At 43.6% G+C, this 144,179-nt stretch overlaps 4 protein-coding genes across 12 annotated transcripts in view; 3 read left to right on the top strand and 1 right to left on the bottom strand.

The window, feature by feature from the left end:
- The window catches only part of LOC146205031 (uncharacterized), a 93,252-nt gene extending 76,601 nt beyond the window's left edge, over positions 1-16,651 (bottom strand). Inside the window, exons 1-3 of one of the 2 annotated variants that reach the window (XM_084589703.1) lie at positions 16,539-16,651; positions 7,550-7,845; positions 2,617-2,726 (exon numbers count right to left, since the gene is read on the bottom strand). In XM_084589703.1, coding sequence (XP_084445829.1) covers positions 2,617-2,726; positions 7,550-7,799 — 360 coding nt within the window. In that variant the 5' untranslated portion in view covers positions 7,800-7,845; positions 16,539-16,651. The remainder of the gene's footprint in view (positions 1-2,616; positions 2,727-7,549; positions 7,846-16,538) is intronic. The other variant, XM_084589705.1, reaches the window with a different exon arrangement.
- LOC146205030 (uncharacterized) lies at positions 16,620-50,227 on the top strand. Of its 6 annotated transcripts, none has more exons than XR_014704106.1 (8): positions 16,695-16,784; positions 17,055-18,831; positions 19,318-19,521; positions 22,459-22,579; positions 23,960-24,331; positions 38,648-38,922; positions 40,234-40,349; positions 49,411-50,227. XR_014704106.1 is itself a non-coding variant. In XM_084589709.1 (7 exons), exons 2-6 carry the CDS (start codon positions 17,126-17,128, stop codon positions 38,897-38,899), a joined length of 2,655 nt encoding a protein of 884 aa, XP_084445835.1. In that variant the 5' UTR covers positions 16,620-16,764; positions 17,055-17,125; the 3' UTR covers positions 38,900-38,922; positions 40,234-41,118. The 6 variants fall into 6 exon arrangements, 4 of the variants coding, with proteins under 4 accessions (XP_084445835.1, XP_084445832.1, XP_084445833.1 ...); XR_014704105.1 differs by lacking the exon at positions 49,411-50,227 and adding an exon at positions 40,495-41,118; XM_084589709.1 differs by lacking the exon at positions 49,411-50,227 and having other exon boundaries at positions 16,620-16,764; positions 40,234-41,118.
- A 30,989-nt stretch (positions 50,228-81,216) lies between these two features.
- On the top strand, positions 81,217-98,250 carry LOC146205029 (low-density lipoprotein receptor-related protein 10-like). Its single transcript, XM_084589702.1, has 4 exons — positions 81,217-81,408; positions 86,805-87,028; positions 97,249-97,402; positions 97,851-98,250. The coding sequence occupies exons 1-4, from the start codon at positions 81,312-81,314 to the stop codon at positions 97,973-97,975; spliced, it is 600 nt and encodes a 199-aa protein (XP_084445828.1). The 5' UTR covers positions 81,217-81,311; the 3' UTR covers positions 97,976-98,250.
- Positions 98,251-103,407: 5,157 nt separating this feature from the next.
- On the top strand, positions 103,408-128,768 carry LOC146205028 (uncharacterized). 3 transcript variants are annotated; one of them, XM_084589699.1, is made up of 6 exons: positions 103,408-104,267; positions 105,324-105,547; positions 106,640-106,793; positions 107,653-107,784; positions 118,235-118,453; positions 124,267-128,768. In XM_084589699.1, the coding sequence occupies exons 1-6, from the start codon at positions 104,162-104,164 to the stop codon at positions 124,701-124,703; spliced, it is 1,272 nt and encodes a 423-aa protein (XP_084445825.1). In that variant the 5' UTR covers positions 103,408-104,161; the 3' UTR covers positions 124,704-128,768. The 3 variants fall into 3 exon arrangements, with proteins under 3 accessions (XP_084445825.1, XP_084445826.1, XP_084445827.1); XM_084589700.1 differs by having other exon boundaries at positions 103,410-104,267; positions 118,235-118,461; positions 124,145-124,467; XM_084589701.1 differs by having other exon boundaries at positions 103,413-104,267; positions 124,145-124,437.
- The last annotated feature ends 15,411 nt before the right edge of the window (positions 128,769-144,179 follow it).

Genomic DNA, 144,179 nt, shown 5'->3' with positions numbered 1-144,179 from the left:
AAAACAGTGACGCCAGGCTCATATTTTATTTGGCTGGCTATGATGCCCGACGTAAAATATTGACAACAAAATCTCAAGACTGCTTTGAGAAGTTGCTGACATCAGCTGAGGACTCGCATGCAGCCCTCTCATCATTCATCCAGTTTTGCAACAAAGGGGGACTTCTGTATCCCTTAAAAATCAGCTTTTGGTTCCCCTGGAATAAGATTCAAAGAGACAACTGCACTGATATTTTGCATTGCACGCATAATGTGCCCTCTATTGAATGTGATGCACACAAAGAATCCTTGACCAGCAACATAGTGAAGGTCTTCGTTTCGACATGGCTGCACTTCTATGTTAAGTCTCTCAACAAAGAAAGAACATTCACCCGCGAAAAGAAAACAATACTTTAAGATGCGCCGAACCATGTAACAAACAAAAAACCAAGAATGCTTGCCATTCAGTTTGCCAAAGCCTTGACCAGCTGAATAAAATAAATAGTAGAGAAAAGGACAAGTGGATCTACTTATATTATATGTTTACTTTGCATGAGCAGCGCATAATGTCGGTCTTTTATTAAGTTTCAATTATTTGCAGCAAGCCAGCAATTCTAAATTGAAAGTAATGTATGTTTAGCCAAGTTTCAGTGAATGGGCTAAGAAAAAATGCGGCTTAGTGACCTACAAGAGGCAAAAAAAGCTCAAAAGCCACTACAATAAGATCATTTTCTCAGTATTACTGAGGGGAAAATTTCACAGTTGTTATATATTTCTCACTTCGCATAGATGGCATCGGCAAATTCATGAATTGCCAGGTCGGGGTCGCTACCCCAATGGAATAAACAAAAATAAGAACCCTTCAGGGCTCAGATTTTTGTTTTGTTTTTTTACAAAATGCATCAAATGGCTTTATTTTACCTGCATTTAATTTAAAAAGGAATGTAAGAGACGCAGCTGACAAAAAGACACTGTGACAGCAGCAAAATTGGCGGGATGCATAGTCACCGCCATGCATCGCCGCTCCCAACCGACATGTAAGTGAACGCCGGTGCCACATGAGCGGAGCATCCACGAATACATGCGAGCGGCCACGCCATGCTGGACTTCACCTATTCCAGCCACTGTACACCTGCATCACAGCAATAACAGCTTCGTCACTAATCCCTTAACGCGACATCGTATTCTAAACTGTTGTAGTCTCCTTCAATTTGCCCAATCTTACCCTCAAAAAGGTTCAAGTGACAAATAGCTTTTGTTTTTCAAATAGAAGGCCGATTTTGCAGATGATAAGCCTGACAAAGTAGCATTTGTTGTAATAGCAACAGCCTGCAAAAACAGTGTGACTGGTAACACTAGAGACTCAGTTTGACTGGCTTGGTTTAGACTGGTCTTCTGGCTGTTACATGCAAGCAAAAACACTTGCGATTTCTGCCACAGCGATGCAAAAACCTGTTTTAGCTGTCGCGGCAGCTCGAGCGACGCAGTTCCAACAAGTTGGAAATGTTTCGCCTTGTCGCTGCTGCTCTTCACTGAATTCGCTCAATCGCCTTCATGTAAACCAGCCTTTAGAGTGGCCACAATGAGGCTGGACCAATGGCTTGCTTTTAATTCATATTGTTTTGTAGTGGCTGCAACAGTCTCTTTATTTGTTAATAGATGGCACTAGGAACAATGCACGCTGTGCATCGCGAACATTTAAATATAAGGATTTCAAATGACATGTGCGCTGGTTACATCAACTTCTCACGTTCGTGTGAGTGAACTCTGTACGTACGTGAAACTAAAACTGTCTATTAATGGGTCCTTACCAACAAGTTCACCACAGTGAGTTCACGCATTAGTATGAACCATGTTGCAGCCAACACCCCAGTCAAGCTAAAGCAGTCTCTCAGTCATTCCTCGGAGTGGTTTTTCTATTCCATCTATGTAGTGAAAAATTAGCCGGAACTCACGGTCAGCACCTGCACTCCCAAGGGCTGCCCTACACAAAAAAGGCTAGAGCAAGGCTACCAATGGCAATACCAAGTGACCTTGGTCAATTGAAGCAAGAGTGACTGAACTGATGACACACATTGGAACTGGAACATTCCTATCCTTTGATATAAACACCCTATCCTATAGGTCTGATTTCAGCAACTTTTCAAATTGAAATGCAACATCCTACTGGCCTTGGTGAGCAATGAGTTTCGGAGGCACAGCCCAAGTAAAAAAAAAAAAAAGAGGAAACTCATGTTGAAGAAGCTTCAAGAGCTCAACATTTTGCCTTCAACTTATTTGCTTCTGCATGGCCATGAAAAATCTTTGATGTGAAACTGCCCTTTAATGCCCTACACATTCAAACATGGTCCTCATGGTCAACAAAAAGAAATTTTTGAGTTGTTCTAAGTGCCCCAAGTCAACCAACCTGGTGCTTATAGGATGCCGGTATCGCACACATGTAGCACTAGCCAGTGGCAGTGAAGTTATTTACCCCTTCTAAAATGCTTCAAGTGAGTGCGACCAGTCAACTAAGGCCATTATGTGCCAAGCACAAAGTTAGAAAGGCTTCGCCCACCCAAAGTGCTTTCTGAAGTCTACATAGGCACATGAAACCCGAAGTGCAAAAAAAGAGCGATAACAATTTATAGCCAATTACCTGGAGTAGCACAGGAAGCCCAGAGTTCCCCTGTACAAGCCCAAAAGTTCCAGGGTCTATGTCTACTTCTAGCGTATGCCCCTCTGCAGTTTTCAGACGTGTCTGGCCATCTGAAAAGAAAGGGAGTAAAGAAAAAGAACTTAGCTATGCAAAGCATCAACATGGTATCACGGTATCAGGCAAGCATTCATAATTAAAAATATTACTGCAGCATACTACTGGCTTTGTTCTTCCTTTTTCCACAATTAACACTCCCCAAGTATTATTCAGTTTTATTCATAAATGCCCCAGTCCTGCACGGGCTATTACAGGAGTTGAAATGTAAACGATATGAGCACCAGCAGTTTTCAAAGTTGTTAAAAATTGTTGCAGTGATACAGAATATGCTGCACAAAGATTGCAGATATTAGAATGGCACATGGGCACATGAACAAGTGTAGCAAGGGAAACAGCTCCAGCTTTAGAAGAATTCGAAGAAAAAAACAAATGTGTCTGTGTATATACATGTAGGTGGAAAAAAATAGACTGCATACATCTCATACATAGCCCTGCCACAGCTTATTAATCATAAAAAAACATTATTGAACTAAAATAACTGTGGTGACAAGGCAAAAAAAAAAAGCAAATAAAAGGCAATAAAGAAGTAAGCAACACCGTGCTATAGAACACTGCTCCTTTTACATTTGGTACTAAACTGCCTTTTAAATATAGCACTAAAACAGCACAGTGTTATCAAGATAATGGTAGTTGAACCCCTTTATCAGAGACATGCACTGGGGAGCAGTTTTTGTCTCTTATATAAGAGGTCCCTTATAAGCAGGGTACCACGTTTACATCTTCTAACCAGACCTTCTTCTGGCGCAGGCATCCTACGGCTAAAATACGCAAAAAAAAAAGGGGGGGGGGGGGGTACAACTTGTCGGAAACGCGTTATTATAGCTTTTATTTACATACTGCATTTCCTTAATGGACCACCACACTGACCACACCTCGTAACTTTCTTACATTTATTTACTGCTGAAATAGTTGTAAATCTTGGTCTGCTTCATGGCTGCATTGTGCATTGATGCCAAGAGCCTCATGGCCGATGTGCCAAAGCAGTATACGTTGGCAAACTATGTTTGCAGCGATTGCAAAGTGCGATCATGATGCGTCTTAGCACCGCAACTAGAGATTCACAACTAAGCTATGTGTCTGGTAACACTACAAGAATTCAAGCCAAAAACGTGCCACAAAATCGTAAAAGTAACTAGCTTACCCCCAAGGTGCTAGAAGCGGTCAAAACTATAAAATGCCACTAGCAGAAATATCCCTCAGAAATTTATGCTTGTTTGACAAAGGGTAACAGCGGCTGTGAGTGACATGTTTGTGAATGTCGCTACTCAGACAAAAAATAAAAGAAAAGCAAACGAGGTGTTTCTGAGTGGAGTTGAAACTGGTTGAATAGCAAGCAGAGCAGTTCATTTGTCCTTGCCAGAGCAGAACCACTTCTGTTTTTATGTCATTTGTTTTGGTCTTGGCTTGGCTATGTCTCGCTTTCTAGGCCCAATGACTTGGTTATGTCAGCAGCCCCAGCTGAGCACTTTCTTTGCATTTACCAGATAGATTTGTTGCTCATACAAAAAATAGACAATTATCTCTATATACTTCAGACTAGAAGACACAACATCTACGGTAATTCCCGATAGGAAATTCCACTAACTGGAGAACCCAACGCGCGCTCCCAGTAGGCTCGCTCAGATGCTCACATACGCAGTCGTGCTTGCGCTCTTTGTGGCAGGCCTGAAGAGCTTCTGTATGTTGCACTCCCACTGCAGGGGCTTCTTTTAGTCATTTCACAGCTAAATGACCTGCTCTTTGTTTGCTGAAGTCATAATTAATAATGATGGCACAGGTGTGCCTATCTTCTTTTGTTTTTCACTATAGCTGCTACTGAACCTGGTGATGGATGGTGCCGCATCTAATGTTAAAATATCTGTTACAAGCAAGACTGAGTACCAAACTTCAAGGCTAATTTGTCCTTTACAGCCAATAGTCTTCTACATCCAATGTCTGCTAAAAAAGAGGTCAATTAATGAAAGTCATAGGGCGGCCAACCATTGGGGTGAATGGTGTCTCTTACCCAATTGTCTGTTACATCCGTGTCTCTTATAACGAGGCTCAGCTGTATCAGGAATTTAACATTTCAATGCTGTTAGGCAGCAATATGCTATATATAATGGCAAGTTAACTTTGGCCACACAAAGCGTTCAAAACAAGGCGAGCTGAAGTTGGCCTATCTTCCAATTGCCGCATTCTAATGGCATACAGGCTATTTTCGCTATAAAAAATTCTATAAGCTATCTAAGATAGAAAAAGGCAAAAAATATAATACTGTAATACCGCCACCAGCCATTTTGGCAAGTACAGTGAAAGCTCGTTTATACAATCCCACTTGATAAATTTTTCAAGGATAATATGCTTTTTTTCTTTCTTCTTCATTCCTAGCCAGCACCTACAGAGGTAATGCATTTTTGCTCGGCTGGTAGAATCGCATCTCCACGTGGGTTTGGGAAATACGACTGTGAAAATGCAAAAAAAAAAAAAAAAAAATTATGAGGTTTCAAATTTCACTCCAAAAGGCAGTGCAAAACTTCTCATGGGAACGGCGACTGTTTGATATGATCTTCAATAGATAACAGATTTATTTGCTAAATGAACCCACTTTTACATTTATTTATCATATTCCTCAGTTTTGCCCAGTCATGGTAATTGGTACTGAACTTGGCACAGCTGCACCCACTAAGGCACAGCTGCACATTTAGCTTAAATATAGTCTTAAGGGGCCCTTGAAAACCTCTCTAACAAATTTTCTAATTTTGTAAGTTTTTCAGCACCGTTATTTAGAGGCACTATGTTCCATCCATAGCGTTCGGACCAGCAAACTTTCATTTCAAAGTAGCAACAAAACAATACAGTATTTCAGAAGCATCCTTCGTGCTGCTCGCACAGTACTGAAAAACATCTTTAACAAGAATAAGCAAGTGCGAACTAAGATTCAACTTTGTGAAGAAAACCTTGATTATCAATGTGCCCCATCCTTGAAACATTTCCGTCACTGCATTGCCCCAACCACAGCCAGGTTTGGGAAATGTAAGCAGGTATTATGGATCCTGCATCAGAATGGCAGTGCTTTTTTTTTTTTTTTCCTGCCTGGCCGGTATTTAATTAAAGTGTCCACTGCATGATCAGGAGGCAGTCTGCACATTAACATGGCAGGCTCAAGTTCAACGCATGCAACAAACGTGGTATGAAATTGAGCGATGAGGGTCCTGCAACTTCCAGGGAAGTCTTTGCACTGATGGCAGATGCTGTTCCCAATGAGGCATTCGAGCAGGAGAATGGGCACAAGCAAGCCCCAACACAAGAGAATGCACGGTTGTGGGCACAAAAGCCACTCAAGTACCAATGGAGTCTATGCTTAAAGCTCACACTTGTGTCCACTAGCACTGCAAGCTGCCTCAAAATTTCATGCAACATAATACTTCAAACATGCTATCACAACACCACAGGCAACAACCAGGAGATTAATGCTTCCATTACTGAGTAGCCTACTAAGTGTTTTAACAGCACATACATGCAGAGCATTAACACACAATTTCAACCTTGTTCCACGACCAATATGTTTTAAGAATTACACATGCACGGTATTTGTGACATCAACAGACATTCTTAATAACAAAGCAACTGCTGTGTTACTCCATATTTACACCATATCAGACATAAAATCATTAAGGGGGACCGCATCATTCTTTCATTGCTGCTTATTCTGGTTCAAAGGAACCCTCATGCATACTATAGTTAAGTGCAACAAGAATGAATGAAAACAGAGCACAGAATTTTTTTTTTTTTTTAAATTGGATAAACCCAAAATAAAAGCATCAGAACAAACTACAGTTGATTTGTCCAATACCAAAACTTGGTGCTAAATTCCTCCTGCAAACATTAGTCACTTGTAACAGAAGTAAAAATACACTCTTACTATTGCAGCAAAATACCGAGCAAGATTAAATGCTCAAAGTTAACAGTCAAATTCACATTTAATGGTATGTTAGTAACAAGAAACAATCACTGAAAGAGTGATGACAGACTTATGTGACTCCAAAAAAAGAAAAAAAAAAGCCATTTAGTTATGCACGACAGTTACAGCCATGGGTGGATAAAATTTTCGCATATTTCTAAAGTGTCAACAGTATGGCGCAGGGATTAAACCATGGCATCTAGTGGAAAACATGGTTTATGAGAATATGTAACAGGACAATTAGAGCGCCTGATTCTATCTCTTCTCTGGCACAAAAGATGAGTAAGTACTCTGGTTTTGAATGTGTACAACAGCAGTTCGAATCCCATTATAACCTTTTACCTATCTAAGCATTGACAGCACGTAGAAATTGTCATTTTCCTTGGGTGTGTGTTGGATTTTAGGTTGCATTTTGAAATGCTTTCACAAAGTAATTCCCATTAGGCTCGCCAATACACACCAGTTAACATTTCTCTTTATTCCAACAAACAATCAACACCACAAAAATAAACCACCGTACACCCCTGGAATTGTGTTACCTTTCAGGTTGCAATCTAAGATGTTTTGGAACAAGATTCTCAACTTAAAAAAAAATGGAGGGGGGGGCAGTCATATCAGCTAGGAGTTTGTACACTTTACCGATGACAAAATGGAAATCCACAAAATTGCTCATGCAAGACTAAATTATAAACTTGTTTTCAAGAATGCTTTCTAAGACAGCTAAGACATTTTATATAGGAGAAGTGACTTCGTTCTTTCAGTCTTATAAATGGTAATGAAGCAGCTTGTTCAAAACAGTGACATGTCCATCAACAAAGACTAACAAAAGTTGTTTGACCAAAAAATATTCATGGCCAACACTGCATCTCTTACCGGCAGACTGTTCAAGAAAGAACTGTGTTGTTGGTGGAGCCCCATCACTAGTGTGCAATGCTAATGTGTTCAGCATGGAACCGCTCTGGGGCTCCATATCTGCTTGCTCAGGAAGGCCACTTGACAGCACCAAGGTCACAGGGACACTAATGCCGCCAGTGTGCAGCGCACCCCGGGGGCTAGACTCGTCCCCACTGACATCACTGACCAGGATGCCACCCAGTTGCGGAGCCAAGTCCTCCATCTGCATGCCCAGTCCGTATCCACAGTCAGTAGAAGTTTGAAGCTAGCAGCATCTGTGAAAAAACCAAGGACAAGCCAAACTTTACCAAAAAGTCAGATAGCAAAGCTGGGTCAGCTTCATGAAAAGCATTTTAACCAAATCGTAGGAAACAGGTTATAATAAAATTCAAAAGTGTCAAATTTTCAACTTCTTGTACAGGACTCAAAGGCAAAATAAAACAAATATAAAGAACAGCTTGTCTTCTAAACAAAAATGGAAGAAACACACTCATAATATAGATCATTAAACCTGCATAAGTATATTATAAAAGAAAAAGTCATTCCTCCCTCCATTCCACTCAACTTGATAGCTAACATTTCGTGGTTTTGTAGTGGCCTAATAATCCCCAATTGAAAAACGTGCCCTTGAGAGACTAGCATGAGAGTTTATTTAAATTCATGTTTATGATCTCACAGCACAGCTGTTAGCACCCACTTCTTGGGTTCAACATTGGCGCTGTCAACATAACCAGCCCAATGAGCACAGAAGGGTGACGAAGATGACAGCAAAGGAATGTGCCAAGCTCAGTGTGAGGCAGTCCTTTTAAACTCACCATCTGAGAGGAGTTCTGCAAGGCGGACTGGAGAGAAGTGCAACTGGTATGACATATGGGGTTTACTATCCTAAAGTGACATCCACTATGAGGAAAGGAGGGCTCCGGGAGATTTTGGACCCCAGGTTTTATTTTAACGTAAACTGACATCTCATTCTTTACCTCTACATATCGCAAAATCCAAACACTTAAACAGCTGTGCTAAATATTTGCATCAACAGGTATTGTAAGCGTTCAGCAAGTGTTTTTTTTTTTAAACTGCAAGGTAAGTCCTTTAAAAACTTCAATATCGCACTAACCAAATTGCACGTCATAACTCTATAACTCTATATTTCGAAATCTTAAATACTCATATGTATATACATCTCATCTTCAAAGCCCCAATTTAAAGTAAAGAAAAATTTAACATTAAGGACCTTGTTTCTTGTAACCTAAAATAAAGCTATGATATTTCAGGAAACCTATATTTTCAGTGATTACATTCCTTACACAGCGTAACAGGAAATTTGAAAGCTCTGGACAACAGTAGTAGATGCACACCAGCGAAAGGGGGAACTCAAAATTAAATGTCCCAATAGATGAGAAATACTCTTCTTTGTAATATATGCGTAAATGCCTTGGATATGTGACACATCCACAGCTAATTTTGGTTTCTGGAGTTTAACGTCCCAAAGTGACTCAGGCTATGAGAGATGACGCAGTGGAGGGCTCCAGAAATTTCAACTACCTGGGGTTCTTTTTAATGTGCACTGACATTGAAACAGCACATGTGCATCTAGCTTTTTGCCTCCATCGAAAAGCAGTCGCCGTGGCCGGGATGAGCAGTAACTACATATGTTATATTATGCGGTGAGTAGTAATTCTCCAGACGAGAAGTAATTATGTTTATGAAAACTCTTAGCATCGTGACCCCTTACACGGCTCCAAAATCAAAGCCACTGGCTCCAAAAGTGAGTACGGACATGTGCAGGCTTCCCTAGATAACTAGTGTGGTGTGATGTGGAAAAAATAAACTGAGATCTACTACATCTTTAGATTACTACCTCACTGCTTGACATGACGTGAGCTTAACACACTCATCATCTGGCCTGACTGTTCCTAAACAATTTTTGCATTTGCCGCTCCTGCTTAAACACCTCCTTACCATACTGCTATGTCACTGTGGAACATCTACATTGTCTTTGACCCTCAGCCATACATTTTTTACAATACCCCGACTTAACCACTCTGCGGTCCCTTTTACAGCTTTATTTCTCTACTTGGGCCCTACTAAGATAAAGCAGTGCTCATGCCCATGAGCAGACAGCATTCCTACATTTTCCTGGGTGAGCAAGCTCATTTCTATCAGGAACATATTAAAATTTGTGTTGCATCGAGTTTAACGGCACATAAGCAACTGAAGCTATCAAGCCCCAAACACTAGGTAAAATACTTGTTTCATGTATTTGTGGACATTTAATTGTTCTGATCTGCAGCTTATTGACAATATTTGCTTCTCTTAACCTAATTGCATAGGATATGTCAACAAGAGCATTGTCACCTAAAACTAACATCAGATGAATAGGAATGTGTTCACTGTACAACTGTGGAAAGCAGTTTAGTTTTTCGAATTTTCGGCATTATAAAATATGGTACGTAACGAGCTGTGTATAGAAGACTCATAATTTTGCAATGAAGTTCTTTCTGCATTACTCCGGATGTACCATACTCTGGCTTTAGCCTTTTTATATCTAACCAGGCCCTCTGCAGTCCGAAATCTTCGAAGGATCCTCCGCACTTTGTTTTGTGGCTTTTTTGCTGATTTATATTCCTCTGTCCACCATACCTCACATTTTTTCCTTGCGTGTTCTGATGTCTGGGGTATGCGTATGGGGTAAGGTAATAAAGTGAAGTGAAAGGTGCCAATAATATACATGCAGAAAACCTTTCATTTATTTCTTCTAAAGTTGAACCATCAGAGTATTATTTTTCTAGTGTGACATTGGTTTTAAAAACTGACCAATCAGCAAGGTGAAATTTCCAGAGCCGTGGCTTTATTGGGATGATGGGTATAGAAGATAACTAAAACCGCGAGTAGATGATCACCGGTTGTCTAAAACATCCCAACTAAAATCGTTAAATATGAATGATGATGCAAAAGCTAGATGACAGCAACTCATTCTGCCAGAGCTGGGGCAGAATGGACTTTAAAAGCATGGACTCCAACTTTTAGGTACCCCACTTAAATTTTTTTCTGGAAGCGTGCTTGATTTGAATGTTAGTATCAAGTGTTCAGTAGGACAGCAACTCATTCTGCCAGAGCTGGGGCAGAATGGACTTTAAAAGCATGGACTCCAACTTTTAGGTACCCCACTTAAATTTTTTTCTGGAAGCGTGCTTGATTTGAATGTTAGTATCAAGTGTTCAGTAGGGATCTCCTTGTCTTTTCTGATGGTAATTCATTGGATATTTATGACAGTTTGATCAGCTATAAGAAAGAAGATAAGACAGTGAAAGATGTAGGGAAGGATAGGAAAAGGTGACTGTCAGTGGTTTCCACCGGACGGGTCAGGCCATAGGTTCCGTCTATGGGAAGCGTGGACCAAAGGGGTGTATTGCCTCTGCCAAGGTGCCCTTAAAGTTCAAACACTCGGCATCAGCCCAACCACCAACCTTTTCCCCAGCTATGATGATGCCACGCACGGCTAAGCATGGGTGCTCGGGGTCCGTGGTGTCACACAGTACACGCAAACATCTGCTTTAGCAGACACCCCCTCCAGGAACATTAAAATTTGAATGACAACTTATAATAAAATGTCAAAGCTTAATGTATATGCAGGTTATTTATTTTTGTACGTGCCATTACACCACTGAATTATACAACAAATGTCCATTAAATTTTTTTCAACTGTGCAGATAGTTACTTCACATACAACTCAAACTCAGTCATCAGAAAACAACCTAATACAAACAGCACAATTTAAAAGATGAATATTACATTAAGCAAAACACCCAGAACACACCTTAAATATTTTTAAAGTGCTACCCAATGAAAGCCTAAGTGCCCAACATCTATGAAGTGTCTACAGAATATAGAATTTGCTGTAGCAACACGAGGCCAAAATTACAGCATTTCAACACTCTTTTTATAAAGAACTTTTCTAAGAGGTGCACAGAAATCTAAAAAAGTTGAATTGATACAACAGTAAGCATCAAAAATTATAAATGAAAAAAAAAAAAAAAAAAAAGCTAAATGAAACGTTTAGTACACAAGCCTATAACGAGAATTCAATGCTCTTGTAAGAGTTCATAGAAAGCAAGACAATTAGTGAGTACAGCTTTAGAGAACATATTGATATTGAACATAAAGCTTCTCTACAGCAGTCTAGAAACTAAGCTTTTTCAGCACAATTCAGACCCTTCCCAGAATACAGGTGCTACTTGAGCTACCCATATGATCTTTGTATTAATGAACAAAGAACAGCAATAAAGAATGAAATATAATGACAAACTTTGAAAGGTATTCAGGAAATTGCCAACTAGACATTACAAATATTTTGCGGACCTCTAAACAGTTTCAAAGTTATATATATATAAAAAAAGAAGGCATCCAGACAAGAATTTATTTTAGACCTGAAGCACACTGTAACAATACGACTACAGGCTGCAGCATGGAAAAGCACAAGACACCACAGCTTAACTGCGATCAGGCAAAACAATACCTCCCTTATCACAACAGACTGCACTTTCAGCAGACATCTGGGGGGTGCACAGTTGGTATTTCACTGTGCAGCACCCTGCTAGCAAAAGGATGATACAACGAGGGTGAAAAACTAATTACTTAATAACATCCACCCAAGCACAGCAGCCATATAGGTACAAAGGAAAGCTACACAGCTTTCACAGAAACTTCGTAATTGGAGAAAATTTCATCTTATTCCAAGGCGTGAGCCTGGGACCTCTGCTTCATTGGGTCAGCCGCTCTATGAACTGAGCTAACTGGATAGCTAGCAGATAAGATGGTAGGGCGACAGCAAACTTGACAACATAATCAAAAACATTTCCATCTGTATGGGTGTGCTTGGGTGGCAGTTAATGAGTATTTACACTCCTATTACAGATTCCCCTTCACCTTGGCAGATTCCCCTAAATATTATACCAAAAGAGGTCTCATGATCTACCAGTCTTTTTTTCTTCTTGCTGATATATTTCTCAAATCTAAATGTTTCACTTTCATTGAAATGCATGTGAACACTACTACCTTTCGTATACACATTAGAACGGTACAAGGAACACGAACACAGGAAAAAAAGAGGGACAGAAAGAGCGCCTACTGCTAACAGAGTTTAATGTGGGTAATGCCACCTTTTATACACCCTGCGAACATCATTATTCTGTATAGTTTGTTTTCAATGTTCTAATTCGTATATGCACTCGCATATAAAAGATGGTATTATTCTCAATAAACTCAGTGGGTAGTAGGACCTCTTTCTGTCCCTCTTTCCTGTGTTTGTGACCTTTGCACCGTTCCTATGTAGAGCATGAACCAACCAGCTTTACAGCAAGTACAGTCTTTGTCAAAAGTTTAGAGCCCAGGGGATCTGCTTCTCAGCCACTTCAAGCAGCTTGCAATGCATTTCAAGTTTACCAATTACTTGAGGGTAAGATCTTTTGTCCTACTTTCTCGAAAGGGAAGGACTTCCACTAATGCTAAATCTGTACCACTAGACAACCCAAAAGCACACCCCCTGGGCTCTATACTTTTGACAAAGGCTGTACTTTTGCAACCTTTTGAAGGAGGTAGATGAGTGCAAAATGGTTTACTTTTCCCATAGATTCACTGTCCCAAAGTGGCACCAGCTTGAAGGAATGCCATACCGGGGGGTTCCACAAATTGTCACTACTAAATGTTCAACGTGCACTGACATTGTGCAATATACGAGCACCCTGCGTTTCGTCTCTATTGAAGCATGGCCACTGTAGCTAGAATTGAACCTGCGTCCTCGAAATTAGCGGTCGAACATTTTATCACTGAGCCACCACAAAATATTCACTGCAACATGCTTATTTTCAAATTTGTGGGTCACAAGGCTCAAATGGCTGATGTACAGGCATGATATTTTGAGTGTGAGTGAACCGAAGACAGCATGGCAGACAGCCTCAGACACTACTTGTGGTGGCACCCGGGGGCTGGTTTTCGCAACGTTCCATAAAAAGTTTCTGCTCCTGTGCCTGCTTCTTGAAAACAGAGGAATGCTCCAACCATTCCATTAATTCTGAAAGCAGCTAACGCATATCGCCACAAGTACAATTCTAGGCTATTGGCCACGCTCTCCGATGCTCACCCTCAATTTCCTTCCTACAACACCGACTGTAAGCATGTAAACCTCAATGGCATATAGTGGGTACACAAATCGCATGGAATATTTGAAACAAACAGTATCCCTGGAAGCACCTCCTAATAATTAGACAGTAGATAATTATGCTGCAACATTCACCACCTGGAGCACTACATGTGCAGTTTTATGTTTCAGTGAAATTCAATTGGTTGTATCAAGACTACCTCCAGGCTTCCCTAGTCAGAGCACGTTTTTTTTTTTTTGCTTTATATAAATGATGGCTGTACCCCAGAAATTTTAATGTATGTTGACGACTATGCTATATATCCTGTATTATAATATTGTTATAAGCTCAAATGATGATCAGGTTTAGCTGAACCTTGAGCACAACTGAACACTGAACTGGTGTAATGTGTGGCAGATATGTGATAATTACGCTAGCAGTGTTGCTTTGGCCATTACAAATATGAAGCACCCATTGAAATTCGGCTGTTCAGCTGACAGCCGCCCTCTTGCCAGAGCTCCTGGACACAAATATATTGGTCTTCACATCAACTCATTATCTACATCAGGACCACTCAAACACCCACATCACTAATAATATCAATATTACGAAATTTTAAGCAAGAACTTTGGAATGCGTTAAACAATATCGAAGGACTCGGATAATAAACTTATGGAGTATTAGCCTTATATTTCACCTATTCTCGAATATGGAAATATATAGGGGACCCCTTTATGCCTGTTAATATCAACCTATTAGACAGCCTTCACCAGAAAGCAGCAAGGTTTACCTTCAATTGGCATGGCACTGTGCCCATTACCGAGCTAATGAACAGAGCAGGTTTGAGAGCAATAGCACTGTTCAATCGAGTCTTCAGTTCAAAGCTGTGTGAGCCTTTTAAGCCACTTTTAAGCCAAGAGATGCCAAATGCTTTCTTTCTAAAGCAGGAACATTTTCAAATACTTTTTACTTCACTTAAAAAGCTGGAAGAACTGCTTTTGACAGCAAGAAGCAGATGACATAAATTTTAGGTGTTAGTGCTGTCTGTGAAGGGCTTCTTACAGCTTCATTTTTCAATTCATTGTAACTTCACTATTTTGTGTTTACTGTTTCCCACCTAGTGTACATTTTAATTGTCTGACACTTATCTTGGATATTGCTGATGTCAATCCTGTTCTGCTAAAACCTCTACAATGTGGCTATAAACTGCTCTGGATTAGCCACTGCTAGACACTTCTTCAATGCAGACTGCGAGGGCATTCCTGCACTCCACCACAGATTGCTGTGTATCGCTCTCACTAAAGAGCTTATTGTGGTAATAAATGGGCCAGTGAACACAAGCCTACGAGTAGACCGCCCTATTCACCGCTTGTGCAGCGCTGCCCGGGAAATGCTAGAAAAATGCCAGGCATACATAAGACACAGAAGTTTCTCGAAACAATAGTTATTTCGACACTTCTCAAGCGCGAAGTCTGCGACCGAACCCTTTTCGTAAACAAAACAATGTGTACGCTTCTCCACGCTAGTCGTTAACGCGCAAAAGATTACTTCATGACACGAAAAACAAAACAAGCAGCCGAGCCCAAAACTACGATTTTATTACTCATCGACGCCCTTGGCAAATAAGAGCACCGTGGTGTGTTAATGTAACAGAACAAAAAATGTCCTAGCTACATGCCTTCATTTAACTGCTACTAGTACAGTGAAATGTTTACACCTCTACATACTAATCGCCAACACAAATATACAGGCATCCGATACTTGAAATGTTAACACATGTACCAGAAAAGTCCAAAGGTCCTGGTGTCACGAATTAAAGACGGCGTTACTAAGACAACACTGAAGTACGCACATGTTGTACTACATTAGTTTGAGCTTTTCGTTACGCAGACCGCACAAGTAACGCCTCTAAGCTTCCTCCTACTGACACCCCCAGGAATACGCACTGCCCCACACCTAAAACGAGCCACCCGAGAGCAGGAAGAGACTTCCGTGAAAACAGACTGGTAACAAATATAAGGCACATCTACACGTGTGCACGGAAAGGAGAGGCTCACTGTCAATAACTATGCCAATACTGGGCGGGGGGCGGAACCATTTGCTGGGCGGGGGGAGGAACCATTCGAAGTAACATTTGAGATACAGACGAAACATCGAAAACATCTTTACGGAGCTTGCTGATGGGCCAGAATCAAGCTGGACGCATAAGGTGAAGAGAAGAAAAGCAAAACAGCTGTTCACGGCATATGTTTGAATCGACTGCAGTCATTTCCGCAACACCCTAACACAAACCGTTCGCGGCAACTGCACTTTACGCGTACTAAGGCACAATGATACATAATACAGCGAAGCCCGCAAACAACAGGCACTGTTTCACGAAACGGCAGAAATGTCATACAACTATGGCGATCCGACGATAATCTAGGCCTAGTCACGTTTTACTCATACTTTTCCACGACAGCTCAAGGATAACACAGCACTACAACAGTATTCTAACCAATCCTATCAACACGCCCACAACTAGTTTATTACACCCGCTACTTCTCGCCGCCAAATCGCAGCAGACGTCCATCCGTCGTCGGCCATGGCAGAGCACTATAGCCATGGAAGCGAAATTTCATGTCTTGAGTCGAGGTTATTTTCAGAAGCGCCTATGGTGTGAGGGTATAATACTCTTTTCGCCATGGCCATACTGGATGCATAGGTTAAGCAAATGACCTAAATGTCTAGCGGGATGCCGTTTTAGAGGTCTATGGAGACGCGCAAATTTTCAGATCATCATTTTCCACTTAAAACACAAGAAAACGCATCATTTTGCGTTCTGGACTTACGTGCTGGGACGCCAACGCCATTACTGTTTCTTAGGTTGTTGTTCGGCTTCACACTATTGGTTGAAAGTTGGCGAATTGCAACGTTCTCTTTGACATGGCGGTTGTTTCTAAGACTTTCATTGGATGAGTTTTATTTGGATAGCCCAATCATATTTTCGGTTCATACAAGCCGAAGCATGCTGGAGTTTGGGGGCCCATAGCAAGCCCATAGTTTTATGCCAGTGAGGTAGTCTATTTTTCCTCTAGGTAACAAAATTTGTTCTGCATGTAAATAAAAAAATTGTGCACGCGCTTGTGCCATTTTTATTTTTTGCCATTCAGTAATGCTTGGCAATCTCCTGTCAGCAATTTGCGCAAATGTCAGAGCGTGTGCCATGAGCGCCTCAGAGAAGCTTGGGCGCTTTGTCGCACTGTAAACACGGGATAAGTTAATGCGAAGTTCATTGGCGGTAATGGTGTTGAGCTTGCCATTTTTCTTTGGGGCTGCCATATTAAATATGCCATTTCATCTTGCAGGTGCAGTTGCAGCATGAAGGTGAAGCTTAAAATCGCCCTGACTGCATGAGTCTGAACAGATTCCAGTATCAATGGATTTCGGAGCGTCATCCATCGATATCCTGAACTGCGATGTGTCTGTGTCTAGTCAAGAATCGCAAATTGCGCAGTGCCTCGAGAGCTTGGAATCTCCAGCAGCCAGCATTTCAGGCGGTACGTCTGTAGCGTGCACTCAAAATGGCACCATCCATGTTTCATCGATTCCAACGTGGCTTTCCAATGGAATGCTGGGCACGAGCACATCTGATACCCAGTCAACCGGTGCACTGCCGCCGGTGTCTGAGCTCCGACCCGGTTTTCGAGCCAGGGGTAGCATGCAGCTATGGACGCTTTTGGCACAGATGGCCAGTGGCCAAACCGGCCCAGATACAACGCATGTCTCTGCACAACCCGAGAAGCACGATGATGTGCAGGCCTGCACGACTGAGAATGCTGCAGCGTATGACATTGATACCTGCGCTAAAACGCAGGCAACTGGGCAAAATCATCAGCACCACAGTTTTGAAACTGAAGCGTCATATTCCTATTGTGACATACAAAGGCCGAACGTCGCGGCTGTCGAACCACTTCCTTCACTTGGAATGGATATTGAACAGGCGCATCATACAGTGGCTGCACTAGATGTAGATAGTATCACTTCAGCTTTCCAGCAATACTCATGCATTCCACTCTTAAACATTCCAAATAGTAGCATACCATCTGAACAGCAGTCCTCATTAAATGGAATACTGGAGGGTGCACTGTACTGTACTGCAAAATCAAATCACAGCATTCCAAGCCTGCCACAGGCACAGACAACACAAGAACAAAGGCAGAATGGCGGCCCTTCAAATGCAGCCAAGGTCATGACTTCTAGTGATGAGTCTAGTGTCCAGCATGTACTGAATGAGCCCCATGTATCTGACACACTCAAGGTGCATTCCCATGAAGCTGAAGTGGCCACATGCCTCCTAAGTGACTTAGCGAATGCAACTAGTGGGCCTGTAGGTCCTGTTACAGCCTCTGTAACTGCAGATTTGCATCAGCCTATTTCTTCTCAGAGTCAAGACTGCAGCAGGAAAAATGACTGCACCAGAAATTCCTCTTCAACTAATGTGCAAAATGAGAAGGTAGCTCCAAGACATGGCAAGAAAACATTTTCTGCAGTAAACCTTGTTGAAGAAGTTATCTGGTATCGGTGCAAAGTGTGCATGTTTCTTCACGAGTCAAGGAGTGAGGTCATTAAACATGCAGAGTCTCATCGTCACGGTAACACACAGTCTGCCTCAACAATGCAGCGACGGCCTGCTCAGCAGATTCCTCAGCAGCCAGCAAATCGTGCGGAAAAGAGATTTCTGTGTGGCAAATGTCGACGTGGCTTTTTTACTCTCGACGACTGTTGTCGTCATTTAAGCCAGGCCCATCAAGCCAAGTCCAAAAAGATTAGATTGGAGTGGATCTACACGAACCAGCCTGATCAGATGCGAGCATCCACTCCTGCAGAAGAAGCAACACTGCTGGAGCCTGCACCTGTGCGAGAGAGTGTGCTAAAGCAGCCAGTTTTACCAGAGTTTAGAGCTGGACCTCTGGATGAACTAGCTAGTAATGCTCCAAAGCAGACTGTGAAGCCTACTAGTACAGCACCAAAGAGGAAAGAAGATAACTGGAAGACATCACCCAGTGAACTGAATGACTCTGCAGTTTCCTCTTTCAAAATGGCCTGGCAGCAAAAAATCAACAGAGAGCAGGGAAGCTTCATGTAAGCTCTGATGGGATAATGTTGTGAATGTAGCTGTGTGTGCTGTATGGCATATATAGTTTTCCTTCTTAGAGCTCAACTTTGGCCATAATTTAGAAACAATGGGGATAAGCATGTCTGGGCAGATTCTTTGGCGGACTAGCTTTAAATTGATGCCTTCTTATGGTGTACTTTCATATTGCAAACAGACATGATTCCTATGTTGTTTAAGGAGGGAATGTGTTAGGTACCAGCCCAATCCGAAGTTGCTATCATAACAATACGTTTTTTGCCTAATGATCTGTACCAAGTATGAGCTTTTAAACAGAGTCGTAGTTGATAGTATTTAACTGTGCATGAAATGAAGATGTGTGTGTGGTTCTTTCATCTATTAAGCTCATTGAGCATATCCCTGTGCATGCACTTTCTATTTGTGTGTGTATTGATATGGCCCTAAAATAACCACACACATTTGCTTTTTTTTTTTTTTCATTTCTTCCCCTCCAGCTGTGAAAGGAAAGGGTGCAATGTTCGCTTCCGTGAACTGGAAAACTTGGAGTACCATGTTAGATGTCATCGGGCAGACAAACCAGACTTCGTATGCCCTGAGTGCTCTGTGGTTTGTCTTCGCTGGCGTACCATGACTGGGCATCTTTGGAGGCATCACTTGTGTGATATGGAGCTTCATCAATGCGACCAGTGTGACTTCCGGTACTACCTTAACTTGTGTGGTCCAGCTTATTCGTAACTGCTGTGCATGCTATGTGGCAGTTGGAATTTTGTCTTGCATGCATATGATGTGTGGTTAAGGCTTCATTCAGACATGCTCATATTTAGAGCACCAGCTGTTGCAAAAATAGGAATTTTCACAAGGCTGCCTTCACCCGTGACTGCTTGTTTCATTCCAGTCACTGTGATTAGGTAAGCTGGAATAATTTCATCCATCTGTCATTACAGTTTATATTATGAAAGCCACTTTTCGCTCGACTTTCTATGAACAAATAGCAGTTCTACCCAGTTTTCAAGTTGGTCCTTGGTTGTGTTGACAGACAGTGCTTCAGCAAGCCAAGTAGAAAAGATACTTCAGGTGTAGTCATCCTGAAAGGGACATCTAAGAATATTCTTCCTTTAACATGTGTCACTTCAGATGCGCATACTGAACAGAAAATAGAAAATGTTGCCCAGGACTTGTGCTATCTTCTGCCGCCTAGCCAACATTTGATGATTAGAATGATACTGAGGTTAAAAACCTGCCGTGGTGGTGCAGTGGTTAGGGTGCTCGACTGCTGTGCCCAAGGATGCAGGATCAAATTTTGGCCGCGGCAGCAGCTTTTTGATGAAGGCGAAAAGCAAGGCGCCTGTGTGCTATGCGATGTCGGTGCATGTTAAAGAACCCTCCATGTGGTCAATAGTGAAGGAGTCCGGAAATTTTGACCACCTGTGGTTCTTTACTGTTAGGGCTGGGCAAGATAGATACCGATACTCCATACGCTGAAAAATTGTATTTCCGATGCCGATACAAGATACAAGATCAAAATCGAGTTTCGCTACAGATACTCGGTATTGTATCGTCAATACTTCGATACATCACTGAAATCCTAACATAATAAAAGTAATACGATTACCCGCATTAGGAAATTTTACCGTGCTTTCTGGAATCTTTAGAGCATTCCTATTGCATAGTTTTTCTAAAAGGGCTTAAAGAATACGCCAGCATGGAGTTACTGTTTAGGCAGCTGTCTTTTTCAGAACTTCACATTGAATTGAAGCCATGGTTGCAGTGCTTTACAAGCAGCCTAGCGAAATATTTCGTTAAACTAATGCTTCTTCATGCGAACCAACCTGTGAGCACTTGGCTATATATACAAATACAAAGGTGCAACCTGCGTGCATTTGGAAAACTGTGAGGTATATTGCCATTAGTTCGATAGTAAACTTTTGAACCTCTGCATATTGTTAAAAGCTAGAGAGAAAACAAGAAAAATAAAATGGCTGAACATTATTTGGTCATGAAAGAGCGCGATGTGGGAGAGCTAAAAGTGACGCAAATGAGAAAAGCCTCTGTACATATGTACACGAGCACACCGCAGTGTTGTATTAGATGAAGCCTTTTATTAGCATTTAAGGGTGAACCATAGCCGCGTTGACTCGAGCATCTTGGAGGTAGTTCGGAAACTCGAGGTTCACTAGCGTCGCTGGAGAAATATGGCTGGTTGTAGATAAAAGAGGTATCTTTTTTAACAGAAAGTGGCTAATATGATGTCAATCAATTTGCATATTTCAAAAATTAATTTTTTTTTTAAAGGCAGGGATATATTTACAAGTTTTCTTCAAGGTTTACTCAAATGCTTTTCGCAAAAAAAGTTGTTTGACAACGCATAATTTGTTATTCGAACTGTGCTGGGAAAGGTCCTGCATAGCTTTCGTGTCGTGCATTTCATAAAATTTTGGACGTAATATTTTTTCCAGAAAAGAATTCTAGTGGAAGCTTCCCTGTGCAGTTACAAAGAATAGATTTGTTTTCCATCAAACGCCGTAACTACAAGAACGTGGTTAGCCGACTGCATCGTGCTGACTGAGGCCTCAGCAGCTTGTGTTCTTGCCGCCAAGCAGAGCCGGCACACGGAGCCCGGGGGTTTCAGGTTGTGCATCCGTTACTGTGTCCGACAGCACACTGAGGGCCCTGCTTGACGAGAATTAAATGCCGCAGAGACGGGGCACGGATGGCAAAGGGTGCGAAGAGCGGGTATAGCAGTGTTCGTCATCCCTACTGTGTGTTCGCCTTCGCGCTTTGTTTCTCTCTGTGTGTCTGCTATAGGCTTAGCAGCTTCGTGGTACCCACTCAGTGCTCAAAAATCAAGCACTTCGTGAGCAACTACTTATTTTTGCCTCTTTCAGTTTTAAAGAAAGGGAATCTGGAAATGTGGTTGACGCTGAGGGGCCGGGGCATTGTTGGGAACTGAGGCGGTACTACACACCGAGCTGTCTCAGGGCCTACTATACCGTCTGAGTGAACGCCGTCAACCCAAAGTCTCACAGCGGTTTCAATATTTGAAGTTTTCTTTAGTATATAGTATCTTGAAAATACACAATACTTTAAAAATGTATTTTCGACACCGATACTCCGATACTTTCATTTTCAGCAGATGATAGCTAATACCGATACACAACATGTATCTAAAGATAGTATCGAAGATACATGTATCTTCGATACTGTCCATGACTATTTAACGTGCCAGACATCGCACAGTACACGGATACCACTCCGTTTCGCCTCCACTGAAACGCAGCTGGCAGCGGTCAGGTTCGAACCAGGGTACTTCGGTAGAGCAGTCGGGCGTCGTAACCACTGCGCCGCCATGGCGGGTCCGGGCCTTAAGTCTGTTTGGATAGAATGGGTTCTTTTATATCCTACCAGTTAGGGTCAGTGTTATCATTCAAGCATGGTACATAGCACAAGAAGCAATAAAAATGAACTAAAAAAGCACTCGAAGCCCTCTATTTTTGCTCAGCTGCACTTTATTATCATGGGTGCTGCTGTAACTGCTATGCATTGTTGATGTAGTCTGTGCATTTAAGTGTAATATTGTTTGGATGTTTACAGTGAGCTGTCATGTTCTTCATAAGCGAAACTTGCTTCTGGTGTAGCACTTACAGCCTGAGCAAGTTGGAAAACTCACACAAGCGCACTCACGGAGAGGAACGACCTTTTCTCTGCGATGTCTGTGGCAAAGGATTCAAGACTGGAAAGCAGCTTCGGAACCACAAGGTAAATATTTGTTTGCCATGCGTCAGGAGGAGTTTGCCCATATATGACCTTACACTGTAGCAAATATTTTGTTCTACTCAAGTAGTTGACTAGCAGTTTTGAGAAGGTAGTGTGCTTATTCCTGCGCATTACTTGGATTTTTTGTGACTGACGTGATTTAGGTCATTGGTAGGAGAGCTTGCATATTGCAGCCACATATTTCACATGCTCATGGCATGCCTTTATTGTTTGTGAAGAAACTGAGGCACCTAACTGTACTCTCCACTGTTAATTTATTGGTGGCAGAGTTGAGCTTGGGCACAGTGGCTTTTATTGTTCACAAATCTAAATGGGTGTTTTCAAATATGCAGTGGGTGGCTGATTGACATCTTGGATGCGTCTGATATTTTATGTCATTGCTTGATGACTGGAAAGAAGAAATCTGTAATTAATTTTGTCCACAAAAATATTACAGAACAAAACCACAGAAGGAAGATGTCTGAAGATTTACTATTATGCTGTAGCATATACAGTTCATTTCGTTGAAAAGGCATAACCACTGCCATGGCCCAAAATCACGCCAAACATGTAGAAAAACGTGCACACATGATTTTATGTCAAAATTGTGATACAACCATTCCTTATGTAGTTTTCAAGGTGGTGTCGTACCATCACTTCCATTTAACGTGCATCTGCTAGCCAAGTTGGAGGCTATTTTGCAGTATAGGGATTCGAACCGACAACATATGTACTTCCAGTTGTGTGCTGTCAGTTGTAAGTGTCCACCTAGAAGTGAGACAGATAATGTGCCTTTTCCCAAAAACCAAGTTCAGTAAAAATGTTTGACAAAGTGTTAAACTCTGTGCCAGTTTCTCAATGCCAGACCACCAAGTTGAACCATGCCAAACAGTGATTTTGCACGTCTTAATTAGTTTAAGTGAAGTTACACCCCAGCTAATTTTACATGATAGCTTATGCAGCTCATTCCACTTTGCCATGACCTGACGTCACGGCGTGCTGTGCCGTGACCTGACATAGCGCCAACAGTCACCAAATGTGTCAGAAAAACATGCGCGCTACCATGTCAACTCTTAGGTAGTGCCAAAGCGTCTCCCAAGATTTTTTATAAAGGCATCACTTTCCACCCTAGCTTATTCCTTGAGCAGGGATGTATGGCAAGGTTAGCCATACTGAACTTATTTACCAGAGACAGATTGCAGGATCTGACCCAATTTGGCCCAACTTCTGTGTACATTAAATAATGTGACTGCATTGTGAGTAGAATTGTGAGTAGTGTGACTGCTCTGAGGAGTAAGAATGGTGTCTGGGCAAAGTGCGCACTATACCTTGTGGGCGCAGTTCTCACCACAATTGTTTTGCTGGGCGCCCCTTTCATTGTAGGCAATCCACAGGCAGACTTCAGGACAGTGGTCAACTGTGGCAGCAGCTCAAGGCAAAGGGGGCACTAGTTCTTTGCCAGTGGAAGCATGCTCTGAGTGTGGCAGATGCTTTCGTGTTCGACGCCTGCTTCAGCTGCACCGTGACTCAGTGCACCGCAAACTGCGCCCCTTCCTCTGTTCCTACTGTGGCCACCGGGCATCATCACAGAGCTCTCTCAAAATGCACCTACGCCAGCACACGGGGGAGAAGCCGTTTGCCTGCAACCTGTGCGAGTACCGCACAGGAGACCACAACTCGCTGCGGAGGCACAAGATGCGCCACTCGGGCACCAAGCCCTACAAGTGCCCCCACTGCCCCTATGCCTGCATACAGGTGAGCTGCTTTTAGTGGCTTTCCTTTTATTATAGAAAATGAGATTCTCACTAGCTTTTGTTATGCCACAAACTAGGGTCAACTTCAGTTATCCTCAAGAGATTAATGCAGCCAAGCTTAGCAATTCAAAATCTTGTTCGGTTTCAAAGAAAGGTAAACCAGCGCAGAACACGGGACGAAAAGTAGAAAATGCCACACAGCACGCTGAATAACAACTCATGTTTATTCCGCCAGAAGTGAAATATATATATAACCTGAAAAGGAAGAAAAAACAAAGCAAAACGCAATATGTCATGAAATGCAATCGTCAAGTCAAAAGGTAGCTTAGCTGATTTCTTTGTCGAACAGTTTGACAGATGGCTTGCTGACACAGCTACTGCCCCTCTGCTGAATGATTACTGCCTCGAAAACTTCCCTCTCTTTCTATGTTTTGTGTTTTTTGATCACGCTCTTACGGTCAAGAAAAGGCCTGCAAGTTTTTGATGGACATTCTTTACAGTCTACAGCCAGGTTGCAGCCTATTCTGGCGTGCTCGCTTAATCTCTGGTTAGGAGAGTGACCCGTTTGCCCCATGTATGTTTTACCACAAGGTAGTGGCACATTATACACCACGCTGCACTGACAATCACTATATTCGTGTCACATGAGGCTCGAAATGGTCCGTCATTGTTGACATGCTGGCACAGTACACTCAGCTTGTTCAGGACAGAAACAAAAACCACTCGGATGCCAGCGTGTCCCGCTCACTTTTTGACCCGATGTGAAAGCTTGTGAACATATGTTATGACGGTGTTTTAGGTGTTGGAGGACCAAGCCAAGCCGCTAAGCTTTCCGCCCATTTCACTCTTCCTTCAGGAGGGACTCTGCCACACTCATGGCCACGAAGCTGTGGAAACCTGTGTCTAATAGTCTCGCCACCTCCAACTGTGCACTTGCGTACATTGACCTGGCAGTGGAATTCTTGAGTGTGGCCTTTGCAATTCCACGCTTCACGAGCTTTGAATATTCAGAGGAGTACTGAAGAAACTTTTTTTTTTTTTTTGATCGTGGAGTGCATTTCCAGCACACGTGGTTTGCTGTGAACTCACGCTCCATGTCCAAGAAGCGCAAACTCCTATTCGACGGCAGTTCTTTCGTGACTTTGAAGTCTTTTAACACGGATGTAAACATATTGGTGATGCTCGAGGGCCGTTCCTCCACCCCTCTCTCCTCGCACTCGAAAAGGATCATTAAGTCGTCAGCATATCGAAAGACCTTGGCGACACCGCATTCCTGAACATCTTTTGCCAGCTGTCTGTCATGTCACGCCGAAAGATCACTCAAGATGAGTGCCAAACTTTCTGCCTATAGCACTCATTGCTAAAATCCACTATCAAGGAGCGAAAGTAGTAGCTGAGTAGGTCTGGAAACCTGTCCACGCTAACCCCACACTTGGTTTGGAAGCACACATCTCCAAAATTCTCAGTGCCATCTCTGATGGCTTCCATTATAGCAGCATGCAGTAAGGAAAAGTACATGTCCTTGAGGTCAAGAGAAAAGGCACTCACATGTTTATTTCCCTGTCGCATCTTGCTGAAATAGTCTGATACTTCTGAAGGGCATTTCACCAGAAACGGATCCTCAAGCTTCAGAACAGAAAGAGCTCTTTGCAGAAACCGGCCCAAAGGCTGTTTGTTGCCAGGTGCACCTTTCGGAAATGATGCCATGGAAAGGTGATCCTTCTTTGTGCGTTTTTGATGGGAAGAAAAACTTTGGGTAGGGTTCTTCTTCCTTCTTCATCAGCAGCACAACTTGTGATAAGCCCACTCTTTTGCACATCCTTATCACCTCCTTTTTGACCCTTTGGGGAACTGTTCTAGAAACACCGAAGTTCTCGCCTACTGCTTGCTGGGCTTTCTGGTAATACAACTCTTATGGAATGACGACAAAATCGCCCTCCTTGTTAGACTGAATCAGTTTCAATCCTCCATTATGAAGAGAGGGGGCAGTCTTTTTGAGTTTCCGAGGCGTTGCGAACGGAACAAGTACGAAGTGTTGCACCTTGTTTAACCGTGGCGGGGCGCTGAAGTTGGGGCCTCGCTTCAAGATGTCTTGCATTTCTTTGGAAACGACAGGGCCCCCTAACAGCGTTAGAGCAACTCGGCTTGTAGAATCAGTGGCACGTCGCCTCCTTGCAAATCCCTCTAGTGCAGTACGTCACACGACTCTGTGACGTCAGACGCTATTTGAAGTTCATGATGATATCTTCTGTGATTTCACACCCGGACACACGCTGCCAGCGGATATTCCCTTAGCAGGCCAGTCTGTCTACAGGCTTCCGAGGGAAGAATGGGGCAGAGGTGCATACCGTGTGAGCGTGATGGGGAAACATTCCGATCAACATTGCCACATCATGCGGAATAAAAGATAGCTTGATGCTGTAAGACAATATTTGAATAAGGTTCGCACCAAGAGGGTTGCACACAAAGAATGGTTTTGAAGCACTCGGGCAAGTTTTACCAACTTGACTCAGTTGTTCGGTTTAATTTCTTGAACTTGCATATGAAGTATTGGGGACACTGTGTAGTATTAAGGCTTCCACAACCACTGACACAGTGCACAGACATTTTTCATTTATTTCCCTCAGTGTGGCTGTTGCTACCTACATTCTGTTCCATTACCTTGCTTTTAAAAGCCAAAAATACCAAAGCAAATACAGTCAATGCAAATGCAAATACAGTCAAACCTCGTTGCAGCCAAGAAGTAAACAATCGTAAACTAGTTGTAGCCAAAATTTGTAATACAAAATTTAAAAAAAACCTTGCTAAAGGAAGAACTGGGAAGGCCTTTTAGTAAACCTTTGTCGAAATTTTCGAAGAAGCTCACGGCGAAAACCTGAATGCCCGATGGCTCGGCTTCCCTGCACAGCACTGCTAGCCCGCAACGACAACATCGGACGACAAGCCCAGCATCAGTTAGGATGGGTGGCTTTTCTATATTACAGCCATGTAGTGTGAAAAACAGCATGTCAGAGAGAAAGCTATTGCTGTTTTCACCGTCTCTGTGACAGTCTATAGACCTCCTTCATGTTTGTAAACAAACAAGGCGATCGAGGTGGCGCTGCTCTCGTCAGCGATCCCACGGTAGGCAAAACGCACGACCGCGGCCGGTGTAAGTAACTAGCCGGGGCACTGTGGCCGCAAGGCAGTGTTATTGTGATTTGCAGGCGCCTTCTAGGCAGACGAAGTGACCATGTGCTAGTATTTCGTGAGCCTCAGCGATGAGAAGAGAAGCGATACACTGAAAAACTCTACGTACACGGCGTGCAGCGTACGGACCCGCACGCCGTACCGATGGGGATTGGGTTCAAGGCGCACAAGAGAAGCGTTGCTGCCAGCCGAGGAAAATGAGCGACGTTGGCATCTATTTTCTGTTTTCTCCCAGAAAATTATGCATGGAACGCATCGAGAATTACAAAGCTTCGGATGCTTACAACTACTTTGAGTCGAGTAAGCTGACGGCGATTTTTCTCGCTCATAAATAGCGCTCGCAAACCGCGTACGAATAGTCCGCTCGAAGCATCATAGCATAATCGGAGGATTCTTCACACCGAGCGGCAAATGAGCGTTCTTGGTAAGCACGAAGCACCTCGCTAGCGTCGAGCGGCTGTATGGTTAAGATGATTTAGGTCAGCGTGGCAACGGTAGCCTTGACACCGCACGGTTTGCGCATCATTGCGTTATTGGTTGAGATCACAACGCTGCGCATCTGTTATATTTGCTTTGTTCGTGGGCGGCTGTCGTCGTTAAAGGTAGCAATTTTATTACGGGTAGTCGCGCTGTTAGCTTGCATTACAATTACGAGCTGCAGCGGCCACTGTGGTTCCGTGGGTTCCGGTAAAAACGTCCCAGGAACAAATGGCCCCGGATAAAACCTCTCCAAACAGATGCAATGAAACGTACTGCAAAGCCGAGCTTTCCCCTTGCCTGGTGCTTGGCTTGTCAGCGGTGAATTACGCTCATTGTAATCAACTTTCACTGTTTTTATCTTACATTGTGTTTATTGTTTTAGCGAACATATATGTATATTTTGAACCTCGCCGTTTTATTTATTTTTTTTTTTTTACGTTCTGTAGTTCTGTTTACTAAAAACGTAGACTGAGTTTCCTTGTGTCTAGCCGTCATAATGTATGCTACAGTGCTTTTTTCTACCCGTCCGCTTGAAATTTGCAAAACATGGCACTGATGCCGTGTGTTCGCAAAGAAAAAAAAAAACGTTATGGCGCTGAAATTTGTGCTGTCGAGGGCAAACACGTCTCTCGAATGTGTAATATTAGCCGGGTGATTAGACCTATATTAAAGAGCGATATTTCCCAGTTTGGAAACTGGGAACTATGCACTGTATAATACTCGCTGGATGTTATAGTGGGGTTTTTTTTTTTCTTTCGTTTTTTTTTTTTTTTTTTTCTTTTTGCAATGCTTTCTCGCCAAGCCTTCTCCAGTTTCTGTAAACCTGTAAAACACCCAGAGGGCATACTGCCCAAACAATAGTTGCATCTATTCTAAAAAAAAAAAATAAAAAAGGGCGTCCAATAAGATGTTCAATTTTTCGCGGAGTGAGTTCCGGGCAGATTTTCAGCCAATTTCTTCGGTGACATTTTTTCCTAGGGGCCGCTTCCTGATAGGACCTTTCTGGACGATTATTCCGGGGCTATATATTTCAGGGACCTTTTTTTCGGGACTGTATCTTCTGAGGAACTCTTTTCTGGGGCCGTTTTTACCTTCACCCGTGATTCCGTAGTTAGGGCGGCCCAGTTCGGTCTCGGCCACTGTGACCGCCTTTCAATGTAGGATAAACCCCACAACTCGCATTCACAATCAGCCGCTGTGAATACAAATAAAAGCGCTCGGCATAAATACAAAATGCAGCTCCAATCCAAATCAGTAGCTGTCAACGTGAAGTGGCAATCTTCATCAGGAAGTAGATTAAAATAATTTGGAGTGAACGCGGCGAAGTTTAGCCATGCAATATGGTACATCACGGATCGAGGAGTGCTACACAGATCACTTGCGTAGCAGCTCACTGCGCTTACATACACAGCAAAAAAACGGGCTTGAGGAACAGTTTACAAAGGTAAAACATCTACGCATGCTGCAACAAAGAAACGCGCAGGTACATATGTTACCTGCGCACCCGCGCCCGCACCAGCACTAAAACAGTACCAAGATCCCATCACGCGTCGTAAAAAAGCCAAACTCGAGATATTCGCGACCTTTGATCCGGTAGACCGCTCTGGCGTAAAGGTGAATAAGTTTCAGCTTAGCCATGACGAAGTATTTGCCACATATTCGATGAGCAGGCGTCGGTATCCAGCCTTGGCGCTTCACCGCGGCGGCCCACCACTGTTTACGGCGACCATTGTCGGCAAGAAACCTATGCAAGCTTACTAAACTTCCTCTTGTGTGTCTTTCAACACATGTCATAGCGACGCGATTAGTCGGCATGGTGCTCTGCATTCCCCGGCAGCAGCAAGCCATCGCACAATCACGGTAGGCAAAGCGACTGAAGCGTGTTTTTGCCTACCACGTGAAAGTCACTAACGACGACAGCGCCACCGCATTTTCGTGACGTAGCCGGAGTGAAGGAGGTCTATATAAGTGCATGTTGTCTACAAGGCTGCAACCGTCCACGCTGCTGCTTTCACGGTGCTGTAGATGGGTTTGAAAGACATGGAGTCATGCTGATAGCAGGGCAACCATCCATGCTGCTGGATCTTCTGTGTGGTGCCCTTGGCGAAAGGGAGATATCAACACTATAAAACAAATCTTTCCACAAACACTCGCTGCACCAATTAGGCGAAGCCTGCCACATGCTGTCCGAGAAAGCACCTTTTGCACTGAGAGTTGGGTATATGCATTTTATGGCAAAGACATGTTCATTATATAGGTAGAAATTACAGGTCCTTGTTAAAAATATTTAAAACGAGTTCTATATAGCCAATAATTCACAGTATCCACGTTTGTTATTTAGTAATTGGCCACATAGGGGTAGAACTGCGGTGCTAATTACGCCAAACTGTGGCAATTAAATACGCGAGCTGCGTGCTACTACAGAATGGAGTTTTTCCCCACTTTTGTGCCACACGTGTACCAAAAAGCAATTAAAGTAATTGCAAAAATTGCCAGTCTAATCTGCAGAGGTGGGCAAATGCCCTCATTTTGGCCTTTCCTCCCTCACCCTCACTTTCCAATCAGTGGTTCTCCCTCACCCTCATCCTCACTTTTTAAATTTTCCTGGCCCTCCCTCACCCTCACTTAAAAAATATTGCTGGTCCTCACTCACCCTCACCCTCATTTCGTTTGCCCTCCCTCACCCGCAACCTCATGTTCAGCAGTTTTAATATTCTAGCTCTTTCATTATTTTCTATCTATGTCAACGTTATACTGAGTCGAAGTAGGCGCAAACTATTCTCTGCGTCTGTTTTCGGTGGTGTCAAGCCGAGTTGATCATTTAGCAATCCGAATTTCTCGGAGCTAATAATCAACTTAAATAAATTACGTGGCTGCGTTCACCCTGAAGCGAATCACTGGTAAGAGCCATCTGGTACTTGTTCCGACAGTTGCTGAGAATGAGATCTGCACTGTATGAGGCAACCAGGGCCTGTGAAAAGTGCAAAGAACAATTTGGACAGTGCCCTAGGCATGTCAATCAAGGGCGAAACTTGGAGGAGGAAGGAAAATAACAACTGGCATAGTTTACCAGGCAAACCTGTCCACCAATTCACACTCGATATGTTTAAAGGAAATAGACGAAATAGTCTACACATGAGGCGGGAAGAGATACGAACCTTTAGCCAGTCGCAGACGGAGAAAGCATGAGGCATATACGGCATATTGGCAACAGAACAATGTAATTCAAGTAACAGGAAAGCGCTATCACACTGAAGCATAAATCTTGAGGGGGTCAGTGGGTCCTGACCCTCATTCGCTTTGCCAAGGTAAGTGGGATGGGGGGACATATAACATGCAAGTCTGGGGCCATGCGCGACAGTTTAAGATTGACATGTACGTGTACTGTCACTTGGGAGACGTCGCGTAAAAATGCTGTTGTTTAGACATGGCGCCGCAGGTGCCGCCAATGATGTGCCCCGATCGCATCCCGACTTTCTCCAGGTACAAACAGAAAAAGCAAAGTGAAACACGTAACTCTGTTGTGTTTCTGATTTTTGCTAACGCCGCCTCAGTAGTGCCTAAACTTTTTTTAATTTCTATTAAAGAGAACGAGACAGCGCCTAACTAGAGCAGTACGACATGCAAAGTGAACAGGCCATCATTTCATGCATAAGGTTTGATTATGCTTCCTGGATCATATACTTAAATCTAGATTCGCTCATGAAAAAAGCAGCACTTAGAACGGGGACAGAAAAGCAACACATACGCGCCAACTTGCCGGAATCGGCACTCTGTAATCAGTTCACCTAAGCCAACATCTCCTAGCTGATCTTCTTAATTCCGGACAGTACGTACCCGCATATGCAAAAGCCGAAAACCGGATTGCCCGCACTGAGAAGGCAAGAACCGCAAAAGAATGAAACTCACCTCGAACCTGCATGAACAAACTTGTCACTTGGACCGCGCATTTGCCGAAAATATCCGAGGGCACTGCCGCAATGGAAACTTATTCGCGCACATTGTACACAGACGTCCTTGAGCATATATAATTTGTAACAGCGCACCAAATTGTTGTTTTCAACATAAGCATCAACAACTTGAGTGGTCTGATTGAAAGCACACAGCAACACAAACTGAAGGGCTTCCCCAGCCGTTCCTGCCATTCGCTGTTTTACTTTTCTGGGGGGGGACTGAACTGAAAGAAGACCCTTTTAGCCAGTGGGAAAGGAACGAACGGTGGTGGACTGCTGCCACATGCACCCATGTCTCCACCCGGCACCTCAGGGAGATCTGAGAAGACCAGCCACAGCCATTGCTTGAGCCCGGCCATGAACCAGCGTGCGTGGTCTGCCAGCTCCGTAGAAGAGATTTTTTTTTTTTTTTTTTTCCTTCTTCTTCAAGCAGCTTTCCTATAGACAGCTGCCCTCGCTGTGAAGGGAGTATAGTCTGTCGTCGGCGCATTGCCACAGGGGGCAAAGCCCGACGCACACTTGCTTGCTTAGTGCTTTACCTGTCGGCTCCCAGCAGCGTCGAGTCGGTCTTCAACCGAACGCCGCCACGCAAAGCTCTCGTGTGCGCAGGCTGAGGTGCGCCCTGGCTAACAACGTTCCGGCTACAGCCTTCTAGAACACTTTAGCCCGTCGAATGGAACATCTTCCTGGCCTAGTACGAGTTTCGTTGCTTTCATTGCTTCGTTTTTAGTTTGTTTAGCAACACACACATGATGCATGCGTGTGTTTGGCACAAGACAGAAAAAGGGACAGGATGCTATCTGAAAGCAGGCATCTCGCTCACGCGAGGAGTGAACAACTTCTTGTACAACACGGAGAATTTGCGGAAGAGAGGAGGCCTCTTTCCCTCCACAGAAGTGGCTAAGCAGAATCAGGTGTACAAAAAGCAGTGCTGTCATAATTTCAACCTGTCAGCTAGAGATCCAAGGACATACCATGACTGCACGGAATTGGATTTCATTTAACCTCAGCTGTCTGCTTTATTGAGTCAGTCTTAGAGTGAGTGTGAGGCGCTGAAGGACAGCGCTCGAGAGCAGGTATCACGCAAACCCTCAAAGCTTTCTTCCCCGAAGTCTTCCTTTTGTTCAGACCTGGCAGACGTTTTAACAGTATGCGAGACAGATGCTCTCTGGTACGACTCTAGCCTTGGCAGCATGCATACAGGTACTTCATCTCAGCTTGCCATCTTGTTGGGATACTTATTAAAACGATCTCATAAAGTCATAAGCTAAATGTAGGGATACTTATTAAAATGATTTCATAAAATCATAAGCTAAAATTACAGCCTGTTTTAACCAAACCCAACAAATATGCCTCCTTGGCTTTGGGGCAGTGGGCTGTACTCAAAATCCAAGCGTCCTGGAGGGCTGGACTTAGATGTCACCCTCTCATCTCAATAGGTAAAAAACACTCCACGGCGGGTTGGGCCCAGCCCGTGCGGATCTCTATCACCGAGTGTGAAGAGACGCTTTGTAGCTTTCCTCGATATAAACCCTACTATGTGTCAGCTAAAAATTTCAGTTCAGCGGTTGCATTATTTCTGCAGCATTGAACCAGCATCACTTTTTCGCTTTATATCATGACGTACTAAGCACAGGAAACCATGCTTTGGATAAGAAGCCATTGAAAGCCGACATAAAAATGGTCCACCCCTACAGTGAAGCTGATCTTGGCAAAGTAATGGCAAACCAAGAAGATTGGCCCGCTGACATGTGTGGGATATTTAAACTCTTCAAGTTATCGGATAAGGTGCCCGAGGCCTCAATTGCTACACAAGTGGTGAATCCCATCTTAATGCAGTATGCTTCGTATACTTTTCTGCTGAGTTTGGACGCAAACTTCTTCAAGATTGTCGTTTCACGGAATTGAGTAGCGCGCCTCGGTTCTGATGCAGTGGCGGCAATAGACTCCCAGTTGCCCCCCCCCTCTTTTCCTCCCGCCAGTGCGCCTACTTGCGCGTGCAGCTCCTGAAGTGTGCCGTTTTTGCAACATCCAATTTGTTATGTGTAGCTTTTGGCATATGGCAGCAGTGTACGATAAACGAACGCACTCTTCTTCGAGACGAACCTGCCTACGCGCCTGATGCTACATCCCTGCTTGTGCTTTCCCTGCATCATATTGCACACACCGGCCAATATTTTTGGTGCAGTGATGACTACAAGGGCGTCACCTTTCTGAGTCACGTTTTTTAAGCGGTGGGAGATTTGTTAGTAATATGGAATGGTAACGGGTCTTGTACTTTGTGCTTCTTCAGCTCAGCGGTGCTCCTTTACATCCCTAGCATCATTAGCAAGGTCCTTTAAAACAGAGTAACCACCTCACAGGGAAATCCTGCACTGATCAGTGTTTTGCAGCCAAACATTTATGCTATGTGTCATTTCATGTAGGCATGATTTGTCAAGAGCGGCATGCAGGTAGTTTTTTAGCAATACCCTTGGAAACTTAAAATGAGCTGACTGATGGTTTAAAATACCTTCCTTTTTAGTGAGGCTCATACCACGAGCACGCTTTGATTTTGCGAACAGCAACAAATGTATCTAAGAACTGCAAGCACCCTTGCGCTGGCACCTCATAGCTGAAGCAAACCCGTAAGCGCATTCGGCAAAGATTCATAGAACCCGGTTCGGCATTATGTTATGACAGACCGTCATGCGTGGGTCTGTCATAACATACGGCTTTACAATCGTCGGGTATTATGATGCATTAAACTTATTCTGACTACAGAACGCATGTTAAAATCAAAGAATATTAAAGAACCTTACTCCAGGACAGGACTTCTACAGGTTAACACAAAATATGAGCACACTCTTTGGATACTGGAAATGAAACAACTCTTTTGTGAAATTGTGCTCAATGCTCACAGGCTATTACTTTACCAACAATATTAAAACCCATCTGAAGAAAACTATCTCAAGAACTTAGATAAACTGAAACCTAATGTTATAGAAATTATAGAAAAAACAATGCATTGTGATTACGTGCCGGACATATTAATGCACGATATGATGATTCTTCTCATTCACAACAAAGCTAAAAATGGTAAAAGAAATAAAAAATTCTGCTTGTTTCTGCAAACACAACAAAAATTGCATCGGATATTGAACTGCGGTTTATTTTATTACAGCTCTTATCAGCACAAATTCACTGCTGTTTGTTTATTTTCTGTTGGTTTTGTTGCGAATTGTAATTTACACTTTTTATGATAGTTTTATGTAAAATCTTGCTACCTAGACAGTCACGAAACACTGTCAAGAAACACTTCTCATACGTCGACTACTCATACAAGCCACTCTGAAGGAGGGAAAAAAAAAAATGTGTGGCAGGGTCGCAGCAGATAAGATCACCCCACCTCGGTCTTTTTTGTTCAACGTTTCTACTGCGTGTTCCAGCTTTTTCGACACGTCTTTTCTTTTTTCTATACCTGCTTTTGCCTGAATGGCAAAGAAACGTTAGCAGTTAGAAACGGCTGTCCTGTGTATTTCGCCGGTCCCGTCGAGTTCCGTGAGGCTGGAAACACCACTTTCGGTGACTTCCTGCAGCTCTCTAGTGTCAGTTTTAGACTTTTCTTCCCCACGAGCACCGGCGCAATTTTGTGGCTTTCATTCCTGCTTTTTGCTGCAGCGCCTGTGCCCTGTTCCATCTGTTTTTTATACAACACAACCCTAGTGGAGGAGAAAGTGTGTGGTCACTCGTGCCTTTCGTGTTGCCGCATGCTTTTTCTTACTATACAGAAACTACGCCTTTGGTGGAAGGTTTGCCCTCTCCCCTCAAACTCTGTATTTTCCCTCACCTCACCGCCTCTGCCCTCCCTCACCCTTGCCCTCATCTCAGTGAATCAAATCCTCACGAGGTGAGGGTGAGGACGCCCTCATGAGGGTTCACCCTCGTGAGGATGCCTATGCCTGCTAATCTGTGCTATGCCTATATTATTCCACTGCAGGAATGCATGCGTGCTGGCCCATGGCATAAACAGAGTACAGATTGTGAGGAAATTTAATTTTAATCATGCATGTGCTTCAGTTCTGTCGCACAGGGCAGCGAGTAGCGGCATGTGATAATGAAGTAACACAGATCGTTCATGCTAGTTACGTCGACGTGTCGTGCAAAGTTGTAATCAGTACAAGATGCACCTCTAATAGTGGCTTGAGGTGGGTTATTTACAACCAAAGTCTTAGCAACATGGGTGGCAGTTGAAGACTCGGATAAGCATAAGGAAAAAAATGGTTGCTCAATCTCGAGAACCTGATTAACAGAGTATACGGAAAATTTTTAAACAAGTGGCACCATCTGGTGCCAGTAATGCAATTCAAACAAAATTGCTGTGCACGTTGGCTGGTCCCTGGCACTATTGGCACCGGTTCAATAGGTGGCCACTAGTGGCATTCTTGGCCTCGGGCTAGAAGCTTTCCCAGACTAACCATCTTGTACCTTCACAATGTCTTTAGTGGAGGTAATAAACTAAAAAGGCCATTCACAGTTAGTACTTCTCCACCAGACATTACTTTGTACTGCAACAACCCGTGAGAATTTCTGGAAATCCTCTTATACTAACCGTGCCACCTAGGGATGTCCATCTGCCTTGGTAAACAGACCATGACGGACAATAGGAACTGAAAATGTAACCGTTAAAATGCAATCCTGCTATAAATCTTTAAGGAAATGAAAGCAGAATTGAAGCCAGCATTTTTATTTATTGGCTGCACAGACAATAATAATAATGCCCATGACAGTGTAACATAAAATAGGAGTAATGAAATGCTCAAAATTTCAAACAGCTCCTGAACAGAATCTGCAGCTCGACCTGAGTGGTAGCACTTGATTTGCTTTCCAGGTGTCGAGTGCATATGCGAAAATTGCAGATTTTCCTGCTGTTCTAAACTAAGCTGAGTAATTTGTCGAATAAATCGAATAACAAACATATTCAATATGTAATACGGAATTTTGAATATTTGCACACCCTTAGCAATAACATTCGCATATATGTCACATGAATATCATTGATCAACTGCGTTATTTTTAGGATGAAAAAGGATTAAAGACAAAGCTTGGATATAGAATGTGTGAATTTTTTTTTATTACTATCCCAGTGAAGTTTTGAACTTGCTAGCTCCAGAAGCTAAACTTTTTGCTACCACTCTACTTTTTATATGCTTGAAAAGCAAAATTTAATGCATTTTTTTTTTTTTACAAAAAAACAAGCTTGTCTGCTACAAAATGCAAATTTTCTTAAGAAGCCTGTCATTAGTTTCATCATTAGTAGTGCATTTCTTATATTAGAAACTACTTGGATGAGTATGAGAGGGCAAGAGTGCATGAGATACATCAATTCTTTTTGTTCTGTATGCTATGCTCATGTTCGTCCTCACTGCTGCCGTGCGTGTCATCTGGCACTTACCATCCCTTTCGAAAAGATATGCCAATGTATATTATGAGACATACTGTGTCCACACATTGATATGTCTATGTGAGGCATAAATGCACACTATGTGTTAGGAACCCTTTCTTCTGTGGTGCCCTGCCATGGTGGCTCAAGGACGCTCAATTGCTGAACACTAAAGACGTGGGATGAAATCCCGGCGGCCACATTTTGATGACAGTGGAAAGTGAAAAGCAAGGTGCCCGTGTACTTTATGATGTCAAGCTTTGGAAGAAAATTCGGCTTTTGCAACTTTGGTCATGAAGTAGAGCTTTTTCACTTCAAAGTCCTGCTTGTTGCATGGTGCATTGCAACCCACACACTGGTGATGTAGCAGGAGGCATCAAGACAGTAGGTTGAAAAATGCCCTGGCCACTTAGTTTTGCTTTCAAAGCTTTGCGGTTAACCCACACATATGGTAGCTATCAACGGCACATTCGTCACCTGTCTGAACCCTGCTTTGCCCTGCTGTGGAACACTTTTCCGTTTTAGAAGCAGTCTCGCTATTTAGTTCACTTTTATTACCTTGAAGGCCCCTTTTTTACCCGAGGTGTTACGTAAGGAATGAGGTTTTATTGAAATAAAGTGACCTCAGAAGGTTAAGCAAAATGTACCCAGCACATTGCAAAAACGTCTACCCCTTGTGTGGGGGTAACCCTCATCCCCTGACACCTCCTTTTCCACTGCACCTCATACAAATGTAAACCTCCCAATGCTCTGATATGCCGTAGATGCTCGGAATATGGACACTCTGTTTCTGGACTCCCTTTGTGTGTTAAAAACATGAAATATTGCCACCACAGTGGATTTACGAAAAGTATCTGAAAGGCAGAATCTTGCACTTCCCTGTCATTAGGCTGTGATCTTCCAGTGCACCAAAACTACATGCTCTTCACGGGCCTTTTGTTGCTTATGCGATAGAGCCTTCTTACATGGCTTCACTGAATACTTGTTTTTTCTTTTTCTTCTTCGCTGGAAGGGGTTTTACAACTAGGATAATTTGGCCATTTCTTCTTGTTCGAAGTCTGAATAAGAGCACTACCCGTCATGTTATCATTAGCTGTCAAGTCGTGTAAATTCATGGATCTCATCTTTCGACATGGCAAAGACTTGCTTTCTTGGTGTGACAAACAATGTTAGAATTTCTTCTTAGTTTGACATGTCAACATAAAATAGATTGGTGCTTGCACTGTGAAATTGCTCAAATTTCACAGACTATTTTTTTTTCTTCTGTGTGCAGTCCAGTACATACAAGAGCCACCTGCATCGCAAGCACCCGGGTCAGAGTGACAGCTTGCTGTTTGCGTGCCCTCTGTGCTCATTCCGAACTGTGCGTGAAGACAATTACAAGGCCCACCTTTCAGACCACAGTGCTTCGGAGGCACAGTCCCACAATGGTGCTACAGCAGCAGGTTCCGCAGAACAAACATCCAACCTTTCCTCTGCACTTACCCTAGGAGACATCGTGGGCTTTGCTCAGTCTGCGTCATGAGCCATGGCTGCTCCTCACCTTTGGTAACTTTGCCCATTTCTCTCAGAAAAGAACTTAGGGTCACAAACCGTTATCAAAGAAATTGAATATGTGTACTTGCAAGTGCTTGTCTTGAGTAGTGTTCATAAACCGTGGGCCACATGTCATCATTTTTTTTTTTTTTAAGAACATCACTTTTAGCACATGCCCAGCTCTCCCTTGGACGGCAGAATGCCATAAGAGAAAATGCGTCCTTGATGTCAATTAGTTGTGTGCATCAATAGATGTTTAGTGATAAAACTGGCTTTTACAGGCTTTCATAGAGCAAAGTGCTGGCTTTGAGCTGAAGCCTTCTAGTTGGTCCTGTAAACAAGAGCTGTTACTGCTGTCACAGTCAATCTAATGCGTCCAGAGAAGCACTGGTCACCAAATTGGAGTCTGGCTTGATGTGAACTTGGTGTGTTTTGTTAAAGAGGCTGAGCCAGTGGCATTTTGCAAATGCATAAACAGAACATGAAAAGGGCAGGTATCTGTGCAGTGATGACACTAACGTACAAGTATGGTCTGTTATGGTGGACGCGTGTGGCATACCTCTGCCACCCCTTTGTACTTAGTGGTCTAGCATCGCTTATCCATCATCTGTTCCACAGTATATGACAGATTGTGGTTATGAAATAAGTGAAATTATACGTGTGCTCACAGAGCTGGTCACCGTCTGCTATAGCTGTCCTTTTTGCATGTGCTGCAATTCTGGTTGTCAGCTTGCAGAGCTGTCTTGTGCAAAACTGGCAAATGTAAAATGACATCAGTCACAGTTGCATAAAGTGTGCCACAATTGTTAAGCATTGTGCTCTGTAGCCTGCTTTCTTTGTTTTGTTTTCATGCAGCAAGCTGTGTTTCAGCAGAGAGTTCTGTGAACTGATAAGTATTAGTAACTGTGGCTGTACTATTGTGACTTGCCCCAGTTTGACTTGTGACATGTGAGCAATGGCCTGATGAATTTCAAACATTCATAGAGCATCTTTGGTATATTGCAAGGCCTACCCACTGCAAGACTGGTACTGTGCCCATCAAGTCTAATCCCTACGCAGATGTGCACCGTGTGGTTTTGGCAGAGCGACGAGCCTTGTACTATGCTATGAATCAAGTTCAAAGCATCACCTGTGCAAACAGGTGATACTGTTGCCTCTAAGGTTCTTGCATTCCACAGTATGATGTAAACAGCAGATTTTGTTTGTGAAATGTGTGAGTACCGACGTGCAGATATTTTTGGGCAGTGCATAAGTATCTGAAGCATATTCTTTGTGTTCAACCTGCCGCATATGTATGAGATTTTGTCTCCCACCTACATGCAGTGTCCGAGACGAGTTTTGGAGTTTTGGCGGCATCTTGCGACCATGCATCCCACCTGATGTTGACAAAGGTTGTGCAAGTCATGGGCTGAGTGCACAGGGTCGCCGCATGATAGCGGGTGAGCGTGCACCCTACCCAAGTACCCCAAAAAAAAAAGGGTAGCAAGAGGTTTGTGTGCAGGGCTGCATACTCTCCTCTTGCCCCCATAGCTTTGGCTCTGCTTCCCCCTCACCTATGCTTCGCTGCACCCAATCTCTCTTCAGTGGGATTCACACGGGGCTTCGAGAGAGGAAGTTGGCAACATAATCGACCGACAGAAGCCCCTGCCGCACACTCACGACGGAAGGGGAAGGAGCACCATCCTAGCACACCTCACTGCAACTACAGCTGTGTTCAGTTAGCCTATATCTTATTCCTTTGTTTACCCAGCCAACACAACTCCACGTGGAGGCGGTTGAGCAAAAGCTCCTCCACCCTGCTAAGGGTACTAGCATCGCCGTGCTAGACCTGCCATAGCGTCCAACGACATGATGCTGTTGGTGACATGTACACACTCCTCCCTCAAAAGATTCTCCCACGTGTTAATGCCCCTTTCTTTTTACCACGTCTCCTCTCCTGCTTACCTTACCTGGTGTTTCTCTCTCCTGCTCACTGATACGATTGTCTATGCTCTTTGCCTGCCTCTGGCGTGAGCTGTGTCAAGCTGTGTAGACAAACCATGCGTTCCTTCGAAGAGTGCCAGATGCAGTTGTGACTGTAAAAGTAAGTGATGCTCAGGCAAAGCAGCTAACAAAATGGTCCACCGAGATTTCACAGCCCTTGTGCCTTATGCAGTAATACCTAATGCTTCAGACTTCAACTGCATAATATTGCCGCATAGAAGACGACGCAAAAGATGACGACAAGCGCGAGCCTGGAAGTGAAAGAAGCTTGAACACAAGACTTGTTCTGGTCGACCATTCAAACCATCTATCGCTAGGTTCTCCTTGGTCTTCTACCGAGACGTGACACTGGTGGAGCGCGCTGGGGTATGCATAGGACTCCTTCCGGCAGTCCACAGCGGATCCCAAACATCGACACGCCTGTCCATCGTGCTAGCCGCCGCCTTCTAGGCCTAGCGCCGGAGTACAGTCATCTGCCGAACGACTCCTCAAACGCCCAAGTTCCTAAGACCTCTCAAGCCATGGCACATACCAATCCTACACCGGTGACTCTACAGAACACCAAGGTGCCAGAGTGCTTTCGCGGGGAAGCGTTTGAAGATGTGGAAGACTGGCTCGACCAGTTTGAGCGAGTGTCAAAGATCAACCAGTGGAGCGCAGACCAGAAGCTTTGTAATGTTTATTTTGCCCTTCAGGATAATGCTAGAACGTGGTTTGAAAACCATGAGGCCAGCTTATCCACATGGGATGACTTCCGCTGCCAGCTGGTCGACACTTTCGCGAGAACTGACCGACGGGACAATGCGCTGCGCCTGCTTGAAGTGCGCATCCAGAAGCCAAATGAGAGCGTGGCTATGTTTGCGGAAGACATGGCTCGCCTTTTTCGCCGTGCCGACCCTGATATGAGTGAACCAAAGAAGCTACGGCATCTCATGCATGGCGTCAAAGAACAGGTGTTTGCCGGCTTGGTCCGCAACCCCCCTAAAACCGTGAGTGAGTTCGTTAAGGACGCCACGGCTATCGAACGAGCCCTCCAAGACCGGTGCCGCCAGTACAACCGACCGGTCAACTGTGCCCCGACGACTGCGGCGGCGCTGACTGCAACAGATACGACCACTCTTCGAGACATCATTAGAGGCATTGTCCTTGAGGAGCTGCAGCGAATTACGACTACGAAGGCTCAGTCGTCAGGGGCCCTCATGGAAACAGTGAGGAATGAAATTCGATACGCCCTATCACCGTCTACACCATGCAACGAGTCTCATTCAGTCGACAACGCGGCACCCCTTTCCGACCCATACCACGCTCCAAAACCGATCACCTGCACGGCCAACATTCCTGCAGCTTACCTCGAGCCGCAGCCCGAGAGCTATGCTGCGGTCCTTCGTCGCCCACCTCCAGACCACGCCCCACCGAGCTCACCGAACCGCCAGGAGATTCGGTTCCTCCAGGGGCCTCAGTGGGCGCCTCCCAGGCGCTCTCAACTGCGCCGAACTGACAGGTGGCGCAGTTATGACAGCCGACCACTTTGTTTTTACTGCGGACAACCTGGCCATGTGTATCGGTACTGCCGCCACCGCGAAGAGGGGCAGTCCTTTCCGCTTGCTTCTGCTCGCCGCCGCTTCGACACTGATTCTGCCCAAATCGACGACGTCCCTCCGGTCAGCAGGGAAACCGAATCCCCGGGCTTCCGCCGCCGCTCCTCCCCATCGCCACAGCGTTATTCGCCGACGCGTCGCAACACTAATGGCGTTAGCGGATGGCGGTCTCCTAGCCCTCACCGGGGAAACTAAGAGCTGCAACCTCGCGAGGGGAGGTTGCAACCAGTCTAAAAGTGTCGAAACCCTCACCACCGCCGCAATTGCCGACAACCCGGGCTTCTGACGCCGCCGCTAACATTGACATTTCCGCACTACCGCCGAAAATGCCGTACCAGATGATCAGCCATGACGACGAAGCTGACAGCGCCGACCTTGCCGTGCTTCCGCCGCAAATGCCGAAAGGGACGATCAACCCAGATAATTTTGTTAGCGCTGACCTCGCCGTTTCCATTGATGGGCTGGCGGTACATGCTCTGGTGGATACCGGGGCAGATTTTTCAATTATTAGCCAGAAACTGGCCGACACCCTGCGCAAAGTAAAAACTGAATGGACTGGGCCAGTAATAAGAAGTGCTGGGGGTCAGCTACTGGCACCGACAGGGAAATGCACTGCCCGGATAGGAATAGGAAACGCGGTGTTTGTTGGCAGCTTCGTTATTCTCCCTGACTGCTGCAAAGACCTCATCTTGGGCATGGACTTTCTGCGTCTTCATGGGGCTGTAATCAGCATCCGTGACAGCATCGTTGCATTCACCAATAACCATGAAGACCTTGGTTATGCGCAAGTACCACTATTGCCCTTACGCGTCGCCAATGAGACGGTGACATTACCTCCGAGATCATGTTCTCTTGTTGAAGTGAAATGCGACGTGGCGCATACAGGCGATGGCGTCGCCGAACGGGCAGTTACCCTGGTACTCAGCCGAGCCGTTTCTATAGCTCGAGGGCTGGTCAACTTGACCAATGGGCATACCGAACTGCTGCTGACAAACTTCAGCGACGAGCGTCAGCAAATTCCGAAAGGCACAACTGTGGCCTTTTTCGACAGCCTCCCAAATGCGCAGCACTGTTGCTTACTGCAACAGAGAGGATCAGTGTGCAAGACACCCGTAACCATCGTTGATGTGAGCCCAAATCTGTCTTCTTCAGAGCGGGACCGCCTTTTGGATCTCATAGATCAATTTCGAGACTGTTTTGCTTCAGAATCGCGGATCGGCCAAACGCCTTTGACAAAACATCGAATTATCACGGATGACTCGATTCGCCCGATTCGACAAAATCCTTACCGTGTGGCTCCGAAAGAACGTGAAGCCATTCAGCGCCAAGTGGCCGAAATGCTTAGAGACGACGTTATCCAGCCGTCACAGAGTCCCTGGGCTTCCCCCGTGGTACTTGTTAAAAAGAAAGACGGCAGCTTACGATTTTGCATAGACTATCGCAAGCTCAACCAAGTGACCAAAAAAGACGTGTACCCTCTCCCTCGCATCGACGACTCCTTGGATCGCCTACGAAATGCACGTTACTTCTCGTCGATGGACTTGAAAAGTGGATATTGGCAAATCGAAGTGGATGAGAGGGATCGGGAGAAGACAGCATTCATCACTCCCGACGGATTGTATGAGTTTAAAGTCCTTCCGTTCGGTTTATGCTCGGCGCCAGCAACATTTCAGAGACTGATGGACACTGTGCTTTCGGGACTTAAGTGGCAAACATGCTTGGTGTATCTTGACGACGTGATAGTGTTTTCGGCTACATTTGAAGAGCATCTACACCGTTTGCTAGCTGTGTTTCAGGCCATACAATCTGCGGGCCTCACATTAAAACCCGAGAAGTGCCACTTCGGTTACGAGGAGCTGCAGTTCTTAGGCCACGTCGTCAGCCAAGAAGGTGTTCGGCCGGATCCTGAAAAGCTCTCCGCAGTCGCCAAGTTCCCAACACCTACGGACAAAAAGACATTGCGGCGCTTCTTGGGTCTTTGCGCCTATTACCGTCGGTTTATTGCTGGCTTCTCACGAATAGCCTGGCCATTAACTTCACTGACTCGTGACAACGCTGTCTTTCGCTGGGGTGAAGAACAGCAACAAGCTTTCAATGAGCTGAGGAGGCGTCTACAGACACCACCTGTCCTGGCGCACTTTGATGACGACGCCCCTACACTGCTTCATACGGATGCCAGCAACGTGGGCTTAGGTGCTGTGTTAGTGCAGCGCCAGGATGGTGTGGAAAAGGTAATTGCTTACGCCAGCAGGACCCTATCTAAAGCAGAAGCGAACTACTCGGCAACCGAAAAAGAATGTCTTGCAGTGGTATGGGCGGTTATGAAATTCCGCCCTTATTTGTACGCTCGCCCCTTTCAAGTCGTCAGCGACCATCACTCTCTCTGTTGGCTGACGAACTTAAAGGACCCTTCAGGGAGACTCGCGCGTTGGAGCCTTCGATTGCAAGAATTTGACATGGCAGTTATTTACAAATCTGGAAAGAAGCACACAGATGCAGATTGCCTTTCGCGAGCGCCGGTCGAACCTTCCACTATGACCGATGAAGACACTGCGTTTTTAGGTGTCATAGATGACGCAACGCTTTCCCAACAGCAGCGAGAGGATCAGGAATTGCTCCCTCTTATTGATTTCTTGGAGAAGCGAACTACGGTTGTGCCGAAGATTTTCGCCCGAGTAATCTCTTCATTTTTTATTCGCAACAACGTCCTTTACAAGAAGAACTTCCGTCCTGGGGGAAACAGTCTTCTGCTCGTCGTCCCATCGGTTCTCCGCACTGAAGTTTTGCAAGCGTGCCACGACGAGCCAACCGCCGGTCACCTAGGCTACACCCGCACGTTGGCTAGAGTACAGCACGGATACTACTGGCCAAAACTGCCGGCGACAGTGAAACGCTATGTACGTACGTGCATTGACTGCCAGCGCCGTAAATCACCCCCTGTAAAACCAGCTGGCCTACTCCACCCTCTTCAAGTGCCAGCGACACCTTTTAAGCAAATTGGCATGGACCTCCTGGGACCATTTCCGACGTCTACAGCCGGGAATAAATGGATAATTGTCGCCACTGATTATCTGACCCGCTACGCGGAGACCAAGGCTCTGCCAAGGGGTACCGCCGCCGAAGCAGCTAGGTTCTTCGTTGAGAACATTGTCCTGAGGCATGGCGCTCCGGTACTTATTATAACTGACCGAGGAACTACATTTACGGCCGAACTTTTGGAAATCGTTCTTCGCCTCAGTGGTACCAGTCACCGTAAAAGTACTGCCTATCACCCTCAAACCAATGGGTTGACGGAACGCCTCAATAAGACCCTCGCAGACATGCTTTGCATGTACGTCGACGTAAACCACAAGAATTGGGACGAAATACTTCCCTACGTTACGTTCGCCTACAATACGGCCCGCCAAGACACCACTCGCATGACACCATTCAGCCTCCTTCACGGGCGACCAGTAACAACTATGTTGGATGCAATGTTGCTCCCGAATGCCGACACCGATGATCTCGACCAGGACGCCGAGGAATTCGCTCAGCGTGCAGAGGAAGCTCGCCAACTAGCTCGTGTGCGGATCCAAAATCAGCAGGAGCACGATGCACAACGCTACAATCAGAGACACCGGCATGTAATGTACGAACCTGGCGACAAAGTGTGGGTCTGGACACCTATTCGCCGCCGTGGACTCTCCGAAAAACTATTGCGACGATACTTTGGACCCTATGTTGTTCAGCGACGTTTAACCGACGTCACTTATGAGGTGATGCCAGACGGGGTGTCGACATCAAAGCGACGCCAGCACCAAGCTGACGTCGTCCACGTCGTGCGTATGAAGCCATACCACTCAGTCTGACCTCAACCTCCTACTTCCTTTTGTTCTCATCGGGACGATGCTTCCTAAGGAGGGGGGCAAATGCCGCATAGAAGACGACGCAAAAGATGACGACAAGCGCGAGCCTGGAAGTGAAAGAAGCTTGAACACAAGACTTGTTCTGGTCGACCATTCAAACCATCTATCGCTAGGTTCTCCTTGGTCTTCTACCGAGACGTGACAATATTGAGCAAGGGGCATGGCAGTGGCTTCCTATAACCAAGAAACGTAAATGTGAAATGTAAAACTACACAAAGCATAGGGGCTGATGCCGCATATTTTCAAAGGAGGAAATGAGGGAAAATGCTTGGGGAGTGACAAGCATCGTCACTCTTTTTTTCTCTCTTTTTTTTTTCTCAATTGCATCACATGTTAATAATCATCAGGGAAGTTTAAGTGCTTGCTATAAGCATACTGAAGCTTTAATGAAGCATTTTTTTAGGTACTGTTGTGCAGAGGTGATACTTAATGGGCCCCTAAACACATTTTAGCATTTAGGTAAACTAGTGCGTAGATTAGGTGGCCGTTCTTGTCTTTGGGAAACATTAGAGTCATGTGCATTCAGAAAGAGAACAAAAATTGAAACCAAACACCCTCATGCTCCCTTTTCATGCAGTCCATCCGCTTTTCTATCTCTTCTCTTGCCAATACAGGACAGAAGGCCAAAATGTGGGTTAAGCTGTGGAAGCGCAGCACTCTGAATGCAACCTCTGGTATTTTTTTTTTTCTGCAGAATACTGCATTTACTCGTGCAGTGAGTACACTTTTTTTTTTTTTTTTAATATGAAAAGCTTAGCGGTGCACTTATTATGCGGAATAAAATATTTTTTAAAATGTGGAAAGGTAAAAGCAGAACAGAAAGTACACTGGTGGAATAAATATGTCATCTATTTAACTCACTTCTAAGATAAAATAAAGCGCTCTATTGAGAATAATTGAGAATGTAGTCAACAATTATATTAAACAAGCATGTTCAACTCACAAGAGAGCACAACTGGAGCTCATTCCAGCGCAGCTCGCAGTAGAAGGGGCACGCCTACACATCTTAGCACCAACGGACTTGAAACCAAGGAAGCAAAAGAGGGTCAAGCAGTTTGTGATGTACATCAAGTTGTGAAACTACCTCCAGCAACATTCTCTAAAGTGTTCTACTGCCACACTATGCTTAACAGCTTGAGGAGAGCATTTATTTGAGTGTAATTCCTCTGTCTGAGTTCAGTTTTATACTAGGGTGATAGGCTTCTTAGAAACCTTTTTCTTTTGTGCGTCAGCACTGCATCATCTTTTCTGCCAAGGCTCGTATCTGTTGGCATTTTCAACATTATCTTGGTATTCTTGATAAATCATTAGCCTGGAGCCACAAAGGTCACTCTGTGGTACTTGGTTTCACTCGCTGCTGTAAAGTTTGGGAACTCTGAGATAAAAAAATGTCAGCGTTGTTTGTCTTATGTTCAGTGGTACGCTGAAACATATCCTTTGCACAAGTTTAATGAGTTGTTTGGTAATTTGAGTCAGTGTGGGATGAAATGGCTGCAATGGTTTATGATTCTTAGGATGCTTCAGACTTTGCAAAGGATTGTTTTTGAATGTCATGGTTCTTGATTAACTGTATCTTGTTAGAGTCTACTGTGATACCTGGCTCTGAAGCTTTGTTTCTGTAGTATCTTGCACCTGTTTTCACTTATAATGCAGTTCCTTGTCTGCAATGTTAGTCTAGCCTCTTGCAGTGCCCTTAGCATGAGGCAGAGTTGGCTGTCATGCTTTTCAATGCTTTGGCCATACATTAAGATGTCATCGTTTATGTTCATGATTCCCTCTTAATCTGAGAGAATGCCACCTTGAAAGGCCTCTGCATTTTCTTTGGAGGGGAGTATTTTATAAAATCTTCGAAGTCTACGGGCAGGTCGCAAACATGGTTTCAGTATATTATGGTGCATAAGTCAGCTTCTTCAACTCATAGCCCTTGCTCTAAATTAAAAAAAGAAATGCGTGGCTTAGGGGTAGCATGCCTGTCTAAAGATCCAAGGGTTCCAGGTTCGATTTCCGTCTCATGCAAACTCAGCCATGTCATAGGGTCTCTTGATGTCACGCAACCTGCTGACAAGTTAGATCCCAGTCACGTCACCTGCTCACTACCACCTGCTAGAGGCATGCCCATGAATTTTCACCTGTGACGCCAACACAGACAATGCTAACGCTGGATTTTTTGCGAGACAGGGCCTTTAACGCTCTCACATTAAAAAAAGACTTTCCAGCATTGATAATGACTAGTGACTACAAACGACTCAGTAAAAATGAAAATGACTAATAATGACTTAGCAAAGAGCATGGCGAAGTTGAACGAAGTAATACATGTAGAGTATATATGAAATTTTGAGGAGATATAAGAAGTATCAGAGAAGGAATCAGAAGCAGGCAGCTAATGCTAAGCAGAAGACCATTGCATAGGCAAGGTCAAGACCTAGAGTAGTCTCCTTTCAACTGGTAATATTATAGTGCCTAAAAAATTGAATAAATGAAATGAAATGGTGACGTTTTAGCTCTGTCTGTGTAACACTGTTTACTATGACAGGAAGTTCTGTAGAAAGTCTGGCCACATAGTTGACATTGTGAGTTGGCAGGCATCGTTGCTGGGCCTAATTGGTCGACGGGTTGTGTGAAGTCGCGGGACCACATGACATCCACTAGGCGGTGCCAACTTAGTAGCTCCTGTTGGATGGGAATGGAACCTGGGACCCTTGGATGTTAAACATTCTACCCTAGTCCACACAGGCATGCTTGTACTGATTAGGTAAATTGGACTTTATGTCTATGTCAGATGATCTTGCACATAATGTAGTAGCTTATAGCTGTATGCTGATGAAATAGTAGATGCACAAATAGAAGGAAATATAGTGATTAAGCAAGTAGCAAAGTGCATGTATGCGAACAAGGGTCCGCTAAGAGGAGTGCAGAAATGAAGGCCATTAACACTGTTGTGTTATACTTTCAAAGGCGAAGCTTAAGTTTTCTGAAAAATATATTTTCCACATTACCTTGATTTATAATCGCAGAAACGGGCACCGATATGAAGCGTGCATAACCTTGGCTCAGCCAATCCTTCTAGACACTACAAATGGTGAGCTCTTCATATAGCCAACCTTACCACCCCCCTCAATTTTGGATGACCAGTTTTGTAAAAAAGAAAAATGATAGGCTGCATTATACAGTACTATTTGTCATAAATACACAGGAAGTTCTCTTTGCTTTCATTCTTGCTTTCTCTGGTTGTCACATGGCACTCAAAGACCATGTTCTCTCTCTCTTAGTGGAGTGAGATTCTTCAGTTTTGAAATTGTGCCAGTACTCTTACTTTGTCATTTGTTTTTCAACATTGAGTACAGTTGTATTAGCTTTGATTTCTAGTCCTCTTGCATTTCAGTGAAACGTGTGTGTATTTTTTTTTTTCTCACAGTGTTCATTTGTTGGTTTCTTTCGGATGTCACAGCCCTTATGACATGAGGCACTCTCTCTTTAACAAGTGCAAGTATTATAGCACCACTTCAAATTTGCTGTTCAATTGCTATATGATTCTGTGCACACTAAAGATCATTAACTGGTCAAAATTAATCCGTTAAACCCTAGATACCACATACTGCTACCTTATTTTTGGTAACTTAGTCTATGGTTTGCTTTTGTGATTCGCTGCTTTCAGGCGGAAGGTGAAGATTATTATCTGGCATAGCCTACAAACTGTGCGAAATGTAGACTTTTAATGTAGGTTAGTATCTAGCTTTTAAAAAAAAAAAGAGAGACAAATAGGTTGCTTGTGAAATACAGTCGAACGCGGGTATATCGAACTCGAAGGGGATCGCGAAATAGTTCGATATAGTACCGATAATTCGATATACAGAAATACGGCACTTACGATGCGAAAAAACGATACCGTATTTGTCGCGTAATCAACTCACTCCCATAATGAACCCACCCTCCACTTTTGCACTCGAGAATTTGGGGAAAAAAAAAGCGTTTAGGCCAGCTCGCTCACATGCAAGCGATTAAGCGACCTCAGCGACAGAGAAAAAAATTTCCAACTTGTTGGAACTGCGTCCCTCTGCTGTTCCAGCCACCGCGGCAGCTCAAAACAATGTTTCTGTGTCGCCACTGCGGAAATCGCGAGCGTTTTCGCTTGCATGGCACACTCTGTTTCGGTCGTCTCATCCACAGCACATTTCTTGGCAGCGTGCCAAGATGCTGCGCAGCGATAACGTTGTGGCGTGTTTATCTTTTGATAACTCCTGCGGTGGCGGGGAGCGAACTTGGCAGATTGCCCGTGATGGCTTGATTGCACAAGCCTGGTTCGATTTATCATGCCGCGCTTAGGGCGGGCTTAGTCCACTGCCACAAAATCATTGGAAAGCGTGATACAGTAGCTGCAAATTCTGTTTGAAGCGATAAATGCTAAAAGTCGGTGTCATGATCGCAGCTGACCGCGTGCTTTCGTTGATTCATACATGCAAGGATTAACGACTCCCGCAAAAAAAAAAAAAAAAAAGCCGCTTCGTAACGCTATATCTTACGCTACGCCGCGCGTAAAGCACAACGATAAAAATAGACGACTCTCACAAAAAGAAAAAAAAAAAGAAATCTGCCGCTTCTTAATTTCCGCAGGCGCCGTCAGCCGCCGCGGGCAGAGGGTTCGCAACACGCGTACGCTGGAGAAAGCGTCTGACGTTCTGTCTGAAAACGGGCTGAGCTGGCTTGGCGCATGCGTAGCGCGTGCTACTGCGAACGAAGGCCGGGAAAAAGGAAGGAGAGAGATAACTTGGCAAAAGAATGGGCACACCGTTGCGCTTTGCTCTGTCGCGCTTTTCCCCTCTCATTCTCACCTGTTCTCTCTGGTTCATTCACGCACATGGCTTTCAAATGTCACGTGCTGGCACTCGGGAAACGATAACTGCAAATGCGCGCGCCTTTAGGGAATGGGCGCGGCGCTGCCCTAGCCGAACTGACCCCTCTCATTACTTCCGCGCATTGCTTGAAAACGTCACGCGGCAAACGGCCGAGGATGATGCGATGTCTTTGGGAAAGGCACACTTTCCAGTGCGTGGTGCGGAGTTCGATATATCGAATGACAGGTGAAATTGAGTTCGATATGTGACACGGCTTTCCTATACTTTTACATGGGATTTTCAAGGGGATATTCCGTGAGTTCGATATAACCAAAATTCGATATATCCAGGTTCGATATATCCGGGTTCGACAGCCACTTGGAACACAAGAGGAGAAACCATCTGTAGTTGAATACAACTCGAGGACAAAATAGTATACCCCTCGAAGAAGGCTTTCCAGCCAGTGGCGTCAATCCCCTTGCACCTTCTAGCTTGACAATTTGACAATGCAGGGTGTGGCAGGTGAAAGAGGATTTGCAATGGACTGACCTGATTAATCACAAAAACTGGTAGACATCATTGACTAAAGGACCTTCTTTGAGGGGTTATAGGATTAGAATTGGCTTAGTGGCTTTTCTTTTGTATGCAGTAGTTAGATTCTGGTACTTATTTTGCCTTGCCGTGGCTAAAGCTACGAAATATTTTTTACTAGAAAAGGTTCAGGGGCCCATTAATATTGTAATACAATAAGAAGCTTGCCAAATCAGTTACAGAGGTGATTCTTGCTTTTCAAGAGCAACATGCTGAATCCCTTATCATGTTGAACACTGTGGTATTAGATATCATAGTATTCATATGCATGCTAGGGCCACAACCAGCCCTAATTAAATGCACTTCAGCGCTATCAGATTTATCTGTATTGTTTCACATGTATAGCTGATTTGGATGACTGCAATGGGTTCTTGAAAGAAAAGAGAAGAATAGTTCACATAAGTGTGCTCAAAATCCAGTTTGTGTGTGTGCGTGCATACACGCACATGCATGTTTTGCTGCTCTCCTCCTCCCTATTATTGAGCCATGGTAACAGGGTTTATGGTGTTTCAGAGCCATGCTTTCTGGTGGTCAAAACATTTGCAGGTAACTTGGTTTTGCACAGACGTCGACAGAAATGCACCTGCACAATGTGTTTAAAAGCTGCTGTTACAAGGTTGGAGCGTGCCCATTAACGATTAGCATCATTGTCTAGACAGGAGATCGGGGTCCAGCTGTGAGCTTCAGCCGGCCCAGCTGTGAAAACATGATATAGGAGGAGTCGGAGAAAACCAGAAAACTATGTGGCTCTGTTTTAGAAGAAAAAGCAGTCTATTTGCAAAATAGACTTGCATCATTCTACTACAATATCGACCAACAATCACTTTGATTTTTAGTTCATTACTATATTTATTTTCGATGCACTACATTGCGATGCGGGCAAGGAGCGGAAACAGGTCCTGCAATCTTGGCTGCGTTAAATGCTATGTATGAAATGGGAGCACAGGCTTTGGTAGCAACCAGAGATGTGTCTTAAGATGATCTTTTTATTTTTGTATTAATTGTGTGTCAAATCAGGATCTGTATTGAAATCCTAAATTTTTGGAGGCGCACACTCATGGCCTGACGCAGCTGAAGTCCTCATAGCAGTTCAGAGGTAGTGCAGAATGTTAGTGGATTGCGTTCAGATGCACGCTGCTGTCTGCATGTTGAATAATAGGCATAATTATTTTCTAATGTTATGGCAAAATGCAGTAGAACCCCTGTATAGTAATGTCACTGGGACTGGCAAAAATCTTTACCATATCAAGGACTTTACTACATCAGTTGTTGGCAATGAAATGGTCCTAAAGATGCTGTGTGGTAATTAAATGGCTACTTACTAAACACGCCTTGTTGCTTAATGAAAAAAAACACACTCTAAAACACCTTGCAAAGCTCTCTTATCAATATGTTCATGCCATTTTCTTTTTTGTTAAGATTTTTGTAAGTGGAAGTACCTCTTAAGCATGAGGGAAATGTGGCTATGAATACAATCAAGTTGGATTTCATGTGAAAACCAAAGCCTTGCATGAACGCAGCGTCATCTTCTGCTGTTTCTGTCATTTAAGAGGCAATAGATGAGAAATGTGCGTGGCAGGCAAGTGCTACAAAACCGCACACACTGCTCCTCCACTTCTTGCCACCGCTGCCTTGTGCTTCGTACTGCCCAGTGCTGCGAATTTTTGGTCGTTTCTTCCCTTCCTTATTTCTCACTGCCATTTTACTCTCTTATACTCTCTGAACGGACCGTGCCGCCTCCTTTCCATGTTTAGAGACAACTTTAATTTTTAAACATTTTTTTCCCTACGCACTGCATGCTTTCCCGCATGGCTCCAGGCCTGCGTAAAGCTGGCTTCTCCTGAGTGCTGCCAAGTCGGGTGGTAAAGCCATTAAAAAAAAAAAAACAAAAAAACACTTGGTGTGTGTGTTTTTTTTTTTTTTTCGTTTAAGAGAAAATTACCTCGCGATCCTAGGTAGCGCGCGTGTGTGGTAATTGTGTTTCGTGGGAAGCTTTGCCGCAGCCAGATGCACTTTACTATAACTGATTTTTACCAAAAATGCCTTTACTATAAGGGGGGAGAAATATACAGTCGTCTATGGAAGTTGAACTAGGACTTCAGTGTCATTTTATTATATCCGATTTTACTGTAGCGGGGTTCTACTGTAGTATAATTAAATATTCAGAAGAATCTTGTAGTCTTAGATGAACTGCTTCTTCATGTGAATATGCCAGCACACTGCTTTGTATGCGATAAAGTCATCTTTATTGTGCAGGGGTGCATAAATTTGGAAAAAAAAAAAAAAGTCATTTTTTTCCTAATTTGATTTAAAGGTATTTCGATTTTACCAGTACAAATTTTGTGCTTTTTTTTTTTTTTTTTTTTTTTTTTTTTTTTTTTTTTAGTGTTGACCTAACTGCCACAACTGCTTCTGCTGCTTTAATCCATTTTTGCACGTTTCTGAGTAACAGTGTTGTTTGCAGAGATTGAAATCAGTATACTATGTACCCAGTTGAATGATGTGCCTGAAAGCCTGGCCTTTATAAGCATCAGTTAAATAAAACTTTCAGCAAAGGCTTATATCAGGGATAACATTCTTGTGTGGCTTCGCAAATTTGGTGGCCATCTCAATCCATAGTGCTTCCATAGCGTGTCCTTTAAGCTCGATTAGCCTTTTGTGCAGTGTCGGGATCAGAATTTTGTAATACTGTTATAGTTGTATTTCATTTGCATTTTCTTGGCATTTGGGGACTTGCTTCGTAGTCATTTCTAGTCAGTCTGGATCACTTTGTTTAATAATTTTTTATTTAAGATTGCTTTTCTGTACTTTTTGTTGCCAGAAGAGATAGAAGAGCCTGAGCAGGAGTTTTGGTTTCAATTTGTTGCAGTACGCAATTAGTGGGAACCAATGGCATGCAGATCTACATTCAGCAATGTTCATCTGTATCCTTAGTGTAAGCGCATCTTTTAAAAAGGCTGTCCTTTTTTTGTGCTGGCCTGTAGCTCTAGTACATCATCCTACTGCCCTCTTGTCTCAAATTGGTGGTAGTGCTTAGTATGTTGTAAAATCTATGTGCTGTTTCAATTCCTCTGCCAGCCAAGACATACATTTAAATCAAAAAAGGAAAGATGATCACTTTTCAGAAACTGCGAGAAAAGCATGCACTGGTGACCACTTTTGATCACAGTTCAACAATGTCAATAAGTATGCCTGGTGCAGGTCAACACTAGGGTTTCATATCAGCATTGTTTATTGTAGCTCAAACACTGCCACGCTCTTGAAGCTGTCACCTCGCGGGCCACTGGACCGGCGCTTTGCTGGTGTGCGTGAGCACAGTCAATTTGATAAGGAAACATCTCGAGCTCTGCATTGAAGAGCCCAAGGTGGCAGAGCTTTGTATTTAAATATAAAAAGAAGTTGAATTGCTTATAGGTAGGCATGACAACAGCAAATAGTAAATTAGGCATTGGCAGGAACCGGATGTTTGTGTGGGAGATAGGGATGATGCTGTCATGAGCACTTTGGATGTGATCATTTATGAAAGGAATTTTGTACAGACTCAGAGAGTAGCCAAAATAGTGACACTGAAATTACAAATGAAGGTGCCAACGGAATAGAAATTTTTGTTTGAACTAATGAGGGTGCAAAGCAAAGCTTAGAAACAGTGCACATGGGAAATCAAGTAGGTGGAGATTCGTGTGAAATCGTTGAACCTTGATATAGTGGATGCATATATTTTTAATGATTGGCCCCACGTAACTCTTCCTAAATATTTTTACAAATGCATGCAGTTTTTAGTTTATATATGGAGCATGGTTGGCCATAAAATAGATGCAACAAACTCTGCAGTGCCAATTTGTGCCTGCATGGATGGTAAGCTTTGCTGCACTACATTAGTGACTGGTGGTGGTGATGCAGCAAGCAATTCTCATTCCACGCACACTGACAGGGCCACTAGAACTACAGTGGCATGAGGGTTAGCCATTTGCAGTGCCCCGTAAGCAGTGGAGTTGGAGTTTGTATAGTTTTGCTGTAACCATCCTGCGCTTTTGTCTACTGTCACAGAAGTGGCGAAAGTGGCGTAAACCTTTGCTTTAACATACTGTTTTTTATGCGACACAGCCGTAATCTGAAAACGCCACCCTAGCTGGCACTTTGCCCGCCATTGTTGCATACAGGTGATGCTTTGCAGGGAATTCAGCTTAACTGGCGCTCAGACTTTTGCAGTCTCGAAATCGCCACGGGCATGTTTGAAACGGTGCTAAAATTTTGGAAAGGGCCTTCCCATTTCTGTAGTAAGAATCTCCTTAGTTTGCCATCCCATCAGTGACCAAATCGCACTGCTTTTGCTTGCATTCTGTACAGAATTTTATATTATGAATTTTGGCTATATGGAATTGTGTCAATTTTTTTTTTTAGGTGTTTGCTATAATGAGGCTTTACTGCTAGGAAAGCTTGCTGTCCTGTACCCAGAGTGCCTCAAGTGTATTGAAAGCACTGAAGAATACTAACATAATGCTAATCTATAAAGAGAATTATATCAAGGGCTTGGACGATTGTACACTTACTGGCTTAATATCTGTTACTATGGTAACTGCTGATGAAAATTATAGCAGTGTTAGACTTCAATGAACCGAAAGCACAGGCTGGTTTTGGCTCTGCAAGAGACCATCTCAATCAGGGTAGAGAAAAATGTACAGAATGCAAGAAGTCATGTGTAGAGGAAGCATATATAAATTCACAATAAAATATCTGCTGTGATTTCAGAGCAGCCATAGTATTTCACACGAGTAGCGAATTAGTGCTAATTTGAAAGGGTCAGTCAGGGAAGCACAGTCTCTTAGTATTGCTCACTGCACATCCATGAAAGGTGTAAAAGGGGTTGTTGTGTTGAGAAGTGCTAAATGTAAAAGCTGATGGAGAGAGTGTGAGCATCCTCCATTTTCCAAACAGCTTTGACTTGCATATTATATGATATTGTATAATTTGGATATTTTGAAGGTTGCATTAGTAAATTTTAATTTCGATAACATTTGCATTCTTCTATTCAAAATACCACTGGGACTGGCATTTTTCTTTTGACTGGGCAGTAAAGTATATTCATTCATTCCTTACATTGACTTTATCCAATAATTTACTAAACAGTACTTGTTGTGAGAAACTTTGGTCGTGTGAATTATTTCTTATTTTGGATATGAAATTTCTGAAAGGATAATTTTAGCAAGGTATATATACATATACTATACTGATGTCCTCTGCCTAAACAATGAGAGCACACCGTTTGTTTTTTACTAGTAATTTGTGCAGACAATTGTCTCTTGTTGTGTGTGTGTGTATGCTTATTTGTGGTGAATTTAAAGTCACCAGGTAAACAAGCTTTTTCATTCAAGCTTAGTCAGGGCACTCTATCAATCTGTACTCATTCAATGCACTGCACACATGGGTTAATTGTGGCGTTAACAAGGAACCCTTTTTGGTGTTAATTTGAGTTTGAACGAGTTCTAGCTTGAAATTTAAAGACAAAAGAAATGTGAAGCTTGTGAATAGCTAAAGAAGGGTATGGGGGGGCGTGAAAGTTTACTCTTACATTAAATAAATGTTCATCACTCAAAAGCTGTCAGCGTCAAACCTTGAAGCTTATCATCAGACATTATTGACAAAAGGCTTGTGTCATGATAGGTAAGGGCATACTATATTTACTCGGACATTGGTCGATACACAATTTAGGTACACACCGTAACTTCGGAAATGCAAAAAACAAAACTGAAACATTGTTAGTTGCCCAAGAAGCTCTAATCAGCTAACGTGCATAACTACTCCTAGTGTAACTTTGAGATATGCAAAAAAAGGAAACTTGGAAACTTAAATAGCATGTTGTTAAAGCCAATGGAAGCTCTGTGCAGCTAAGATGCATTCAAGTGCATTGGTTCAGCAACCCACATACTGTAACTAGGGCAGCACCGTGAGGAACTCATCATTATATAGGCATTGCCACTGTTTCCCCAGCATCGTGTGCACTCTTTAGCAACATTAAAGCCACTTTCTGGTGCTCAAATTATTTATGCCTCAGTGCATAAGATGTGGCTTGCATTATCAATACTGAGAATGGCCCCTTATGTCCAAGAAGCATGACTTGTTGCACAGCTGAGCTACAAAGATGTGTTGTTTTTACGCGCATTGTGGTGTTTCATTCTCTTTGTAACGGCCTTATCGAAAATATTTTAGCCACTCTTGAGAAGGGCCCATGAAACTTTTGCGCTGTACCGGTGGCACCAACTGTTGTAGTTTATGATGGCTCGATGGAGGCCAGAACTCTGGCCTTTCCATAGAAGATCTCATTGCCATCCTTGTCCCTTCTCTTTCTGAGTGTGTAGCTGAGTTTGCCCCTTGCATTAGTCAAACTGTGAGTTTGAATAGCACAATTCTGGAAAATAGGTTGACGTATATGCAAATATATACGATAGTTCATTTTTTTACATTGAAGGCATCGAAACTGACCAGTCCTTACTGTAGAAGCTTCTTTTGCATGTTGCTATGTTTCTGCTTAGCTTTTTTCTATACAAACCACTTTCCTTCAGATGTTTATCTTTGTCATTTTTTTTCTCGAGTTCTAAGGTCTGTTTTCCAGGGCATTGAAGGCACATGGGGGTTTACATATGTTTGGGTTCTTTGTTGTTGTTGATCATTAGTTGAAAATGATGTTTTGTAGCATATTGAAGTTGGTTATGGGTGTAGTACACAAGATGTACGCCCTAGATTAGGGGTTCTCAAACTTGGTTCCGCGGGCCACTTTTGTGGTTTCTGGAAGCTTCGACAGGGCAGTCCTCCTCACTTCTTCCCCTGTCCCATTTCTTGATACACTCATGCACCGGGCGCAGTCTCTGGTTTGTAGAAACCCCTTTTAGAGCATTCTATGGGTCTATGGTACATATTAATGGCAGTTGAGGTTCCTTGAGACAAAACGTTTGAGAACCCCTACCCTAAATAAGTCATCATCGTCGTCTAAAGCATCACTTGTTTACACAAGTTATTATTACTTCCATTTGTGGCTGGCCTCTACATGAGAGGAATATAAGTAAATTGTTTTTACTAGCTTCAGGTAAAAAAAAGAATTGCTTTTGCATTGCATGCTAATTTATGTCAACATTTCACATTTTCACTTTAGTCGTGAATCTGACACTGAAGTTACCTACTTAACAATAGACTGTTCTTGTGGTTGCTATTTTATGTTTGATGTGCTTCAATAATATGGTATTGTCTTGATGTACTTTATTTAGTCAATTGCATAATTGTATTAAATGGGCCCACATTACCAATATGGAATTACAAAAAATATGCACACATGCAGGCACCTTGTCTGGTGCATGTTCATTGGCTGTGCAGACAGTGACCAGATGTATTGAAGACGTTGAATCTGCTTGCCAAGTCTACTTCTGCCTTCCATATTGTTTTCAAAATCGCAGCGGGAGCGGTTCATCATTTTTAAGTATTTACTGTAGTGGTTTACTACTAAGTATTCTGTTGGTAACTGGAAAATAGCAGAAGCTGCATATTCATGTCTTAACAATGATTGCGGTAACCTGTACAACACAGTTGCAGTGTATTCTCCCCTGTATTGTTACCATGCATATGACCTTGCCTTACTCTGGCAGCTATCCACAACTGTTATTCCACCACATTGGGAATTGCCAATTGTAGTGGCATGCGCGTGATTTCCAAAAAGTGTTCAATTGTACTGTTAGACTGCCCTTCATGTTTCTGCTTAGCTGTGTCATTTGTCTAGTAAATACCGACAGTTTTGTTTTAATTGTGATATCTCTAAAGGAAAGTTCTTTTTGATGCATTGCAACACAAGGCTACATGGCTTGACTCTGATTTGTTCAATTTAAAAAACGCTTTTCATTTGCACTAATGAAGCTGATTTGAGCAGTGCCCATTGCTTTCTTCTGGCAAGATACATTCCAGAGGCTTGTCTTTTTTTTTTTCGCTGCCTTTTGTAAAAGAAATCTAAAGAACACCTGCCACATCTTCTGACAATCACAAGAGTTGTGGTATATCGAGCTGTGGGAGAGATTTCACTGCTGTGCTCCCACAAGAATATGTAGACGTCATAATTCGAAGTGCAAAGACAAACAGAAGCGTTAAAATTCTAAGCCATCTTCTGTGTAGACAAGCTGTGAAGCCAAAATGAACATGAGTCTTGTCGTTACAGTCCGGTACCTAAAGCAAACAAAAACAAGTTTGTATGTCTATTCCTGTTATTACCTTATTAATATTGGCAGTCAACTGCAGTAAAAACTGTGAGGCCAGACCCACTTCTTTAATATAGTCTGCAAAAAGAAAAAAAAACTGTGTACTGCTTTGCAGTTTCTGCTAGCATAGCTAGCACTGCAAGTTCATATCAGAAGATGGAAACTTCCTAAGCAGATGGGCTCTGTGTGTCAAAAATAAGTCCCTACTTCAGCCTTTCTTTGTGCCTCTGTGAGAGCTTTATTTTTGTTGCTCTTATTACAGAGCAGACTTAGGAATGTAAACAAGTTTGCATCGAAAGTGCAGGTAGAAAAAGAATGCTTCATTGTGATGTGTACGAAAATACTTCTGGTACTGTGTTGTAACATTTCATTAATGCTTTGCTCGGTCCCTTCATAAAGCTCCTGATATTGGGTACATAAAATTCACTTTTGTGGCACTTTAAAAGTTTGTGATGCTTTTTATGAACTACTTGAATGACAAATTGCACATTGATGATGCTGCACATGCTTATAAAAGGGACTCATGGAGTCCCATATCTCTGTTGACCTAGTCTCATTGTGCAACTGATTTGTGATGTAAGTGCCTTCAAGTAGTGCTGTCATGCTGTTTTTATTAAACTGTGGTGACCTGTCAAAAGCATTGTTGGTTGCTTTTTTGCTGATGGGCTTTAACAGCAAGTACACGACCTGAAAATGGCTTATGTATTGGCATCTTAGGCATTTGAACTATTTTGTTTTAAACATTCAAAAGTGGCTGTCTTCATTTCTTTTTAAAATTCAGGAGTGGCTAACTTCTCTCTAGCCATTTTGACCATTAATTCTTTTTTATCTCCACTTTGGCCAAACAGTACAGAACATATTTTGCTGAAGAGCTAGAACATCTCAACATATTCCTGAGATGAGTTGGGATGATTTTGCTGTGGTGATTGCGATTATTTTCTTCGTAACTGCAAGACGTAAACTCAGCCATTAAAAGTTGAAGTGCATCTTAAAGTAATGGCATACATTGTTTTAACAGAGCAGATGCTGACTATCTCTTTCAAGGACTGTGGAAAAAAATGATGACTCAAAGGAGTCGTAGAAAAAAGTTTTAATTAAATATTTGCATTATGCAGCTGTAAAATGTACCAAATTTTACTATTTAGATGATCTTTCAAGTACATACAAAATGTTTTGTTTAGTATCATACATGACATGAAAAAAAAAAAAACAGTAAACTTGCTGAACAAAAGTTCAAAAAAGCATGAATATAAAATAAAAAACAATAAAAATAGGTAGTTTGGGTACTCAAATGCACTGTACTGCCTCCCGTTTCTTAGTTGTGAAAATATGGCACGCCTATCTAACTTTTTTTTTTTGTGTGTGTGTGTGTGCTTTCATAACCAATGGTCAGTACTCAGTTCCCATGGCAGTTGTTGCAGGTATGGTGTCCCCATCTCCTAGACTACAGCAGTAAAATGCAGTGAAGACATTACCCGGGAACAATTTTGTTGTGTGGTGAAGTCCATCTTGAAGGTTTGCTGTTGTAACTTAAAAAAACGGCGGCATCTGTAGAAGGAAGATCAAAGACTGAGCTCTGTATAGAGATATAAACTTTCGAATACTTCGAGAACTACCGTTGTCAGATGGGGACTTGACACCCGAAACTGTTGTGCCCCAGAGTCTCACATAACTCATCAGCCCATCATCATCCGTTCAACACCTCCGGCAACACATCCGTTCAGCACATTTTTGCATTATTGTCAGAAGAAATGTTTCGCATGGCATGAATCGTCACGTATCGGATGAAGCAGAATCAAAACTAGTACCGAAGCTAGCGCATGCCCCCGCAGCTGTGGTGGTGGTGGTTAAAACATTTATAAATAACAATTAAATGATTACAGAGGTGTTTGGGTTAGAGACGTATCGGTCTCCCCCTCACAATACTAGGTGGAGCCCCTATTCCGGGGCCCCATTGGCAAGCAACGCCGCCCGCGTCCTTTGAACCAAGGCATTTTGAGCCTTGAGGTCTTGACAGCCGAGCAGGGCCGCCTCCCAGTCCTCTCTAGTTGTATTGGGGTTGGGGGGAATGGATGGGTTTGACTGGCACGCCCAGACCATGTGAAAGGTGTCAGCCACCTTCCCACAGTACTGGCATGCACCATCAAAGGACGGGTTGAAATGTTTAAGCACCGTCGGGCACAGTACTGTATTGGTAAAAATTTTGATGAGGAGGCGCTCGTCAGCGCGATCCAGTCCCTTACAAGGGGCCGGGTAGCGCCTGTGCTGCTCCTTGTAGTAATCGGTGATGTCTTTTAATGTAAGGGCCAGATTGTCTGATTGGGAGTAGGCTTCCAAGGACAAGGAGATAGCCCGGGGAGAGAGTGCGCGGGCGGCCTGATCGGCCTGTGTTCGTTTCCCCTGAGTCCCTGGTGACCGGGTGCCCAAATGAGATTATGCGGAGTTGGGTCTATGTATCGGCAGCTAGATTGCAATATTGGCCTCGAGATCGAGCAGAGTCGCCACCTTGCGGCTCAGCGGCGAAACCTACTCAGTGTGGATGCGTTTTCGCGACGCGTGCCAGCCCGCAGTGATTTACACGCGCGCATGCGGCGTATACAGGAGTGTTTTTGTTTGTTTCACAGTTCCTATGTGCTTTTGGTTACCTATACGCCTCTTGCAAAAGAAATATGAACAGTCTATAACCCCACGATTCATTAAAAAAAAATACTTGTCCGTATCGAGTATGTCATGCTTGGATCAGGACATCATCCATCGCGGTCTTCGGCGCTTGAAATCCTTTGACACGCATTGTCTCAAACGAAGTGGTACTGTTGTTAGCGCCGTGTCAAAGCAGAACAGGTCGCTGCCGTCAATAAAAGTTAATGCAAACGCTCAGAAATTGCATATTTCCGATTCTGTTTGGAATACAGCAGCTAATTAAACATACACTACCGCAGACTGCTTCATACAGCAGAATGCAGTTTGAACAGACCACTCTATGTCTGCTATGCCTTCTGTATGCACGATAGAGTTGTGTGAGTACGTTTTTTTTTTTTTTCTTTTAAACCTCTGTCGTGGTGTCTCATTGGTAAGGACCTCGACTGCTGATTTCAAGAACGGGGGATTCAATCATGACCGTTTCGAAAGGCGCTCCTCTGCTGTGGGATTTGACTGCACAATAAACAATCCCACATGGTAAATGTGGTGTTAATAACGAAAAAAAAAAACGACACCCAAACCAGCCTCTGCAATCATCCGTCATAGCCGATGCCGCTTTCATGCGTTAAACCCGGGCCAATATGCATTTCTTCTTCTTCTTTTTTTTTTTTTTTTTTCTGTTGAAGGTTTCTCTGCATCCGTAAAAGTAGTAGTGAGTACATTTTGCCTTAGAGAAATGCTCGAATGTTTAAGAAACATCTTCCCTGCACCTAATTGTTACACTAAATATTACATAATACACCTAGAATAATGTACTTTACTGGTAGCCTATTATAATCATTATAATCCCTTTTCGTCCAAGTGCTGTCTTCCGAGAAAACTCGTCGTTTCTGACAAGGGGAGTAAAACAGCTTCACGCGGGCTTAAATATCAGTGTTTAGTTCGGGAATAAATATTTTTATATGCGCATTATAAGACGACCTCCATTTCTTTCGAAATAGTTTTATATCCGGCACCTGTTTTGGAAGCTACCCTAACATTTTACTTCGCAAAATTTAGTCACTTCTAAATAATTAGTGATAAAGAAATTTTCAGCCTTTAAAATTGCTTCCCAGAACATGACAGTGCCCATGCACAGTTTATAACGATGTCTTCGCAGCGAGTAATTGGTAGCTTGCACTTTAACGTTACTGAAAATTAATCGCTGATTATTGTAAATTCTGTCAAGTGTGTAAAAGTTCTCTCACAGGGTGAAATTTATTCGCATTGCAAAACAAAATAATTACACTACTAATTTACCATTATATATTAACATCACACACATCAGAAATCCCTTATACTTTACTCGGTTTCAGGAAATCATTTACAGTTAGTGGAACATGCAGTAATACACTATCACATTCTATCACAGTGGCCGCGAAAAGCATCTCGGCAAATTCAATCCACTCAGCGCTGTACACGTGAACAATCAGCTTTCCTGTGCGGCGAGGTTCCCTGTATAGTGTCGGCGTGATCTCATTTTTGGGGAATACTGGTGCGTGGTTGTCTGGGCCAGAGTTGATGTGCACTCAGTCTAAAGCAACGCGCCATGCAGTACGCTGTCATTGCTACATTTAACCTGCTTTATCCTCGACTCAAGCACGATATAATGAACCAGGCCTTCTCGATTCATTCTTAAGAACTGCAGATCAGAGCACGACCCTTGTATCTGCGTGGGCTTGACACTAAATTCGCCGGTCTCACTCGCATGAGACACGCGCAAACTGTTTAAAAGTCGATAAGAAAAACAAAGCTGTCAATAAGCAGGCCCAAGTATTAGGCGCGTGAGCGTGGTACAGCGCAAGAAACATGCAAAGTAAATCTAGAAGACTGCTGGTTGCGTGCTTTGTCTTCCTAAAATCCGCGCTTCTTATGCAGCATTGGCGAAATCCTTGGATTTTTTTTTCTGCAATATTGCAGAAATACTGCTGAAGACACGTTTTCATCGTCAACAAACCCGCCGTAAACTCGGAAGCAGACCTACGCAGCGTGCGTTTCAGCGAGCGCCGCCGGCTGCCGATCCACACTACCGGAGTGACGGTGGCGCCACCTCTAGGTCGATCTCGCGGCGAATACGCCGGGCAAGCGGGGGAGCCCATCCCAGCCTATATATAATTCCGACAGGCCCCTCGCGAGTCGGTGATGATGTGTTTCGAATTGGGAATACTGAGAGCCAGAGCGATAGCAATCTCCTCCGCGTGAGTTGTGCTGTAGGCTTTGAAAGTGGCGGCGTTTGGAATGCAAGTGTTTGCTTCCTGCAATGATTGAGAGCTTTTTTTTTTTTTTTTTCTTATTTACGCTTTGTGTGCTATTCCGTAGTATGCTGTAGTCGTTTATTTTACGTCCGGCAGCCAGGGCGAGTAACCGCGTCGTTTCGACTGTAGAGCGCTTTTGCGTATTTATAGCCGTGGGAGCGGCACCCGGCACCCTATGCGTCGGCTACTCTACACACCGTTTCGCCCGATGGCAGCGCGCACCAGCGGCATTCGCTCCTTGGAGAACTGCGCTTGACTTTTCTCCGCAATAATTTCGCAGTGAATGTTCGCCCCTTGAAGTAGGGCCAAGGCGCGTTCACACTGGCTAGTCGCGGAGGTGAAGAAAATTCAAGAGTGCATGTTCGCATGCGCAAGACATGCGATTCTCGCCGCAGCAGAGTGCGATTGGTGCGATTTCAGCCGCACAGGAAGGGCACGCCACTTCCGTCGCAGAGCGGCTGCGGCTTCCAACATGTTGGTCGCACGCCGCTCCCGTCGCCTCGATCGTTGCGAACGAGACGGGAGGGTATTTTTGCCGGTCGTGAACGCGCAATCACGTGACACAAAAGTGACGTAGAGCTACTACGTCACTTCTGCGTGTCCTGTCGACGTTTTTTTTTTATTATTTTTTTTTATTATTATTATTTTTTTTTTAAATTCTACTGGGGCAGCGAGAAAAGCGCTTGGCCGTCGGAGCGCGGCTTCGAGCTGGCGGAGGGAGAGCATCTAGCCGTCCGCACGCTTTCTTCTGTATTTTTTTTTTTTCCTATTAGTAGGAAAAGGAGGGAGGGGCGGGTAAAGCCCCTCGATAAATGGGCTTTAGGGGCGGGCAGGCTAGACAACGTAGACAGCGTGGTTTCAAACGAGTGACGGCTTGAAGCTGCCCTCGGTAAAGCAGTATGCACGCTTGCTTCCTTTTTTCTTTTTCGCTAGCTGTGAGGTATGGGCTGGTTTGGCTTGAGAGGCAGCGGAGGGAGTGCTGAAGATTTGCTGTCGTTTACCTGGCTCAATCAGCCGCTTTTGCACCTTAAAAGTTACGCCTCAATTATGTACATACAACAACTATATATATATATATATATATATATATATATATATATATATATATATATATATATATATATATATATATATATATATATATATATATATATACAGAGGTGGGCATTTGACCTCAAAAAGTGCAACCTCACCTCAACCTCAATAAAAATTTCCTGACCTCACTCAACCTCAACCTCACGCTTTGAGGTTGAGGTTTGACCAGGTGACCTCACCTCAATTTTTCTGATGCCACCACCGACCTCACTCAACCTCACCTCAAACTCAAACTGTGAGTTTGAGGTCGGTCGCTCGACCTCAAAAAAAAAATAAAAAAAATAAAAGGTTTTTCACTTGAGAACACTAACTATAAAACGTCATGGCACACGTCCTGTGCGGTGACACGCCAGAATGACGACATAAATTTTAAATAGCATTGAATATGATCAGGGTTACTTGTAAAGTAAAAATATTTAAATGAACATTTGCCAGCGGGCTACTGATTCATAGCAGGCTGACCTAATAACGGCAGTATAATTGGTCAGTTTCAACTCTTCAAATTTTATTTTTATTTGTTTTGATATGGTGACTTTTGACCTAATTCCCGCTGTAATGCTTACGTGTCCTTGGTGCTGCTGGATGCGAACTCCCGAAGGTCTGCAGTGAAACGTCGCACATATCTGTGACCGTCAAATAGTGTTTCCTCTTGACAAGCAAGTCATAATTTGTTGGTGAAGACATTTTCCTGCGATTTGAAATCGAATCGGATGACAAAATCACAAACAATCTAATGTTTCTTCAGTGTAACGTCTCTGTTACAAAAAAAAAAAAAGTAGATCGACCACTTGCGTATATATGGAAGTTGTAGTACCATAACATTCTTTTATCAAATGGACTTCTGACGTGGGACTTATCGCAAGAGGCGGACAGAACAAAATGTTGCCATATGCAGAGACGCTTAGTTACGAAAAGGTAAAGCGTGCTTGACTTTTGACATTGCGCTACTTTCGATAATCCTGACGAGTGGGTTGTGCTGTTTAGAACAAACGCCGTGACAAATTATTGGAAAGATTACCCTCCCTTCTACTTATAATAACTAACGGTGAATTTGCAGCCCCAAAACATTCCTTTTATCATTGATGTAAGTTAAAGAAATAATACGTTGGATTAGGGATAATTCGCACATTACCTTGAGATGCCGAGAGAAGCTCAAAAGCTGGTTTCCTTGTCCACACAGTTTCTTGTCGCAGTGAATGCATTCCAAGTTTACAGTGCTTTTCGTTTCTTTTGCGTGGCTATTGTAACGGAAATGGCCTTCGATGTCTTTGTCAATTCGACAACTTCGCGCGCACACATCATCGTCGGTATATTTAGATTTTTTCGCTATATCTGTCATAACCACACCTGCCATAACGGCAACCATGTCATGCACCCTCGACGCCGAGCGCAACAATGCGATAGACCCCGAAGAAGAAGGGCAGACCTCAGCTGGAAAGGGCGGAAACTTCCGTCATAAATTACAGCAAGTCGCCGACCACGGCATGGCTGCTTGTCTTCGCTTGAAAAAGACGGCCACGGTAAATGGCGAAGAACACAGCATGTCGTTTAGATGCTGCTTTTATTTTTTTTTATTTTTTTTTTTGCCGATTTCGGGCGGCTCACCGACGCCGTTTGGGGGCGACTTCCAAGCAGACGTTCCAGTAGGGTCCCTAGAAATATTGCTAGTCTGTCGTCCGCCGGCCGCGGCGGGGGCTGCCGCTGAATGATCGCCGCGGTGGCGCTGCGGTGAACCGGAGTGCGCCACTGCTGACGGAGCAGACGACGCGCGCGCCCGTGCGCTTCGAAATGCATTCGCTGCATGCTCATTGTCAGGTGCCTTGTACATGCGATGCCGCTCTTTAGTCTTTGATTTCACTTTAGTCGTAATATTGAATTCGCAGCCGAGTTGTTGGCATAACCACGGATGCGACTTTTTTTTTTTCGTGAGCGAAGTTTTGCGCGCATGCCCCTGAGCCGACGTAGAAACGAAGCTGCTTTTTATACCCTATTATCCTGCTGAAGCTACCGCCGTGCCGTATTGTAATGAAGACTTCTGAAGATTTTGTGCAAACAATTGCGCTTGCATGGAGAACTATACTAGACGCACATTCTAGGCTCCAAGGACCATGTGTGCGAGCAACAGAGCGCTGTCGCCGGCGTTTTCATTCACGCTATAGTTTCATCTTAACTTCTTCGGACGTTTAGCTAAGTTATAACACGTATGTAGAACTAGAAACTTTCGGATGCATGCACAATTAAAGCACGCAAGATGGGAACCCGAGCCCTTCAAATCGCACCGCGCTTCAGGCAAACTGCTGATAGGCATTCTTTGGTACTTAGGAAGCCTAGTAGCCACTCATCAGAATATGCCATCACTTTTGTTGACTTCCGTTTTGCAACCTCTAAAACATATTTTAACAGCCAGCTGTTAGTTGAGAGGAAGGGCACTAGCACTTCTGTCAAACTCTGTCCTTGAAGGTGTTCATTTTCATTTTTCATTTCACTGAGAGCTTTTACCAGCTTTGCCACCTTGTCCTTCGTACGACAAACTGCTTGAGACATAGAAGTCTGTTTCTTAATTTTTTCTTCTTCTTGACAGGGTGTTCTGAGTTAATTTTCGCAAGTATTTGCAGGCTATATGCATGTTGCATCAGAAATAATGGTACAGTTCGTCGCAAATTAAGCAACGCCCATTGTAGGTGGGAAAGGTCTTGGTAATAGGCTTCAATCCGCTGCCAGGACACAAGCTGAGTTTCGCAATGTCCTGAATAAGATTAATTACCTCTTCTGTCGACTTTACAGCTATCTCCTTGACTTTGTTTCCTCGAATGCACGCAGCAGCATTCATGGCAGCTTCACCACTGCGATGGAACAGAACTCGCCGATGGCAATTGCCTCCGGAGATTCGTCCTCGCTTGAGTGGCACTATGCGAATGTTCATTGTTCAACATCAGAAAGATCGGCATTTGTCCCCAGTGGCGGTGGCATGCAGCTTTCTGCATTCCTGGAGCAGGCTCACGTCACACGATCCACCACCGCTGTATTCTTCAACTGGCTCCACTGATGCTCCAGGATCAGTGCACTTTTTTTCTTTCTCTGCAGGTCTCCCTGCTGACTGTTTTTGCTCGTACAAGTTGCGCTCCTTTCTCTTGAGAGGCAGGGGTTTCAACAAGTATTTTGGAGTGTCAGGAAACAGAGTTGAGATGGCATCCTTCGTGAGTTGCGTAACATCCCGTGGAATCTTAATTACCTTTACCTGTCTTAAAACTTCGCTCAATAAAGCAGGGTTTGAAGTGTCGCTCACAAACGTCGACACTAGCTTATTCGTGTTACAGTAATGTGAGGGCAACCCCGATCCGGATCATCCGATATTTATATATACCGATATTTATATCAACGTCCAGGATTTCCTGTCTGCAACTCACAAAATAATGAAGATATTCACCACTTGTGGGTTTGCCCGCCACTGAAGCCGACAATATCGGCACCTGACGGCAGTGGGCCTTTCACCGAGCAACCCATCTTCGTACATTGCTTGCACGCAAGGGCCTTATCATCGTTCTCTCTTGAATTTTATTAGAACACAGCCAGTCTATTTTCTTTCATTTATTACGCCTTTTAATTTTCGTTTTGCATATTCCTTTATGCCCTAGCTGAGACAATAAACAATGTTATTGCCTTTGCAGCCGCGCTTGATGTTGCGCTCCCACTCTTGCCTCTTCCCTGCGTCTTTCGGTGTCCTGAAGAGAGAACATTTCACCTTGCACGAGCGCTGCCCGGTCTTGCACCCGGGCAAGAAACATGTGCTATCACCCTTACCCCGTTTTCTGGACATGACGCGATCACATATCCATAAAAAAGGCACACTTGCACACACGCTAGCTAATTTGCGCGCATTCCGGCCCGCGAGCGAAAAAAAGTGCACGTGGTGCACGAGCCTTGTCACGGCACAAACGGATCAGCGCGGCGCAGATTCGCAGTACGGCACAACCGCCACAGCACCACGTACACAACGCGATCACGCTCCGAATGCGTACAGCGCCCCCTGCGCTTTCATCCGGGAAGCGGCCAACCGGTTCCATAGGGAACCCCGCTCGGACGGCAGACTAGCAAATACTTCTAGGGACTCTAGTTCCAGGAACGATTGGTGTCGATGAGAACGTGTGGCTAAGACACCAGCTTCTAGTCGCGACGAGAGAACCACGCCCACTGGGAGAAGGAAGCGCGAACACTTAACCCATGCTACGGGAGTTGTTTCGTTTTTCTTCGACTGCACAATATTCGTCAAGAGAGGAAGACTAGCGGGTGGTGAGCAGGGTGGCAACGCGTCTACAGGGAGGAAGAGCAGAGTTTGAACACTGACTAGCGTTTCCCTCCTGCGAAACGATGAGATGCCTGCATGGTCGACAAGAAGTCCGCGCAGCCGCCGCGGCGTTCCGAGAAGCGAGAAGGGCCTGTCCTTATATTTCTTTAGACCAACAGGAATACGCCAGTCGGAGGTATAGCGCACAACCAAAAGCTAAAGAAGTAAAAAAAAAAAGAAAAAGAAAAGAATGTTGTGAGAGGAAGAATCTGAGAACTGTCTTTTCTGATTTTTTTTTCTTGAGAGGAGGAGGAGGAGGGGGGGGGGGGGGGGTGACGACTGGCCGTACCGCAGAAAAGCGGCCGGTTGTGAGTAAACGCGGGTGCACAAACGCGAGAGGGGGCACTGGTAAGTGACCACACAAAACGAAAACAAGAAGTGAGGAAAAATAGGGGTGGTGCAAGTGTACTGAAAAACTAACGAGAAGATGAGACGCAGATCTTCACTCGTGCATTCACACGCTCGAGCACCGCCCACGCAACTCGCTCTCTCGCTCTCTCGCCCACACTGCCACTGTCTTTGTAACTCTCGGCCCCGTTGACAGAAACGCACTTAAAAATACCTAAAACTCACGAACTCCCAGAGGCGCGCATATGTGCAGTGGCTTACTTTCCAAGAAATGCCGAGGGGTTCCCGGGTCCGCGCTTTGTCCGCTAATTGAGATCGGACACCGGCTGCGGAGCCGAAAGAGCAGAAGCCAGGTTACGAACAAAAGGCGCGCCCGCCACTTTGGCTGCAAGCTGTAAAACGGGGAGGGGAGGCCCTCGATAAACAAACATGTAAATGAAAAAGGCGCAAGCTCACGTAGGGTATGAGAATTACTGCAAGCAGTCGTCAGTCACCTGCCTGTTCTTCAATGATTCTTCGAGAAGGGCACATTAAATTTATATTTTATGTAAGGGTTAATTTAATGTCTAGTGACTAATAATAATAATAATAAAAGAGTGGACTGCACTGATACAACTACGATCTACCGTCCTATTGCTTTCTTTCGTTTTAACTCGTACCATATACAATAGCAAAAGCAGATTTTATTTACTAAAATACAGTCTTCGTGGGGTGACTTCTCGTCAAGCCATTTATCTCTCGTCTCTTCTGCATCCTTGTTCTTTCCATATGCCTCTCTGAAACCTCCTCTCTCGTGCCATCCTCCCCAAGCAATTCCTTGGTTGCTAGATCTTGCGCTTCCCTCTTTTCTACTATTCTAGCTTTTTTTTTTTTCTTTTTTTTTTTTCGAGAAGTCGACACACCCACGTAGGTTTGGAAACCCTTCGAGTTTGCGCAGACTTTCTGCACTTCCCAAACTCTCTCGGAATGGTGGCGGGATCTTGTTTCACCTTCCTTCAAGTCTGCGCCGTCGTCCAACCCCACTCGTTTGCCGCGCTGCGCTTTACGCCTCACCCCCCCCTCCTTTTTTTTCGTGTCGAACGCAAACGCATAGACGCAAACTGTTCGTTAAGTGCGCGTTAGTAGCCAAAAGAGTGTACACGGCAGGCATTATGAAATGTGTTTTTCCGGCTATTTTATCGCTGTGGGAAACAATAATTTCGACCTCACAAGCCGACCTCACTAAGTTACGACCTCACTCAACCTCAAACTCACGCATGAGGTTGAGGTCTCATTTGCTGACCTCACTCAAAAATATTTCAGGTGTTGGCGACCTCACCTCAACCTCACCTCACTCCGTGAGGTTGAGGTTGGCCTCATGAGGTCGAAACCTCATGAGGTTGCCCACCTCTGTATATATATATATATATATATATATATATATATATATATATAATGTAGTGACGTATCCGTAAGCTAAGTAACATCTTGTATAATTTCACAGCTTAATTCCAAACATCAACGTTTACGCGCCGCAAGATGCTGTAAAGGTATTTGCTTTTTGCCACTAAAAAGCTGATGCGCAGGTACTCAATATATTTGAGGCCCCGCATAAGGTCAGTACTCTTGCACGTTTTCATTGTAGTGAGGAAGCAATCACAATCCCTGCAGCGCGCTGCGAAGAAGCAGACTCGCGACTCGGAAGTCCCTGCGTCGCTTCGAATACAGTCAAAACTCGATTTAACGAAAATCTCGATTTAACGAAGGTATCCTAATTCCCCCTCAGACGCCCATAGGGTTCAATGCTTTGACTAACCCGAAATAACGAAACCGATTCCGTGATCTGTCCCGATTTAACGAACCTTTTTTTCGAGAAATAAAGGTGAAAAAGTGTTAATTTTTGGTCTATTTTGTAGACAGCACCCCAAAATTTATTGATTGCGAGTCAGCGGTAACAGCGCGGAGCATCTTCATCCCGTCGCCTTTCTTGTCGAGTAAGAATTTTTGTTGTTTCTTTTCATACGCGCTAGCTGCGCCGGTCGTGGTGTTGGCGCTACCCACTCGAAAGTAGCGCGGGGGGTCATGACGATGACCATACGGACCCCCAAATATTGCGCTAGTTGTATGATTACCAACTTTGGCGCCAATTTGTCATTAGCTGTGTGGCTTGCCGTCCCGTCGGCGGTATTTAGGGAAGATTGTTGCGCCGCTAGCCGAATCGTCCTTTGGGTCGGTGCTACCGGCGTGAATTCGTCACGCGCGAGTGCGACGAAAAGTGAAAATGGTACGTGCTAACCGATACGACCGCGATAAGCTGGTACGGTTTATGCAGATGCAAAATGCATTATGTTCAATGGGTGTTCTGTCGGGGACTTGACTTTACTACTTTTAAAACAAAAGTACTGTTTAAGCGGGTACGTTTTAACGAGGTTTTACTGTAATCGAATGTACTGAATTATGTGCCCAAGAAATGCCTTATTCAATTTAACGAAGTTCTCGATTTAACGAAATAATTCACGGCTCCCCTCAACTTTGTTAAATCGAGTTTTAACTGTACCAGCTCTAACCCCGCCGGACCACTGGAAGAAAGAGAACGAAAGCAAAAGACTGCGAACGCACAAAATCTGCGCTCACTCATTCCCCCGGGGGAGGAAAATTCTGTTTACTGCTTGAAGCCATGGGGGAGGGGAGAAGACTGTGTTGGAGGAGGAGCCATGGCGTGGACAACACTAACTGCCGCGAGCGCTTCCACTTACAAGCAAAAAAAAAAAAAAAAGACTCCGCGAGATACGCCTACGTGACGTGTAGGCTACGTCACCCATGTGTCACGTGATTGCGCATCGTCGATCTGCAAAAACATTCTCCCGAACGAGACAGCCGCCAGCAGCCTATGGAATTCAGCCTGATGTGACTGTTGTACGTAGTAGCGTACAAAACGAAAAAGTTAAAAATGTCTATTTTGCATAAAGTGCTTTTTTATTTTGATAAAAAACATAAATTAAATACTACATTTAATCTTACGCGTGTTCTACCTTTATTGTTCGTAAAATATGATGGTGCCGCCGCTTGTGCCGCATCGACAGAAATCGCTGGTGCCGCAAGCATGTGTTGCGATTTGCGCCGCAACGACACTGCGACTGGACCGAAATTTTTCGTGCGACAAGGCGCGCGCGACGAAAGCGATCATGGTTCGCTCCGTCGCCTACTGAAAAAGATGCATGCACGCGACAGCGCGAAGCATAGTGGCTTAGCGGCTTAGTACACCGCAAAACTACTGCCAAATGCAACTACTGTCATAACGGTTGCAAGAATTAAAGTTATTTTGCGACAACATGGTAAAGTAAAATGTATTTACAACGAACCGTATCGAATCCAATATTTTTAGGGACGCTACTTGCATTGTAGTCTGTGCGAGTAGTCACGTGACCCCTTGTTTCTTTTGTTTCGGTTGCGATTAGACGTTTTTTGAGTCCTTGCCTATTCACCATTGTTCGTACAAAGCGAAACATTTACGCGGTAATGCACGATCGCAATGCAACACAACAAAATAAAGAAAGCGTGCGAAATGAGCGGCAGTGGCGTACGCTTACTTCTGGGCGAACGAGCGAAATTTTCTATTTCGGCAGACGAGCCAAGCGACATATGCATTTCTGTTCGCGCGATGCGTGCCGCCGTCGCGTTCGCATTCGCGTGAGTTTTGGTTGCCGAAACAGCTCTGCCCACACCCTCCCTGAAATAATTGAACATATCCATTCCCGAAAAGGATCCCGACTAATCTGCGTCAAGCGTGGTAGCAGGCAAAAGGGACCGAAAAGGCGCGAAAGTCAGCTCTTCGTTCAAATTTCGTTCGGAGAGCGGGGTGTGTGAAGCGAGTCGATTGGCGCCTGTCGACGAAAATCTATCGCGCTATCTTCGCGAAACAGATTCCCTAAAGTGCACGCACAGATTTCGCCATCCTATCCCGTACACGGTAACTCTCCGCCGGAGTCCCTCACTGCAGGCGCGCAGCTTTTGATTCGCACTCGTTTCCTGTGGTTCGTTCATTATTCGGGATATGACGAGGTCGGTAGGTCTTTTCATTTCCTGCTTCCCGGCGTTACAACTTGGCTTCCTCTAGTACATGATCTGCTTTTTTGCTCCGCCGAGCCCACTGGACGACGTCGGACCGCAGACCAGTTTGCGGTGACGTGTGATCACGGGATGTGCGGTCCACGGACCGACGGTCCCTCGTATACGAATCGATCTTTATGCGAAGAGCCGGCAGCGTTCGTACCTAGGGGGTGGCGAAACGTCCTCAGCCGGTACACTGCGAGAAAAATAGATCGCATCATCAAGTGGCCATACGCCGTACACAGAAAGCCGAGTGTACATGGCTCCATCCAGACTCATCCGCCACCAAGACTGCCGCTGCGGACACACAATATGCTGCAAAATTTCTCTAATTATACGGCTAATTAACTAAAACCCACTAAATTACTATTTTATCGCAGTTGGGCGGTTAGTCCCAAAGGGGAGTTTGAAGGCGGGAACGATGCCATATCAGTTTTTGAAATATAGAAAATATCTCCTAAAGCCCTGCAGAGCGAGGCAATCCGACGCGTTTTCATCACGAAACCGAAACTGACCGCAAGAAATGCGCAGGAAGCGCGGTATATTCTGGTGATGGGAGCAGTGGCAACGGCGCTTCTATGTACGACAAGAGTACTTTCTTTTTCGTTATAAGAGAGACGGAGCGAAATTTAAGTGCACGGTACGTCATAGTAGAGCAGGCAGTCTGTCGCCGTTGCCCTTGAATCACGTCATCCCCGTGCGCTGCTTCTGCACTGATCTTGCGCGCTGCAGAAGTTCAGAAAAGGAGTTTTTCGTTCTAAAAATTGATATGGCAAATTTTGTTCACAGCTTTGAACTCGCAGCGGGACTAACCACTGACCATTTTTTTTTTTATGTCACTCTCACTTTTAATTAAACCTGATATTTTTTTAAACTACGAAACATCCTGTATATAAACTCACCACTGTCCGACCTGCAGGGGCGCCCGACATTCGTATTAAAACTGTTGCAGCCGTTTGTAGTGCAGTGTTTCGTCCTCGGGGGGTTGTCACAATTTCTCGTTGCATATAGCGTACATGTGCTAGTCAAATGGGCCATGTGGGGCTAGCTAGCGACTGGGATTCGAACCAACGACACACGCACTTTAAAACCTAGGTTCCGGTGAATACGGTTTACGGAAGCCGCGTGAAGCAGAACAGTCTACGTGGCACACGCACACACACCGAACACAATGCTTCACCAGAAAGAACTTAGTCAAGAACTTCCTGTAAAGCTTGCGTCATCCACGTAAGCTGTGAATCTTCAGTGTCTTTCTTGTGCCCTGTGCATTTAATGTCATTTATTATCCTTCTCCGATCATTACTGAAAGAAAAAATAAAAATGCTCAGTTAAAGTCAGCGCTCGCTCTCAGACATCTGTGCGGTCTCTCGATCCCGCGCTATCACATCTCTATGAGACCGAACGTCGAATTTCATCGTGAATTGCACTAGTCGAGTGGATGAAGGCGCTTTCATTTGCCTCTGAGACTGCACATTTATCGGCAATGAACAGAAAGCGTCTTGAAGCCGTAAGAAAACGAGCTCGTGGGGCAACGAAAGCCACAAGGTGGGTGTTTTGCGGCAGTGCCGAGTAAAAAAAAAAAAAAAAAAAAGAATAGGGACGCGCATAGGATAGGAGCTCCACTTTGAAAGAAGATAAGCACCGAGCACGACAACGTCTGTAAAAAAAAAAAAAAAAAAAAATGCTGTGGTTTAGCTCTGCATATAAATGTGGATGGAAGCGGAAGCTTCTTGCATTATTTGGGGCACTTAAGCTCAGCCTTTAAGGGTATGACGCGAGAGCGTATAAGCTACCAGGCCATGTAAAAGTGACGCTTCAACTTAGCCGTATAGACGTGCCTGCGTTTCGTAGGGGTAACGAGAATTCCAAACGATTCTGACAGGCTGATTCTGATATCGTCCTCCCATATGAAAGGAGCGACCCGAGTTGGCAGCTCCTGCCCGTGGCATAGGGGTAACGTAAATTCAAATGTCATGGCAGGCTGACTCTAATGTCATGCACCTCCTTTATGAAAGGAGAGGCCCGAATCGGCACACTCTCAGGCACCCATTGACGCTGAAGGCTCGAGCTTGCTGGCGTGGGGACGCTTCCGTTTCAAAAATAGTGGGGTTCAACGCTGCCGAGCCGAATGTCGAGTGGTAGCTCTGTTGGTATAAGACAATGCTGGTTTCAGTTCCTATTTCATTGATTTCTTTCACTCTGTAATGATTTAAACAGAGCCTTGAGATTAGTAAACTGCCGCAGTTTCTCTGGGTATTGGTAAAATTGTAAATTGGCCTAGAAGAAAGGAAAGGCGCAGTGTCACACTTTGGGTGAACACGTGAACCATGATGTAAAGGAAGGGAGAAAGGAGGGATTGAAAAAAGGGCTGCGATAGTGGAGGGCTGTGGAAAGTGGTGGCGGCCCGCTAAATTTAGCAGCCGTTATCCGTACAGTGTACCTCGCCCATCAAATCTTGCGCCCTATTCGAGTTGGCATCACCCTAAGAGAAAGAGAGAGAAATAGCTTTTATTCGCACTCGTCAAAAATGACGGGGAAGAAGGCTTCAGCCTAAACCCCCATTCATTCCCCTAACCGTCGGCCATGGAATCCTTTGGGACTCGGCAGCGGTCAAGACGAGACCGATAACTGCATGGCTCTTTTGCTAATATACGTTTATATTCGGGTCGTTATACGAAGGGCAGGTCCAGACTATTTGGGCAAGATTGCAATGCATTGCGTACATCTATAGGATTAAATACATCTGTATGCCATTTACTGTACAGTTGAGGGATTGGAAACACCCCGGTTTGCAATTTCCTCCACGTGATTTCCTCTTTTCTGCTGAGCTGTTTATTTGCTGCTGGATAGGTATTACGACTGAGCTTGTAATGAAAAATGATTTCCTGGAATGTTGTGAGTTCATCATCCCGACGAAGGGGTTCCTCGCGTAGAAACGGGCCGTCAACGGCGATCGACCGGAAAATGAGCCCTCGGGCGATCATGTGCGCCTTCTCGTTCCCCCAAGGGCCCTGATGAGCCGGGGACCAGATCAGTGCTATTTGTTCTGATAGCACTTGCCCTTCTCTCACAACTTTGGCGTCTGCAGCAGAAATTCTGCCCATATCACAATTCTTAATGGCTCAGGAAGCATAGCGCAGGAAGAACGGAGTGCGAGACGAGACAAGCGCTAATTTTCAACACAGCGTTTATTGCGAAACAGGAGCATACATACATACGTATCTGGTTCTGCTGATGGAAAGAAAGGAGACAAAATATGTGACAAACGTGCCACATGCCGTCATCCTCTGACGAGCGCTCTAAGTCATGAGAACATGCCATGGAAGAAAGTGTACAAAAACAGGTACAGTGCTTGGAAACGCAGTTATCATAAACAAGTTATCGTTTCAGTCGCCTTTGCCCCGCCCTAAGGATGGCGTTCGTATGGAGGCTTCCTAGGTCGAACGCGGGTGCTGATGGTGTGACGTCAGTGCAGGTTAAAGATCCCCAGGTTGGTCGAAATTATTCCGGAGCCCTCCGCTATGCCAGCTCTATCTTTTTCACTCCCTCTTTCATCCCTTCCCTTATGGCGTGGTACAGATGTCCACGAGGAAGTCTTGAGCTGTAGTTCAAGGTCAAATTGTGGCGTAAAATGACCTTGACGAATGTGAGCACGAGAGCTAACGCTCTACAAGACAGATAGAGGGGGATGCTTTTTGGTGCATTGATTACGTTTAAGATATATCCAAGCCCGCTTTGGTTAACATACATCCGGTACCGACCACGAGGTCGAGGTCATATATAAACTACGTCTTCGCAGCGACCAAGCTAGCTTCCAAAGTGATGCTGCACATCTCGTATTTCAGCTGCCGTATGCGTTGGCTAGATCAGCTTGAATTGCAGTAAAAAAGGGAATGTAAATTCAAATGCATCAATACGTAAAATACAGCACGAGGATCCTTGACTGCAATTTTCAGGTGATGCTGGCCCCGTTTCGAAGAAGGCGAAAAGCAAAAGTCGTCATGTGCTATATATGCCGAACTTAATCCGGAGCCCTCTACTACAGCGTCCCTCATAGCCCGAGGCGCTTCGGTGCGTTAAACCCTACATATTACAAACCACTGCTTCCCAGGTAGAGTCGGCCGAAAACTTCGCCTTTCGCACGCAAAAGAATACATAATACATATCGAGGGTGTACACACACAGAACCAAATCTAAATAGCGTAAATTCGCCTAAGTTGCACGCGAAGTCCGCCGCTTCACAGCATCTCGAACAATTTGGCGCGTTATGTCTCCATGCATCTTTTCTGCTTCAGTTGCCGTCAGCGGAGCAAAAGCCTGCCGTTCTTTTTTTTTTTTTTTTTTTTTTTTTTTGCTGTACGTCACTCGCGTTTTCAAAACGCAGCTAATTTGAAGATCGAGCACATCAAAGCACGCATCCTTACCCCTTAAGCTGGCTTCTCTGCTTTTCCGCGGGCTGAACCCAAGCCATTTTTTATTTTTTAAGCGAAAGCTTTACTAGCCTTATTACGTGAAAATCCGGTCGCTGGCGTGCGGGCTTGATGGTACCCGAAAACGACGGCGAAAAACTGTTTACTACAATTATAAAACGCACACGAGCAATAGGTATCCCATCAGTTCTCTCTGCAGCGCAAAATTCTTTAAGCTAGCACCGAACATATGGGCGATCGAAAATGATGCACCTACTCTCCCCCCCCCCCCCCCTCAACTCAACCCACCCCGGCGCACAAGAAAAAAAAAAGAAGAAAACAAGTCAATACGGCGCCCCACCACGTCCCGCCCGCGTAACTTGGGAGCGTTCAATGAGTGGGTGAGCCCGGCAAGCCCATCTCTTTCCACTTTCACTCCTTCCTCCTGTCCCTTACGGCGCGGGCAGGTGTCCACAGAAACAAGTGTGACATACTGCGCCTTTCCCTTCCCGTGAATTAATTATTAGAGAGATTTAGCACACCGTGATCTGCGATCCGCCACCGTAACCCTCTACCGCTCGTGGGCGAGGCGCACAAGCTGATTGGTTCCCGATGCGGCAGGTCTATGTGCCGACATCCAGTATGTGGCGCCATCTATCGGCATCAAAGTGATCTGGGCATGCGCAGTGGAACGCGCGGGGGCGGATCACGGTAGCGGATCGCGGATCACGGTGTGCTAAATCTAGAGATTTAGCTCGCACCGCAGGGGGTGGAGGGAACGTAGTGGAGGAATGATTGATGTTGACATGTGTTGGTGCACAGAAGCGGGACGGACTGGATACTTCTAGATGCATTGCGGCAGACACGTAGGCAGTCCTAAGTGTCTCTACCGATGTTTTTCTTCTGGGAACCAAATGGCGCTATACAGGTGCCCCGCCGGAAGGGCGCAGTGTTTACGGCGCTCGACTACTGTTCCCAAGGGTGCGGGATCGAATCCTGGCCTCGGCGGCCGCTTTTAGACGGAGGCGAAAAGCAAGGTGCCCGTGTGCTGTGCGATGTCAGTGCTCGTTAAAGAACCCCAGGTGGTCTAAATTTCCGGAGTCCTTCTCCACTACGACGTCTCTCACAGCTTGAGTCGCTTTGGGACATTAAACCATTAAACCCCATAAACCAAACCAATGAACTATATACGTGTGTCCGCGTTTGCAGGATGTGGCCACACCGCGTGCCTAAACGCAGTAAACTAACTGGGGTGCCCCTTCGTAAATAGAAGTCAGATTATTAGAGTTTTGAGCGCAAGTTTGGTCGATTTGCTGCTCTGACCTTAATTAAATAGTGAGACATGCTGACAGTCAAAACAACTTTCTTGGTGCTCGCAGTTCGGTGTGCAGCTCTAAACGGTGCAAACAGTTTCATGATTGGAGTTCAGAGCGCGTTGCAGAATGATAAAAGAATTCGCATTACCCACAGTGTTGTCGGCAATTTCTCCGAAGTAAAATTGAACGAGGAAACTCGAGGAGAGTCGCGCTGACATTTTCAGGCTCCCACACCACTGCACCCGAAAAGCCGCAGGTATTGTGAGAGATTATTCAATAGAGTTCTCACAGTTGTGCCAATAGTACTGTCGTTCTACGACTTCGTGATAGACTCACTCGAGCTGCTGAAATTTCTACTAGCAACTGCTAGCAGAAATAAGCACGTTTGGCAAAAGGGTGTTTATTTCCACACGAGCGAACGCTTTCCCACCATGCGGCTGCGGAGGGATCTCCGCGGGGGGCGCGGCCGCATGTTGAGCCCCGAGCGCTCGTGTGTTGTTTGAGTTGGTCTGACTGCCGTGCCTATGCACGCAGTATATTTTTAGCGTCGAAAAACAGCGGTGGCTGCTAAAGGCGCCAATCTCGGCAGGCCGGGCCAAATTTCGGTGGCGCCGCCGCTTGGTGAAGGCTTAAGTCCCTGTCATTTAGTGAAGGCGCCTGAGAGAAGCCGTCGTGCACGGAGGCGAGCTCAGGAAGCTGTGCGTGAGATAAAACCGCCGAGCATGGCTGGCTTCCAGCGAGACCACTGGTCCTACGCTGCGCTATCTTTTCTGTTGTTGTCGCTTTTGCACGGTGCCTTCGCGGACCGGAACGAATACTGTGAGTATCTGGGGGCTCCACGGCTCCGTCGACGCCCCCCCCCCCCCCCAAAAAAAAAAAAAAGAAAAAAAAAGAAGGGAGTTGGGAAAAGCGGTCCAAGCCAAGCTTCGCCGTTGTAGGCCCATGCGCCGTGCATTCGCCCCAGAAAAAACACCAGCTTCTCTGGGGTGCGAATGCGACGCGGTTTGTTTGTCCGCACCAATGGGGATGCGAGATGAGTCACGTACAGGAAACGCATAATTTGTTCGTCTGCCTTGCTGTGACATAGCGCTTTCGCATGCCTTCGAGAATGCATCCTTCCAAGTTTATAAACTAGTCAACTGCCTCTAGCAGCTGTAGTGTTTGCGATCGAATTCACCAACTGACGTGCAAGTTTTAACCGATTAAGATATTCAACAATTAGCGCATGTGGAAACCGCCTGTGCAGGATGCCTGTTAGTGCATCTTTTTTCCTTTTTGCGAGTAAGAAAAAGTGCTCTGGCATGGTATTGTAAGCGGCATTGTGCATAAAAATACAGTTGTGACTTATTAACTACCACGCAGTTAAGGAATGTACGATAGTTAACGTTTAACTTTAGCATTCAGGCTCTTTATTTCTTTACCGCTTTCTAGGTTTCCGTAGGTAATATTGATATCACTTTTTATTTTTTAATGTGATTCTCGTCGCCGCTGCAGCGCGCATGGAACTTTGGGCCCGCACACAGGCGAAGCCGACACTGCAGCCGCAGCGCACATCGCCGCGACAACGACTTCACTATGAAAATAGCAACAGTTCTCCGTGCCCCCGATATCATTCTCTAGCCTTCTCGCTCGCTTGGTGCGCGCGTTGCTCATGGCACGCTTTAAAGCGCGCTGGCCGACGCGTTGGCTGGCTTTAACGCCCCGTGTTAATCTGGTGGTGGCGGAGGAAACTACGGAATATTTTGGCGACGAGGTACTGTTCGCAACATATGTTGGTCGTCATAGTGGCATCACTCTTGGCGACTAGGTGAGTGTGTGGGGGAGGTTGTAGGGAAGGGGGGTAGGAATAATAAGAATAATTGTTTCACAGGAATGGAAAGGCGCAGTATCTGTCACACTTGTGTCTGTGGACACCTGAACCGCGCCGTAAGGGAAGGGAGAAGGTGGGAGTTAAAGTGGAAAGAGAAAAAGAGGAGCCGTAGTGGAAGGCTACAGAACCGACTCCTCTTTGTTTCGCCTCCATCGAAACGCAGCCGCCGCGGTCGGGATCGAGAGGAGGTGAGAAGGGGATAGTTGGATTCTACAGTGGGCACTCTGCTCACTTTCCTCCTCGATTCTCTCTCGCTGGCTCTGCGCACTTTTTCTCCTAAGCAGTCCTTTTGGGCCAGTTGAGCGCGTCGATGGCACACTGTATGAAATTTTGAAAGGGACCAGGCACGTTCGCTTTCTCTCCGCGCGCGCATGCAAGCGGTCTTTAAATAGCATTGCTTATTGCCTCAAAGCCATAAAACGAATTCCGAAAGAAAAAAGATGATTGATAAATAAATGAAGATGATTAGCCAATCTAATGAAGTCTAGGAGGAACCGATGATGGAGTCCCTTCGCCCAAGAAATATATCGATGGGTTCAGAGAGATACCAGCTGCTTCCAGGTGACGAACTCTTATTGACTTCAGCGCCAGGCAAACCCACAACAAGCAGTGAATATTTGCCTCAGTGTTTTGGGAGTGGCAGACAGGACACCCTGGGACGTATGATCCGACGCAATCACCACGGAGGTGTATGGCAAATCTGCTTCACGGAAGGATATGAGTGCAATGCCGCATTTAAATGAAGTCTAGAAGGGCAGCGGGACTTTCGTTATCGCAAGCCTTTTCGACATTCATGGCGAGGGTACTTTAGTGGCTACGTGTTGATGACAAATGAAATACAATGAACAAAAACATAGGTGAAAATAATCAGTCAACAGCCATTCTGTGGCAAACAGTTCTCTCACAGCTATGTAGTTTCGAGAATGGTCCGTCAATCGGTAGTGACGGGAGTACGAGATGTCGAGGGCTGAGTGACGAGTTATGGGGGCTGGAAAAGCTTGACTTTCATAGAGTGCGTTGCTGCAATAGCGATTGATTATTGTGATTCTTATTTTTTTTTTTTGGGGGGGGGGGGGGGGGGGACGCGTTCTAGGAAGGGGGAAGTGAAGTGATTGAGTGTGTTTGGCCCCCCTATTGCCTGCTCTGGTGAGGGACAGAGCGCACTGCCCCGCGGTCGCGTTGGGGCCTGCCGTGCTCCGCGCGCCCCTCGTTAAAGACGCGGGCTGGCCTGTCACTGCCTCGAAGAATCATGTCAAAGCATTTTCGGAAGAGCTACGAGATGCCGTAGCTTCTGCGCTATAGAGGCAGCTTGCGACAGTAACATTTCAATTCGTTTGAAGCGTACGAGTACAGTACACTAGCGCTTAGACATATCGCTATGTTCATGCACCAACAAGCCCAAAAAGCTACGCTTTTGAACTATATTTTTAGCGCTTAGACATGTGCTCTAGCGATTCAAGATTTATGCATATAGGAGATACAATAATATTACAAGAAAAATAACTGATATTCAGGTTGCGTGACGTCACATCTTTGACGTTACCTTAATTGACTGATTTAATTAACTATTTTAGTACTTAATGCATTCAAATATGGCGCCAAGCCATTGGCTAATGAGGCCATTTTCGCCTTTACTGTTACATTTTTTTGCCTCTAATTAATTGCCTAATTAACTTATTCGCCTAACTATTTTTGGTCATAACATTACGTCACCCTCTATCGATTGACACCGCTCATTAACCTCTACCACTTCTCAATTACAACTGCTGCGGACAACATTTAACATTGTCTGTAATTAATTACCTAATATACTTATTGGCCTAATTATTTTTTCGGCATTAACATTACCTCGCCCTCTATCGATTGACACCACTCATTAACCTCCAGCACTTCTCAATTACTCACAACTGCTGCGAACGCGGTCTACACATAGAAATCTGTGAACATAACAAAGTAATGCTCTCGCATTAATAAATAACCTAGCTTCTTCAGGGCCTTCAAACTGCGGAGATAGCTCCATGCCAGCAAGACGGTGGGATCGCCGCTCACTTCACGAACGTTCTACCATGTTTCTGCTTTTGTTGTTTTGTTGTGTTGCCGTTGTCTTGTTTTTGTAATGACGCGTGCTGTAGAAAAGGGGGCGGGAATAATTGTCTGGAACGGAATTTGGACGAAAGAATGTGTGGGTCGCGTCAGGAGAGCAGTTTTTTTTTACTAGCTTTCTTCGTTTTTGAATGGATGAAAACTAGAAAATAAAAAGTAATTGAATTTCTTTCATCTTTATTTGAGACATTTCAGTACAAATTGGCTCAGGAGGCAATAGCAAAATGCTCGGAAAGAGCCTGACTAGGTTATGCCACCCTGACAGCGTTGGCAGCACATGCTTACTTGCGGCTGCACATCTTAATGCGGACCCAAAAGAATACATCAATGTAAACACAGTAAGAGACACATTTCCTTCGGTGCAGTTCTAATCTTTCCGTGTAATGACAAGGGAACAAAAAAATTTATGTTGTGTAATAATACAAAGTAACTTATTTGATACTGCTAACGAGCACATGTTTCAGGAGAGAAAAATTAATGAAAATGTAAAGTAGTACGCAAACACATGCACACAGTAGAAAGTAACTCACATAATGCATGATGACCACACCGAATAATGCAGAAAAACCACATCAAGATTTCACTCAGGGGTTGAACTCACACACCTGCTCTGCTAGAAATATTGCTTTAACTAGCTTTGTTTTGGAGATACTGTAGAATTTACCAAGTTTAATATGTCCGGGTGCTCATTAAAGAGTTCTGGTATTTGTGATGATAACCTCTGTAAGCCATAGTTTGTGCGTGACCTGGCCTTAACTATTGCGTTCTGCCGTAGTTCGTACGGGGAATGTTTTCCTGAAACTTGGCTCTGTCTACGCGGTACTGACGTAGCGCTTCCAGAGGTAGTTTTTGCTTAAACTGTTTTATTTTAAGTATGCTAAATCTGGTGAAGTACGAAGCAGTGCTTTCCGTGAAGGGCATGTTTCCAATAGCCCGTAGAGCTCGTTTTTGCAGTAATAAAAGGTGGTTCAGGTTTGTCTCGGTTGTCGTTGACCACACCAGAGAACAGGAAGTCAGGCGCGAGTGCACAAGTGCATAGTAGATCTTATGTTTAGCATCAGACGGTAGGAATGACCTCACTTTATTTAGTAGGCCAATGACTCTAGATACATTGGATCTTAAGAAATCAATATGAGGAGACCGTGACAATAACTCAGCAGAAGTAATTGTAATGTAATGTTACTTTTGTGATCGGTAATTAGTAATGTAATTTATTTACATTTCAGAGATTCGCAGCAAAGTAATTAGTAATGTTATTTTAACTCCTTTTCAAAAGTAATTTTGCCATCTATGCACTCAATGTACCGCGCTGGAGTATGTGCATGCTGCGCCCGAACCATATGCTATGAAATGCTTGTAACAGAATGAAACTTTTAAGGCGAAATCATTTATTGCCGCATCGTTGTCGTCAGCAAGTTTCACGCTTTTGCAGCGGCTCTGACTGGTCGAGACGAGATGACGTCATGGAGGTCTCGACCAATTACAGCTGAGCACCACCGCAGTATGCGCAAATATGTGCCTTATATGACCATATGGCAATTAATCATCAATTACTAATTGAAAACTGATTAATCAATGACTATTTAAACAATTACTAGCAATAATTTAATTAATTACTAATCAATGCCGCGACCACCACAGTATGCGCGAATACGTGCCTTATATGGCCATATGGAAATTAATGATCAATAATTACTGACGAATTACACATGTACTAAATAATGGCTAATTAACTAATAATAATAATTAGAGACAGTTGCGTAATCAATTAATTTAGAATTAACACCGCTCACCCGGTAAAATAAAAAATACCACAGTAAACGTCGAACAACTGCGAAGATACGAGCAGCGCGATCTCGTCGCTAATGAGCTGATGTCATCTCCCCGAAATGCTTGCATCTGAGGACAGGAACAAATTTTGCGCAGCACTCAGGCTTTCGCCTTTCATCACTTAGTCGCCAAAGTATCCTCGAATTTTTTAGTATGCGGCACGCACCTGCCACATCCTTGTGTCAGCTAGCTGCTTTGAAACCAGCGAGATGAACCACCTTACAGTATGAAAAATACGCACGAACAAGATTTTTTCAATGCGTCACTTTTGAGTCATGCATGTATTTTTCGGCAAGCATCGGCGCATTTATGCGCACGCGCGCGTGTGTGTGCGTGCACCTGCCTGCCGTGAAGAAAATGAAATATGAAGTATTTTTATGTGCAGCCAACAGTATTTCTATACTTTTTGCAGTTAATATCTCGTCACTGTGCGTGGGAGAGCGACACTACCCTATGTACAAGAGGGTTGATGGTGCTGTGCTGACCTCAGAAAGCGAGAACAACGTGGACTGCGTTCTCACCTTCCAGACGGATTCCATCTTACAAAGCTTCATGCTTCGCTTTGAAAAGCTGGCCTTGGACTGCCATGATCATCTACTCATTTTTGATGGCGCCCACGCCATAGGAAATCACAAGGTACTCGAGGAAAACGGCTCCTTATAGATTTTGCGCAATGCTGAGATTTACAGAAACTTAAATTAAACATGATTTTCAATGTCTGCATAATCTTTGCCACTAAAGCCGCGTGCCTGATCAGTTTGGGCACAGTTCAGCAAAAAAAAAAAAAAATAAAATAAAGCGTTAGGGGGACGGGACGCTCAAGGTTAGCCTTAATAATAAAAAAAAATTGAACTCACCATGAATAGCATATATGCAGTTCATAATACTACTCCCAAAATATCACTGAGCAAAACATCGCTGCATGTATGTACGGATGGATGTTAGAAGCATCCCCTTTGGACTAGGTGGTGACAATCTCCTCCTTGCTTAGCTTTTTTGTATATTTAAAAAAAATCTTCTTAGCAATTTAAGTCATTGTTTCGCTATTTGTTCAGTAAATTCTGTCTTTTTTTTTTTTAATCCTGATTCAGCATCTTTACGTGCCTGCCCTGGTACCTATTTAACTACCAATCCTCCAAACGCCAATTGCCAACCTCTTCTGCAAATTCATTCGCGTTTTCCTTGGTACGTCTCGGGGAGAGTGGATCCGGATGGATTCTGGCACATTCCAATATAAGATGGTCAATTGTTTCTGGGTGTCTGTAGCGAAAATAGAATATATTTTCACCTTAGTTAAACTTCTGTTTATTGCTTCGCGTTGGGTGACGACCTGATCTAGCTTCAAAGAGAAGTTCGCTGCCTCTTAAATTGTCATAGAACGCTTTCTTCTTGATTCTTTTTTCATTTCTATATAGATCTTATAGTCGACTTTTACATTGCATATTCCACTTTTTACACTGTGTTTTCTACTTGTCGTTTAGCGTTCTTTATTTCTTCATCCTGTTCCCCTACATACTTATTGGTTAGTTTTCTTGACCTTTTCCGCCAATAAGTCCACGCCCTTTCGGTATTAATGCATTTTCTAGGCTAATGAATGGCGGATACAGATCCTGTCATCAGAGCTTGTCTGCACAAACTGATCTACTTAAAGGGCCCATGAAATGCTGCTTGGGGTAAAATTCTAATGCATGCAATTCATAAAGGTGGTCTTTGTGGGTATTCGAGTCAAATTTGAAAGCTTTGCGTGGAGCCGATATTTTACAAATAATTTTTAAAAAGTGCTCCTGCTGACTGCTAGCAGCCGATTTGGGCGACACACCTCCGCGCGCAAACCAATTCCTACTGACGTCAGTAGGGCTGCTGTGCGCGGCCGCTAATTTGGTGCCGTCACGACTTGTTTTATTGATTTTTTTTCTTGCGCGCCGGCGTGGGTTGAGTTGAGAGGGGAGAGGAGGAGCATCATTTTTTGATCGCCCTTATGTTCTGTGCCAATTAAGCTATTCAAATAATTTTGCGTTGCGGAGATGATTGATGGGACAGATACTGCTCGTGCGCGTTTTATAATTTTAATAAATAGGTTTTCATGGCTCCTTTAAGAAAAAAAAATCGTGTCACAGCTAGGAATCGAATCACCATTCGAACAGCTAGGTCAGCTTCATTGGCCCAGTCACGATAGCATATATAATATATGGTCTATAACACACTATCGCTGTGCAGTAAACATCGCCACCTTCATAAACTTCTAACTGCAACGCACTCTTGCTGTAAGAGTGGACATCGTCGTCATCATGGCGTTCCATCTAAAGCAAGCCTTAATTTAACCTAGGCAAATACGCCGTCTGACCGACGGTGCGGCCGAGGTCCGCTAGCGTCGTATCGGGCGAATCCACATGACAACTCCCAATAATTTCGAAATAGTACCGTCCCAGGAATTTTTTAAATGCCTTAGCTGCCCATCTATTATCGTCCAAATTCCTGAGGCGTTCTTCATATAGTACTTTGACCTGGGCTTCTCGTGCTTCGAAAGATGCCGATCCCATAGCTTGTACTGCCTCGTTTGTAGTTTTGCCAAGGGCCCCAAGTACTAATCTTCTCACAGTTCTCTGGTTTATCTCTAACCTCGACTGAACCCCTGCCCCAAGCACAGAACCGCGTTCCCAAAGGTAAGCCCTGCCTCCTTTATTGCTTTCCAAATACCTCCCAGTGCTTCATGCCCGTTATTACCCCCCATGAGCTCCGTGCTTCATTCGCTGCATCTTTTTCGCCCCTTTGCCCTGGTAGTCGGTTCATGATTTTTCATGAACACCTAGCTGTCCTTCGTTTATCCGCACCCTAGATATTTATATTTGGCTAATCTTGGCATCTCACCCCCTTGTATTCAACACCTGATCAGTGGAATCGCTGAATGGGGGCTGCTCCAAGTGCACCATTTTGATACAAACGCAGCTTCCTGCGCCAATTATCACAGAGAAGAGAGGGAAATCGCCCCAATTTGCGCCAGAACGATTGCGGCATCTGTGCTCTGACAGGAGTCGCGAACAGCGCGATCAGATAATTTTTCGAAAAAAAAAAATGCAGCCGTTCATATTCCGCGCGGCAGGCATATCACATCCCACACAGTTTCTAATCATTTGTCTTTTATGCGATTTCAGCAAGTGGTGGCACGGCAACTCCCGAGTCCCGGCTGTCGTCGCTGCGGACGCCAAGGAACTGCCGAGCTGGCCTAGGGTGCCTCGATCGAGCAGCGCGGCCAAGTGCGCGGCGTCTTCCGCGCAAAACATTGAAAGGGAGGCTGGGGGTGCTGTGAGCCAACTTGGTTTTAATGGGGCGCTGAGCCATGTTGATGCTGAGGACATGGCAGATTTAGAATAAATATTATAGACTGGCACAGTTTTATGTGTACCAGTCCGTGCTCGATTTTGGCTCTCCATGGGTTTGCAGTAACTGAAATTATGTTATCGCGTTGATTGGACCGCGTGTTTGGGAGCATTTTCACCCGTCATGAGTGTAGGCGCGGCGATTTAATTTACTGTTCGATGGTGGCGCCAACAATGTTTTCAATTTTACGGGAAAGCCTGCGCCGTATCGACTCATTCATTTCGAGTCGTCTGCCGCCCCGCATCTTGATTGGCTTGCGGCAATATATGAAAGTACAGGCGCTGCAAACATAAGTGTTTTCATTTCAAGGATAATATGTTTGGTGTTGGTGCGATGGAAAGCTTGCACGAGGGCAAGCCAACAATCATGGTTCTTTATCTCGCGCTACCTGCGGGGGAAAGCGCACAGTATCGTCGTACCAAGGGATGGCATCTTGGTGCGCGCTGTTTACAAATTATTTCGACCCGTAAAACTATTACCGCATATGCTTGAGTAAGGGCCGTATGCGCCAAGTCTCTCCAGCCAGGGAGACTTGCACGGCACTGCATTTATTACGACACGTGTCACCAACGGATGTTGCGCTTGCACCATACTTCCGGCGCTCCGCAAGCGCTCAGTTCGGATTTCATGCTGTAAAAAGCGTCGGATTTCCTCGCGCTGCAGGGCTCTAGAAAATTACGTTTTCTTCGTTTCGCAAACTGATATGGCGTTTTCTTGTTCATGGCATCAAACTCTCAACTCTTCACGTTAAATAGCAAGCTGCACGCTTTCACAGAAGCATCGCGTTATTCTTTTCCAAGGTCTTAAGGTGCACCCTGGCCTTGCGAAATCTGAGAGGTGTTGAGAGTCGGCTATGCTGCTAGTCTGCAATATTTTTTTCCTTCCCTTGCGTTAATTATTACAGAAGAAAAATCTAACGTTTTAGCTATTGGTTTGTGGAAGAAATTGTCAATGCAAAAGCTGTATATTGGCTCTAAACACGCGGCTATATAGCTGCGTCATTCATAGGGCAGTCACTCTGCCGAACACGTGCGGCGCAGAAGTGGAAGCAGCGACAGAAATTATCAGCTCCTTTTTTTTTTCTTTTTTTTTTTAACGCGCCAAAGCTGCGCAGGGCTATGAGGCGCGCAGTAGAAGGAAATAATCACAAAAACGCCCGTCGAGGCCGGCATCTAGCCTACATCTTTTGGATAAGCAGCACAGCGCCTTTGCTGCCTTAAACATTTTAGGAATCAGCATATGCAGTTGAGTTTCACCAAGGTTTAATCGATCGAATGTGTGAGCGGGATATATATATATATATATATATATATATATATATATATATATATATATATATATATATATATATATATATATATATATATATATATATATACACACACACACACATGGCGTCGTCAGCTATGCAATGGAGTCGTGGCCGGGTCCTCAATGATATGATTGTTGAAGCAAAAAGAAAAAAGAAAAAACGAACAGCATACAAGTGAGGAACAGTACTGAGTAAGGTATTTCGAAATGAAAAGATGCATACCATCGCCGATAGGCGTTGAAATGCAAGATCGTTTGCTGTTATCTATCGCAATCTCATTTCATATAGATTTCGCCGCGACGATATAGTTTGATACCGCCCGCATGTGTCTACGACCAATAATTCGCCAGGTATACCCCCCCTTTGCAAATGCGAATTTTGATCATTTTGGACCCCCAAATGTAGGTGATGAGACCCTCCTCCCCCGAAATCAAAATGAGATCAGATTCAAAATTGTAATTTTGCGCGTACGAACCAAACTATAATCGCTAGATACCACTCCGATCTCCCTACCACCATCCATACGGTCGCAATTTTAGCGTTATAACATATATCTATATTACTATATAAATTTGAGCCTACCACTGATCGGCGTTCGAATGAAAAGCATTAGCCTTCTAAAGCGGTTCCCAAATGATGGTAGGCATAAATTTGAATTTCACTCCTATGTTCCAAATTCGTGTATCAACATGTTGAGCATATAACGACGATTCCTTTTGTACTACCTGCGTCCTCCTGCTGCTACTGGTTCGCCAACCATACCCGCCACGGTGGCTCAGTGGTTAAGGCGCTAGGCTACTGAACCGGAGTACCCGGGTTCGATCCCGCGGCGGCCACGTTTTGATGGAGGCGAAACACAAAGGCATGTGCGGCAAAAGCCCACTCCACTACGCGCGGCACCTCTTTCTCTTTGGCTCTCACCTCCCTCCCCTTCCTTACGGCGTGGTTCAAGTGCCCACCGAAAAGTGACAGATACATGCGCCTTTCATCTAAAACAATTTAGCAATTTATTGCAACGACCGCCGCAAGTTCCACTCGTTACGGTTGCAATGACCAAAGGTCGTCGGTACGACTACGTCGCACATTTTAAAGCTCGATTCAGCTAGCAATTTTATGCGTATTAATCCAACCACCATCATGATGAACACTGCTTCGGACTTAAAATTTGGAGTCCCGGAGAAATAGAAAGAAATCGCCAAACGTGAAAAGTAACAGCTTAGGCTATAATCTTGCTCAGTGTACTTTCTGGTCTTTAATGTCGGCGGGCTGACATACGACAGTTGTGAATCACTTCGACACCGGTGCACGCCTCTCCGACTGCGTTTTTTACGTATATATAATATATAGGTATCTGCGAAGTCTATGAGCACCGCAGCTAGCAAGGGTGCACGGATATAACACGTCGCTCATTATTTCTCTCTTAAACTTTAAAATAAAAGGATCAATCGATCACTAAACCGAGAAAGCCGCTCGCGCATTCCGCACCAGGTAATGCCGGGACTACTGTCATTCATTCATTCATTCATTCATTCATTCATTCATTCATTCATTCATTCATTCATTCATTCATTCATTCATTCATTCATTCATTCATGAATCCATTCATTCATTCATTCATTCAATCATTCATTCATTCATAAATCTATATTCACAAGGATGACCTAGCTGAGGCCTAAGGATGCAGTGGGTGGATTAGGTGAAGGTGAGGGCGCGGGACTCCGAAAAAAGAATTAAGTATATGGAATGCTTCTTGGTGTCGGTACCGAGGGCCGTGCAGTCTTCGTATGTAGGATGTCGTGGGCAGAGGTGTAGCGGACGTGGAAACTTGCCGTGCCAAGACAGGTCCACATCAAGTGGTGAATATCAACACACTTCAGCAGGGCAGTTGGTCCAGCTGATCCTAGCTCGGCGCCATCAACCCAGTATGTCCGCGGTGTGTACACTGCACCGGCTCGCACCTTGTGAGCGAGAATTTGGGCCGGACGAGAAAGGCCAGAAGGAATCGGAGCAGTAATGTCGGGGGCAATTCGGCCCGGCAACAAACCCCTCCGCTAATGTACGTTTAAAGCTTGTAATGATAGAGTCAGGTATTACGAGGGGAATCATAGCGTCGCTTCCATGCTCGCGGTTTTCCTCTGGTAGATGCAACCCGGCAAGCTGGCTTCGTTGCAATATTACCATTTTTGCAGTGAAGCCAGAACAAAAAGTACATAAGGCGTGGCTGCAGGGAAAGCAAATTTAATTCATATTATTAGTAAGACTTTCTTCCACAAAGTTGGATTGCATATGTTCGATCTCCAACTTCCTTATACAGTGTGGATGAGCGATTTCTCGGAGAGCTATGCTCATATCTGCCTCATTATCGGGATAAAGCATGAAAGTGCTTATATGTGAGCACACCTCAGAAAGCAAACTGCTATCCTTTGATCATCAGACAGGGTTATGGCTAGTTATCATGATTCATTGTTTGTGTCACCGTTTGCTGGAACTCTTCATGCACTGAATTTTAGCGTTCCATTGCAGTGCATGGGAACATCACAGGCATATATGGCTGATACGTATTTTTTAATATCTTGTGGAAGAAATGCCGACTGTTAGTGCAGTATTCATGAGAGGCATAACGTTTTATCCCTTGTGAAAACATATGCACCACTTGTAAAAGAAATATAACTGAAAGAGGTTAATTAGAATTATTTTTTGTAGTACAGCATTACAAATCTTCTTTCCAGCTAGCTTTCAGTGGTTCCTTTGTTGCATACACTCCAGAGATGCTGGATGGGAAAAAAAACGTACAAAGCTATTTTTTAGATTAGAAATAGTGGATATTTTCTATGAATAAATCAAATTGTCATGAATAGTCAAGCCCATTTATAACAGCCACTGCGGTGCGTTACCATCAAGATACATATTACATCAATGGCAATGAGTCTCAGATACAATTAATAGCCATGGCCAATTGAATACAGTGGATGAGTATGTTCCATAAACTCACTCCTGCAGTCGAAAAACTTGCACTTTTTGCTAGCGCAAAGGCCGAAGAGCATCTCCCAACCTCGTGGCACCACCACTGAGAGAATGTAGAGACCGTAGAAAATAAATGAAAATATGACATTGAAACAACAGAAAATTTTCTGCTATGTGCTCTCAATTAAAAGGTCAATAATGCATGCATATACAGTCGTGCCCCGTTAATATGACCCCCGTTAATATGGACGACCCGTATTATGGACAGTTTTTCTGGGGACGAAACCTTTTCAATGTATTTATGCCTCGTTAATATGGAAACTCGCTGTCCGGACAATGGACAGGGGAAGAATGCACGCGCCTCACTTGGGCCCATGTATTTTTGTCTCGTTAATATGGACAGTGCTTGAAAAAAACCAGAGTAGTCCGAATGCAAGTTAAAGAAGGGCGCGCCGCCCGCGAACCTACGCGACAGCCGATACGGCGGGATGCCTGAAAGAGTCCTGTGGGGTTGGAAAGAACCAAAGCCGGCGTGTCGCCGTTTTAAGGAAGGGGGGAGGGAGGGGCGGGGGGAGGGGGGGGGGGAGCGCAAGAGCGGAGAGGAGCGTACACAGCAAACCGAGGGCCAGCGTAAGAAAGACCCCGAAAGGGGGAACCAGGAGGCTTCTGGGTGCAGCGGAAGTGCCGCCGCAGTCGGAAAAACAGCAACATGTGGTTGCAATAAATTCTGCTGAACGTGAACAGAGTGGCCGGTAAAAGCGTAAAAAAGAAATGACAGGAAGAAAGACAAGTGCCTACAGTGGCGGTGGGAACTGAAGTTTTTTTTCCCAAAGCGCAATGTGTGTTCCATGAAGCCGTTAACGCTTTTCGGTGAGAGTTAAGACACGCTCACAAAGTACAGCGACAAAAGAGGCGACGTACGAACACGCAACCGGGACCGGGCGTCCCGTCCTGGACGCGCTTCCCTCTCATGCTCCTGGTTTTCGTCCTTGTTGCGCTGTCGAACGGCCAAACTTTGCCCACTAGGCGGTCCGTATGTCGGCTCCGCTTTGAGTAAACGATGCGGCCTTGGCAAGGTCTGAGCTCTTCGTAGTCGGCTAGCCATCGCTCTAAACTGTACTTCAGCTTGCAGTGTTTGTTTTATGGGAACACATAAAAACGGCGCCAAGAAGATGATGTTCGATTTGCCCTCTGCATAGCAGCTTGCCAGCTTTACTCCTTCGCTTTCTTACAGAAACAGTACAAGACAAAAAAAGAAAGAATCAGAAGAACGGAAAGGCAGAAAGGTTAACTAGGCAAAAAAGTGCACAGCATCAGGAGCCTGTAGCCCTGAACTTGAGTTTGGCTTTTGGCATGGCGGGAGTTAAACGCAAAAGAACAGAGCTGAACGTAGGCGCGAAGAAATCTGTGAATACAAGCGGCAAAAGCCATCTCAGTGAATCCAAGCTGCGAGGGACTAGTATCGACAGCTCAGCTGTTTCCTCGCCTCAGGAGAATCTCAAGCAGCTACTTAGCGGCTACTTAGCTCAGTGAAGAGCACATTTTGGAAGTGGCGGTGAGTAGAGAATCAGACGCTGATTCATCGCCCAGTGGGGAGTTCGAGTTCGTGCTCGAAAGTTCGACCAACACAAAGCCCAGCATCACGGGTGTCATGGTAAGCGAGTCGCTTCAGGCTGCATATACAATTTTTCGAAGACAACAATGACAAGGATAATGCACTCAAATGTGCTGGTGTTCTGTGAAATTTTGAGTCCAGTGCACACCGTTATGTACAAAAGCAGTCGTTAATTACAATTCTCTTTTCTAAATAAAATCCTTTTTGTTTTTATTCATGACTCGTTATTATGGATGACTCGCTTTATGGACAGTTTTGGTCGGGAACCAAAGTGTCCATATTAACGAGGCACGACTGTATACTGTCTAGAGAAAGCATCTACACTAGAAGAGGAAGCATGATGGCCACTTGACAGAGGCAGGATAGAATGCGAAATTGCTTTGTACAAATGATGGCCCACCATGCTGCAGCTATTTGAGAAATTTGGCTAGCAGTTTCGTACCCAGTTGGCTGTCCACATTCTGCTGCTCTGCTTCTGCATGCAGGAAGAACATGGACAGTACATCTGATATTAGTGCCTTGCTAAATTCTACCCACATGTGCACTATGCTAAGTTTGTCACTGAATGGGACCTGATACGACAAATGGCACTTGAAAATCCTTGGAATCGGATGCATTTGCATTTTTGGCAATGCACCGTTGATACACAGCTAGTTAGACCTGATGTTATTTGGGACGGCTTTGTTGGTGAAGTTGATGATACTGTCATTTCAGTGCCAAGACTTGACTGAACCAATCTACACGAAGCACGAGCTCTTCTTGGGTGCGAGGAATAAGAATGACAAGCAAGCCAACCTACCACGAGCTCCTTCAACTGCAGTTGGCTATGTCGCTTCTCTAAAGCAGTTTTTCGGCAGCAAAAGTCATGGCCAGGGGCGCATGAAAGCACTGGAGGCTTCAAAAGTGTCATAATAGGATCTGCTCGTAAAAAGCTGAGAGCAATAATGTGCTTTTGTAAGAGAGAAAAGTCACTATTGGCTCCTTTTGAATGCTTGGCTTTAATGTGGGACATCCATTTACTACGAATATCGGATACAGTTAATGCATTCTACAAGTCCGTCAGCTTTGTTATCAGTGGGCTTGACTCTCCATGCTTGTGAGCATCATTTATTTGGTGTTCTTGTCTAGCACAGTGCATTGATCACAAATGATACAACATGTTTCATCGTTAGAATGGAATAAAAACCAAGTCTTCACTGCTTCTCATCCATGATAAAGTGCACTATAATGTAATTCCATTTTCTTAGCAGCTAGGGTTAGGGGTTAGCCTTTTGCCTCGTCAATAGTCCTATCCTAACATACTAATCCTGCTAGGAATAGCATGAAAGGACAGGACTACAATTCTTGCTCATGCACTTGTAAATGAGCAAATATATCATGCATCTTAATTTTAGAGGGCTTAAGAAACAGCTGTGAAATTGTGCACAACTTTCGGTGTTGTGACAAATGGCATTCAGCATATCATACATGAACATATTATAAGCAAACTTTCCACTTGCAGCGTGGTCACTCTAAAGAGGAACATGAATTGTATTTTCTCTATTGGCAGTCTCTGAGGCTTGGTCACTATATTTTTTGTGGCCACAGGTGAATCTTTCATGTCAGAACATGCTCTCGGATGTGGGGACCATCTTCACACAAGGAAATTATGTGACCCTCAAGTATACTACGGACAGCTGGAGCACGCAAGAAAATGGCTTCAAACTAATCATCACTGCCTACAAGGACATCTCACGTCTTGGTAAGGAACAGCGATTTAGAATAAGTTACACCAAAGTGAGCGGTGACATGGAACAAAGAAATCCGTAGCTATTATGATGAAAATTTTTCAAGGCGCATAGAACTTTCATTGTAGACAATATATTGTAGTCTGTGCAACTGTGCACCACAGCAGTGTTTGTATAGCTTGAGACTATGAGTGGTTCAAGACTAATGCAACACTATGATGTTGCAAACAGTGCACAGAAGTCTTTTCATCAGCAATTTTAAATTTTTTGTCTTTAGTTTGGCAACATAGTTTTCAGTTCCTGAGCTTCCCGTAAGTTTAAACACAAGAAAAGTCTTCTTAATGCTAAAGTTTACCATCACTGCTTTATAATGTGCATCACGTCATACATTTGTTACACAACTGTTTTTGTATTTCTATAGTAGCATGCAGGTTTAGTATCTGGCATTATTTGTGCTTACAGGTCTTAAGTGCGGGGACTTTGAGTGTCTCAACAACTTCTGCATCCCAAGCAACTTGACATGTGATGGTATCAACCACTGTGGTGACAACAGCGATGAGACAAGTCATGCTTTATGCATAGGTTAGAGCCTGTGGTTTTCCCACAGGACATGTGTGCCTTTATCAGTGGGTGCCACTGAGCACAGCCAGAAGTTGTGTGTCACCTAGAACTTCAGGCAAATGCCAGGGGAAAAATTAGTCTCATAACTTTTGCCTGTAAATACACTAAAGAAAGGAGCTAAAGTTTGGCAGTAGTACGTTAAGTCCTTGGAAAAACTGGCCAAGTGCATGGTTCTGCACATGTACAATTATAGACAAGAAGTATTGAAGGATGTGAATTTACAATAAAAATTTATTTCTGCATTGACTCCATTGTGCAGTTGAAGGCATACAGGAGCCACCTGCTTTGCAAGCATCTGGGTCACAGTGACAGCTTGTTTCTGCATACCTTTTATGTTCATTTTGATCTGTGTGTGAAGACAATTACAAGGCCCACCTTTCAGACCACAGTGCTTCGGAGGTGTAGTCCCACTATGGTGCCGCAGCAGCAGGTTCTGCAGAACCTGCACTTACCCTAGGAGACATTGTGGGCTCTGCTCAGTCTGCGTCATGTGCCACAGCTGCTCTTCACCTTTGGTAACTTTGCCCGTTTCTCTGAGAACACAGCTTAGGGTCACATTGGGTTATCAAAGAAATTGAATATGTACACTTGCAAGTGCTTATCTTGCGTGGTGTTCATAAACTGTGGGCCACATGTCGTCATCATTATTTTTTTAAGAACATTTCTTTTAGCACATGCCCAGCTCTGACTTGGACGGCAGAATGGCATAGTGGAAGAAGATGCATCATTGATGTCAATTAGATGAGTGATGAAACTGGTTTTTACTGGCTTTTATAGAGCAAAGTGCTGGCTTTGAGCAGAAGCCTTCTAGTTGGTCCTATAAACAAGAGCTCTTAATGCTGTCACAGTCAATGTAATGCGTCCAGAGAAACACTGTGTCACCAAATTGGAGTCTGGCTTGATGTGAACTTGGTGTGTTGTGTTAAAGAGGTTGAGCCAGTGACATTTTGCAAAATGCACAAACAGTAGCCACTTACGTTTGTACATGAAAACGGCAGGCAGCTGTGCAGTGATGGCACTAACAAGGCTGTTCTGTTATGGTGAACACACGGAGCATACCTCTGTCACCTTTTATATATATATATAATTGATTCACAGGAAAGGAAAGGCGCAACATCTGTCACACTTGTTTCTGTGGACACCTGAACCATGCCATAAGGGAAGGGAGGAAGGTGGGAGTTAAAGTGGAAAGAGAGAAAGGAGAGTCATAGTGGAGGGCTACGGAGTAATTTCGACCACCTGGGGATCGTTAACATGCGCTTAGATCGCACAGCACACGGACGCCTCTTCATTTCGCCTCCATTGAAACGCAGCCGCCGCGGTCGGGTTCGAACCCGGGTGCTCCGGCACAGTAGTCGGGCGTCTTACCACTGCACCACCCTGACAGGGCTCACCTTTTGTACTCAGTTGTCTCTAAATGAAATAACTGCACTTGAATAGCAAGGGTCACTAGGCCTAGCTTGAGGGCAGGATGGGTAGTGCTTACAAGCAGGAGCAGAAGTGTGTTTGCTGTACAGCCACAGTTACTAATATTTATGAGTTCAATGAGAACTCTCTATTTATGAGAACTCTCTGCTGAAACACTGCTTGCTGCATGAAAACAAAACAATGAAAGCAGACCACCGAGTACATTGCTTAACAATTGTGGCACACTTTATGCAACTGTGACTGATGTCATTTTACACTTGCTTGTTTTGCACAAGACAGCTCTGCAAGCTGACAACCAGAATTGCAGCACATGTAAAAAGGACAGCTATAGCAGACGACGACCAGCTGTGTGAGCACACATATAATTTCACTTACTTCACAACCACAATCTGTCATATACTGCGAAGCAGATGATGGACCAGTACCTTTTATTCTCAGTTGTCCCTCTCAGGGGTTTCATCAGTTTCACATTTTCACATTGATGATCCTGCATATTTTTGTAAAAGTGATTTACAAAGTCTCATACTTCTGTTGGCCTGGTCTCTTTGCGCTACTGAAGTGTGATGCAAGTACTTTGAAGTAAGGCTGTCATGTTGCTTTTATTAAACTGGGGTATTCTTTAAAAAAAATTCTTGTTGGTTGCTTTTTTGTAGATGGGCTGAGTGATTAAGTATGTGATGTGAAAACGGCTCGTGTGCTGGCATCTTAAGCATTCGCACCATTTTACTTCAAGAATTAAGGAATGTCTGTCTTCACTTCTTTTAACCATTTAAATCATAAAGTAGCTTTTTTTTATGCTTACATCAGCTACTTCCTTTTACTTTATCACACATTTTCTTGAAATAGTATAAGCACCAAATTTTTTTTTGCATTTCTTTCTTATAGTGATGCATATATGACATTAGTGCACATAGATTACCTTGTGGTATTTGTCTGTGCCTGCCAAATATTTTATCATCAAAATTTGTTTCTTAGTTTTTTTTTTGTTTTCATTTCAACAGCCAAGCTAAGGCTATGACGTCGAAGGTAGGTCACACGAGACAAAATAACTGCAAGAATATTACTGTTTTGTCGTTTTAATTCACTACAACCCTTAGCCTGCTTCAAGGGCAAGAATCACAAATGAAGCAGTGATTATATTGCAGTTTTATTCATGCCTCATGTGACTTTTACTGACCCTTGACATCATATCCATTACTTAGCTGCTTGGAACAAAACTGGAACAGCTTAAAGAAAACATTAAATGGCAAACTCAGTGGTCACAGGGAAGGCTTGAATTAGGGGCTTCTTGAGTAGTCTGAGAACACCATCCAGTATTTAAAAGGGGTCTAAGACATTCTGTGCTTGAATGAATTGTGATTGTATGAATACGAAGCAGGTAACAATTTTTTATTCTTGCCAGTAATAGTCGGAGCATTTCTTTATCATTTTGTAAATTTTGCAGTAAGTTTCAATAAGTATCATTTGCATAGCGCCGGGATTACTTTTCTTCAGGTCTATGTTGTAAACTGAGCAAACTATCTCGAAAAATTATTTCTCTTTGTATAAAACAATGTGCAAAGCAGGCTGCCAGCTGCTTTCTCTCTCTCTCTCCTCCTTACTTCTCTCTTCACCTGTACTCAAATTACTAGAGACTCTCTTATGATGGAGCCAGACTTTAGGCACTGGTCACAGGTGAATATATGATGATTCATGTATAGCAATGTATTATAGAACATTCTAAAAAAGATAGCATGAAACTGATATTTAGTGTCTATGCTCCTTTCCTTTAACATGTTTCACAGAAGAGCTAGGAAGATGACCCCAGAGTACGCATGAAGTGAGATTGGTTGATTTTGCTTTTATAGCTGTGATTAGTTTCTTCCCAACTCCAAAATGCGTATTCAGGCCTTCTTGGCAAGTTTAGGTTGATGGGTATTTTTTTTGAAATACATCTATTTTTGTGACGCACATTCAACAGAGCAGAATTTTGACCTTAAGTGAGTCCCACTGTACTTGTCTCTGTTTCCTTTCTTTGTCCGTCATGCTTATTGCATTGAGCTGCAATAATCAGTGTTCATAGTGAGGCTGACATAATATCGTGAAAACTTTGGCACAGCATTGCTCATATCAAAATGTGCACAACTTGTGCAATGAGCCATCTGTGAGTCCAGTTGAAAATGAACAATGGCATTGCCAACTTGCACTGTCATTCTTAAGCTTGACATACTTGATTGAGAGCAAGAGTGCTGTTAGGAAAAAAGAAAACAATTTTGATTTTAAGAAAATGCAAATTTCCTCTGTGGTGTCGTCCACATACTTGGGGCAAGAAGATGCAATTTGATCTAACAAGTGTAAGGTATGAGCATGATTAGTACAGCCATTGTTTCCATCTGCCACATCATGTCATAATTATGTTTCAACAGCAAGGTGTGCAGCAGAGAAGGAAGTGCAATATTCTTCATTAAAAACATGGCCTGTATATGGAAGAATGCACTTCATTTGTAGATATATGGAACACAATAAATAGCAAGAAGCACGTACTGCTGCTGCACGTGCTTCCGTGTCTTTTATTAGTTTCTTTTAACTTGTGATCACTATTTATTTTTTCTTTCATTTTTTTTTTTACAGTAACAGTGGGTATGCATTCAGTGCCCCACCCAACAATAGCAACTGCTGGCAAAAATGAGAATGTATTTGCTCTATGCGAACGAATCTAATGCTTTCAGAACTATGTAGTGAGGGAACTGCTGAATGTACAGAAAAAAAAATGGTAATGCAGCAATTCAGGCACCTGAGGGCAAAGTGTTTTCAAAAATAGCAACTCACTGATGTTTTGCTTGTGAAAGATCAGGGAAGCATGCATTTCAAATATATTTATCCCTGACCCATGCAGTGCTTGTATTTTACTTATGGATTGAGGATGCATAGATAGACCTGCGCATTGCAAACTGATGCACATGCCTCTCACTGCCATGCATGCAGCACATACACTGCATATTCGGTAGCTGGCTCTGCTTTCCACACTTGTTTTCCCGCTATAGCCTAAGGGAGTCAGCTGATCATAATTCTGATGTCCACACTGAAGTATAAGATATAAAACTAGTCCTTTCAGCATATTGTAAAAGTTAGTTTACCATCATTGGATGATGTTGAAGGCGTGGCTAAAGCATTGTTCGGTGTCTTGTTTTTGTTTAACCATGCATATATGTCTCAGAGAAATAGTAAGTTATTATTTGCTAAGCAACTGGGCAAGTAAAAAAAAACTTAGAGGAGCGACAAGAGGAGCATGTCACTGCATTTAATTGCAACTTTTCTTTTTCCTGTCTTTGTTCATTATTTGGTGCTCATCTTGCTCATCTCGTATAGCGCTTCTGCTAATTAAAGAAACATCAAACATCCTTTCTTTCTATCACTTTTTAAGCCATGGACCAACCATATAACACTCTCATATCGTATGTACACTTCAAAAAACCTACAGGGTAATCTTATGAACCCAGCCATGTGTATCATTTTGCGTGGCCACGGTTTCAGGTATGTCGAAAGTGAGAACTGTCGGTCTGTCCCATTCGGAGATCTTGCATGGCTGCTAGAAGCCATAGAAGCAGAACTTGTGTTTCTGATATATATGGGACATGTGCATGTATACTTTCATGCCACCTTTAATGCTATGCAATGTTTTATGCACAGTGACACTTCATCAATTATTAGCAAAGTTGCGATTTTTTTTTTTACTCATCAATCGCGAGCTGATGTCTAAATGCAGCTAGTTCATAGATGCATCTGTCAAACTGTGCCTCTTGATTCTTCGTAAAGCTGGCTTCTCTGCTTTTATACTATAAGCGGGGCAAAGCCATTTCTTATTTTGCTAGGAGCTAAATGGAACTATCCTCGCTTTCATTTACGAGATGCTACAGAAGTATTGCGGATTATGTTTAGGCCGCACCGCTTGCCGAAACGCAGATTTAGTAATCATCTTAATTGTTTCCAACTGGAGCTCTTGCCAAGAGCATATACTTGGATGGAAAAGCTGCTCCGGCCTAAATTAAATATAGCGAGACATGCTAACGCTCAAAAACAACTCCACGAGACTTGCAGTTAGCTGCGCAGCGTTGAAACAATAAAAACAATTTTATGGTTGGAGTTCAGAGCGCGTTAGAAATATGTTTGAAGAATTCGCAGTCCGTGTTAATTGCGCCTCCCCCTTCGATACTTGTTCTGCGACGTTTGTGGTGATCGAGCGCCGACGTAGACAACAGCCGCTGAAATTTCTGACTGCAAATTTTGTAGGACACAAGAGGGTGTTTACTTGGCACACACGTCTCTACGTCTCTACCACATGCAGAAAACAGAACTTCCGGTGCTGCAGTTGCAGGACAGATCTCCGCGAAGTGGGAGGAGGCGGCCTCGCAGGCGCACGCCTCGAACGCTCGTGTGCCTCGATCGATTGTCGGCAGTCCGACTGCTGAATTCTCTGAGTGGCACGTATTATTTTTAGTGGCGAGAAGCTAAGCATACGCAGCAGCGTCACAGTTTGCCTCCTTGCGGCCGTCGAAGGCGCGCGTCGCCAATCGCAGGAGGCATCCCGCGGGCCACACTTCGGTGGCGCCGCCGCTTGGCGGAAGGCGCCGGCTAGTCCTAGATGGTGCGAGAGATGCGAGCGCGCATGGAGGCGAGCCGAGGAGGCGTTGGCTGTGCGTGAGGGTGAGCCGCCGTCATGACGTGATCCGCAGGCCGAACCGAGCATGGCCAGCGTCCAGCGAGACCACTGGTCTTTCGTCGTGCTCCAGTTTCTGCTGTTATCACTGCTCATTTGCAGGCACGGCGCCTTTGCGGACCGGAACAAGTACTGTGAGTATTTGCGGATAACGGAGCTCTTCTCTCCGCCTAGCCCTGCGCGCTTGCCGCCGTTCGGGACAATGCACGCGCGATTAGTGCGCGCCTCATGGGCGTGCACGGCTCCGCCGATCGCCGCAGCTCTGAAGAAAGAACGATCGGGGTGGGAAAGGTGGAGCGGCCCACGCATCGCATCGTTGCAGGCCCAGCCGGCCGCCGTTCGCCCTAGAAAAGCCATCGGCCTGGCCTCTTGGTGCAAGAATCGGGTGTCTCCGCAAATTCGATATGTCCCGGCACGCTCCCGTGGCTGCAGAAAGACGGCCACGACATTAATCATAGAAAATTCGCATTACTTTTATTTAACGCGCCTTATGCATTTTGTTGATCAACTAAATGATCAACGCGGCATTGGCTCGAGCCATTATTATAGCGTGTGTATATACTTGCGGAATTATCTTTCTTGCCGCAACGCTTCGTAATACATGAGTTCGGTATACATGAGTTCTGCTTGTGAATGCACTAGCTGATCGACGCGTAAATTTTTACAAACTAAGCTACGTGTAAATTACAGGTGTATATTTGAATCCCGCAGAAATTTATTCATCCACATGTATGTATATAGAATATCATGGCAAATAAGTTTTAGAATTCAGACGTCGATCATTGAACTAACAAAGCTTGATATCTGATATTGCTGTTATTGAATTTAAATGTACCATGCTAAAACTTGTTCCGAACCTCACAATTAAATATTGCCTATAGGTTCATTTTACCCATTGCAAATAGACAGAAGGTTCATTTTGTATACAAAATGAACCTTCTGTCTTTGTCAGTTGAATGTGCCTGCCACATCCTACAGCTGTACGTGCTAACTGCTGCAGAGTCAACATGCCAGGATTCCTTGCAGCATGAACATTACATGCTTTGAAAAAATGCATGCATGTATGTTTCTGAAGAAAGTAAGCATTTTTTTTAGTTTGTTTTGTAGTAATTATGAGATATATTATTATTCTATATATGTGCAAGTGGTATTTCAAACATTTGCATACCTTTTTTTTTTTTGCATTTCAGTTCATATCTCGTCATTGTGCATGGGAGAGAGACACTACCCTCAGTACAAGAAGATTGATGGTGCCGTGCTGACTTCAGAAAGCGAGAATAACCTGGAGTGTGCGGTCACCTTCCAGACTGACTCCATCTTACAACGCTTCATGCTTCGCTTTGAAAGGCTGGCCTTGGACTGCCACGATCATCTAGTAATTTTTGATGGCGCCCACGCCATAGGAAATCACAAGGTGCTGAGAAATATGACTTTTTATATATTTTGTGCCGTGCTGAAAATTGTTACAGATACCAGAGCAAAATATGTTGCTTTACCATTTCTACATAATTTCTATTATTAGAAAGCCACTTGCATTCAATCAAATTTACAAGTTTCTGGCTATGAGTAGCATTTATGTATATTTTCTAGCGAACATATCTTTTAGAACAAACTTTTAATTGTAGTGCTGCTGCCTTTGTTTTAAAAATTCCTCTCAAATGGCATGTCAGATGAACTAAAATACGAGACCTTTTTAGCAAGCTGGCTTCACTGCAGTGTGGATACATTTGCAGTGAAGCCAGCAAAGAGGCACATAAACTGTTATGATTTTCTTAAAGCTGGTGCCATTGCAAGGGCATAAGCAGCAGTTTCCTTAAGTACAGTGGATGGCCAATTTTCTAAGGAGCTACTCATCAGCCTTGCTGTTGGTATAATTAATGGCAAAGCAAGTGCCCACATGACTTAGCTATGAAAGAAAATTGTCATTCCTAGATCACCAGAGAGAGCTTATAGTTGTTATAGTGATCCACTCTCTGTTCTGCCTTCTCCTGAAGCTATTCATGTACTGAATCTTGGCATGCCATTGTAGTGCATGGAAACATCACACACATATAGCTGATATTTCTTTAATATCTTTTGAGTTGAAGATTCAAGGAGTGCAGCATTTGTTCTAGAATAATAACGATGCCACTTCTAGGCAACATTTGCTTCAAGGAGTGCAGCATTTGTTCTAGAATAATAACGATGCCACTTCTAGGCAACATTTGCTTAGTTTTTGGGAAATGGTTCAGATGAATGTGAGTTTTTAGTTCATCTGAAAAGTAAGTCTTTGTGAAATGTTTTGTGCAGTAACACCTTGTTTTATGGGGAAAAAATGTTTTAAATCTGGTAGTGCAATCTGGTTAGAGCACATGAGAAAAGGGTATTAAATGGGCATACCTTTTGGCATCAATACATTAAATGTGAAATTTTCACCAGCAACATAGTTACTATGAATAGGGAGGTGAGTCATATTTTTTTCTATTGGCAGTCTGAGCCTCAGTCACCATATTCTTTCTGGCCACAGGTGGATCTTTCATGTCGGAGCACACGCTCAGATGTGGGGACCATCTTCACACAAGGGAACTATGTGACCCTCAAGTATACCACAGATAGCTGGAGCCCGCAAGGAAATGGCTTCAAACTAATCATCACTGCCTACAAGGACAGCTCACTTCCTGGTGAGAAACACTAGTTTAAAACAAGTTACACCAAAGTGCAAAGTTACACAGAACTTACAAAGAAGCAGATCATCTTGGCAAAAATTTGAGGTGCACAAGATTTTCACATGACACAATAGATTGTGCTGTATATATCTCAAAGCAGTATGAGCCATGAGGGGTCCTGTATTGACGAGCTGTGTAATTTAGACCAACTGGAGCTTTTTATGAGCACTGACATCACACAGTATGTGGGTGCTTTTGCCTGTATTGAAACTAAAGCGCCATGGTCGAGATGTTGAACCCCTTTCTTCAGGCACAACAGCCGAGCACTAAACTATTAAGTCACTGCAGGTGTGCAACTGTGCACCATAATTCAGGTCTATAACTCAACACTAGTCAGCTTCATCATGTTGTGAACAGTGCATAGAAGCATCTTTATTACCATTTTTTAAACCTTTGTCTTCTGACATGATATATTGAGGTTGTTGAACTTCATATAATTTTAGCACGTGGAAAACTTTTCTGCTCAAGTTCATTTCATTGTTACTAGCATGCATTTTGTCATACACTTGTGGTGGTGCAGTGGATAGGGTGCTCGACTGCTATACCCAAAGTTGTGGGATCGAATCCCGGGTCACGGCGGCGGCTTTTCAGTGGAGGTGAAAGGCAAGATGCCCATGTGCTATGATATCTCAGTGCACGTCAAAAAGCCCCAGGTGGTCGAAATTTGCAGAGCCCTCCACTATGATGTCTCTCATAGCATGAGTTACTTTGGGACGTCAAACCCCATTAATCAAACCTAAACCAACTTCTTGCAAAACTGCAATTGCATTTCTGCAGAAGCAGTTTTAGCAGCTGCTCTTATTTGTGCTTCTAGATCTGAAGCATGACCTGAAGTGCCGGGACTTCGAGTGTCGGAACAGCTTCTGCATCTCAAGCAACTTGACATGTGACGGCGTCAACCACTGTGGTGACAACAGCGATGAAACAAGTCATGCTTTATGCATAGGTTTGTGAGCCTATGTTTTTCATGCAGTGCATGTGATGCCAGATTTGTGAGTGTCACTCAGCATGGCCCATAGTTGTGTGTCTCCTAAATCTTGAGGCTGGTAGCAAATGAGTCTCAAGACTGAATCCCCTGGTAAAACTAATTGCTGGGCTAGTTGGTGCATTACTCATAAAGGGAAAGGTTCACAGCACTAACAAATAGACACTCCTGTGTGTCTATTTGTGAGTGTCTATTTGTTAGCGCTGTGAATATCTCTTTCTGAGGCCCGTAGTTTCATGTGATTTCACAAAAAATTGTGAATTTTAGCATTTTTCTCAGAATTGTGTGCTAAGCCGCATTCTTTTTTTTTTTTTGGACATATCGGAAAGAACAGTAGAATAAGAATGTGATTAGTTTTATTGTGTGACTTCTCTTAACATGGAATCTGGTAACGAAGTTCTGCTGATGATTTGGCGTGCTTGCTTTTCCTACACTTGCTTCTCCTGTTTCAAGCAAGCTAGCACGTCATGCAATTGCACCTCTGACAGCAATGTGCCCACGTGCTCGTATGGAATGATTCACCAGTCTAAAGAAATATTACAGTATTTGCACAAATTTATGCAGACTTTTTCTGTAGTAACCTGAAACATTGAATAGCCGAGGTGCAAAATTACTTTGCATTATGTATAATATACTTATCTTGATTTGGTTTCGCTGTTTTTTGGTGAACTCAAAGTGAGCTCACCCACAAAACTCAAAAGATGCAAGAAAAAGCCAGCTTCTTAACCATCTTTATCTGGGAGGTGAGAGATTTTTCACAAACTGGATAAAAGGCTACACGGGCTGTTAAGAGGCTGTTAAGAAGTGAAGGTAGTGAAAGAGCCAAGAGGAGCAGGGAAGGGGAAAAGGTGGGGACAGGTACAGGTGCATATGGCACGGTTGCTACATGAAAAAGCTGAATGTGGTTATGTGTGGTAGGCTTCAAACAGGATGTTGCAGATGTTTGGGTTCAACTCGTAGAATTTGAACATTTCCACTGCAGAAAATTAAGGATCTTGCTCATAATCTTTGTCTGTGAACACACCAGAAATGGCAGGAGTTCAGTAATAGCGTTGGTAAGCTCTTGGAAAAACCAGCCATTTTAATTCAAGTAGTTTTACGTACGTACTTCAACTTTGTAAAGGTAGGCAACATGAAAGCAGTTACTAGTGCCATCGCAGCTTATAGTAAAGGCCCACTCACTGTACCTCAGATATCCCTTTGAAATACTTATGGTGTATTACTAAAAAAAAATCTGAAAAATCGTTTGTGTATATTTGGAGTATTATATTTCATGCCAAGCATAAATGGCACAAGAACTGTAGAATTTTATGCATGTTGCACTCTTAAGGTGGATCCGGACCACAAAAGGGAAATAACTAGGAGGATAAGATTGTAATGGAGCACATTTGGAAGGTACCTGCATATTACGACTAGTAGCTTACTGGTATTGCTCAAAGGAAAGTATACAACAGTTACATCTTACCAATACTCACCTATGGGGCTGATACATGGAGGCTAACGAAAAGGGTTCTACTTAAATTGAGGACAATGTAGAGGGGTATGAAATAGAAAATGGTAGATGCAACGTTAAAAGATAGGAAGCACACAGAGTGGGTCAGAGAAATAACTCGAGTTAATGACATTCTAGTATAATCAAGAAGAAATAGTCATGGGTAGGACATATGTAGTGTGAATAGAAATAAAGAAGGAGAAATAGTCATGGGCAGGACATATAGTGAGAAGAGGGAATAATTGATGGTCTCGTAAGAGTAACCAATTGGTTTCCAAGGGAAGGAAAACGTAGCAGGGGGTGGTAGAAAATAAGAGTGTTGGATGAGGGTAAATTTGCTGGGGTCAAGTGGATGCACCTAGCACAGGACTGGGTTAATTGGAGAAAAATGGGAAAGGCCTTTGCCCTGCAGTGGGTATAGTCTGGCTGATGATGGTGATGATGCACTCTTATGCACTCTTGGAATTGCAGCCCTATTTTTCAGTGCTGCATATTTCTGCCCATTTGATTATTTACTTCAATGTCTAAAGCTATTTTTGTAAAGGATACTGAGCTGCAGTGTCCTTTAGTAAAGTATTTCACTGCTGAGAGAAGAAAAAAACGTACACCATCCAGGACACACTGTAAAATATAGCAGATAAATGAAGGGGAAATGAGGGTGCTTGTTACAATACATGAAAGAATGGAGCCAACAGTCGGCGAGGCCAAGGAAAACATTGGAGATTGTAAGTTATGTTCTTTTTTTTTAATTTTTACTTCGATAATCACATAAATTAGTAATGTAATCTGTTTAGGGGAAAGATAATAAACACAAAGTAGAAGGAAAAACAATGTGCCGATCGGCACATTGTTTTTCTGCTGTTTTTCTTTTCTGCTATGCTACTGTGAATTGATTAAGCAGTCAAGAAAAAACATTGACTCATTAGTACAAATGCAGAGGTGGAAGCACTGCCCTATTCTGCTCCAAACTGCTTTCCTGCTCCATCCTGCTCCAAAATACAATATTGCTCCAAAACTGCTCCAAACCTTAATGTTTTGCCATCAAATTTAGCAGAACCTGGTTTTACCACTTAGTAAATCTGGGAAACTTTTCTGTCTAGAAACGTTTCTGTCGGCAGTGAACTACATGAGTTGTTCTTATGATTCTGCTGTGAAAACAAACGCATACTTTACCATCGAGCCTCTTTGTTAAGAACAAATGTGCCAAACCTACATGAGGCAAAAGCACACTCTTAGCGTTATAGGGCGATGCCATGAAGGTGCAATTCATTCTAAATTTTCTCAAGAGTGTTGGAAAGCAATACAGGGCATATCTTAACGTGTTGAACTTAAGGTAGCCTCAGTGTCGCTAAAGCAGAAGCTTACGAAGTGACTAATCTCAAGAGGAGGGGTGCTGTCAATCCTCCTTGCAGGCAGCACTGAGTGCTCAGGAATTGATCGACAGAGAGGATTGAAAAGGATGTGTACAAAATAGCATAAATGTGCTGCTCATTGATGTGAATTTCAAACTAGGGGTGGTGCTTGAGCGTATCAAAGTACTTTGGTAAACTCCACTTTTGAATATAGAAAATGATCAAAAGCTTTTAATCAGACTTGATTTTCAGACGTGGAGCGTAGAAAAAAGCATTCCATTTGCTAGTGTTGTTCCATATTGTTACTCAGGTCAGTTGTAATACTTTAAGAATCTGTACATGATTTGGCTGTTTGTCTTGTCAGAGATGCATGCACAGTCAAACAGCATTGAACTGTAAAAGAACAAAAAAAAAAAAAAACAAAAAAGAAGGAATCAAAGTAGTTTTTTTATGTCGGGCATAGAAAATTGCAATTATTAAAAGTGTTTGATCCTAAAAACATGCTCCAAAACTCTTGTTTTACTGCTCCAAAGCTGCTCTAAAATGACATTATTACTGCTCCCTAAGCTGCTCTAAAATGCTCAAGCCTGCTTACACCCCCACAATGGTCGTTATTTCACTGCATTAGCTTATGTCACTTGCCACAGTGAGATTATCAGCACTCGCATGCCCATCTCTGATTTCACGGAGCCTTGTAGAATGCTTGCTTTGTAGGGGCTTTGGCGTTTGATGAAATGCAACTCAGTATGTTGAGACCTGCTTTTGCTAGGCACTAAATCCACCTGCAGTCCATTTACCATTCTTACCATTTACATTCCTTTGAATGTTCTCTCTACAGCTGGCTTTGCACTGCAAACTCCATGATGATGGCGACACGCTTGCATGCAACTTCAATTTCTTGATGAGTTTTTTTTGTTCTAAGTGCTTTTGAGGTAGAAGCATATTCATGGAAGCTAGCACTCTGTAAAATATCTTTTGAAAGTTATAGTTTGAGTCATTTGACTAGTACTTTCACATTTTTGGGAAGGCAGAAGAGTTGGACAAATTGACTTGAATAATTTTTTTAAGCTCCTTGCCTTTATGTTCTGTTGGTATGCCCCATTTTTTTTAGAGCATCACTTTTATTGGTAGGTCATGGCTACTAGCTCAGGATTCATGGATATACTGGACAGGTTGTAGTCCTCTGGGGTGTATGTGTGTATGCATGTACAGGTTCTCAATAGTGTGCAGCACTAGGAGGGAGGATTTTTGTATCTTGAAGGAGGTGGGTGTACAGATAAGCCTTGATTCAAAATATTCGTTCCCAGGTATCAGAAGGGCAGGGTTGTAGGGTAGCAGAGGGGTCTTAACCTTTTCAGTCAATCAGGGGATCAATAATTTAGGAGGACCGTTTAGCAATGATTTCACCTTACCCACTTCCTCTGGGCTGAGAGCAAAGAAACTTGGCACAGATATTGGTAATTCTCTGTAAGGTTAGCCTTTGCCAGCCATAGCCAAGCCCATCTGGGAGACGATGGCGATCTCTTCTGGTTATGCCAGTACTCAGTCATGCAACCTTGTGCAGTATCTTAGAATAAAACAACCTCGGTTGTATTCTCTAGATAGGTGCCTCTTGAGGATGCACACTGCTGTCCTTTTATGCAGCTCCAAAGACCTTGCTTGTAGAAATCCACAAGTTGCTGCAAAAGCAATGTTATGACATTAAAAATCAGTCTCCTCATCTGGAAATGTTCATCAAGAATGATTTCAATATTGAAAAGAGGTGAAAGTTCATTGGCATGAGGTGAGTGAGGTGAATAAAAGGGATGTGGTAGAATTTCAAACCTGCAGCAGTGTGCTTCCATCTGTGCATGTTGGGAGTTAGAAACTGAGGTGCTGTTTTGACGGTGGACGTCTTTGGTAAGCACAGCAATCTCTTAATTTACATAACTTTCGACAGTTTTTGCAGCAGTGGAACACAGTATGCCACTGTGACGATGGCATCCTTTTTTAGGAGACTACTCTGCACTAGTCCCAGTACATTGTGAGCATGACCTTGCGTGCTGCACATGCTTGTTTAAAGATGGACACATGCTTAGTTGAGATTCATTAACTGGACTTGCATCAATAGTGGTGGACCTAGCTTTCATCTTCTGTGGTACAGTCTGCTAAAAAAGTTCTGGTTTCCACACCACATCATTATTAGGAACTCATTCTTGCCTCTATAATGGTGTGAGTAACCAGCGATACCAGCAAGTGGATACCTTATACACATGCAGATCTTGAATAGCTTTTCTCATTGAGCCTGCACTAATCTTGACATTTTGAGCTAGGTTTCAAATAAGTATGCAACAGTTGTTCAAAATGGCAGTTTTCACTTGCTAGGTGATATTTTCAGCAATAGTAGATTAGGGTTGCCTTGGAGTTGGAGCTTTTTTCAGCATCATCTGGCCACACACAATTCACAATAGCAGTCCTTGACTACATCATGAAATAGGGAATCCTTTCCATAATTCTTATTCAGCACATCAACCATTTCGATCCTTTGGTGCATGGTATTTCAAGTAAAGAAACATGATTATGGTCCTGTATGCCATTGGATCTGTTCTCACACCTCACGTCATTTCAGCACCTGTCAGTGAAACCTTGTTATTAGTTTCAAGTTGAAAATCAGTATGTAACCTATAGACACAAATATCATTGCACACATGGAATTTCAGCATTGTGCTAAATAAAAAAGAAAAGAGATAAGCCTGTGGAAGTCTTTAATGATTTGCTCTTCATGCTTTTGGGCACTTTTAATCTGGCTATGCAATACCCTCCAGGCACAGTGAATAGACTTGCTCAGTCACTGGATTGTGTTGTCATGAACATCTAAGCTAAATGTTATTTTTACATGCAGCAGACAGACAGTCCACAATCGCATTCGAAAGTTGGCAAGCCTTTTCTGGCAGCTTTTTCAACCTCGTGCCACCTTCCTTCTGTGTCAAGCTGCTGCATATGTCGGTTAAGTAATTGCTGTTCGTTAGATTTTTTCTTAGCCTACGCAGCCACTGTGGCTGCAGCTAGCCCATATCGCGGCATCACATCAGCAATCTAATATCCGCCACTCGGGGAAATCCAGCGCGACGGTAACTCAGCGGCGGAGCCAAGTGATTGGCACCAAGGGGCTGACCTTTAGGAGGGCAGAAAGTGACGAGAAGATGGAGTGATGCACGAAGACACTAAATCCAGATTTTGACTTTAGGTAACTCAGCTTCACCAACTAGCTCAACTCACAGTTCTTTTGCAATTCATCAAAAGGCATGTATAATATCTGCAGCTATTCGTGAGGCAGCATCCTTTAACATTCTAGGCATACCACAACTTTATTGGACAGTAGGGCTTCTTTAATGTGATGGCACTACAAATCACCATCCTGTGAGAAGTCAGGATGCGGTGTTCATATTCCCTTGACCTCATTTAGGACAATATATTTAAATATGGATGGAAGCAAAAGTATCTAGTTATATCAGGGCTGCCTTCCTTTTATCAAGATGCTCTCGGCCAAACAAATTAATACCAAGGTAATAAGTCAAAGCTTGTTTGAGACATAGTTTATGTGAGGACGTGCACATATAGTTGACTTCAGGCCCAGATAATTTGCACTTTCTGTTAATTCACACAAATTTCAGAAGTTTGATCGGCTAGTTTAATTTTTGATACATTTAAACCTGCTTAATTTGTTAAAACTTTTTGTCTTGCTCACTTTTCGTATTACTCCAGCTCTAGTGTGTACTCGACGTGTGTTATGACTATCGGAGGACTTCTGTCCTAATTTTCTAGTTTTGTTTTCTGAGCTTCTCTGCTAGCCATGGGTGATAGCAGCTATCGTTAATGCATCATATCAGCCAAGCCCACCCAGCTGTATGCACACAACTTCAGACGCCCCCTTATGCACACAACTTCAGACGCAACTTTATTCCCCCTAGTTTAGTAGGCTTCACGCTGTTATCATGCTGATGTGTAGCCTCTCTTTTCTGTCAGTGGGGTTTTGGTATTCCCTGAAACTGCATACTCAAGGTCTTTGTTGATTTGCTTTGAACCCTTCTCATGTGAATGCTGTCGCTTGTGAGGAGCTACACCCAAGAAGGTTATACAAACCGTTGCTTCATAGCAGCTTGAAAGAGGCTGTTGAAACTGTTTCCATTTTGGAGCAGTTCTACTTCTATACCCCCTACAGTCCCAACTGAAATTGGCAGACGGCCCATTGTCGGTAACTGACAGAGCTCTGAAGCCGGTATTCTTGGCCATTCGATGCTAGGCTCAATGTGGACCCTGATGGCCTGCCAAATGCTCTGCTTTATAGTTGACCAAATACTTTCAGCCAACAACCCCCTCTGCTCGAGCAGCCAAACATGGCCCATAGTAGAGTTGTGGTTGGCTGTCCACAAGGTTGCCAGATACTTTGAGCAGCCACAAATTAAATTTGTAACATAAAGTCGATGAGACTAATATGTTGCTCTAGTGATGTACTTAATCTATTTAATCCTACTGCTTTTCGTGAACTCGGTGCATGCAGTAAACCGGAGGTACTAAAGCATCATATGAATAGTCCTCGAAAAGGCACCTTCTTGAGAATTAGCATGTATATTTTTAGTGAATGCATTTGCATAATACCCACACAAAGATGGCACAGCGAACTGTTTAAATAAAATTATTCGCAATGTGATCATGCTCTCTTTTATTTTTCATCTTTGCCTTCACAAGCTTAAAAATGATTGAAATAGCTTCTCTAGACATGCGAGTGTCACTGGCTCTAAAATGAGGGCCTGATGTGGGGTATATATAGGGGTTGGAGTTTTTGGTTTTTATTTTCTGAGAATTCGGCTGACTTTTTTCGGTGCTTATATTCAAATACAATTTTTTTTTTTCGGTTAATATTATTTTCATCTGAAGAAATATTGTTTTTTTTCGGTGAGATAAGAGGCATACATGTACAATTAAAAGTGCCGTAGTGTTCATTTTGGCTTTTTTTTCTTCCATGTTGTTTTATGCCCTTCTATTTAATGTGCAGTTGGTCATTATACAGCTAGGCTCCTGGAAGAAAATGCTATTGCCATGATGAAAATTAGTGTTATGACAAAACGCATATGTAAAACATAAATTCACACATATAGACAAAGGAGTAACTGAAATATTATTTATTACGATAAAACTTTTGCATAAAACCAAATTCCTTAGAAACAAATTTGTTTCTCTCGGCTTGTGTCTGAGAAGTGTCAAGTGGCAAGGAACTGGCGGACTTTGGTCTTTGCGATTTCCTGGAAGCACTTGCGCTGCAAATGCTCTGGTTTGTCCTTCGTTTCTCGAAGTGGCTGCCTTGTTGCAGGCGCCTCTCGGACTGCTTGATATGTTTATGAGGGCCGGGAAGCACTGTGGTCATTCTTTTCCCATTCGTGAGGTCATGAACATTGCCTCAAAACCCTCAGCAGCTGTACTTAAACCAACAATCCCACTGTCTCACATCATGTCCCTGGATTGAACACTTGTAATTTTCTCCCATCATTAAGAGTTCGCAGTGTGCACGAAAAGGTACTGACCTTTTTTGGTTTAAACCGAACCTTTTAAAATGCATTCGGCGTACCTTTATCGGTGTTTTTCAGTTTAAACCGAAAAGTCCAACCTCTAGGTATATATAAGTTCTATTAATGTTGCTGTTATATGCGTGCACATCATAGTGGCATTTTCTGTTTCGTAGTGTTTCTTTGTTTTTTTTGTGCGATTGACATGAAGGACCTGGCTGCCATGGAAATGTGTGTATTATGTGCACTGCCAGGCATCTGCTCAATGCAGTGCTTGCCTAAAAAAGTCAAGATCTGTGCTTCAGCTTTGCAAATTATTCTGAGTCTCCTTTTTTTTTCTTTTTTTTTTTATGCAGGACGTGCATGGGTTTTGCCCAGTGCTGACAAAAATTAAGCAGCATCATTATTTTATTCAATTCTTCTCAATTCAACATCAGGAGTGTCATACCTACATTCCAAATGTCATAGTAACGTTAGTGCGTAATGTTGCCTGGTGACATTGCACATTGGCAACATCAAGGCAGTGTTATGGATTGGCATTTGAAACTATTAAAGCAACGTTGTGGTAACATTTTGTTTGCGTTGTTTGAGTGGACAGCGCGTGCAAGGGTGGCTTCTTGCCTTGGCACCACGTTGGCAACCAAAGGGCAGCTTGTGTAAGGCCAATAACCAATCCCAACCTTGGCCTGACCTTGACCTAGCTTGGACCAAGGTTGGTTAGGCTGTCTTTCGACATTACATCACTACAGGGCCAAGGTCATTTTTTCTTTGGGGTATGTATGCTACAAAATATTAGCAGAATTATGAGAAGTTGTTCCTGAGCAGTTTTAGTTGAGAAGCACATCTCCATTTCTCATTAGGTACATTTAGTATGATGCAAAGCAATTTTTGGCAGGGTTTTGGAGGCCATTCGATAATTCAACCTTCAGGTAATTTGGTCATTCATTTTTCCCAGTTCCTTCAAGTCGCGAGACCAGGGCTTCATTCCAACCCCAGAGCCATTTGGGGACTATTTGCAGAACAAATCATTCAGTGCTTTTCTCCCATAATTTACATTGAGCTAATGTTTACAGCCACATTTGCATAGATAAAAGGTGCCAAAATACTGTTCATATATGGTCCAATATGGTCCAAAATAAATTTTGAACCATGTTAAGACTTCTGATGAGTCAAGCAAAAATGTCTGATCTCCTAATTAAATTCATGAGTCTGCTGTAATGACACTTTTATTTAAGACTGGAGATGCCTTCATAAAAATTCTTTGTCAGCAAGTTTTTCATCTTTTCTCACTCATACTTATGATTCTACTGGCTTCATTCTTGAGAATTGTCACATTTATGAATCCACTCACTCACATATTCAGAAGCTTATATACGAATTCACTGAACAACTAGCCGAATTTAGAGATAAAATTTATTCACTTGTCTTGCAGGACGTAGCATCTTTTTGGTGAGTCTCAAGATATGATACTGTACTGAACTAAACTAACTTGTTTCTAACGCTTGCATTGATACATGTCAACAGAAAATAAACAAACTCTCAGAATAAACTAGGGATACTGTCTTTGAGACAGGAAATGTGCAATTACATTTTTCTACATTTGTAACTGTAGGAATGACTTGTTTAGTTTATCTAAAAGCAATGCTTTAGAACCTGTACTTTATGCAAGGCATTCAAAACATCATTGTGGCACAAAAGTTCGCATAGTGCCATATTATCTTGATGTTGCTATCAGCAATATGGCTGTAATGAGCATGGTCAGGGTTGGTACATATTGAAGGTGCCTGGTCAAAGACGTGAGAAAATTAGGTATTTGGAACTATGGCATTGTGCACAGTTTAACAAGCAAAGCAGGAATGTAGTCTTTGTTCATGTCCTGTTTTGATCACTGTGAGGCTAGCTTTTTTAGGCAAGCTTTGCACAGCTTTTTAGAGCAAAATGTAGCCACTAGATGTACACCATGTGTGACTCCAGGAAGACAACAAAGCCCACTAAATGGGTGTTATTACTGCATCTTCATGCAGATGACACAGCCAGCAGCCAAATCCTGGGCCTTGGTGTGAGTGTGTTTGTGACACTGGCCTTGGTGGTGATAGTGGTGGGCCTGTTGTTGTGTGTGGGCGGCCTGTGCCTGTGCCAGCGACTGCAGCACCAACAGCAGCAGCACCAGGCAGCCTCTGGGGCAATGACGCTGACTGGAAACCACCCTGCTGCCCTGCAGGCCAACCACAGCGCCTTCCCCAGTAAGCGTGTAATGACGCTTTCCTGGCTTCCCCCCTGTCTGCTCTGCTGCACTACCCTGCCTGCTTGTCTGAGGGGATGCATCTGTTCCCAGTAGCTGTGTATTGTTGCACGCTGGTCTCTGCCTGGCCCAGATGCTTAGCCAGTGGGCAGCTGTCATCATTACCAAGGAGTGCGCTTTGCTGAGGCACATACCTTTCACCTACCTCTGCTTGTTTCAACAGGCAGATGTGTAGGCAAACAATGTGTAGTATTCGTGCAGGCTGTGAAAACAGGAATTACCTGCAGAAAGTGATATTGATTGCTAGTTTTATGCCAAACTATAGAGCTCGTTTGGCTGAAAAGTCATCGTTGTCGCCGTAACCTAAAATGAGAAAAGTGGCGACGAAGAAAATACGCTCATTATTTCGTATCACTCAACTATACTTTATGTGTTGTTATACCATTCCGCTTCTGATTTAACATCAATTTTCTAGCCAAGCTGGGAGCTGGTTTGTGATAGGGGCTTGAACTGATGACAAATGCACCTCTTACAAGCATATGCATTCACCCTCTTCTCGAAAACAATCTTAAACAATATAAAAGTATTCACAGCATTGAAAAGGCAGTGTTAAAGGTAGGATTCATCTGTCTGATGACTTTGGTGAAGCCAGTAGCACCAGGAAAAAAAGAAACTTCACAGGGGCATCCAGTCACATTATGCGTTGCAATGCGGTAGCATCAGAAGCTGTTGAGGCCTTTGCGCAGTGGTCCATGTCATTCTTTCGTGGTTGTATTTGTGGACTCCTGCACATCAGTCTGCAAACAACCAGACATCTCGACACTAGAGGTGGTGATACAAGCACAATGAAAATACAGCTAAATATTTAGTTTTCGCTTCTGGTCTGGCTACATCACTTCCGGTCTGATTACGTCACTTTCCTCCAGCCAGTGACCCAATTCTATGACTGGCAACACCGTCTCTCTCGATGGGGCTGTTGTTGCTGGAGTGGAAAAAACTTTCTTTAATGCACAGGGCAGGAACTTAATGTCATGGGCTCCACTCAGAGAAATACTTTGAGCACTTTTATGAACAGACAAGTCATCATTGATAGACTAGCTCACACAGCTGGGGTGAGGCATAAATAGACATTTCTTTGAACATATGTGCACGGCAATGGTTTTGGTCATGTTTAAGATTTGCAGAATGGGAAATACTTTGAGCACTTTTATGACCAGACAAGTCATCATTGATAGACTAACTCACACAGCTGGGGTGAGGCATAAACAGACATTTCTTTGAACGTATGCTCACGGCAATGGTTTTGGCCATGTTTAAGATTTGCAGAATGGTCCCTGACAACATTGATTGTAAAAGGTAAAAGAAGAGTTTGTCACACATAAGAAACGCTTGTTATCATTTAAGCATATTTGATTGGAAAGATGTCAAGGTTTCTATATAAAATATCTTGATCTGTTTGTATCTGCTATGGGCAGTGGGGGTGGAGGCCAGACGTAGATCGCAGCCTTCTTGACAAAAAAGAACTTTACTGTTAATGCAGTAGAAACAGGATAGCTCTTCCATTTGTGCTTCTTTTGTCCTGGCCATTTGCACTGCCTTTTTTTCTTAAAAGCATTTACAATTTGCAAAAGGTGGTGGAGCAGTTTAATAATAATGTCACATCGAAGTCACTCAAAAGTGGTGTCGCACTGAATTCAAACTCTGGTAAAAGAATGCAGTTGACCCCAAGGGCAATTATAACATAGAAAAGCCATTACACCACACTGAAACATCTGTGGTTTTCTTGGAACGCTCCTTCTCTCCCCCTTCCTGGCTACTGGCGCATGGGAGACGAAAGCTTGTAGATGTGGCCTCCGGCCATTGCAAAGAAGTTTCAGGCTCCTGGCCTATAGTCAACCCACGCTATAGCAATGTGTAATTGTCAGTCAACATGAGTCAGTTTTGTGTTGGTACAATCAATTTCTTGTAATATTAAAAATACATTCTAAATACTCACCCTTCAGGGACGTTATCATATCCCTATCACAGCATAGTCCTCAGACATAGCGGTGGGAGGTTTTGGGGAACTTATAGTGATATCTTTTCAATGACTTTCCAAAGGTATTTTGAGGCCTTGCAAGAGAGAGAGAAGAATTTGCAATATCCTAAGAATTTTCAAAAACGTTCTGTGTGAAGATGAAAAGACAGGTATTTATGAGAGAGTTCACCTCTCGTGATGCAATTTAACTGGTGCTAAGATCCGTCATGGTGAGAATGCGATGGTGAAAAATTCTGAACTGTGATGCTGCTGCAAGTGCCAGTGCACTGGCCTTTCCACAGATGTACCTCAAATTCTCTCTGCTTTTGGCTAAAAGCAAGTGGAGTGTTAGGTGCATCTTTCTTCCATTTCCTTGTGCCGTAAATGTTTTGAACATTTTGCCACTGGGCAGTATTTTGTGCCTTTGTTCTAGTTTTACAACCAAACAGAAGTTGCTAATTGTAAGCTCTGTGTCCCACACCTCCCAGCTTTATAGCTATTTTTCCCAACTCACTGTTGAAACCCATTAAATCCATTCAGAGCATTTCAACAGCATGCTTATATTTGAAAGTGTTTACTGCTTCCATGCTTCTACTAGTAGCAACAAGTTGAAGTCAGACACTTTGCAAATAAGATAATATAGTAAAATCTCGTTAATTCGACCCCCGTTAATTTGGAAATTGAAATAATTTGAAGAAAGAATGCTGTTCCGGCCAGTGCCCATGTAAATCTATGGCATCAGACACTCAATTATTTGGACATGGGCTGGCTCGCAACATTAATTTGGAAGTGGGTCACATTGAGGTGCAACCCGCAAAGCCTGCGATCATCCAAATAGACCCCGTGTGAAAAGCTGCAGCACTCCGCAGAAGAAAAGCATTGACTTTTTTATATTTTACTATCTCACATTCTGCACAGTGATCATTTTGAATGGCAAAAAACTACTTGATGAACTGGTTAATGTAGTCTAAAAGTTTGTAATTCGTTGAAAAAGATGTTTTGTTCCTTCGAAGTTTCTATGTCTTGTTTTTAACCTTATGGTGAGTGCGGAGCTGCTCTGGATAGCCCTTGAGATTCCAGTGGTCTTTCATGAGCCTTGTTGAGTCAATGCCCATTTATTTTATTGGTTGTTGAAAACCGCCATGTGGCATTAGACGATCCCGTTAAGGTTCGATCTCCATTGACTCAATGCGTGTTGAAACTGCCTTTGTGACAAGGGTATAAGCTTCCTGAACATGAATTGCTTGGGACAGTGGTACCCGTGCACCTCAGGCTTGTGCTCTGTAGCAGGTGCAATGGCAATCGGAAATCCTCCATAGCTTAAATACAGCCCAGCAGCATATATAATTTCGGTTTTTTGCTTTTCTTAAATTTGCATCATTCCACGAGCATCGTAGGGTGAGAACATTGGCCATTTGCACCATTTTGGATGCTGCTTTATTGGTTACTGCTCTTAATATTTTAATTTAAGATGGCATCACACTATTCTAATGCCTGTACATATTTATCTTTTGTGCATGCTTGTGATTTCTCGGTTCTTCGAGTACGCTGAACCATCACATTTTGTGAATGCTTTGCTGCTTAGTTTGTATTGTGTCATCCTCAAAACACAGTGGGGCCATTCATGTGGAAGCACTGCTCTTTCTGCGTTGTGCTACAAAAAAGACTGAAGAGGCACAATTCTGGTCAACGTTCCCGATAGTGTGCACAAAGCAAAGCACTTGACGAAATCGCTAAATATTGTCGTTGTTGCTAAGTTTTTATCTCAAAAGGTGCAATACAAATATTCCAAGCATTTATTAGGTAAAATTACTGTAATGCGAACGATTTTGGCAGTTTTTTACAGATGTTCAATAATTCAAACTTTCGGTTAATTTGATCATTTTTCCTAGTCTCTTAAGGCCGATATAACAAGATTTTATTGTAGTGATGGGACAGTATATGCGATCTGACATTTTTGAAGTGAAGAACATGCCTCTGAAGTTACTTAGTGCTTATGTGTAAAAGGGAAAGGAAGTTTTATATATTTCACAAAGGAGGAGTGATTTCCAGCCTTTTGTTTGTTTCACAGGTTTAGCACAATTTCATGTGACTTAAAATATTTTAGTGATCCACATTTGGAAGGAAAACATTTGGAGGATTCTTTTATAGGTCACTATTTACTGCATGCTGTATGTAACATCATGTATATTGTGGATGTGAAAAAAAAAAAATTGAAATGGGGCGATTAGAAAGCAAACAGCAAAATAAGAGGCTTTATTTGTCAAAGGATGAATTCTTGAGTGGCAAGTTACCACTTCTAAAGGGTGGTGACCTCGATTATCAAGTGACTGCCAGCCAGGTTGGTGTTTTATACCTTAAGTTAATATTTTTGTTTTTGTATTCGCATTTGAGTTGCCATGTTTCTGTTTTGTTTGATGCAGATATTATGTACATTAACAAGACAATGGGGCATACAGTAGTTTGTTTAAGCTTAAGTCAGATGGAATAAACTTAATGTATGGCAAACAGTGCAGGGGGATTCATTAAAGAGATTAATAAAAAATATTGCTGGCAAAAATTATATCTCTAGAGCTTCCTTCAGCTTCATTCAGTGTATTTGCTAGTGTTTAGTTGAAAGCTCTGCTAGTGGGGACAGAAAATAGTAGTACGAGTACCCTGCGAAATAACCTGCTCTCACGTGAGAGCAGGTTATTTATTCTTCCAGGAATATTTTAAGATAGCAGAAGCATGCATGTGCGTGTGCATGCATTGTGCATGTTCTGGTGTTATGACTGCATGCGGCGAATTTTTTTTTTTGTTTAGGACATGGCTTAACTTAATGTCAGCTGAAGTAAGACTAAAAAATTAAACAAGTAATGTATTTTTTATCCAAAATATATGAGAGAGGACATAGTGCAGTAGGGGAGGACTCAGATTTATTTCAGCCATCCAGAATTCTTTACTGTATGCTAAGGTTCAGTAAAGATCCATTTTTGCATTGTGCCAAGTGCACTAATTGTGACTGAGGATTGAGCCTTTGACTATGCGCTTAGCAGCATAGTGCTGATGAGGTATTTGATGGCTGGAATAAAATAATAATTGAAGCTGGACTGGGACATAGAAGCACAAATATAATTTTGCCTATTCAGTATGCTTCCTTAACAGCTGCATGTGCTTGTGTAACTTGTTTCTGGCTCTGAGCAATTAACCCTGTTAACACAAAACTTCTGACAAGGCAAAAAAAGTTTTCTGTATTTCGATCTACTGTATTTCCTGCTTTTCCGAACAAACACAGAAATGTTTTGCAAGCTATGTGCTTAGATAATTGTCCAAGTCTTAGCGACAAAATCTGCTGTAAAGTTGCTTTTCTTTGCTTTATCTGGAAAGCATACATTGTCTAAGTGAAGAATATGGCAGGTCGAGTTGGCAAAGCCATGAAGGCAATTAAATAGTTATTTCAGAGGCTCCAATACTTAGGGTGCTTGTCTCAGGACTGCTTGTCCCTGCACAGTGCCACCAGACCCATAGACAACAGACAGTGTGTTAGTCTCACAGGCCACCGCATGGCCTATGAAACAAGCATGCTGCCTTAAGGATCTCTTTAAAGCATTGTGGCACTGGTCAGAGACAAGCCTTTGGGCTGGGGGGTTGGCTAAGGGCCTTGACCTCCGAGGGGTGGTGTGTGTGACCCAGGTCACCAGCCTGGAAGCGGAGGTGTTTACGGAGGCACTGCCGAACGCCTTTGCGAGAAGCCTCCCCCATATCCTGGAAACAGCTACCCCCCAGCGGCCGGCATCACATTTCACGTTCCCCAGGAGAGCCTCTACTACCCAGCCACAAAGTGACCAGGCCCGCAACGGCTCCAACTGGCTCGTCTGAGCAGGGTCTCCCGCGCGACCTGTCTGCGTGTCGAGAGCAGTTCTCCTCGCCGAGGCCACTGGATGCTGTTCCTCCTGTTTCTCCGGGTGGCGTCACCTTGTCGTCACAGCCCGACCTGTTGGCTGCTGCACATGGGGAGACACCACAGCACACCTGGGCCAACACGCTGCAGCCCAGGGGCCGGCCAGATGTGCTGGGTCCCAGCTTTGCCGTCGAGGCTGCGCAGATGCTGCCATGGGACATGCAGAATGGCGGCACGGCACCATCCAGCTGCACACTGCGAGCAAAAGGGGCTGAGCTTCCGCCAGACTCTGTGCGGCACCAAAGTGTTGTCTCCTCTCAGCCCAGTGGCTGGGAACAAACTTGGCTGTGAGCCAAGGTGCTAGTCATAACTAAAGTGGGTGAATGAGTCTTCATGCCCTCCTCCTCCCCAATGACAAAACCTGTTCCTGAGCCAACAGGACATGTATTTCACTTGCACAGAATGAGACAGCTATAGCCTATGTTCGATTTATCTGTATAAGTGCGGTATTGCACTCACCTGTACAGGGTGTGGTAATGTGCATTATTAGTAGCTTAAATGCATGCCCTGAAAGCTGTCTGCAGTGAAGTATGTTGAAGTGCTGTAGAGTTTTAAACCACTACAATGTGCAAAAGTGAAAGATGTTATTTAGTGGTTGCAGTTTTTATTTTCTCATTAATGACAGTCTTTGAAGCTTTGCAGCCATAATTATGTTTATGAGGATGAGTTCATAGCATATTAAGGCAACATTATTGTCTCTTCCTGGTCTCATTTTATCATTTTAACCATTTTATTATATGAGAACTTATTCATGTAATGAATGTAATTTCTTTAGACTTGTGACAGATTTTGTTGCAATAGATGCTAGTTAAAGCTTTGTCATTATGCGTAAACATGTGCTGCTTGAAACGAACTGAAGTAATGAACTGTATTACAGCGTATTGTGATGTAAACACCACCAGAATTTGTTTCTGGAATGTTCTGGTAGGATACAATTGTGCTGTAGTGATGCAAATGTATCAGCATTGTAGTACTATTGGGGCAGTCATTAGGAGACATGGCAATGGAATACCAGTAGAAAAATGCCACCTTGGGCTCTGTAGATGGCCAGCTGCCAGCGACTTGATCGATAGATTTCAACATTATTGACAAGGCCCAGCCACTCATTAGAACAGCGGTGATGCAATTCCAACTTCGGCATCCTGGTCTCATGCTGTTGTGCGGGGCAGCATAAAATATTAGGTTGCACATATGGCAAGAGCATCCATGCATCACCATAACGAGATGTAAAACAACAGTCATAAAAGGTAGATTGGATGAGGGCTTAACTCACTTTTAAAGATCTTGTGTATCTCATTTTTGTGTTAATTAAAAGCTCTCAATATTCTTGAGCATGATGAGCAAGTAGAAGCAGGTGATTTTCTGTATGTCATTGCCAATATCCAATAGGTACAAGTTATCAACTCATCACTCACCTTCAAGAAGTTCTTTATTTGATTACTTTTCTTACTTCATGGAAATAAGACCGCAAGACTTTTATTTTTCATGGTTGCACATTTGTATGCCTCAGTTATACATAATTAGAATCTTTAATAAAATAATTAAGCAATGCACACCTCACTAAAACTGTTTTTACTGCAGTTTGTTTCTCTCCTAATGTGAGAACTCAGCACGTCAACTCAAATCACTGCATTTGAAGTAAGCATTGATAAAAACAGTCGCACTCCATTTCAGTTTAGGCTAAGCTTGGTGTAAGGTGATTGTGATCTTTTGTTGTGGGAGAATTCGTTTAACTTGATAGCATTTATACAGGTTTCTTACATCAGGCAAATATATTGAATTATGTTTCTGGCAGCTGGCTTTCTAGGCCTATAAAGAACAATGAGTACAATTTACAGTCTGAGTTTCAGTAACTCTACATTGCTAATACCCGTGGAAAAAATGCATTGGCTATATGTATATAACAATGTGTATGTGTGCATGCTTGTGTAAAATGGATCCTAATATAGGGCTGTATTGATATATATGCGTATTCTCATGAACACATTTAATTTGCTAGTCAAAGCTGAGAGAGATTTCTTTACATTATTGGCCTGTATAGAGCTGAATTTTTCAATCAGAACTTTTTTGGCACTGCATGCCGGTACTGTAAGCACACGTATAGTCAAAAATGCAGATTATGCTCGCTAGTTGCATGCATGTCCATAGCAGTTGCAAATTAAACTCACTCTGCTGTACTTCAGGGAGTGAATCTGACTGCCTGCAGTGGCACCAGGAGCCCATAGTAGTGCCACGGGTGTGAGTGTCAACTCTTGAGTGTACATCTGTTTTGGCACCTTATTGTCACCTTGGAGGCCTCATTTTAAATGGTGTCATGTGAATGAGAATCAAGTTCTTGATTAGATTCCTTGCGTGCATTTTTGAGAATTTTCATATCCAATTACCTTAAGAAATTTGGCCTGTGTAAGGGGGTGTGTTTTTACCGCTGTTTTTGGACTATTTCTGACAGTGTTTTTTTACAACTTTGTCTAGCCTTAGAACACTTTTTATATGTGATGTGAAGTGAACTCTTGATAAGAAAAGCAGCCTGTTTTTTGGCAGTGATATGCCATTAGGCTGTCACATATGGAAGAAACCAAACTTAGGAGAAAGTCATGGGCAAAACATTTTTTATGGTGCTGCAGCACTTACACACTTGCTGAGATAGCAAATGTGCCAGCTCATAATTATTATTGTTGTTTTTTTTGCAGCTGCTTACTGATATTTCTTTTTCCAAAGCTCGTTGGCAGGAAGTGCATTTGGTTTTCACCTTTTTTATGGCTGTAAAGTTCATAACCTTGGAAATAATTTTTATTGAACATATTTTAATTTTACGTGCTCACATGTTTGCATCTTTTTATCCTTGTGTAGAGACATGTTTATGTGGACATTTATGTTTGCCTTTATTTTGCATTCATGCACACTCATGTTTTCCTTCATTTCTTTTCTCGCAACTTTATTTCTTAAAAACATATCACAGCCCATTCGCGTTTGAGTGAAATCTGGCAATATGTAATGTGACTTTACATAGAGCAGCAATATAGTACTCCTTGTAAGCAACTTGCAATGCTGTGATGAATTTTTCATTTTGGCATGGTCTTACATGTAATGCACATAAGGTACAAGGCCATGCAGTGAACTCCCCTGTATAGCCTTAGTGGTGACCAGCAGATTGAACGATTGCTGAACCAGGGTGTGTACATTAATGACTAAAATGAAAGGATGTTAGAAGTTGTCATGGCACTCGGAACAAGTGACAAATATTACTGCGACACGAAAAAAGCAACTAACTTAAGCAGAGGAGTCATATTCTCTGGGATGTAATAAAATGTAAACTAAAATTATATACAATAAAGGTTGACACCTGAGTAAAAAACATAATAGCAAGCCTCAGTGCTACAGCATCTGGCAGGGTCGACAACATTAATACAGTCAAAAGGCCACAATGGCACACTTAAGTATTGCAGAGTTGGCACAGGATTTGCATGCAGTGTAGAAAAATAAGTCCTCTCAAAGCAGTAAAATGCAAGTAGGGTGATGTGGAACACATCATGTCACCCTTCATGTGTTGTATAGAATTGTGGCTGAGTGCCTACTGTTCCCCAATATATATGACGCAATGAGAGAGCATCATGTTTTCTCGCAGTTGTTGCTCTTTGTTTTGCCAGCTGAATTGGACTGGTCTGATTGCTGGTAATAGCTAAGCATTGTGACAGAGTATCCATGCTATTGTCACATAGTCCTGTACATTATTATTAGCTTTCTATGTTTGATTAAGGTAGTCTGAATTTTTGCAGTGATGAACTCCACTTACAAAAACAGGTTGCATTGGAGCTTCTGTCTTTTCTTTGTCTAGTAGATGTCTTTGTATTTCAGCAAATGGCAGTCAGCCTGCCTTACAAAAACTTCAGTTTCATTATTGTATTGTCACAAAAAACACAGTGTGGCTGACATTTCTGGGCTTGAGTTTTTGTGGACCAAGCTAGTTTACATGGTGTGCAGATGCACTATAGGCACACAACAGCCACCATATGTGCTGCTGTCAATTGTCTGAGAAGCTTTGTGCATATCATGTTGTTTTCTACCAAGACTTCTTTTGTGTGCCCACGTGGGCCTCGTGTGCACACTGTAGACGTTTTATGTCGGCTGTGAGAATTGGGGCACTAAAATAATAAAATGACCAATCCATAGTGAACTGTGAATTGCAATTTAATTAAACATTATTACATGGTTTTAGCATGAAATAAACCACAGTGGCACTATAAGTTGCCAAGACGATGGCTCTAAACCAGTCAGGAATTGGCATCTCTGTTTTGCCTCGCCACTAGTGGCTCATAAGAGATTAGCAAAAGCAGTTAGTTTCACTGCTTCACTAGGCAGGAGGAAGGATTTTGAGCTATACTTCATTATGTGTGAATGCATATTAACAATTTTTTTATTGTCATATATACTACATTAAGGTAATTTGCTAATAACCAAGTATTTAATTAAAACTTTTTACAACTGGAAGTACGCCCTTGAAAACTCTCAGGAAGTTGTAGAGTGGCAAGAGAAGTTTTAAAAGTTAATATTGTCATGGATGAACAGCATTGGCAAATTACTAAATGTAAAGCCCTGCAATATTTTTTGAAGTGACACTGAATATATGTCAAGTGAATTCATAATATTATATTTATAGGGCAGCACCATGTTTGCAAACAAAATGGTGCTTGCAGACGCTGCAGTATTACTAAAGCAGACTGGGAGGGGAATGTTTTATCACCCATAGGAAATAGAGATGAAAGTTTCCATGGTATTTTTCCTATTTCACAGTTTGTCTATGACGATGAAGAGCAGTCGTGGGAATCCTAGAACAGATTGTGAAAATAAATGCTATTTCAAACACGGAGTATTTTTTAAACAAACAAGTAAAGCTTTTTGAAGTATATATATTTTTTTTCTACAATGCACAATGTAGTTGACTGATATTTAAAATTTCTTGAGTGTTTTGAAGAAAAGTGAGACAAAGTGTGCTACATAATTTCAGAGAAAACTATATTTAAAATGTCCCAATAAATTTTTGTTGTGAAGCTGCCCAGGCAAAAAAAAAAAACATTTGGTCCAATTGGGAATTATCCATTTGGAATAATAGGTCATCCAGGTGACTCATAAATCCATGCAGTTGGGTAGCTCAATTCATTCCAACTGTGAAGTCTTAACTGGATGCCCCAATTGGAGCTTCTCCTTAGAAACCAATGATTTTCTTGTGTGGGATTTGCATATTGCTCTACAAACACAGCAGTGACCTAAGTTGTAAAAAGAAAATATTAGGAGCTGAATCTGCTGTGTGTTCTACATTCCCATCGTCAATGCAGTTATAATTAACAAGATAACTTTGATGAACAGAGAAGCATCACTGGCTCCAGCATTAGGGTCCCATCGATAAAGTATCTGAGCCTGCTGTTAAAAGTTATTTCTATGTGCCACATGTCTTTGTGTTTCCCAGTGGGCTTTGTAACTCTAGGACTCCATTAAACTACCATTTTCGGACATTTCTTTAATCCACTGGTCATTTGCAGAATGCATGGTGGATGTACACAGGACTCTAGGGTGCATATAAGTTTGAAACTCACAGGATGACCTGTGGGTGGGTGTATGGTACAGGCAGTCAGATGTTTCAGAGACGAGAAAAGTCATTTGTTCAAACAGTCCACGGACATCGGCTGAACGTCATTTGACAGCAGGTAAATATTGTAAGTGTGAGTAAAAACATTTCTAGAGCCTTACTGATTGGCTGAGAGCTTTGGAAGCACAATGATGCAACCTGGAAGTTTTTGATATGGCACTTTTGAGAGCCACATTAAATTTAATTAAAAGTAACACCTTCAGAGGCTGCTCATCATTTCCAGGCACAAGGATCAAAGAGGGCCGCACAAGATCATTACAATGCCAACTGCAAACAGCTAGCCACACCAGGTACAAACTAGCTGACTACAGGGGCTCATGTTCATAACCAACCATGGACCACAGGCATCTGAAGAATCTATGATGGGCATCTGTTGTCAGATGTTCGGATGTCTGATGGTAGTGAGATCCTGAATGTGAACTGCGGACATTCGTAGGAGCATCCCATGCAAAATGTGGCTGATGAGCATCCAACATATGCCGACGTCGGTCAATTCTGACATCCTGCTGGATCCAATAATGTCCTTGAAACCTCCCACTCTGCGTTCGACTTCTGACGTATGCTAGTCGTCACAGCTCGATGCTCGGACCTTGTCGGACAGTTCGTGTTTCCTGCAATTAAACTGCCAGACATCCGTACCTAGGATGTCTCAGGTTCATCCACAGGGCGTCTAAAAATGTACCAGCCTTGGGTTATTGTTTGGCAGCTGATAAAGACATCATGAAGCATTGAAGTAGTGTTTACTCTTTAACACCCAAACAAAGCGCGCAAGAAGCTCGTGAACACTGAAGAAATCCTGGGCTGTCAGACCCGGAAACTGTGACAGCAGGATGCAGTAATTAACAATTCAGTTGCCAAGATAGCTGCAAGGTTCTAAGGCCCTGCAACATCAGTACAAAAGTATAGGACTTATCTTTGAAGGTCATGGGCTCATCTGTGCCCAGAAAAGAAGGGCGTTCATATGTGCCTATGGCGGGTGGTTAATCCTTTACCACACAGTGTGTCAGATATGATACTGTGAATTTCCTTTGTGCTAAATAGTTCTGAATGGCAAGAGCAGAAATCTTGCTAATTTAACAACCAGTGTGTACTATTCGAAGTCTACATGCACAGTAGCTGAAACGAATAATTTATTTGGTAAATTTTTTTGCAAACGTGCAACGGGGTAGTGTTTTTTTTTTCTAGAAGATATGGGTAGAGGTAAGCTTTCCTTTTTATGATTGGAATCAGCGCTTGGAAAACATCTACTTCATTATTGAGATTTATTCGGTCCATTTCAATGTCTATGGCTGTGCAATAATTATTGAGACTACATTGTGAGAGGGGTATTTACTAGTGTATCAAATATGATACACCATATGTAGTTAAGGGTAATTATTAGTAGATTATTAGTTACTCCTAATTGATTCTAGTCAAAGCGAAACACATTGTATGGAAGAACCGAGAGGGCTCTCATGCTCATTCAGTAGCCTGCAACAGCAACAGTGAAAGTGTACTAGAGTTCACTATACAGTGTATTGACTGGAGAAGAAAAAGATGACCACCTCCATTTAGTAGGAGGAACGAAAAGTGTAACAGCCTTGACAGCTAAAAGAAAAAGGCGATCGAAGACAGGAAATAAAAAACTGCATGAGGAAAAGCATGCTGTTACAAAAAAACGAACTATCTGTGTCAGCCTATTACAAGATCATGCTGAGAAGGCTAACAGTGGGGGAAAATGCACTGCAAAAAACAGTCAAACCCACTTATAACAATACCGGTTTTAACAATAAAATTGGATATAACAATGGGCAGCCGCTGCACCGTCAGGTTCGCCATGTGTTCTAGGGTAAAATAAACCGCTTATTACAATGGTTTCATATTTTATTGTCGGTTATAACAATCAAATATGGTCACTGAAAGTCAACAAAAACGCTGAAAGGCGAAGACGTCGACAACGCTGATGCAGCGACAATAATAAAAAACAAATTGGGACAGAGCGGCAAGTGAATGCGTTGGTCGGCTGCGCCGGGGAAACTAGCATGCCGCGAAAATGCGGGGGAGGAGAGAAGGCGTAAGGCGCTGCTAGGCACAACCATTCTGAGGGAGAAGATGAGCACACCCCCTCGAAACCGCCCGTGGCTGCCTCTGCATGGTGTTCATTTAGAGGGTGCGCTAATCGTGGTATGCTGCACTATATTCCCCTATTTGCTTTGTCCAGGCCCCCGCTTCGTGGTTGCATGTTTTGTGGCAGGCGTGCAGCAGCGTTCGTGCATGTCCCAGACAACACGCCAACTCCCAGGGACGTCCCGTTTAAATCCCTACCTCCCACATTCTAACAGGGTAATCCGCAGGACGTCCCTGTTGGGCTATGTTCGAACCTCTTAAGAAGGATCTCCGTGGGATGTTCCATTTACTTGTCCTTTATAAGACCATGCTAAATACATTCCAGGGCAGTTGTAAGGGATCATGCACCCTGTCGCACGAAAAGCGAGTGAACGAGAACCACACACATTCACTTGAAATGTCAAAAACAGAAGGCATACTGGTCGTCGATCATTATATATATAACTAGAAATTGGCGCCGTCCCTGCTACGACACTCAACAGTTAACTAAATTTCAGTTGCGCTTTTCTAAGTCTATGTTGGCGGCTTGCAACTTATTGTTCATCGTGGTTTTTCAGAGCATATGAACAGCGAATATGTAAGCTCATAATTGCATGAGCTGATGCATGGAAATTGGTTCGTTAGGAAAATATATAAAAGGTAGCCATGTAATATGCTGCATTACATGCAGCCTACCATAATATGAGAGGTAAGATTTAATGTGAATCACATGTTCGCAAAAATGGCATATGCAAATTGCAGCAGTTAAGCGTGGCATCCAACTTCGTGGCACCCTACTAGCACGTGGCGTCCAACTTCCCCGAAGAATACAAAACAACTCTTACTAATTGCTTTAATTTTATTGTTGACAAAGAAATGAAGAGGCTCAATTAAAAGAATGCTGCATGCGACCCTGATTAACTGTACTGAAACAAAATAAACAAATATACAAGATATTATTTTATATAGCTTTGCTCATATGCAGTCTAGTGCCTGCACATAACCCTTGTGGAAGAGTATGGGTCTAGTGCGCTGGTATCATAGAGTTTCTTACTCTTACCTAGAGGGAAAGCTGTGCTGCCGTCTATGGGAGTTTACATGGAGTTTTCAGACGGCAGTTCAGCTATAGTTCAGCCCCCATGGGTGCTCAAAGCATCATGGGCCGGAGAGCTACCGAGTGCAGAACTACAACTTTTGGCCAAAATTAATGCAAAGATAAACGTTGTTCTACCGTAAATAACGTCCTAAGGTTGAATATTGTGACTATAAATTGCAAAAAGAGAGAGAAACAGCCATGTCAGTGAAATTTATCAAATATAAGCGATGGCTCTTTCTCCCATTGGCTTAGTTTTGAGCAGCACAAATACCAAAATTTCGCATTTAATAGGCAAACTTTGAAATAAAAAAAACGTTATGAAAATTTTTATGGTAGTGCAATCACTTAAGGAAGTTTTTAGTGGTATGTCGGGAAACAGAAACCATTTATTGGCGACGTCTGCTTTTGCGTTTTCGCTACTATGGCTGCTATGGCCACTATGGCTTTCGCGGTCTATGTACGCACCTTCAAATGATGATGATGACGAAAAAGAAACATCGCAGTAACGCCACTCCACGTACCCGAGCTATGGATACCCGAGCAAAACCGACTGTCCCGCAACAAGTAGCACACCGGCCCATGGTGGCTGAAGTGCAGCGCCCTCAGCTTTCCCTCTAGTTAGTGTAGGGAACTCTATGGCTGTTATGGAAGCGCCACTCTATGGCACCACTGCTACGGAACAAGTGGCGCCACCTCCCGCCGGCGCGCTCATAATAACGGGCATGTCTGCTCGTCGGAGAGAGGCGGCGGAATGAACGCGAAGTCTACGGCTTCTCGACAGCAAACGTGTTAGAACAAAACTTTTTTCGGTCATTTCCTGCCTCGTGCTGTATGCGTACGTAGAGACACATGTACCATGTGTGTGTGTTGAAAAATAAACCAAAAGCAAAGTGAAGAAAGCCGCTACCCGTTCACGCCGTCTGGTAGAAGACCGCCGGAGTTTTGGACGCAGCGCATCGTCGGCGCGCGAGCGCTTCTGCTGGCGGCTCTTCGCTTTTTTTTCTTTCTTTGAAGTAGGAATTCGGAACCCGAGCAATATAGCTGTTTGAAAGTAAGGAGATAAATCAAACAAAACTTAAGCCAGTGTGCAATGCGCAGCACTAGCTTTTCCCTTCGATGTAAGATGTATGTGTAGATGGCATATGCTAGACCCCCCAGAAGCGACACCCGAGTACAGCTGGGCTCCGTCGGTCAATGGAAAGGCTCTTAAAAAAAAAAAAAAAAAAAAAACTTCCGCAAGACGGGACGAGCAGGCTGTATCTGAAGATGTGCCTTAAGGCATCGGGCTATGCGTGCTTTTGCGGCGCTCGGCAGTTCTGCCGTAGTTATTTTCAACTCGGTGCGTCGAAACGAGTGGTGACTTGTGACAGTGCAGTGCGCGGAAAAACAGGCATGGCTGAGCAAGCTCCGCAGTGCGTGCTGTCCTGTGGATCTCGGGTGATCGAGAATATTAAGACTTAAAAATCACTGCTTGGTGCGCGGTCAGAAACTGTACGCAGCCAGTGTGCGCAAGTAACTACACAGTGCAGAGGTGCCCTCGGATATCTTCGAAAGTGCGCTTCCCGAATGAAAAGCGCCTTCTACGACGCCAGCTTGGAGGTGAGTTTTATTCTGCCCTTCTGGCGTCTCTTCACCACACATGCAATTTTTGTTATGCAGTTGTTGGCAAACCCACGCAGTCACGGATGCCAGTTGCACTGCAAGGCCGGGTGCCACTGTTAACGATGAGTCACGTCGCTCTCGTATGATTACTAAGGAAAAAGGATTGTTATAACTATTATATATCCATAAACAGCAGTAAACCGAGCTGTTAGTTTATAAGGACGTTTTCTCTTTGCGGGGAGAAAACGCGTAGCAAATCAGAAAGCGCGCACTCCTGCAATGTGCTTCGCTCTCTATGTCGTGGTTCCATTTTCAGGCTAGTCTTCCCAAAAGCGAGCGCCGAGAACAGCTGGAAACTATTACGAGGAAGTCGTTAAAACAAAAAACTCCCACTAGGCAGGAAGGCTCCGCGCTCTCTACAACTACTGTGCTAGTTCACTGTATTACAACACAGGCTTTCGCTGCGTCGCACCTGATGTATGAAACAGAGTATAGTATGTGACGTTCCATGTTTGTTTAACACTGAATTATAAGCATGCAGTGTTCAGTCCCCGAATATTGATTCTGCACGATGGCGTTCGAGTACGTAAAACTTTTTAGCCAAATATTATACATGTTTTGATTCAGCCCATACACAGCGCACTGAGTTCAACACAAAATAATTATAACCAAAAATTTTGAGAATGGTGAACTCCAGCACAGTGGCCACTTTTCTGTTGAAATTCAACTATGCCTCAATATTATTCCCACATTATTGCTATCTATCTATCTATCTATCTATCTATCTATCTATCTATCTATCTATCTATCTATCTATCTATCTATCTATCTATCTATCTATCTATCTATCTATCTATCTATCTATCTATCTATCTATCTATCTATCTATCTATCTATCTATCTATCTATCTATCTATCTATCTATCTATCTATCTATCTATCTACCTATCTATCTATCTATCTATCTATCTATCTATCTATCTATCTATCTATCTATCTATCTATCTATCTATCTATCTATCTATCTATCTATCTATCTATCTATCTATCTATCTATCTATCTATCTATCTATCTATCTATCTATCTATCTATCTATCTATCTATCTATCTATCTATCTATCTATCTATCTATCTATCTATCTATCTATCTATCTATCTATCTATCTATCTATCTATCTATCTATCTATCTATCTATCTATCTATCTATCTATCTATCTATCTATCTATCTATCTATCTATCTATCTATCTATCTATCTATCTATCTATCTATCTATCTATCTATCTATCTATCTATCTATCTATCTATCTATCTATCTATCTATCTATCTATCTATCTATCTGTCTCTTTGTCTGTCCGTCCGTCCGTCCGTCCATCCATCCATCCATCCATCCATCCATCCGTCTATCTATCTATCTATCTATCTATCTATCTATCTATCTATCTATCTATCTATCTATCTATCTATCTATCTATCTATCTATCTATCTATCTATCTATCTATCTATCTATCTATCTATCTATCTATCTATCTATCTATCTATCTATCTGTCTCTTTGTCTGTCCGTCCGTCCGTCCGTCCATCCATCCATCCATCCATCCATCCATCCGTCTATCTATCTATCTATCTATCTATCTATCTATCTATCTATCTATCTATCTATCTATCTATCTATCTATCTATCTATCTATCTATCTATCTATCTATCTATCTATCTATCTATCTATCTATCTATCTATCTATCTATCTATCTATCTATCTATCTATCTATCTATCTATCTATCTATCTATCTATCTATCTATCTATCTATCTATCTGTCTCTTTGTCTGTCCGTCCGTCCGTCCGTCCATCCATCCATCCATCCATCCATCCGTCTATCTATCTATCTATCTATCTATCTATCTATCTATCTATCTATCTATCTATCTATCTATCTATCTATCTATCTATCTATCTATCTATCTATCTATCTATCTATCTATCTATCTATCTATCTGTCTCTTTGTCCGTCCGTCCGTCCGTCCATCCATCCATCCATCCGTCTATCTATCTATCTATCTATCTATCTATCTATCTATCTATCTATCTATCTATCTATCTATCTATCTATCTATCTATCTATCTATCTATCTATCTATCTATCTATCTATCTATCTATCTATCTATCTATCTATCTATCTATCTATCTATCTATCTATCTGTCTGTCTGTCTGTCTGTCTGTCTGTCTGTCTGTCTGTCTGTCTATCTATCTATCTATCTATCTATCTATCTATCTATCTATCTATCTATCTATCTATCTATCTATCTATCTATCTATCTATCTATCTATCTATCTATCTATCTATCTATCTATCTATCTATCTATCTATCCGTATCAGTATCCGTCCGTCTGTCTGTCTGTCTGTCTCTCCATCCATCCATTCATCTATCCACCTATACCTACCTACCTGCCTGCCTACCTACCTACCTACCTACCTACCTACCTACCTACCTACCTACCTACCTACCTACCTACCTACCTACCTACCTACCTACCTACCTACCTACCTACCTACCTACCTACCTACCTACCTACCCACTCATCCGCCTGCCTGCCTGCCTGCCTGCTGTTAAGGATGGCGACAACGGGTTGGCGCGGGAGCTGCCGCTTTTTTCCATCAAGGCAAGGAATCCCGACCGAAAGAGGTGAACGGTCAGGAAACGGCGACGACGAGACGCCACTTGGAGTGGTCATCACAAAAAGAGCCGGAAAAAAACGCGGGGTTGTTCCGCCGGTCAGCTACAGCGGTCAACTACGGGCCATCGTGAACAAAAGGTTCAAGTGTCTCCGGGTGTCTCCAGCATGGGTCGGTACTCTCAAGGCGGTCACGCGGACATCTCTTCTGAGAATTCGAGCGGAGTGACAGACGGTGTCGTCTCTGGCTACGCTTCTTCAATTTGTCTTGCCATCGGCACGCGGCGGCCCGTTCGACGCAGGTGTGCCCCAGACGATCAAATGCCGGTAAGTACCGAGCTCTTCGTGTGCTACCATCTACACCGCCATAACAGCTTCTTCCTCACCCTCAAGTCTAAAGTTTTGAGGGGGCGTGTCTGCGAGAGTGGAGGTGTGTTAATGTGAGTGATATTAAAATGATAAGGACACTCCCTCAACGACGAGCCCGCCCTTCACCTAGGGAACCTGGGGAACCGAACCCTTTAAAAACTGCGTGTGTTCGGGCATCGTCAGTTCTCCGTAGTTCTTTACTTCTTCTAAACATGCAAATAAACCGAGTTTTCGTCCTTTACTCCCAACTCCTTCGCTCGGCGGCACTTCTCCCGGAGGTGGAGCGGGCGCGATGCGGCCGAGGATCCGTCCAGCGGAACCCGAGTCCACCTCCAACAACTGGCTGGCAGCGGTTGGATCGACCATGCGACCTGATATTGCTTCTGCGGGTGAATGCTTGGACTTTGCTTGAGATTCGCCAGGCTTCGAAATTTGGGTTGCCTATTTAATTTGAACTGCTGGGAAACAAGGGAAGTTGTTAGGTGAAGCGCGTGTGATAACCTCACGACAACAGTGTGTCAGCAAAGTCTAAACTCACAGAAGCAACCATGGATTTTATGAGATGGCCGGAGGCGGATTTGCTGGCGATGTGCGAGGAGATAGGTGTGGAAGTTGACAGATGGACAAATCTGATATTTGTAAAGCTCTCTTAGAAACTGTGGATGAGAAGCTATTAAGCTTTACGTGGAAACTCCTCAAATCAGACCGTAGGAAAAAGGAAGAAGAACGCAGGCTAGCAGCAAATAAACAAAAAGAGTGGGAAGCAAAATCAGCGAAGTAGCGGAAATAGAAAGGCTAGAAGCTGAACTAGGGGCGCTTGAGCTCGGACTTGAAATGAAGCGAAGGACATTTCAGAAGGGCAGAGCTGTAACCTCAGAGGGCGGAAATGGCGAGAAAGTAGAGCGCCAGGAAACAGGGAGACAAGAAGTTAGTCGTGATCAATCAGATGAGGGTATGAACGACTACTCGATAAGGACTACTGCTCAGCTGCGACGCTTCAAAGTAAAAACCGAGAGCCAAAATTGCAGGGCGCACCTAGATGCTAGAGATAAGCGCGATTCGACCCCTTATCAGCTGAGACCCGCTCCGCTTTTTAGCCTGTCGCCGAGTTGCCAAATTGCGAAGCTGCAAAAATCGTCTAATTGGAACCGATGGAAAAGAAAAACGAAAACTCCCAAGAGAGAGGCCATTGAGGTGAGAGAGACCGTGGTTCAGCCGCGTAGGCGCGTTAACAGTATAGGGTACCCCATGCAAGCGTCTAGCGAAGAGAAAGCTGTAAAATGGGAAAGTGCGGCTCCTGTTCAAAGAAAAGCGGCATGCGAGACTGAATTGGATAAGCGCGACAACGTGAGAAAAAATTTAGCGCGAGCATCCACTCGGCATGGTCACAGAAAAGAAACAGTAGGCATGCCCCCTTGCGCAGGTCACGAAGTTGAGCGTAACCTTAGAAAGATGCATAATGCAGTGTTGAGTAGGGCCACCACACGATTCGTGACGCAAGGGAACCAGGCAAGCTAACAGGCAGCAAGGAATACGTGCAAACGGCCCAAAACAACTCTCAGGAAAGTAAGCTTGAGGTGGGGAGCCGTTGTTCGGTAGATGCTCTAGAGTATACCCTTAGCTGCGATGCCATTGAGAGCGTTGTTCGTGAACCGGGAGAGCAGTGTACTCGCAGTGCCTATGGGAATCCCGGAGAGTTGGTTAACGAACACGAGGTGCACGTGGAAGGCACGCAGCCGCGAGAAGGGAAAAGAGCGCCACTGCCAGAGGTGGAAGACAACGAAGGCCCCTATCTCGTGTTAGCAGGGCTGATTGTCACTGATGAGAAGGATGGGGTGTTTTGAAATCTGAAGAAAACATCCACACTGTGTATCAGAAACAAGAGAGGATAAATTTTGATCGTGCAACGCGTGAGGATTGTTCAGAGGCTAAGCCCAAAAAGAGTGAAGGGCAGTTGTCTTCTGAGGGCACTAAGTTGTCAGAATTAACTCCTAGCCAGTGTGAGACAGTCGAGGAATTCTGCAGCAATAGCGTGCTGAATTTGAGCCACACGGATGCTGACAGCGAATGGACATTACTAGTCGCGCTACAGAAGCCAAAACAGCTAATTGTGGAGGACTGGGGAGCAGGTGTAGATGCATACAAGTGCCGACATAAGGTGCAGACGGGATGTTCAAAGTGTGAAGTTCAGCCAGGCGATTCAGAAGCGATGACGCTGCGCTGCGAGAACATAGATGCGCATTGCTTTTTGACTTCATGCGCAGTGCAAAAGTATGCATGGCGCCGGAAGTGCGCAGGGAGACGGCGATCAAGCAGCAACTTGTCGCGACGCCTTTCGTCACGCCTCGACACAGGTAAAAAGAGGTCGCGACACCGCAGGGTGCGCCTGAAAGAGTAATTCTTTTGAAGGGGCAGGATATCGAATCACGTCCCCGTATAGCGCTTCAGAGTATCTGTTTCTTCTCTCTTTAGCTTGCGCATTCGTGGAAGGAAATGCTACTTTGTTTTGCGCTATTGCTTTGATGTTGTTCGAACATGTCACTTACGGCAAAGCTACCAAATTTAGTGATACACAGAAGTGTGTGGAGGGGTCTCGAACTGAAATGTAAAAAGACGTTAGTTTAAGCGCAGTTTGAGGCACAGAGTTGTCCAGTCCTAATCGTTACCCTCGGGTGCATAGACAGCTGGCAAATGCAGAATTACGTTTCTTAGCTTTTGCGGCAACGCTTCAGGAGTAAGCTTGCCGGTAGTAAACTGTCGCTTTCGAGTCATCTCAATTTCGAGCATTGAGGCTTCTCCAGTGAGCGCTCCGAGATCAGCCTTAACGTTCGGAGAAAAACAACAGCATTGGAAGGCTGTTTCAATTATTCTGATTGTAAGGGGATGGGAGTGGTGACGAAAATTTTAGTTTTGATTTTCTATCTGTGTAGAACACCCACCCACCTTTTCGCATACAGCATGCAGATTTGCCTTTGGTTGCCTCATACTGGACATGGGATCTTGCTCTGACTCGAAAATCGGGCAAAATTGAGGGGACCAGGAGGCAGGAATATCATTTGTTTGATTTAAAAGCCTGGTGCATCTTAAGTGGATTCCAAGCGCTTGCGCGCGTGGCAGTGCTGTGTTGTGTGGAAAGTTTCACCTATGCTTTCCTTTGTTGGTGTTGGTTGGTTTTTGGGTGTTGTGGCCTGGGGAGACGATCTCTCCAAGACAGGCCACCAGAGCGAACGCAAGGCCATCTCTCTTCGTGCGACCACTAGCCGATCGAGAGTTTCCCCGGCCGCGGATACAACGGGTTGGCGCGGGAGCTGCCGCTTTTTTCCATCAAGGCAAGGAGTTCCGACTGAAAGAGGTGAACGGTCAGGAAACGGTGACCACGAGACGCCACTTGGAGTGGCCATCACGAAAAGAAAGTCGGAAAGGAACGCGGGGATGTTCCGCCGGTCAGCGACAGCGGTCAACTACGGGCCATAGGTCAGTACCCTCAAGGCAGCCACGCTGGCATCTCTTCTGAGACGTCGAGCGGAGTGACAGACGCTTCTGACAGACGCTTCTGGCTACGCTTCTTCAATTTGTCTTGCCATCGGCGCGCGGCGGCCCGTTCGACGCAGGTGTGCCCCAGGCCATGAGACGCCGGCAGCCATCGATCGACGCAGGTGTGTCCCAGACGATCAGACGCCGGCAGGTACCGAGCTCCTCGTGTGCTGCCATCTACACCGCCATAACAACTTCCTCCTCACCTTCAAGTCTAAAGTTTTGAGGGGGCGTGTCTGCGAGAGTGGAAGTGTGTTAATATGAGTGACACTAAAGGGATAAGGACACTCCCTCAAGGAAGAGCCCGCCCCTCAGTAGGGAACCTAGGGAACACGAGCCCCTTAAAAACTGTGTGTGTGTTCGGGCATCTTCAGTTCTTCGTCGTCAGTTGTTCTCTACTCCTTCTAACATTGCAAATAAACAAGTGTTCGTCCTTCTACTCCCAATTCCTTCGCTCAGCGGCACCTGCCTGCCTACCTGCCTACCTGTCAATCGGTCGCTTTTTTATTTGCAGGAAATCGCTCCTTCCTGCGGGTGGCAGAGATAAAAGTCATGATTTCGTAACAGGGTCTCTGCTCCAGTAACAAACAACAAACTAAGCAGTCTACAGCAGTGCATCAGAAAGCTGGTACGATACATAATAAATATGAACATAGGAGCCGCGATAAAAATACAGGTGTACATTCATACAGCATGGTTCTATTCACTCAACCACTACGCACTGCAGCGGCCTAATTCTATTTCGTTATGATTGGAATCCCATTGCACATTCGCTTATGCAGCATAGACACATTTACTTGGGAGTCGCTAACTATATAACCTCTGTGAAAATATCATATGGTTCTTTCGATTTTATTCTTATTGACACCTATGTTTTATACGACGTTGTTAGGTAAACCTCCTCTGCCGATCAGTGACATAATACCTACTGCAGCTCGCAACCAAATGTGCAATTTGTAATATCTTTCGCTCTTGTGCAGTGCTTTGTTTCAATCAGGATGTCCACATATTGTCAGTGTATTCTAGAAAACACATTGATTTGGTTTGGTTTGTGGAGTTGAACGTCCTAAAGCGAAAAACACATTGACTTAAATACTGCGAAATTTCCGCGCATTATCCTTTCCCTCAATATAATGTGACACTTTATATAATTGGAACTTTCTGTGGATGTGCAAACGCACAATGCATATTTGCACATTTCTAAGTATGGCACATTCCCTGGCAATATTCTTACTTATTAGTTCCGTGTACTTTGCTTTTGATCTATTCTCTACGTCTTCACGCTGACCGAAATGAGAGCTGAAGGGGTATTCAATTCCTACAGAATTTTCTCTTACGGATCATGTAGAAACGAACGGAAACCTTGATTTTCTAGTGGAGCCCCAAGACGCTTGAAGCCGTTACGCCAACCGCTCTCTACAGCCAATAAGCATTTGAGTAAGCCAAGCGTTGATATCTTGAAATTGTTTAAACAAGAAAGGCACGCCTGCGCTGCCAGCTTCCTCTATGTGGTTTAAATGCGATAGCGTTAAAGACCCCGCTACATTTTATATGTACTGTACCTCTGAGTAAACTGGACGACAAGAGGTGGGCAGCTAGGGAATTTAAATAGGTACTTTTACAGATATGCCCTTTGCTGCCATTGGCTGAAAAAACTAGACAGCTAACTAGTAAGTACGCATGGAGAGATTAGCAGCTTTAAACGACATGTCACAAACATAAGCGATAAAGTTGGATTAATTCAGTGGAAGAACAACAGATTACTAGGCTGAAAAAAATTAAAGAGCACTGCAGAATCTACATTGGAGTAATGCGAAAGCACGGATGCTGCTGTTGGTTGCTTCTAATTGCTTAATTCACTTCTTGTTTACCCACTTTAGTATTTGGTGCTTTCAAATTGCGCATCAATCCCTTCCTATGCCCTTTTTAGGCTCTACTGCTGCGGACACGATTTTGCGGACGCGGTCTGCGGACACGGTCTGCGGACAGAAATCTGTGAACATAGCGAAGTAACGCTTTCGCGTTAATAGAAAATGAAAAATGTTAATTTAGAAGGCGGTGACCTATGGTAACTCAAGAGTCAGACCCATGTTTATTCGGATTTATATAATTTGCCCCTCGAAGTAACTTCATTTATGAAATTTATTTGTACTGCTTCGGGGGCCTTCATTTTATATACCTTCTCGATTATATCACCTGACAATGCACAGAAAAGTATTTCAAGTTCAAGCAGAATTGCTGGGGGAGGGGGACGCAAAACAGAGGAAGAAAGGCGTTGATTTCTTTGACACAAAATGGGCTGCGAGAGAAGCTACTCTGAAACAGGAGAAAGTGTGTGCTGATTGACCCTGATTCGGGTCGCTTCCCCAAGCCGATGATTTGAGGCCCTATGCCGCTTTACTCACGGGCAACATGGGCAGCAAGCTAGTGCCAGAGTAATCGATCGACCTGACATTTCGTGACATCTGCCTGAGCATCGAATTCCGGCCACATGGTGTCTCCATTCAAGTTCATTCATTTCATTTCCTTCTTCAAAATGAACAGATCAAAATACGGGTTATGTACTAGCCGTTTAACCGCGAAAAACAAACGTACCTGATGCTGACTGTAATGGCCATGACATCGACGTATGATATGTCGCGCTCAAGAACTGCAACCAGATCCCTTTATTGTGCATGCTCTGTTTTTAAAATCGTTACAGCAATGATTTTAGGTATGGTCAGTCAACAATCAGTTCACAGTGGAGCGCGAGACACTGC

The sequence above is a fragment of the Amblyomma maculatum genome, chromosome 1 (genome assembly GCF_055883805.1).
Source record: "Amblyomma maculatum isolate TAMU_Amacu chromosome 1, ASM5588380v1, whole genome shotgun sequence".
NCBI lineage: Eukaryota > Metazoa > Arthropoda > Arachnida > Ixodida > Ixodidae > Amblyomma > Amblyomma maculatum.
The sequence above is the reverse complement of the archived record's forward strand: the minus strand, read 5'-3'. Positions and strand labels throughout refer to the sequence as shown.

Bases quoted from the DNA above. Each gene is read 5' to 3' on its own strand.
- LOC146205030 (XM_084589709.1), top strand. From the start codon at position 17,126: ATGGATTTCGGAGCGTCATCCATCGATATCCTGAACTGCGATGTGTCT. The intron at 22,580-23,959 runs GTAAATATTTGT...CTTTCATTGTAG, and splicing joins AGCAGCTTCGGAACCACAAG to GCAATCCACAGGCAGACTTC. The intron at 24,332-38,647 runs GTGAGCTGCTTT...TTCTGTGTGCAG, and splicing joins GCCCCTATGCCTGCATACAG to TCCAGTACATACAAGAGCCA.
- LOC146205029 (XM_084589702.1), top strand. From the start codon at position 81,312: ATGGCTGGCTTCCAGCGAGACCACTGGTCCTACGCTGCGCTATCTTTT. The intron at 81,409-86,804 runs GTGAGTATCTGG...TACTTTTTGCAG, and splicing joins CGCGGACCGGAACGAATACT to TTAATATCTCGTCACTGTGC. The intron at 97,403-97,850 runs GTAAGGAACAGC...TTGTGCTTACAG, and splicing joins CAAGGACATCTCACGTCTTG to GTCTTAAGTGCGGGGACTTT.
- LOC146205028 (XM_084589699.1), top strand. From the start codon at position 104,162: ATGGCCAGCGTCCAGCGAGACCACTGGTCTTTCGTCGTGCTCCAGTTT. The intron at 104,268-105,323 runs GTGAGTATTTGC...TTTGCATTTCAG, and splicing joins TGCGGACCGGAACAAGTACT to TTCATATCTCGTCATTGTGC. The intron at 118,454-124,266 runs GTAAGCGTGTAA...CACGTTCCCCAG, and splicing joins CAACCACAGCGCCTTCCCCA to GAGAGCCTCTACTACCCAGC.